The 121,896-nt window shown below is 45.1% G+C and overlaps 3 protein-coding genes across 4 annotated transcripts in view; 2 read left to right on the top strand and 1 right to left on the bottom strand.

Annotated features, from left to right (window-relative positions):
• Nucleotides 1-2,394: 2,394 nt before the first annotated feature.
• On the top strand, nucleotides 2,395-68,565 carry slc7a11 (solute carrier family 7 member 11). 2 transcript variants are annotated; one of them, XM_086131541.1, is made up of 12 exons: nucleotides 2,395-2,745; nucleotides 17,387-17,513; nucleotides 25,710-25,825; nucleotides 34,065-34,190; nucleotides 37,184-37,283; nucleotides 41,871-41,915; nucleotides 44,431-44,554; nucleotides 47,135-47,238; nucleotides 55,357-55,453; nucleotides 61,334-61,483; nucleotides 64,928-65,105; nucleotides 66,725-68,565. In XM_086131541.1, exons 1-12 carry the CDS (start codon nucleotides 2,412-2,414, stop codon nucleotides 66,778-66,780), a joined length of 1,557 nt encoding a protein of 518 aa, XP_085987667.1. In that variant the 5' UTR covers nucleotides 2,395-2,411; the 3' UTR covers nucleotides 66,781-68,565. The 2 variants fall into 2 exon arrangements, with proteins under 2 accessions (XP_085987667.1, XP_085987676.1); XM_086131550.1 differs by lacking the exon at nucleotides 61,334-61,483.
• Nucleotides 68,566-73,805: 5,240 nt separating this feature from the next.
• On the bottom strand, nucleotides 73,806-78,279 carry LOC147208232 (uncharacterized). The gene is made up of 3 exons (XM_086106097.1): nucleotides 78,088-78,279; nucleotides 76,470-77,661; nucleotides 73,806-74,530 (listed from the first exon to the last, which is right to left on the bottom strand). The coding sequence occupies exons 1-3, from the start codon at nucleotides 78,277-78,279 to the stop codon at nucleotides 73,968-73,970; spliced, it is 1,947 nt and encodes a 648-aa protein (XP_085962223.1). The 3' UTR covers nucleotides 73,806-73,967.
• A 40,352-nt stretch (nucleotides 78,280-118,631) lies between these two features.
• The window catches only part of LOC147208231 (uncharacterized), a 13,827-nt gene continuing 10,562 nt past the window's right edge, over nucleotides 118,632-121,896 (top strand). The window contains 2 exon segments of the mRNA XM_086106096.1: nucleotides 118,632-118,796; nucleotides 118,941-119,212. Of these exon segments, the coding sequence (XP_085962222.1) occupies nucleotides 118,632-118,796; nucleotides 118,941-119,212 (437 nt within the window).

The following is a 121,896-nucleotide window of genomic DNA, read 5'->3' as shown; positions in this document are numbered from 1 at the left end:
TCTCCTCTACACCTTTCGGATCTACTTGAGACCAGTCCTAGATCTACCGGTCGATCAGGATCGACGTAATAGGCACCCCTGTGCTAACCATTCCACCACCATGCCGCCCCTGCCAAACCTTAAAAAAAAAATAATAATAAATTAAGAGGAACATGACTTTAATTTGAACAGTCTACACAAAAAGGATTTGTCCAAATGTCATTTCAAAGTGAGAAACACACTGGGGTTATTCTGATTGAATCTTTACTCTCCTTGTCATGGTTCTGTTTGTGACCAATAGGTGGCACTGTAGGGCTCTGCCTGCAGCTGCACACCTGTTGGTCATTGTGTCATTAGTTTGTTTGTTTAAAAGGACTCCCGACACGACCACTCGGGTTCGGGTCATTGTTGCCGTTTGTTGCTGTTGCTGTGTGCACGTGCCATGTTTTGTTTTCTGTCTTGGGTTTTTGCTGCTTTGATTTCTTGTGATTTTGCTGGACTTTATTTGAATTCGTTTTTGAGTTAGTTTCTCCTGTGTATTCCTGTTTGCATTTTTGTTAAATACATTTTGGTCAGCCACCTTGCTCCTTCCTGCCTCCCTGCTTTTTGGGGTCCTCCAACTACCACCTCGCAAAATGTGATACTTCTGTTGTATTTTCAAGATGAATACATCTTTCACTGTTTGATCCAAGAACACGTGTGCTTTGGTCAGACCTCTGAGAGTCCACCCATTCGGGATGGGTTTATGACACCGTTACAAACACTAGACTCAGTGTATTTCCATGACAAAAGTGTCAGGACGAGTGGTTGAGCGGGTGCCTGCTTTGATGTTCAACAGGATTTCTAGCATTCTCTGATGGATTCATCTTTGCTCCATGTAGAAGTCTATGGATGGCCCTCTCCAGAATATCCATCTAGCCAGTTTCGTACATACATGGTGGTAATAAAGTATGATGAGCTATATTTCCCATGATTATTCATGCCAAGGAGGATCAACCGGACAACCCTCACATACTGTTATGTCTAGATGTCATACTGTCTGTTTGATGCAGTTAGATCTATTATCTGACAAGCAACGGTCAGGTAGGTTCCTCCATGCGGGATCCTTCTTTTTGTCCTCCTCCTCTGCCGTCACTGCCGTTTGTCTGGCTGGAGATGTCAAGGTAGCTTGAGAGACGTTCGGCAGGGCGATGTTCTCCTTCTCTGCCTCCCTCACCATGACACTCCATTGTAAGAATGTGGTCACTGGAAATGATCAGGATCGCAGGGGTGTGGGTACTCAGCTCTTTGGAGTTCCAAGTTTTTTTTTTTTCCATCAATGGGTTGTTTTGATCTGGTTTCAGATTTATTGGTTTATATCTTCTGAGAAGGGGGGCTGACGACACGCCTTTTCACCATCTGCGCTGTTTGTTTAGGTAGATTGCGAGAGAGAGAGATGGACATTCCATGGGGGTGGGGGTTGAGTGATTTTATTTCATTTTTTTCCCATTTAATACCAACATTATTAATCCACATGCGGCCAGAGAGTAAACATTTTGACATGGCCTGCTGTTTGTTTTCTTGTCATTTTTGCTGATGTCATAAAATGTTTTTAAAAAAAACAAAGGAAAAAAAAAAGAAAGCATACTCAAGTAAAGTGTAATGCCAGATCTCAAAACTCGAGCGGAAACAGAAAAAAACCCCAAGTACTCTACTGAGTCACTATTGACACTAACTTTTGTGTCATTCTGTCTTCGTCAGTGCATGAATGTGCAACACTCAGCTTGAGCTTTTTTGCTGAAACAATACACAAAGTATTGTATGGGATGGTTTTACCGCCTGCTTTGAGAAATCAATTTACAATGACCTCAAATAATGATTCTTGGGAGAAAAAACTAACAGAAGGAAAAAAAATCTCTTGTCAACACACATTTGTTCTAAAAAAAAAAAAGATATGCATGTGAGTAAGTCCAATAAACATCCAAATATTTTTCAACGTGTGTCAGAAAATTATTCCTGGGAATTTTGGTTGCAGTACATCCCTGATCTCTGCTTTGGCAGTTGAGAGAGCAACGTGTTTCTCCACAACGCCCATAACCAACCATTTTTTCCCCCCGGTAATTCTATGACGAATTACCTTCTCTACTTGTAACGGCATCCGACTGCCAAGGCACAGCTTGTTTTGGGTGCAGTCTAAAAAGCTGGTAAAACTATTAAAAGAGGCAGGCATGAAAACAGGACCGAATAATCAGAGGAAGATACATGGAAGAATTTACAAAAAGCAAACGGAAGAGGTAAAGAGCAGGCGTTAGAGGCCACGCAGGGAAATAATAGCAAGTTGGCATGAATCACAAAGTACCAGACAAAGGAGGAGGGGAAAGAGAAAGAGAGAGAGCCGGGGGAAAGAACCACCCCCCACCCTCAATGGAATTTATTTGCGGTTTTGTAACTGCATGGTCGCAAAGGCAGATTGGCTCCGACCTCAACTTGTTGCACTACAAGAGATTTTGTCACTCGGGAATCGAAAGATGAAGAGAAGGTCCTCCGGTGAACATGTCGGAGTAGATGAAAATGGACATCAAATGCTTTCCGGTGAACCTCCGAGGGAGAAAGACACAAAAGTTGAACTGGAGAAGAAGGTGACATTGCTTTCAGGGATTTCAGTCATTGTTGGGATCATGATTGGAGCTGGGATCTTCATCTCGCCAAAAGGAATCCTAAAACACTCGGGCAGCATTGGGATGTCTCTGATAGTCTGGATTGCTTGCGGCGTGCTTTCACTGTTTGGTGAGTTTTTGAACGTCTTTAATCTTTCCCATGTTTCGTGGTGGGAGCAAACATTAACTTGTGATGAACACTTGCCAAATGTGCGCCTCCAGAAGGAGCCAATCAAAAAAAACCTAGAAATCAGAATCAGAATCAGAATCAGAATCAGAATCATCTTTATTGGCCAAGTATGTAGAACACACAAGGAATTTGTCTCCGGTATAACACGCTACATTAGTATCATCGTAAACAACAAATCATTGAACCATTTTAGAGTAACCAGTAGCAGTATTTGTAGTACAAGAAGAGTGACTACGTCAGTGACTGTTTAAGGAGTTAATGGCTAGAGGGAAGAAGCTGTTTAAGTGTCTACTGGATTTGGTGCGCATGGATCTGTAGCGTCTGCCTGAGGGGAGTAGCTGGAAAAGGTGGTGGGCAGGGTGCGGGGGATCCAGGAGGATTTTCCGTGCCCTTGTCTTGATTCTTGCAGTGTGCAAGTCCTCAAGAGTGGGTAGGGCGGTGCCAACGATTTTTTCCGCCGTCCTAACCGTCCGTTGAAGTCGGATTTTGTCCTTTTTTGTGGCGGCCCCAAACCAAACCGTGATGGAAGAACACAGGATTGATTCGATGACTGCCGTGTAGAACTGTCGTAGCACCTCCTGTGGCAGGCCATGCTTCCTCAGCAGCCTCAGGAAGTACATCCTCTGCCGCGCCCTTTTCAGGATGGAGATGGTGTTGACTTCCCACTTCATGTCCTGGGAGACTGTGATTCCCAGGAACTTGAAGGTCTCGACGGTTGACACGGGGCAGTTGGATAGTGTGAGGGGCAACTGTGGAGAAGAATGTTTCCTGAAGTCCACGATCATCTCTACAGTCTTGAGCGTGTTCAGCCCGAGGTTGTGTCGGCTGCACCAGAGCTCCAGCTGCTCCACTTGTTGGCGGTACGCAGACTCGTCCTCATGTGTTAAACACTAAACATGTGTTAAAGACATTGCAAGCACTGGGACCAAATCCCTTTCATATCAATGAAACAATACTCTTTGTCACTATTTGATATTACTTTTGATTCCTAACTCAATTTGTTGTTGAAATATTGACATGACAATGAAATCCAGGTATACTATTATGATACAGGTATATTATGAAATGTAATAATTTGGTGAGGTAAATACAACTGCGACAAGTATATACATTTATAAGAACCCTCATAGGGAAACCCTAACGGCGATATAGCCCAGACACTCCCACCTCCCCGTCTAAATTGTATGGAGATGTGTCCGGGTGTGAGTGGTTGTTCGTCTTCTCATGCTCTGCCATTGGCGGGCGACCAGTCGAGGGTGTACCCCATCCATCTTTCACCAAAGTCAGCTCTGAGAGACTTTGGGTCTCATAAATCCTATTTTTAATCATTTATTAAATTCAACCTTTGGTATGATACCACTTGCCGCTGTAGATGAGATCAAATATAAAACACGAACTACAAGAAAGAAAAGAAAAACACATCATATAATATTACAGTTATAAAACTAGCAATAATGGTAAAATAATGAAATGTTATATTAATGGATGAAATCTTATTTTCTATATACAAGAGCTCCGTTCATGTTGGCATTTGGCATACAGGAAGTCCAGTATCCCCCCCCCCCCCTTCCCTATTCTTGTTGCATAATCAAAAGTTGCGTGAAAGTTGCTCGGGAAAGTACAAAAAAAAATGCATAAAATAGATTATGATTGGAGCGCATGTTTGCTGTTAGAATTGTAGGCATGATGTAATGTCAGTGATATAAATGAGAGGCCGTGAGGGACAAACTAATTCGGGATGAACGCTCACACCTTCTCCTGCAAAGGCTCCTAGCCACTCGACTGAATGTTTGTTGTGCTCATAAACACAACTGAAATGCACTCAAATGCATCACTGAAAGGCTCTTATTCACACAACTGAAATGCTCTTTGACACACGAGTGAAACGCTCTCGCACACACCGGTAAAATGCTCACACACACACTGGTGAAACACTCACACACCACTGAAAGAACTCTAACACGATAGCATATTTATTGGACAACGTGGAACATAAAAAAAAATAAAAAATCTGCAATCATTTCACACATCCAGAAGCAACGCTATCCATCCATTTTCGAAATCTGCTTATCCTCACAAGAGTCGCCGGCGTGCTGGAGCCTGTCCGAGCTGTCTTTGGGCAGTAGGCGAGGGACACCATGATGTGTTTGCCAGCCAAGTGCAGCGCACTCATAGACATACAACCAGTCGCACTCACATGTGGGACAATTTCAAGTCAGCCATGCATGTTTTGGAATGTGGGAGGAAACCAGAGCACTCAGAGAAAACCCACGCAGGCACGGGGAGAACATGCGATCTCCACACAGGAAGGCCGGAGCTCGTTAGGGCTCTTTTTTATCAGTTTTACGGCAGCTTCTGCTGCTCCATTTCGGTGGGGCGCATCAGCGGGGTGGAAGCTCCACGCCCAGTCCGTCCCGTTCTTGGATGCGATGTCGTCAACAGATGACGTCTGAACACAGTGCAGGTGGTTTTGGAGCTCGTTCATGGCGGGTTTAGCGCCGATGAAATTTGTGCCTTTGTCGGACCATAGCTTGCGTGGGTGGCCCCTGAGAGCAACAAAGCAGGAGTAGGCCAGCAGAGAACCTTTCTGATGATTGGTCATCGCATACATCAGCATGGACTGCCCTCGAAGCCATGCAGAAGAAAACAATTCCCCAGACTTTCTTCCTTGCTGTCCCCTTGACTGCATCTTTGACTTCATATGGGCCAAACAGATCCTGGGTTGTATACTCAAAAAGGCCTGCCCTTTGTGTGCGCTCCAACGGGAGGTCACCCATCACTTGCTGGCATACTCTAGCTCTTTGCTTTCGGCAGTGGATGCAGACATTTATTACTCTTCTGACGACGTGACGGCCCTGTATGATCCAGGCTCTTTTCTGAGTGTCTAGGAGAGTTGCTGCGACCCCCTCATGGTTCTTCTCATGAGCCTAGTAATGTGGCCAGTCTTGTTTGCATAGGGACCAGAGGAATAGCACTTTTGCTTTCATTCCAGGACTGAATGCGTCCTCCACAGAGTAGGAGTCATGTCCCCTCATCGACCATGAGTCGGTCAAGAGTTGTGTCATGGATTTCAGCTCCAACTTGGGCTTCAAGGGCAAGGCATTGGAAAGCTTCTGCTCTCTCAATAGCTGTAAGACTGGGTTTAGGGTTTCTATTGACAGTGGGCTGGTGGCTGCCTCCTAACCAGGCTTCCACCGCCCGACGTGTCCAGGCAACCATCCCACACAGCTTAGCGAGGGAGCTGAATCTCCAAGGCCCAATGAGGCGCACAAGGGCCGCACCGGTGTGCGATAGAAAGAGGTGGAGTGGTCCCCAGTCTACCAAGCTCAGGAGGCTTCATCATGTCGTTTTTCTTTTCCTGATGCCTTGTGACCACGGCAGAGAATGCACGTCTTTAAAGCCTCTTGATGCCTCTCTGAAAGCCCCAGGTAAATCCAACAGTGAAAGTCATACTGTATAATAATAAAGTACTGTTGGATATCCTTAGATCCCAAGTTACACGAGTGTGTGTGAGTGTTTCACTAGTTTGTGTGAGAACGTTTCACTACTGTGTGTGAGAATGTGTCAGTGGTGCATATGAGAGCCAATCAGGAATGTGTATGGCCACATTTTTGATCACATGGTTATGAGCAAAGAAATCTGTTGTTTTCCTAAGCGCCTTTCAGTTGTGTGCATGCATGTGAGCTTGTTGTAAATGAGCACATTTCAGTTACGTGTATGAGCAAAAAAAAAAAGAAAGAAAGAAAGAAAAGAAAACTCAGGAGTATGAATAAGAGCCTTTCAATGTCCACTATGCGTAATACGAGTTTGGATTGGTAGAAACAAGCCAATGGTATTACCTAAAACATTGACAGGATGGTGATGTTTTTATTTGAAATCATATTGTGAAAGCTAAGAGCCACCAGGATTAACAGCATGTACAAGTCCTGCATCTTAAGTCTGATGAGATTTGTTGGTGTCGTTTGTGACAGATCAGTCCAAAAGAGGAGTGTTGATCATGTTACATAACTTCTAAAACTGTTCCACACATTTTATTTCGGCCATTAGGTTAGGGGCACTTGACTAAAAAGTAATATAGGGCGTAGCTTCTTTTGTGAGCAGACATGTCATGGAAAATGAAGGAACTATTGTGAGTAACGGGGAAGGAAAATGTAAAAAGAGGAACAACAACCTAAAAAGAACTTTTGACCATTGGAGAACAACTGTCAGGGAAACTTGCTTGCCAGTACGTATTACGATCATGGTCCCGGAATTGTCCATGGGTCAGAGTATTTGTACAAAGTCCTTGGACCACAGTGAGTAATATCAGACATGGACACAGCAGCCAAAAACCAGTACCACACCTGTCTAAAACCTGAAATAAGATAAGATGAGAAAACCTTTATTTGTCTCACAATGGAGAAATTCCCATCAGTTCAATGGAGATCATCAGTTTCAAGTTGTAGTTGGGTTATTTAAAAAAATAAAAATAAAAAAAACAAAACATCTGTAAATATCAAAAGATAGGATACCATTGCTTAGAGAGGATTTTTTTTTATTATTCATTCATTCATTCATTTTCCGAAGCGCTTTATCCTCACTAGGGTCGCGGGGGGTGCCGGAGCCTATCCCAGCTGTCTTTGGGCAGTAGGCGGGGGACACCCCGAATTGGTTGCCAACCAATCGCAGTGCACACAGAGACAACAACCATGCACGCCCACACTCACACCTAGGGACAATTTAGTGTGGGACAATCAGCCTGCCATGCATGTTTTTGGAATGTGGGAGGAAACCAGAGTACCCGGAGAAAACCAAAGCAGGCCCGGGGAGAACATGCAAACTCCACACAGGGAGGCCGGAGATGGAATTGAACCCGGTACCTCTGCACTGTGAAGTCGACGTGCTCACCACTGGACTACCGGGCTGCCCCCATTGCTAGAGATTTGGAACACAAATAAAATTAACCTGAGTCGGTTAACCCTAATGATCAGTTGAGGATTATTGTCAGGATCGTCCCAAATGGACTTTTCCGGAAACCAATGCAAGTAAATGGGAATTTTCTAAGAATCAAAATTGTGAGTAAAGTATGACATCAATATTTACGATTTAATGAGATGACAAATATTATTTATCATTAATTAACAATATGCTTTAGTGGTTGAAGAGATCAACTAAAGTAAATGCTGAATGAAACTGGTGAAAATGAATAGTAATTAATAATAGTTTTGCTGTTAGATCATTGCAACAGATTTAAAAAGCAGGACAAAGTGGCCTAAATTATAAAACTCACCTTTAGTCAAACTTTAACTTCAGACAAGGGGGTGGTGGGGGGAGCTGTTTGCTTTGGCCTCAAAATGGTCAGCGGCAACCACTGACTGAGCCAAGTAAAGTGTGCTCATTCGCAGATCGCGCTTGTATGACAAGAGCAACTCGGAGAACTGTGAATTGCCCAACACACTGACCACTGAAACTTCATCTGTACATCAAGGTAACATCCATCCATCTATCAATCCATTTTCTGAACTGCTTATCCTCACAAGCGTCGCGCGACGTGCTGGAGCCTACCCCAGCTGTCTTAGGGCAGTAGGCGGGGGACACCCTGAACTGGTTGCCAGCCAATCGCAGGGCACACAGAGACGAACAACCATCTGCACTCACACTCACACCTCGGGACAATTTAGAGTGGCCTATAAACCTGCCACGCATTTTTCGGAATGTGGGAGGAAACCGGACCCGGAGAAAACCTACGCAGGCACGGGCAGAACATGCAAACTCCACACAGGAAGGCCAGAGCCGGGATTGAACCCTGCACCTCCGTAATGTGAGGCTGACTGACATGCATATATATATATATATATATATATATATATATATAGGGTCAGCACCTTGACTTCACAGTGCAGAGGTACCAGGTTCAATTCCAGCTCCAGCCTTCCTGTGTGGAGTTTGCATGTTCTCCCCGTGCTTGCGTGGGGTTTCTCCAGGTCCTCTGGTTTCCTCCTACATTCCAAAAACATGCATGGCAGGCTGATTGAACACTCCAAATTGTCCCTAGGTGTGGTTGTTCATTTCCGTGTACACTGCGATTGGCTGGCAACTGATTCAGGGTGTCCCCCGCCTACTGCCCGGAGACAGCTGGGATAGGCTCCAGCAGCCCCCGCGACCCTAGTGAGGATCAAGCGGTTCGGAAAATGAATGAATAATTAAAAAAAATCCTCGTCTCACCCCTTGGGTGATGTCCGTCCCTCATTCAGCTCGGGTCCTCTACCAGAGGCCAGGAAGCTTGAGGGTTCTGCGCAGTATCCTTGCTGTTCCCAGCACTGCACATTTCTGGACTGAGATGTCCGATGTTGTTCCCGGGATCTGTTGCAACCACTCATCTAGTTTGGGGGTCACTGCCCCGAGTGCTCCGACCACCACAGGCACGACTGTAACCTTTACCTTCCAGGCTCTCTCCAGCTCCTCTCTGAGCCCTTGGTATTTCTCGAGTTTCTCATGTTCCTTCTTTCTGATGTTACCATCACTTGGGACCGCTACATCCACTACAACGGCTTTCCGCTGCCCTTTATCTATGATCACGATATCTGGTTGGTTCGCCATTACCATCTTGTCAGTCTGGATCTGGAAGTACCACAGGATCTTCGCTCTGTCATTCTCCACCACCTTCGGAGGTGTTTTGTTTCCCATTTTGACCTTGGGGTTTCCAGTCCATACTCCGCACAGATGTTTCGGTAGACTATGCCAGCCACCTGGTTATGGCGTTCCATGTAGGCTTTCCCTGCCAGCATCTTACACCCTGCAGTTATGTGTTGGATCGTCTCCGGTGCCTCTTTGCACAACCTAGACCTTGGGTCTTGTCTGGTGGGGTATATCTGGGCCTCAATGGCTCTGGTGCTCAGGGCCTGCTCCTGAGCAGCCAGGATGAGTGCCTCTGTGCTGTCCTTCAGGCCAGCCCTCTCTAGCCACTGATAGGACTTCTTGAGATCAGCCACTTCAGTTATAGTCCGGTGGTACATCCCGTGTAGGGGCTTGTCCTCCCATGATGGTCCCTCTTCCAGCGCCTCATCCTCTGTTCCCCATTGTCTGAGACATTCTCCGAGTATGTCATCCGTTGGAGCCTTCTCCTTGATGTATTCATGGAGCTTGGATGTTTCATCCTGGACAGTGGCTCTTACACTCACTAGTCCCCGGCCTCCTTCCTTTCGGCTTGCGTACAGTCTCAGGGTGCTGGATTTGGGATGGAACCCTCCATACATGGTTAGGAGATTTCGGGTCTTAACGTCCGTGGTCTGAATCTCTTCCTTTGGCCACCTTATTATTCCTGCAGGGTATCTGATCACTGGCAGGGCATAGCTGTTTATTGCCCGGGTTTTATTCTTGCCATTGAGCTGGCTTCTTAGGACTTGCCTCACTCGCTGGAGGTATTTGGCCGTAGCCGCTTTCCTTGTTGCCAGGTCGAGGTTGCCATTGGCTTGTGGTATACCGAGGTACTTGTAGCTGTCCTCAATGTCTGCTATTGTTCCTTCAGGGAGTGAGACCCCTTCAGTGCGGACTACCTTTCCTCTCTTAGTCACCATCCGACTACATTTCTCAAGCCCAAATGACATCCCGATGTTGCTGCTGTAGATCCTGGTTGTGTGGATCAGGGAGTCTATGTCCCTTTCGCTCTTAGCATACAGCTTTATGTCATCCATGTAGAGGAGGTGACTGATCGTAGCTCCATTTCTGAGGCGGTATCCATAGCCTGTCTTGGTGATTACTTGGCTTAGGGGGTTCAGTCCTATGCAGAACAGCAGTGGGGAGAGTGCATCACCTTGGTATATGCCACATTTGATGGACACTGGGTAAGTGGCTTGCCATTGGCTTCAAGTGTGGTTTTCCACATCCTCATCGAGTTCGCAACGAAGGCTCTTAGGGTCCTGTTCACCTTATCCAACTCCAAGCATTTAGTGATCCATGTATCTGGTATCGAGTCATAGGCTTTCTTGTAATCAATCCAGGCTGTGCACAGGTTGGTATGTCGGGACCTGCAGTCTTGTGCGACTGTTCTGTCAACCAGGAGATGTTTGGCTCCTCTGGTATCTCTACCAACGCCCCTCTGTGCTTTGCTCATGTACTGATCCATGTGTCCGCTTATCTTAGCCGCAATGATGCCTGACATGAGCTTCCATGTTGTGGAGAGACAGGTTATTGGCCGATAGTTGGATGGGACTGCACCCTTTGAGGGATCCTTCATGATCAGAATCGTTCGCCCTTCGGTTAGCCATCCTGGGTGAGTCCCATCTCTCAGCAGCTGGTTCATTTGTGCTGCTAGGCACTCATGGAGTGCTGTGAGTTTCTTTAGCCAGTAGGTGTGGACCATGTCCGGGCCTGGTGCTTTCCAGTTCTTCATATCTGAGACTCTTTCCTGTATGTCTGCCACTGTTATGGTAACTGGGTTCTGTTCATATATATTCATAAGATATTCTGTATATCATATATAAATGTGTATGTGCGTATGAAATGTACAGTATATCCTCATAAAACTTGGTCCTCGTCCCCTTGAGGTCCAAAATCCCATCCACGTGCATGGTTGGTACCCCTCTGTTAGAGGAAACCCCACAGAATTGGACAAAAATAAAAATAAATGAGAATATGAGGAAAATTAAACAATGAAAATCAAACTTTGCTTTTGAATTGTGACTCAACAAAATATACAGTAAAAAAACAACCTCTTACCTTCACATTTGTTGCACAACTTGTGAGGCAATCACTGTAATCATGAGTTTTGTAACCTTCAATGAGACTCTTGCACCCATCAGCAGGTGTTTGACTCACTATTCATGAGCAAACATTTATGTCACGTGCTGTTCCCAGATGTAACGTTTCAGCTCCTTCAACAGATGGTTGATTTTTTTTTCAGGCCTCATAGAAAGGGAGTTCAGAATCGTCAAATGTTATTTTCCATTCGTGGGTGTTTTAGCTGTGTGCTTGATTCACTATCCTGTTGCAAGACCCCTGACCTGTGCCTAGGACCAAGCTTTCTCACAGTGGGCGGCACATTTCCCTCGAGAATACCTTGATAGTCTTGAGATTGTACCATGCACAGACTCAAGACACCCTGCACCAGATACAGCAAAACAAAATGTAACGGCACCTCTTCCATGTTGCACATTGGCGACAGTGTTTTTTTCCCCCCCCCCTTGCTATGCTTCATATTTGAACATTGACACATCACAAAAGATTTGTGGCTAGTTAACATGCACTTTGGTAATTTCCAGTCATGCTTTTCAATTATTTATTTCCAAAAGTGGTGTCCGCCTTGGTCGCCTACTTTGGCTCGACAACAACAGATGGTGCAATCACATATTGATGTACCCTGACCATAGAGTTCACCTTTTCTTTGCAGGTTGTTCAAGGTTCTTTTGTAACTGTGAGCATAATCTGTCTCTTCAAGTCTAAATAGTTCGAAATAATGATTCATTTGAAAACCACCTTGAAACTTACCAGGTATTTATGTCTTTACTGAATGTATGTATGTTCTCTGGATACGTGCCACTCGCCTGAAAAACGTATTCTGCCTTTTTCACATTTCCAATAATCGCGCATCTTTCAAGGGGACTGAGAGTCACGTGTCAATCAAGTGGGGTGCCACTGGCCCCTGACATGTCAGCAATTTTTCCCCAATATAACCTGCCCTACTCTGCCTCTGTTTGGCTCATCAGTTATCCAACGTAGAGTTGACCAATCTAATCAGCCAAGGCATCGAGTACCAGCCAATTAAAGCACAGAAGGGTGCGTCAAGGTTTTACCATCCTTGAGGCAAAATGGACAGGGGCGGTATTTACACGTGAGTATGCGCAATGCTGACTGAAAAATAATAGGTATCCTCCGTAATACTGTACACGCGTGTACCCTAGACGACACCACTGAGATTTGAGGCCAATTATGTCAAGTTGACGATTTTCCACATTGCGATGCTCAGCATTGAGGAGAAGTACCTGTTACAGGTTTCAGGAGCACTTCACCAAGCAACAGATCTATTTACCTGAAAGACAGGTTAAAATTGGATACAAAACAGAGAGTAACAGACAAAATCCAACCTGGTCATCACGCCGTGCACTGTGAATGTTGCCACAGTCAGGTATCCCAGGCTGAACTGTGGTCTGGTCAGTGGCGGTTCTGGGGGGGGGGGGGGGGGGCAACGGGGGCCAGTGCCCCTGTAGCACCGATTCTGGCCCCCCCTGTGGCCCCCACTCCGAGTGCAGATTACGCACTCGTGCCGAGTCGCCGACGCGAAAGGTGGAACCAAAGTGCGTGATTTAACATTCTAGTCAGACCCTTTAGTGCGCTGCGCCACTTAAAAATGAGCGGGAAAATGAGAAGCAGTCCGCAGAGAAGGAAATTACCACGACACGAGTGCTATTTGCGTGTGTGTGTGTGTGCGTGTGTGTCTGCGCGCGTGTGTGTGTGTGTGTGTGTGTAACTTTTTTAGTCTCCCTTTTTATTTTCATTTTTATTTAACAGGATCAATATATAAGACATTGCCTTTTTAAATTTGGATAATTATATGCATGTAAAACATCTAGCTTCAGTGTATTTGCAATTTTCGTCCCCGGCAGGCTGGTACCATATCATCCCCTGGCTTGAATATTCTCAACAGATGGACACGGCGTATTGTTACGCTTGCAGACATTTTAGCCCTCTTAATACTGTTTTTTTTCCTCATCACTGTAATGTTATGACTACAATTTCAAAGTCTGAAGAAATAAAAAGTCAAATAAAATTTCGAATCTGTCTTTTTAGCCCTGGGTTGAATGTGCCCCCCCATCAAAACCCCTGGCCCCAGCCCGGCCCCCTCAGTGAAATTGATCCAGAACCGCCCCTGGGTCTGGTACTAGTGATGTGTCAGTTGCGAACGAGCCGGTAGAAAGAGACGATGAGAGCCGTCACCCCCCTTCAAGAGCTGGCTCTGTCATTTTCCCTCTCTCTTGTGTTGTTCTTCTTATAAATGATGAGCCATCATTTTATGAACAAATGAGCCTGAGCTCAACTTTATTTTTCAGCATGTATGGTGATCTCTCGTGCTCCGTCGTTACCGGAAGCCTTGTCATATGCTATCAACTCTAATCCTACAGCGCTCTCTGTTGGCTATATGTTTCACAAACACATATCAAGACACATCTCTCTCTCTCTCTCTCTTTCTCTCTCCCACTCTATGTCGCTCTCTCTTTTTCACGTGTCTGAAGCGAGGTTTGGCAGTTGCTCAGCTGCCGTGCTCAGAGATGTAGATTGGAAGAGAAAGAGAGGGGCGAGGAGCTTGGTAGGTACTGCGCGGAGTGCACGCTGAGCACATGCTCCGTTGCGTCTGCGCAGCCACAGACAGACACTAAATTAGGGCATATCTTGAAGAACCACAGATTTCAAGGGCAGCTGATCCACTGAGCTGGTGGAAATACCGAGCTTCCGTCTGTCCCCGTTTGATGAAAGGAATGGAGAGTAGATTGTGCAATCTGTCCCGTCAGAGAGGGCGTTCTCAAAGACTGGACAAATAATTACAGAGAGAAGGAGCCCCTCCAAGTTGAAGTATTTAGTTTTGTTGACTGCAAATTTAAAATAAAGCAAGGAGTAGCTTGCTACTGTCATTGTCAGACGAACACAGAGAAGCTCCACCCGCTCTACTTATATGGACACGGAACGCTGTAACCTTCCACACAAAATAGTTCCAAACAAGTAACAATTGCGTCAGTGGCATACATTATATACCTAGACACAGGTAACTTTGGTCTTGTCAGTGGAACAATCTGACTTCTGAGGGAAGTCTCTCTACGGTTTTGTGCAGACATCATTTTGGATGACGACACTTGGTTCAATGACAACACTGGAGCCATTTTATTTTTAGTGTTCGCTAGGTCGCTACCCCTGGACGGCTGAACTCGCGCACTCAGCACACCGTCACTGTCAGACAACACAGAGAAGCTCCACCCGCTTTATTTATATGGCCACGGAACACTGTAACCTTCCACACAAAATAGTTCCAAACAAGTAACAATCGCGTCAGTGGCATACATCGTATTCGACAGGCTACCTGCTCTTTATTCACCAGAGGCTCATCAACCTAGTCTCTTATTTCTCTCCCGAAACAGTGTCTTCTCCCGCTTGGTGTACTTTAGCCTTCTCCGCTACGTACAATCTCTGTACACAGCTTGTAACGGAGGCTCTCACTGGCAAACCGTAGTGGAGTCGTTAGATGCAATGCGAATGATTTCTGCTTGAGTCTGGCTGTGGACAATGTTGACAGGCTTGCATGCAGTAGCCATACATTTAGCTATGGCTTCAGCAAATTTGGTCTTCGTCGTGTCATCCATTTTCTTCGCTTTGAAATGATCCATAGCTGTGTGTCTTAGACGAGGGGGCGGAGTACTCACGTCAGCTGTGTGCTTGGCCATTAAGTGGTATTTCAGACTCGACATGCAATAATGATAGCTCAGTTTACGACTGCAAAACATACAGGTAACTTTCGTCTTGTCAGTGGAACAATCTGGCAACTTTTTAAAAGTAAACTTTCCATTCATAAACTCTTTAAGTATCCATTTTCGGTGTCTCGCGTGTGCGTGGACCTGTGCATCGCGCTTGTTGTTTTGTTTCTGGTTTATTTCTTATTTCTTGAATTTCAATGAAAAGAAGACAGAGGTGATATTGTTTGGTCCCAGTGGCCCTTGTACATTCCATCCTGGAGACTTGGGCCCCCTGTCTCCTTATCTTAAGTCAACAGTCTCAAACTTGGGCCTTAAACTGGACAGTGAATTCAAACTTGACCGGCAAATCGGTGCCGTTGTTTAATCCAGCTTCTTTCACCTTCGACAGCTGGCCAAAATAAAACCTCTCCTCTCTCATGAACACTTTGAGACAGTAATTCATGCCTTTGTCACATCCCGGCTCGATTACTGCAATGCCCTTTACTTTGGAGTCAGCCAGTCCTCCATTAAGCGCCTTCAGCTGGTCCAGAATGCCGCTGCCCGCCTCTTGACTGATACTCGTAAGAGGGAGCACATAACTCCTACTCTGGCATCCCTTCACTGGCTCCCCATACATTTTAGATTTTTTTTCAAGATCCTCTTATTTGTTTTCAAATCTCTAAATGACCTCGCGCCACCTTACCTCTCTGAGCTCATCCGCCCCTACACACCTGCCCGCCGCCTCAGGTCTGTGTACCAGACAATATTAGAAGTACCAAGAACTAAACTGAGGCTCAGGGGGGATGGAGCCTTTTCTGTTGCTGGTCCCTCTCTCTGGAATGACCTCCCACTGAACATTCGGCAAGCCTCCTCGCTGCCCATCTTCAAAACCCTCCTCAAAACTCACTTGTATTCTTTGGCATTCGACTCAGCATGACTTAGATTTGTTCTTGGTTTTACTGTTCGGTGCTTTCTACCGTCTTTGTTACCGATTTGTTTTTCCTGTTTATTGTATATGTTAAATTGCTCCATGTACAGCACTTTGTATGCAGCGATGGCTGTTCGAAAGTGCTCTATAAATACAATTGAATTGAATATTTATAGAGCAACGTAACATCCGCTGTGACGTGGCCCGCGTGAATCTCGCAAGAAAAAAATGTATCCCGTTAAAATTCATTTCAATTAATGCCAATAAAAACGCGCTAAACTGACATCTCTAATGGCGCCGCGTGAGTGGCTGCCTTTCCAGCAGCTCCTATATTTTGTTGTTCTACTTCTTCCTTTCATAACTTTGCTGCTGTGAATTTGAAATGTGGAATTTCTCCATTGCGAGACTAATAAAGGTTTTCTTATCTTATCTTATCTTAATTTATACACAAGGAACACAACTCCCTGATGACTTTCGAGGCTTCACACAAGCAGACACGACGCGTACAAGCATTGACAAACAGAACAGTTAACTGCATTCAGAAGTAGAGAAAACAAAGGTAGCTGACCAAAATTACGATAAGAATGTACAATGACAATATCGAAACACAGAAATAGAAAGAAAAGAAAATATTTTGAAATGTTCAATTTTCATCAAAGGTAACGCCGTATGCAGGATCCTAATTTGAGTATGTTAACATTATAAGGCATATTTATATTTCTTAGTTGTTCACGGTCTCATTTTAATCACAATTGTTGTACATTACAATAACACTGTTTGAAACTAATGGGAAAAATCTGTTCCTAAAACGTTTAATTATTCTATAATTATCTTTGTTGTCAATACCACTTAAAACTGGCAATATAAAAATCAATCAATGAATGAGCTGGAGCTGTTTGATGCTCTTTTGAGGATGTCCAGTCAGAAGACCGTTCCAAAAATTAAGTCACAAAGACACAAAACAACGCTTGCATTAACTGCGATTTTCAACATGTGGTGAAACACTTTCATCATGAAAGTACCACTTTCAAAAGCCAGTGATTACAGAAAGGCTGGATGTGGTTGGTATCATGCCCAGGTCTGGTGTATTCATTACTACATGAAAATAAAGCTTCACACCTACATTTTTATTCGGAATAAGAGTCTCATTTGTGTTTGTGTATAGCTGCACTGTAAATAGCAAATGCACCGTGCTTTGTGGTCTTGATTGCTAATCTGTCACACTTGTTGTTCCTAGGTGCCTTGTCCTACGCTGAACTGGGATCGTGTATTAAGAAGTCTGGTGGGCATTACACATACTTATTGGAGGCTTTTGGTCCACATGTGGCTTTTGTGAAACTCTGGGCTGATGTCACTGTGATCAGGTAATGTTTGATTATGTTTACCAACCTTGTACTGAGAATGTGAATCCTATGTCCACAATATTTCATTGACAGTGATCCCTCGCTACTTTGCGGTTCACTTATCGCGGTTTCAGTGCATCACGGGTTTTTTTCCCAAAGTATTGTATTCAGAAAAAAATGCCGAATGACTCAGAGATTTTATACATGGCTGTACGCTTGATTGGTTCCCAGCGCGACGTCGACCAATGACAGCACCAGTGGATCTATGCCATGATGCACAGCCATGTTGATTGGCTGTGCATCTTCGCAGTCCCGCCCAGCATCCTCCCTTGTGTCTTATCACGTGGGTTACTCTTTGGTCAGTGTCTCATCACGTGGTTGCCTAGATCAGTGTCAGGAGTCGAGACACTTTTTAGACTGAAGATTGACTTTTTGAACAACCAACCTCCCGCGATCGACCTGTTACCGTGCCTGCGCACGCACATACACACGCACGCCATGATGAGCAACAGCCTGACACGGAGGCATGCGACACACTTTTGCACCCTTTTAACTATCGTAGCTCACATTTAAAGTGCTTCCCTTGGCCCTCTAGATTCCTATTCTTTGCCCGTGCCGTCGGTGATTTGTACACGAAACAAATTCTGAATCTGAATAATGATAACGGTAAAAGATATAGCGCAACAGCTCTGATCACAAGCTGCAATTGCAGACTGCTGAGTGCAAACAACGTCCGGTAACGCGGGTCACACGCCACCTTAGGTTAAAGATTTACCTGCTTTATTTATTTATTTATTTATTCATACTTTTTGTGAAAATGAAACTGATAGGATGAGTAGAGTGCAGTGTACATGAAAACAAAAATATATATTACCAAAATGCACAAAGACACACCAATGGTTGTTTTTTTTTTCTCCTCTATACCCCTCGCGATGGACTTGGGACCAGTTCTCAATCTACCGGTTGATTGCAATCGACGTAATGGGCACCCCTGGTCTCGACACAGGGTTGTGTTGACTTCATGTGTTCGTGTGTGTGGCTAGGAGCAGGAGTGCATGAGAGGGAGAGAGAGAGAGGGAGAGGGGGGTTGATTGGGCTTGTCTGAAAAAAGGAGCAGTTCTCTCTTCACCTTCTTAATTGTCTTATCATTAACACATCGGCTGTGCGCGCGGGATAGCTGGTCAGCAGCTCTCTGGAGGCTAATGGAGGCTACACTGTCAGAGCGGCATAAAGGCAATGCTGATGAATGTTAATAATTACTGTTGAATTATAAAACCTTTCTGCTTGGCTCTCGACGAAGGTGGACGCTTTTTGCTCAGCTCCTGTCCTCCCCCCACCCACCCTCTCCTTGCTCGCCACTCAGTCTACGTGCTGTCTTTGTCTAACTTTCCTAACCTCCTACCGTATTTTCATCCTAAGAAGAGACTCAAGGCTGTCTGAAATTGTTGGTGGCCGTTCCCAAAACAACGCTATCTGGACCCTTTCCCCTGGAAGGAAGTACGCATGGAAGCTAGTGCCCCCACCGTCACCCTCCTCCTTCTCGGCCATGGACTGATCAGCCAGGACTGTCTCCATGAGCAGACCTTGATGAAGCAGCTGCGGCCTGATACGCACACACAACCAGACAATCACACGCGCATACACACCCTTGAAATCACCGCCTTTATTGTTCCTGTTTTTTCCCCCGCGACGTGGTCTGATCTGCGGAGCGCACGGGGACCGTGCAGCTGGTCGGTCTGGCCGCGTCGCGCCCCCCCCCCCCCCCCCCCCCCCTTCCCATCCATCCGCCCCCTCATTACATGTTATGTCTTGTGACTTGTTGTAACTGTCTTATGCTTCTATATGTGCTGGGTCTTTTTTTATCCTGGCCTCAAATTATCCTCAGAAGAGTATAGTTCGAACGTGTTTTTGTCCCCCTCTCCCTCCCTTGTGGTTTCCTTTCTGAAATCTGACTGTAAATTTCCCCAGTGTGGGACAAATAAAGGATATCTTAATCTTAATCTTAATATTTACTTAAGATTTAAGTAAATAGGTGTACTGCTATAGTCTTTGTCTCAAATATGTAGTGTATAAATACTGTTTACATATTTAAACATGCTGGTACCCACAAAAGATTCCACAAAAATTCCTAGGTGGAGGGGACAGGGGGGGGGGGGACTTTGTGGATTTGCATCTTTCGCAGGGGGTTCTGGTCCCCATTAACCGTGATAAGTGTGGGATCAAGATTATTTGATACTCAGTGCAGGGATGTGTAGTCACAGCAGTCAGGGGAGGCAAAGCCTTCTCCATGCCTTGCATTCTGGGGAGTACCAAACTAGAATTAAATAAATAGATACATAAAAACAAGGAAAAAAGGAAAGTTATATAATGCAAACATGATTGTTGTCTGGTCCATGTTTTACATTGATTTTCTTATTCAATCCAATTCTGTCAATGGTTTCCCCTTTCAAATAGCTGAATTAACATATTTCCTGTTCAAATACATGGGCGAGAAGTGAGGTACAGCTGGGAGACATTCCTTCTCGTGTGGATCAAGCAACTACATACACACAAATTAATTGACACAGGCAGTTATTGGCGCCCGTCAAGAGACGTTGCTGTTTCTCTTTAAATCGCCAGTATCCATGTTTTATCACACATGCACTGTACATGCTAACGTCCAATAGTCTACCTCATATAAATATCACAAACATTTTGAACTCGGCAACCAATTCCTTTGCAGACTCTTCACCTGACCAGGGTTGTGGTGCTGAGTACTGATGTTTTCGGATAACTTTGAACATATCACCACAGCCTGCTAACATTAATGGAAAGAAAGGAAGAGAGTGACTCACATGTTTAGGAAGCAGGGAGTCTTTATGTTTCATAACATCTTATGAATACCACCCAACAATAGTTGTGTTCGTTGCTTTGCTTTAAAGGTGAAATAAACGTACTCTCCTGTGCATCTTTGGAAGACGTGACAGCACACTTTTTGCATTGTCTGATGCACAGAGCCAGTGATGTTACGTCGTGTGAGAAGCAACGCAGTCTGTAGATATTTCTGCTCGTCCTGTCAAAACTGTTCACAAATCAAAAGTAGTGCATACTGGAGGCAAGTTTTCCACGGAAATGTTGGGCATCATCAGATTTGTTCATTAAAAGGGGCATTTGTAAACTGAGGTTCCACTCCATTGTTTTACTCTAGTTTAACTTGTAATGTGCTTCTTTTGCGACTTACTGTACACTTCCCTCCAAAGGTGTGAGAACAGTGAGGGCAATTCCTTTACGTTATGTTCCTGGTCGAGGGAAACCCAAATATAATGTGAATAAATCCTCCCCCCCAGTCCTCCCTTCCCCAAGTAGGCCAGTTGTGCTTGAAAATTTGTTCTACGAGTTTATTTTTTATGTCAGAGGGAGAAATATTCCAACACTACAAACAAAACAAATATACGAACCCTGTATTCTGACTGTGAAATTAAAACAAATCAAAGACAAACACTTAACCTACCACCCAATTAATAAACATGAGAAAACTGGATTAAGAAAAGGCTGCAAAGAAACGGTGCTCGCAACACGATTGCAAGTAACAGACAGCATCTGGCCAGGTTGAGAGAGAGGTCGTCTGCCAACACTTGTTGGTTTAAAAAAGCTTCCCTCCCTCCTCTGACCAATGCCACAGTGGCAATAAATCCAAACCAGCCAACCATCTAGTCCCACTTGTTCTCATTCTGGACACACAAATACTCACATGTCCACAAACACATCTATCCATCCATCCGTCCTAGCTGAATTCGGGCAGAATGCAGACAACACCCTGAACTGGTCGCAGATCGGTCGACAATGTGGTGTTGACATCATGGAGCAGAATTGCGCAGTTACTCTGTGCGTGAAGGTACAAGGAGATGGCCGATGGCTGTGTTTTATAACATCCTTGATGTTGCACTTAGATTCCACAGACTTCTCAACAAAACAGGATGATTGTGGAGAGCTGTTGATTCCCTATTTTTTGAATTTTGCAGGATAACAACAATAAAAAAGATAGACAAAAATATTGGTGTTTTGATACATTTGTTTTTCTTTTGATAGATATATTTTACCCTCTTAGAAATACTGATCTTATTTTAATATTTCAGTTTATTTGAGCAAGTGTTTGTATACAATAATGGTTATCAATCGTCCTTCAGCTTCATGATGTCTTGGAAGAGTGAAAACAGTCTTTGACATAGTCTAGCTGAGCGCAGCTCATAAGGTGAACTGTGGGGGAGGGGCGGGGTAAACATTTTTGACTGGTACATTATCTCAGCCCTGGGCGTATTTGATTCTCAACAGCTCTCCACAATCATCCCGTGTTGTCTTTTGAGTCAAGAAACATTTTACTTATTTATTTACCACGAAAATTATCTTTGTAATGGCCAGTTATTTTACAGAGGGCATACTTGCATACTGCCAATCCTAAAATTTTAGAGGACAGAGGAACAAAATTAGCACACCACCCCACACATTTCAATTTCAGTTTAGATTAGAAAAACAACAAACTGTATCATTTGAAAAATACTATTTTTATTTCACACAAAGTATATGCACCAAAACGCAAGAAGACTGTCGATATCCTCAGCAGCATGCACAGCCAAGTTGAGACTGAGGATACATACAAGCAAAAGCCAAACACTGTGACCCAGTACAACAAAGCCAAGTGTGGAGTGGATGTGATGGACCAGGTGGTGCAGGAGTACACTGTGCGTACAGGAACACGGAGATGGCCAATTTCTGTGTTCTACTACATGATCGACATGGCTGCACTGAATGCTCACATTGTTTATCAGGCATGCACAGGGGTGCAGGAAAGACGAGCACAGTTCCTGCTTGAACTGGCAAAAGAGCTGGCCAGATCTCACATCAATGCAAAGGAATCACACAAAGAGAACAAGCTTATTCAGCAGCCTCTCACACCCAGCCCCGGTAAAAGAGCCAAATGTCAAGTTAGAGACGGATGCACACGGAACTCTGCAACTGGCAGATGTGTTCACTGCTACAAGTACACCTGTGGCAAATGCAAGAAGGAGCCAGCACTGGAGTGCCAACCCTGTTATGACAGCCCAGACAGACTATGCAAATGCATTTGTAGATTTTGAGAAGTCTGTGGATTCCCTATTTTTTGTATTTTGCAGGATAACAACAATAAAAAAGATAGACAAAAATATTGGTGTTTTCTTATATTTGTTTTTCTTTTGATATATATATATTACCCTCTCAGAAATGCTGATCTTATTTTAATATTTCAGTTTATTTGAGCAGGTGTTTGTATACAATAATGGTTATCATTCTTCAGCTTCATGATGTCTTTGAAGAGTTATTTTTATAATGGCCAGTCATTTTACGGAGGGCATACTTGCATACTGCCAATCCTAAAATTTTAGAGGACAGAGGAACAAAATTAGCACCCCACACATTTCAATTTCAGTTTAGAAAAACAACAAACTGCATAATTTGAAAAATACTTTTTTTTATTTCACACAAAGATATCCTTGATGAGTACCTAAGAATCAAGGGTAAAATATATCTATCAAAAGAAAAACAAATGACCAAAACACCAAGATTTTTGTCTATCTTTTTTATTGTTGTTATCCTGCAAAAAACAAAAAAATAGGGAATCCACAGACTTCTCAACTAAACAGGATGATTGTGTAGAGCTGTTGAGAATCAAATACGCCCAGGGCTGAGCATGCACACTTAGCAATTCATGAGCGTCTTTGTCAGTGGCTAAGTACCCACTCGTTGATGAGTACTTAAGAATGCAATGGACAGTAATTAGGGTGTGACACATATTTGGTTTCTGTGCAGGGGGGGGGGGGGCAGAGTGGAGACTCAAGTCTCCCTCTTAGGAGTCTGAATGATTATAAAAATAGCTCCCTGTCTTTTTAGGCAATAATAGCAAGTAGATGATTACCTGTCCCTGCCACCAAACAGCTGGTTGCACCAATGCAACCGCTTCTTTTTTGAAAATCTTGTCACCGTTACACCGTTGAGAAATTATAACGTACAAGGCGACCATATTGGTTGCACTCACACCATGCAACCATGTAAAGAGAACGACTTGAAATCAGCCAAGAAATCAGGAAAGATCCAATGTCTCTTGGGAGACTAAATGTAATACAACAGCCAGTGGTGTCTTCCTCATGTTCCCCCTAGTGGTGCATCAGTCACGGCCTCATTTACAAACCAAAGGCAGTTCTTCACACCTTTGCTTGGCTGTTAGCCCTTACACTCTGTCCCACAGGTGGGAGACAGTATGGCGGAGATCCCAGAAAGTCCCAAAAAGGGACACCCATGGCTCTTGGTGCATCAGTAACACTCTGTCCTACAGGGGGACAGTCAGGGGGGAATCCCAGGATGTCCCAAAAAGGGACACCTCTGGGTCATGCGAGTGTTAAAAAAAAAACAATAGCGATCCCTGCTCTGACCCTAAATATCGCAACTATATGTATTTGTATACAATTGACAGCCGCTGTTTGCGGGGGATAGGGACTGTTTTGACCTACAAATAGTGGAAATATGTGAATAATTGATGCATATTGAATTGCTCCAGTGGTTAGCGCATTTGACCTCACAGTGCGGAGGTCCAGGGTATGAATCCGGCTCCCGCCTCCCTGTGTGGAGTTTGCATTTTCTCCCCATGCCTCCGTGGGTTTTCTCCGGGTACTCCGGTTTCCTCCCGCATTCCAAAAACATGCATGGCAGGTTAATGGAAAACTCTAAATTGTCCCAGGTGTGAGTGTGAGCGTGGATGGTTGTTCACCTCTGTGTACCCTGTGATTGGCTGGCAACCAGTTCAGGGTGTCCGCCGCCTACTGCCCGAAGACAGCTGGGAAAGGCTCCAGCGACCCTTGTGTGGATAAAGTGGTTCGGAAAATGGATAGATGGATGGATATTTATAGGTAGATATGGATAGATGGATGAATGGATGGATGCCTGCAGGTGGGTGGATTGATCGATTGAGGTCATGTGAAACAATTGCTTTGTTCCATGAGGTAAGCTGTTCAGCTCATGAAGATAGCTCACTAGCTAGGTCGATAGATACTTTATTCAGCCCATGAGGGAAAATAGAATTTCTTGCTCATCAACAAGATTGTTGTTATAATGTGTGAAATAATAAGAAGAGGACAAATTAATTTGATAAATATGATGGGCATTCCGTCCCTGGAACGAAACGGTCCATCTGTCCGTGACGGAGGATGAGAGGTTTCTTAAAAAGGACAGACTAAGCAAGGATGGCAGTGTCCCCCGCCTACTACCCAAGCTGGGATAGGCTCTCCACCGCCCCCCCCCCCCCTTGACCATTGTGAGGATAAAGTGGATTAGAAAATGGATGGATGGAAGGATGTCGGAATTGTTATGTTTTTGTTTTGATTGGATTTGGTTTTGTTCCCTCGTGCACTTTTTGTCTCCACCTGTTCTCGTCATCTGTGTCCCTTGTGTTGAGCCAATCAGATCCCTCAACCCTTTGTGCTTGCATTTAGTTCCCTGGGTTCTGTCAGCCTTGTCAGCTCGTGTGTGTCTGTGTGGCCCTGTCATGTTTTGTTTCTGGTATGGGTTTTTGTTACTTTGGTTTCCTGTGGTTTTCAGGACTTTGTTTGTATATTTCAGTTTTTTTCCAGTGTACTCCTCATTGTGATTTTGTTAAATACATCTTGCTCAGTCCTCCTGCCTCCCTGCTTTTTGGGGTCCTCCACCGACCACCTCGTAAAACGTAACAGGAATCCATACCTAGCAAACAATCATTAGTCATTTTTGAAAGGTTCCATTGAGTGATCTGCCCTGAATTCAGATTGAAATCGTTCAAATAGATGGCTAGAGGCCGTGTGATCATTTAGCTGTTCTGCTATAATTGTTTTCAAGAAAATTATAAGTAATGGGAGCTTTCCCAAAAGTAGAGCAATGATTATTTTAGATTTATTTATTTATTTAAATTTAAGAAGGAATTTCCGAAGATTGCAAATAGCTCTCTGCGAGTGTCCCATGAAAAGGGTTGAGCAAGCACATTGTCTGTTTTGATCCACAAACAAGTGATGTGAGTCTTTTAATATAGGTTTTGACATAAGCTATTCATATCTATATTTTGTTTCATTTTCTGTAACTACTTTTAAAATGTATTATTTCACATTGTATGTTTCTAGCAAATCTACAGCATGTACATGAATTTGTTTCCCTGTACCTTAATGTCTTTGTGTTCTACAGACCTGCTGGGATGGCAGTCATCTGTCTGGCTTTTGGACAGTACATTCTGGAACCTTTGTTTATGCCCTGTGATATTCCACCTACTGCTGTCAAACTGGCCACGGCCATTGGCCTCAGTATGTATTATGAGTTTTTCTTTTAAATTTTCCAGCACTAGCTGGAGTGTCTAATGATCACATCTAAATTTTGTTTTTAAATTAGAAGTTGACCAGCATAACACAAGAATTTGTGGTCTGTAATTGCATGCTTTGTCTCCTGTTTTCTGGGGTCTTGAAAATGTGGTGCTGACAATCAATAGAAATTTCCGATTTATCTGTATATTCGTTTTTAATTTTGTCAGGAATATTGCAGCAAGATTGTAGGGACATCATTTGACATTGATATATGAATCTTTTATATATATATATATATATAGAGAGAGAGAGAGAGAGAGAGAGAGAGAGAGAGAGAGAGAGAGAGAGAGAGAGAGAGAGAGAGCCTGGAAGGTAAAGGTGACAGTCGTGCCTGTGGTGGTCGGAGCACTCGGGGCAGTGACCCCCAAATAGATGAGTGGTTGCAACAGATTCCGGGAACAACATCGGACATCTCAGTCCAGAAATGTGCAGTGCTGGGAACAGCAAGGATACTGCGCAGAACCCTCAAGCTTCCTGGCCTCTGGTAGAGGACTTGAGCTGAATGAGGGACGGACACCACCTGAGGGGGGGTGAGACGAGGAATTTTTTATATATATACGGCCAAATACCTCCAGCGGTATAATACCTCCAAGCATATAACTATATATTATATGAGATGAGGATTTTTTAAATATATACAGTATATATAGATATAGATATAGATATATATCTCAATGTCAAATGATGTCCCTACAATCTTGCTGCAATATTATATATATACTGTATACATAAAAAAAAAAATCCTCGTCTCACCCCTCGGGTGGTGTCCGTCCCTCATTCAGCTCGGGTCCTCTACCAGAGGCCAGGAAGCTTGAGGGTTCTGCGCAGTACTCTTTCTGTTCCCAGCACTGCACATATCTGGACTGAGATGTCCGATGTTGTTCCCGGGATCTGTTGCACCCACTCATCTAGTTTGGGGGTCACTGCCCCGAGTGCGCCGACAACCACAGGCACGACTGTCACCTTTACCTTCCAGGCTCTCTCCAGCTCCTCTCTGAGCCCTTGGTATTTCTCGAGTTTCTCGTGTTCCTTCTTTCTGATGTTTCCATCACTTGGGACCGCTACATCCACTACAACGGCTTTCCTCTGCCCTTTATCTATGATCACGATATCTGGTTGGTTCGCCATTACCATCTTGTCAGTCTGGATCTGGAAGTCCCACAGGATCTTCGCTCTGTCATTCTCCACCACCTTCGGAGGTGTTTCCCATTTTGACCTTGGGGTTTCCAGTTCATACTCCGCACAGATGTTTCGGTAGACTATGCCAGCCACCTGGTTATGGCGTTCCATGTAGGCTTTCCCTGCCAGCATCTTACACCCTGCAGTTATGTGTTGGATCGTCTCAGGTGCCTCTTTGCACAACCTACACCTTGGGTCTTGTCTGGTGTGGTATAGCTGGGCCTCAATGGCTCTGGTGCTCAGGGCCTGCTCCTGAGCAGCCAGGATGAGTGCCTCTGTGCTGTCCTTCAGGCCAGCCCTCTCTAGCCACTGATAGGACTTCTTGAGATCGGCCACTTCAGTTATGGTCCGGTGGTACATCCCGTGTAGGGGCTTGTCCTCCCATGATGGTCCCTCTTCCAGCGCCTCATCTTCTGTTCCCCATTGTCTGAGACATTCTCTGAGTACGTCATCCGTTGGAGCCTTCTCCTTGATGTATTCATGGAGCTTGGATGTTTCATCCTGGACAGTGGCTCTCACACTCACTAGTCCCCGGCCTCCTTCCTTTCGGCTTGCGTACAGTCTCAGGGCGCTGGATTTGGGATGGAACCCTCCATGCATGGTTAGGAGCTTTCGGGTCTTACTGTCCGTAGTCTGAATCTCTTCCTTTGGCCACCTTATTATCCCTGTATCTGATCACTGGCAGGGCATAGCTGTTTATTGCCCGGGTCTTATTCTTGCCATTGAGCTGGCTTCTTAGGACTTGCCTCACTCGCTGGAGGTATTTGGCCGTAGCCGCTTTCCTTGTTGCCAGTTCGAGGTTGCCTATCGATGCCACATACATGGATCACTGAATGCTTGGAGTTGTATAAAGTGAACAGGACCCAAAGAGCCTTCGTTGCGAACTCGATGAGGATGTGGAAAACCACACTTGAAGCCAATGGCAAGCCACTTACCCAAGTGTCCATCAAATGTGGCATATACCAAGGTGATGCACTCTCCCCACTGCTGTTCTGCATAGGACTGAACCCCCTAAGCAAAGTAATCACCAAGACAGGCTATGGATACCACCTCAGAAATGGAGCTACGATCAGTCACCTCCTCTACATGGATGACATAAAGCTGGATGCTAAGAGCGAAAGGGACATAGACTCCCTGATCCACACAACCAGGATCTACAGCAGCGACATCGGGATGTCATTCGGGCTTGAGAAATGTAGTCGGATGGTGACTAAGAGAGGAAAGGTAGTCCGCACTGAAGGGGTCTCACTCCCTGAAGGAACAATAGCAGACATTGAGGACAGCTACAAGTACCTCGGTATACCACAAGCCAATGGCAACCTCGAACTGGCAACAAGGAAAGCGGCTACGGCCAAATACCTTCAGCGAGTGGTGCCGTTGTCATATCCACCTTAGACAGCTGGCCAAAATAAAACCTCTCCTCTCACATGAACACTTTGAGACACTCTGCAATGCCCTTTACTTTGGAGTCAGCCAGTCCTCCATTAAGCACCTTCAGCTGGTCCAGAATGCCGCTGCTCGCCTCTTGACTGGTACTCGTAAGAGGGAGCACATCACTCCTACTCTGGCATCCCTTCACTGGCTCCCTATACATTTTAGAGTTCTTTTCAAGATCCTCTTATTTGTTTTCAAATCTCTGAATAATCTCGCGCCACCTTACCTCTCTGAGCTCATCCGCCCCTACACACCTGCCCGGCGCCTCAGGTCTGTGGACCAGACATTATTAGAAGTACCAAGAACTAAACTCAGGCTCAGAGGGGATCGAGCCTTTTCTGTTGCTGGTCCCTCTCTCTGGAATGACCTCCCACTGAACATTCGGCAAGCCTCCTCGCTGCCCATCTTCAAAACCCTCCTCAAAACTCACTTGTATTCTTTGGCATTCGACTCAGCATGACTTAGATTTGTTCTTGGTTTTACTGTTTGGTGATTTCTACCGCTTTTATTACCGATTTGTCTTACTGTTTATTGTGCATGTTAAATTGCTCCATGTACAGCACTTTGTATGCAGCGATGGCTGTTTGAAAGTGCTCTATAAATACAGTTGACTTGACTTGACTTGACTTGACAACTGTGTCAGGCAGTCAGCATCAGTGTGTGGAGTCACTTATGTCGACTGCCTTTAAAAGTAATTGGATGGCTCTCATCAGCCTATATGAGGGGTGGGCAATTATTTTCCCGGGGGGGCCAAATGAGAAGCAGAAAATATTGTGGAGGGCCGGGCCAAAAGTTAGAAATAGAAATAGAAAATAAAGAAGATAGCACAATGTGTGCCAGTAATAATGTAACCTTCTCCTCCACCATCACACTCAGCACTGGTTCTCCTCAAGGATGTGTACTGAGCCCCGTGTTGTTCACGCTCTACACATTTGACTGGTCTCCGACTCTTATTAGTGGTCCAGTTTGCGGAAAGTTTTTAACAGGATAACAATCAAACCATTCTAGGAAATGTTCATTTACTCGAGCCACAAGCAATTCACTCTGAGCATGGAAATAGCCAGAATCGGACTGAGTAAGAATCGCTTCCTTGTTTTTCAAAGTCTCGTAGATTTGAGTCTTTCCGACTCCAGGCGTCTCCTGAATGTTTCGTACTTTGTTACCCGCTTCGTTTAATCAGATACATATCACTTTCCCTTTCATGGTCATTACTCTCTCCCTCTTTCTTCGTCTTCCCCTCCCTCCCTGTGCTCTGCAACTTGAAGTAACTGCGCCACCTGGTGTTGAAATACCTGTCATTACAAGTCCAAACGAAATGAATGCAATCAAACCTTAATTGTGCACCAATCTTCGGCGGGCCGGATTAAAAAGACCAACGGGCCGGATCCGGCCCGCGGGTCGTAGTTTGCCCACCCCTGGCCTATATGGAGCACTCGAGAGCTGCCTCTAAACCTTGGCAGCAAGCGGTGTGCAATAAACTATCAGCATATCCGGCCATTTTTAGCATGTTTAATGTAGTATAGATTGATCGATATTAGTGCAATACCACTGACTGTGTACAAAACTCACTGAAATCCAGGCATTGTATTGATCAAATTAATATTCATGCTTCAATCAATCAATGAAACCCCCCCCCAAAATGTTTACTTTGTAGTGACATTCTGACAATGTACATTGCACACACACACACAAACAAATAGACATTTTTATAAAAGGATCACAAGCAACGCATCACTGATTTGCGGCTATTTAGCGTATTCCAACTGACAGTAAAACAACAGTGGGATGGTTGTTATTCTATGCTGGATCAAGTTGTTGTTTGCATACAATTGTGGTCTGTTCTTCCTTCAGTACTGAAAGTGCTTTACAGTGTTTTCCTCATTTGCCTACTGATGACGAAGCATCAGGTCTTCAGTATCTTGCTCAAGGACACTTTGACATGGTCACAATAGATCTAACCCACAACCTCATGGTTGGGAGACAACCACTTTACCACTGAGCCACTGATGTTTTGCTAAAGAATGATGAATTACATGAAACTTAAAAAAAAAAAAATTACGGACGAAGCACTGATGGAAGTGGGTTTCTGTCCATCAGTGTAATTGTCACTAACCGGATCAAGCACCAACGGACTGCTTAGTCCGCCGCTGACAGATGCCTAGTGTGTTGACGACAGAGCATGCGCCCCACCTGTCTCGTGTTTGTTTGCGGGGCTGAATACAAGGAGGGTTGCTTCCATTGACTAAATTTGGAAATGCTTGGCACTTCCTTTACAGTAGGTGGCTGTATGCGCCAAAGATGTGTAATCTCCTTTGAATGAAGAATAAGGAGAAGAGGAAGATGAAGACAACAACGACAATGTCGAACATTTATAGATTCTACCTTTGGCCACAATACGGAGCGAGATTCTGGTTACGATAAGCCATTTTGAACTTTAAATAAAAACCTTTTGGTGTTTTAGGAATTAAAACAAATGCATGCAACCACCAGCTGTACTTCAACAGTGGGTAAACAATTGTATGTTAAATGTAATTGAGTGTATGTGTGTGTAAAGGTCTTTGGGACAAACTGATGTGGCACTGATATATGGCAAAGGTTTATTTTTGGGGGAGGGATGGGTGGTCGGCAACGGTTACTGACAGAAACGATGATGGAAATAAAACACTTGAAAACACCCTCACAACCTTCATACAATTGAACCTCGTTACAACATATTTTGAGGGACATAACGAATATGGACGTTTTAACGGTAGTTCGTTGTAACCATTTCCAATAAAATGGCCGCAAACTACGATGTATAATACAGTATGAACATCCATCCATCCATCCATTTTCCGAACCGCTTGATCCTCACTAGGGTCACGGGGGGTGCTGGAGCCTATCCCAGCCGTCTTCGGGCAGTAGGCGGGGGACACCCTGAATCAGTTGCCAGCCAATCGCAGGGCACACAGAGACGAACAACCATCCACGCCCACACTCACACCTAGAGACAATTTAGAGCGTCCAATCAGCCTGCCATGCATGTTTTTTGGAATGTGGGAGGAAACCGGAGTACTCGGAGAAAACCCACGCAGGCCCGGGGAGAACATGCAAACTCCACACAGGGAGGCCGGAGCTGGAATCGAACCCGGTACCTCTGCACTGTGAAGCCGACGTGCTAACCACTGGCCTACCGGGCCGCCCAGTATGAACATTTATAGATGTAAAAACGTAACATGTAATACAGTATAAACATGTCAGTAGGGGGTAGAAAAGAAAAAAAACAAAGTGTTGCATGCACAAAATAAATGTTTCAGGAGGAAGGAACTACATAGTATAGAATGCAATATAAATATAAGTTGCATATATGCATTTTATGCATACATAAGGTGGCTGGGCTATTTTACATTTTAATATAAAAGTAATTTAAAAAAATAAATCAAGTTTAGTTATCCCCTCTATGAGCCATTACTTTACCATAGTGGAGGGGTTTCCCTGTCCCAATGATCATTTGGGTTAAGTTTTCTGGGGCTTTAGGTCCCTGGCAGGGTCACCCATTGAATACAGGTCCTAGGTGAGAGATCAGACAAAGAATGGCTCAGAGACCCCTGATGATGGGTCAGAAATTTGGATCTTAGCTTGGGCTCTAGTTCCAGTCTTCTTGAGAAGGGTTGGACACTCTTCCACTCTGGAGTTGCCCAAGCTGAGAGGCGCTGAGTAGGTGTGGGCATACTTATTGCTTGTAAGTGAGCGTTCACCCAGTGGAAGAGAGGGTAGCCTCCCTCTGCCCTCAGGTAGGTGACAGGTCTTGAACATTGTTTGTGACTATGCCTACTACACAGCAGCTCGGAGTTTCTGGTGTCCTTGGAGGGAGTGCTGGAGAGTGCTCCCCCTGGGTACTCCATTGGTTTGCTAAGGGACTTCAATGCTCAAAGGGGCAATTACAGTGAGACCTGAAGGTTGTGACTGGGAGGAACGATCTGAACCCGAGAGATGTTCTGTTACCGGACTTCTGAGCTCATCACAGATTGTTAACAATGAACAGGTGTCCATATGTACACACCACCCGCGGCCGCAGTTCGATGATCAATTTTGTAGTTGTGTCGTCGGATTTGAGGCTGCATGTTTTGGATACTCAGGTGAAGAGAGGGGCGGAGCTGTCAACTGATAACGACGGTTGGCTCTGATGGTGGGGGAAGATGCCGGTCCGACTGTGCAGATCCAAACTTATTGTGAGGGTTTGCTGGGAACATCTGGCAGAGTACCCTATCACAAAGTCATGCACTGAAGAGTGAATCATGTTGTTTAGCTCTAATCAAGGAATCAGAGGACAGAAAATTGTTAAATCACTTGGTTAGTGCTTATGATAGTGGTTGGTCCAGCAAACATTGGTTGGCCTTCATTGCAGTCAACACAACTCTAGAGTACATTTTATATTTGGACACTTTGGCGACACGGTGTTTGACTGATTAGTACTGGATGTTGGCTTCACAGTGCAGAAGTGCAGGACTCGATTCTGGCCCTGGCCTCCCTGTGTGGAGTTTGCATGTTCTCCCTGTGCCTGTGTGGGTTTTCCCCAGGTAATCAGGTTTCCTCTCACATTCCAAAAACACGCATTGGGAGGCCAGTGGATAGTTGTTCGTCTTTGTGTGACCTGCAATTGGCTGACAACCAGTTCAGGCTGTCCCCCGCCTACTGCCCGAAGACAATTGGGATAGGCTCCAGCGCACCCACGACCCATGTGTGGATAAGTGGCTGAAGAAAATGGATGGATATTTGGATTATCTATACTTTTGCTGCAGTTTTTGTTTATTTTTTATTTGAATAGACATTGGTGGGATCATCAATCATAGTAATTTGTTGATGGCAAGCCCACACTGATGAGAATGTCTGATAGTGCGTTTATGCTAGATACTGTGGCAGAAACAACAAACAATTTTTCTTGCATATTTTTATCCTATTTTACACTGCCATGGCCCATATCCAAATTGTGCCACTTAAAAAGAAAACTGAATTGTGTCATTTAAACCATGCAGCGTAAATCCAGCCTTAGTTTTGTGCCGACAACTTAAGTATCGTCTGGTGACCATAGCTGAATCTCAATATCTGCTGTCTGACGACAATCGCACCTGTCAACACAAATGGGCGGGAGAAGTGAGTCTTGGGTGTGGAACTCGAGGCTGTCCTCTATTAATTTTGACACAGGCCCAACACTGACTCTGATAGTATCTGACTCCTATCTGAGCCTCTGATCATATCTCAGAAGCTGGGTCAGGAAAAAGCCAGCTTTGACTGGACGTGTAAAATTGGCCACAAATGAAGAGCAACAAGTGATTTCCAATGTTGTTGTTGTTTTTTTTTTTTTTCCCATATTTGAAATATTTTAATTAATTAAACTAATATATCCTTATTTTAAGTTTTATACCCGAAAGAGCCATGATCAATCCTGATCAAGCTTATTGTCCAGGAATACACTGAAAACATTAATCAATGTAATTCGGGCAACAGGGTTACTTCATCTAACTATACTTTGGAAAATGTGCTATTTCTACGTACTTTGAGTGTTACATGACTCTCTCTATCTCCATAGCCTCAGTAATGTACACAAATAGTATGAGTGTGATATGGACAGCGCGGATCCAAATCTTCTTCACCTTCTGCAAGCTGGTGGCCATCAGCACCATCACCATTCCTGGACTATACCAGTTCTTCAAAGGTAGGACAAGTTTCATCTCATCCCAACAGCGACTCTAACTAACATTTCATCTTGGAATAATTGTTTATGTTACGAAAGGACTAGATTCACAGAAAGTAATGACATTCTGAAAGTACTGATAAAATTCAGAATTTAACATGAAAAAAAAACGGGTGGAGAGGGCACTCCACCCTTTTTCGACTGAGGACCATTGTTTTAGATTTGGAGGTGCAACCACTTCACACTCGGCTGAAAAACGCTCCAGTGAGAGTTGGAGAGCCCTGCTTGAAAGACCCACATCAAGTACCACATCATCTGCAAAAAGCAGAGATGCAATACTGAGGCCACCAAACTGGACCCCCTCAAGGCCTCAGTTGCACCTAGAAATTCTGTCCATAAAGGTTATGAACAGAATCGGCGACAAAGGGCAGCCCTTGCGGAGTCCAACCCTCACTGGAAATGATTCCGACTTACAGCCGGCAATGCGAACCAAACTCTGACATCGGTGGAATAGGGACCGAACAGCCCGTATAAGGGAGTTCGGTACTCTATACTCCCGAAGCACCCCCCACAGAACTCCCTGAGGGACACAGTCGAACGCCTTCTCCAAGTCCACAAACCACATGTTGGGCGAGTTCCCAGGTACCCACGAGGAGCCTGCTAAGGGTGTAGAGCTGGTCCACTGTTCCATGGCCGGGATGAAAACGACAATGCCCCTCATGAATCTGGGGCTCGACTTCCTGACGGATCCTCCTCTCCCCTGAATAGACCTTACCAGGGAGGCTGAGGAGTGTGAAAGAGGGACCGCCACCCCGGTCTGCCAAACCAGATGCACTCGCCCCGATGCCCACGTGATGTTGCAGAGGCGTCAACCAAGACAGCCCCACAACATCCAGAGCCTTGAGGAACTCCGGGCGGGTCTCATCCACCCCCGGGGCTTTGCCACGAGGAGCTTTTTAACTACATCGGTGACTTCAACCACAGAGATAGGAGAGCCCACCTCAGAGTCCTCAGACTCTGCTTCCTCTCAGGAAGGCGTGTTGGCGGAGGTGAGGAGGCCTTCGAAGTACTCACAATGTCCCGAGTCAAGATCAGCAGCGCCCCATCCCCACTGTCCACAGTGTTCATGGTGCACTGCTTCCCCCTCCTGAGATGTTGGATGGTGGACCAGAATTTCCTCGAAGCCATCTTGAAGTTGGCTTCCATGGCCTCACCAAACTTTTCCCACGTCCAGGTTTTTGCCGAGGCGACCGCTGAAGCTGCGTTCCATTTGGCCAGTCAATACCCATCAGCTGCCTCTGGAGTCCCACAGGCGATAAAGGCCCGATAGGACTCCTTCAGCTTGATGGCATCCCTTACTGCCGGTATCCACCAGCGAGTACCGCCACGACAGGGAACGACCACCGTATGGTCACAACTCTGAATGGCCGCTTCAACAATAGAGGCGCGGAACATGGTCCACTCGGACTCAATGTCCCCCGCTTCCCCCTGGACGTGGGAAAAGCTCCTTCTGACAGGGGATTCTGCAAGATGCTCCCACGATACCCTCACAATAGGTTTGGGTCTTCCAGGTCGGACTGGTGTCTTCCCCCACCATCGGAGCCAACCGTGGTTATCAGTTATCAGCTCTGCCCCTCTCTTCACCTGAGTGTCCAAAACATAAGGCAAATCCGATGATACAACCACAAAGTCAATCATTGAACTGCAGCCAAGGGTGTTCTGGTGCCAAGTCCACATATGGACACCCTTATGTTTGAACATGCTGTTCATTATGGACAATCCATGACAAGCACAGACGCCCAAACAACAAAACACCGCTTGAGTTCTGATCGGGGGGGCGTTCCTCCCAATCACGGCATTCCAGGTCTCATTACCCATGTGAGCATTGAAGTCCCCCAGTAGAACGAGGGAGTCGCCAGGGGGAGCGCTCTCCAGCACACCATCCAACGACTCCAAAAAGGGTGGGTACACTGAACTGCTGTTGGGTGCATATGCACAAACAGTCAGGACCCGTCCCCCCACTCTAAGGCATAGGGAGGCTACCCTCTCGTCCACCTGTGTGTGGAAGCAAGTCCGACTATATCCAGTCGGAACTTCTCTGCTTCGCACACCGGCTCGGGCTCCTTCCCTGCAAGAGAGGTGACGTTTCACGTCCCTAGAGCTATCTTCTGAAGCTGAGGATCGGACCACCAAGTTCTCCACTTTTGGCTGCCGCCCGGCTCACAGTACTCCCGACCCCTTTGGCCCCTCCCATAGGTGGTGAGCCAATGGGAAGGGGGACCCACGTTGCCTTTTCGGGCTGAGCCCGGCCGGGCCCCATGGGTATAGGCCCGGCCACCAGGCACTCGCCAATGAGGCCTGGCTCCAGAGAGGGGCCCCAGTGACCCGCGTCCGGGCAAGGGAAAATCATTCAATTATCTTATTCATTTATCTGGTCCCTCACCTAGTACCCGTTTGCCATGGGTGACCCTGTCAGGGGCAGAAAGCCCCAGGCAACTTAGCTCCGAGGATCATTGGGACACACAAACACCTCCACCACGATAAGGTGACGGCTCATGGAGAGGATGTTCTGGCCTTATTTCAAGATTAAATTCATTGTTTTCTTCACAATTTTATACAGAGCACCCTGTATGGACAAGTGTTTTTAATGATTATTATTATTATTATTATTCAAACTATAGTTATTAAAAAAATACAAAATGTAAATTTAGAGATTACATGTACATAAGTATTTGCAGCTTTTGCCATGAAGCTAAAATTTAAGCTCAGATGCATCCCGTTTCCAGTTGTTCATCCTTGAGATAATTCTACTGCTTAACAGTCAAATCATTTATTTAATAAGTCGTGATTTCTTAAAAGGTCCGACAGACAATAACAAACCAAAACATGAAGTCAAAGAAATTCTCTGGAGAACTTCGGCACACAATTATCTGGTGGCATGGATCCTGCTCTACTCTCAGCTATATTAAAAAAATTTCATGTCTTTTTGTGTATGCGTGTTTCTGTGCACATAGGGGAGACACACAACTTTGAGAATGCCTTTCAACTAAACAACATAAAGCTGTCCACTTTACCTCTGGCCTTCTACTCTGGGATGTATGCATACTCTGGATGGTAGGTATGAAGTGCTGGCTGATGGAGTTTTCACCAGGGAGGCGGTGTAAAAAAGAATATAAAAAATACTTTTTATATTCTTATATTTCGATTCGATAATCGAAAATGGGATATGCAGTGTATATATAGATCTCTCTCTCTCTCTCTCTCTCTCTCTCATGTTTATAAAAAAAAAAATCCTCATCTCACCCCTCGGGTGGTGTCCGTCCTCATTCAGCTCGGGTCCTCTACCAGAGGCCAGGAAGCTTGAGGGTTCTGCGCAGTATCCTTGCTGTTCCCAGCACTGCACATTTCTGGACTGAGATGTCTGATGTTGTTCCCGGGATCTGTTGCAACCACTCATCTAGTTTGGGGGTCACTGCCCCGAGTGCTCCGACCACCACAGGCACGACTGTCACCTTTACCTTCCAGGCTCTCTCCAGCTCCTCTCTGAGCCCTTGGTATTTCTCGAGTTTCTCATGTTCCTTCTTTCTGATGTTTCCATCACTTGGGACCGCTACATCCACTACAACGGCTTTCCTTTGCCCTTTATCTATGATCACGATATCTGGTTGGTTCGCCATTACCATCTTGTCAGTCTGGATCTGGAAGTCCCACAGGATCTTCGCTCTGTCATTCTCCACCACCTTGGGAGGTGTTTCCCATTTTGACCTTGGGGTTTCCAGTGCATACTCCGCACAGATGTTTCGGTAGACTATGCCAGCCACCTGGTTATGACGTTACACCCTGCAGTTATGTGTTGGATCGTCTTAGGAGCCTTTTTGCACAACCTACACCTTGGGTCTTGTCTGGTGTGGTATATCTGGGCCTCAATGGCTCTGGTGCTCAGGGCCTGCTCCTGAGCAGCCAGGATGAGTGCCTCTGTGCTGTCCTTCAGGCCAGCCCTCTCTAGCCACTGATAGGACTTCTTGAGATCAGCCACTTCAGTTATGGTCCGGTGGTACATCCCGTGTAGGGGCTTGTCCTCCCATGATGGTCCCTCTTCCAGCGCCTCATCCTCTGTTCCCCATTGTCTGAGACATTCTCTGAGTACGTCATCCGTTGGAGCCTTCTCCTTGATGTATTCATGGAGCTTGGATGTTTCATCCTGGACAGTGGCTCTTACACTCACTAGTCCCCAGCCTCCTTCCTTTGGACTTGCGTACAGTCTCAGGGTGCTGGATTTGGGTTGGAACCCTCCATGCATGGTTAGGAGCTTTCGGGTCTTAACGTCCGTGGTCTGAATCTCTTCCTTTGGCCACCTTATTATTCCTGCAGGGTATCTGATCACTGGCAGGATCAGATACCAATAGCATAGCTGTTTATTGCCCGGGTCTTATTCTTGCCATTGAGCTGGCTTCTTAGGACTTGCCTCACTCGCTGGAGGTATTTGGCCGTAGCCGCTTTCCTTGTTGCCAGTTCGAGGTTGCCATTGGCTTGTGGTATACCGAGGTACTTGTAGCTGTCCTCAATGTCTGCTATTGTTCGCTGCTGTAGATCCTGGTTGTGTGGATCAGGGAGGCTATGTCCCTTTCGCTCTTAGCATACAGCTTTATGTCATCCATGTAGAGGAGGTGACTGATCGTAGCTCCATTTCTGAGGCGGTATCCATAGCCTGTCTTGGTGATTACTTGGCTTAGGGGGTTCAGTCCTATGCAGAACAGCAGTGGGGAGAGTGCATCACCTTGGTATATCCCACATTTGATGGACACTTGGGTAAGTGGCTTGCCATTGGCTTCAAGTGTGGTTTTCCACATCCTCATCGAGTTTGCAATGAAGGCTCTTAGGGTTCTGTTCACCTTATACAACTCCAAGCATTCAGTGAGCCATGTATGTGGCATCGAGTCATAGGCTTTCTTGTAATCAATCCAGGCTGTGTACAGGTTGGTATGTCGGGACTTGCAGTCTTGTGCGACTGTTCTGTCAACCAGGAGCTGATGTTTGGCTCCTCTGGTATCTCTACCAACGCCCTCCTGTGCTTCGCTCATGTACTGATCCATGTGTCCACTTATCTTAGCCGCAATGATGCCTGACATGAGCTTCCATGTTGTGGAGAGACAGGTTATTGGCCGATAGTTAGATGGGACTGCACCCTTTGAGGGATCCTTCATGATCAGGATTGTTCGCCCTTTGGTTAGCCATCCTGGGTGAGTCCCATCCCTCAGCACCTGGACCCAAGGTGTAGGTTGTGCAAAGAGGCACCTGAAACGATCCAACACATAACTGCAGGGTGTAAGATGCTGGCAGGGAAAGCCTACGTGGAACGCCATAACCAGGTGGCCCTGAGCACCAGAGCCATTGAGGCCCAGATATACCACACCAGACAAGACCCAAGGTGTAGGTTGTGCAAAAAGGCTCCTAAGACGATCCAACACATAACTGCAGGGTGTAACGTCATAACCAGGTGGCTGGCATGGTCTACCGAAACATCTGTGCGGAGTATGGACTGGAAACCCCAAGGTCAAAATGGGAAACACCTCCGAAGGTGGTGGAGAATGACAGAGCGAAGATCCTGTAGGACTTCCAGATCCAGACTGACAAGATGGTAATGGCGAACCAACCAGATATCGTGATCATAGATAAAGGGCAGAGGAAAGCTGTTGTAGTGGATGTAGCGGTCCCAAGTGATGGAAACATCAGAAAGAAGGAACACGAGAAACTCGAGAAATACCAAGGGCTCAGAGAGGAGCTGGAGAGAGCCTGGAAGGTAAAGGTGACAGTCGTGCCTGTGGTGGTCGGAGCACTCGGGGCAGTGACCCCCAAACTAGATGAGTGGTTGCAACAGATCCCGGGAACAACATCGGACATCTCAGTCCAGAAAAGCGCAGTGCTGGGAACAGCAAGGATACTGCGCAGAACCCTCAAGCTTCCTGGCCTCTGGTAGAGGACCCGAGCTGAATGCAGGACGGACACCACCCGAGGGGGTGAGACGAGGAATTTTTTTTATATATACATACACACACACACACAGAAGTTGGTATTCCGTCAGTACTGACGTCAGTGACAAACTGACATATGATGTCTTATTTAAAAAAAAAAAAAAAAAAGATCCCCTAAGCACTGACAGAAGTGGGGTTTTGTCAGTCTTCACTCTTCACATACTTTTTCTGGCACTTACTGAATTTGCCTTTCCCTCGTGAGACCACCCAAGGAAATAGCATGTATGATGTCCCGGTGCACTGAAGAAAGTCCCGGTATCCTAGAGGCTAAAATTGAGGTGTGTGTGTGTGTGTGTGTATTGATAGATAAACATAAATGACAACAGAATGCAATGATTTGCAAATCATGTTCAACCTATAATTAATTGAATATACTTTACTTCAATGATAAGATGTTTAATGTTCAAACTGATAAACTTCATTATTTTTAGCCAATAATCATTAATTTTGAGTTTTATGTCTACAATATATTCCTAAAAAACTGAAACAGTTGGCATAAATATGCCAACAATATATATTGTTTTGTGTTTTTTGTTATTGTAAAGTGTCCTTGGGTGTCTTGAAAGGCGCTTATAAATAAAATGTATTATTATTATTATTATTATTATAAAGGGAACGTTGAGCGATGTTCATCAAACAACTGTTTGGAACATCCCACAGGCTAACTGGGAACATTCATTCGTTCATTCATTTTCCGATCCGCTTTATCCTCACGAGGGTCGCGGGGCATGCTGGAGCCTATCCCAGCTGTCTTCGGGCAGTAGGCGGGGCACACCCTGAACTGGTTGCCAGCCAATCGCAGGGCACGCATAGACAAACAACCATTTGCGCTCACACTCACACTTTGGGATAATATAGAGTGCGCCATTAACCTGCAATGCATGTTTTTGGAATGCGGGAGGAAACCGGAGTGTGGAAAAGCGGATCATAAAATTTCTGGACGAATAGGATGTATTCTGTTGTTATTAATGTTATAAACACAACATACAACTACATTGGAATTGAGTTGGAGAGAAAAGGAGAGAGAGAGAGAGAGAGTGTCAGAGCGGGCACAAAAATAGTTCCCACGGTTTTGGTTGTTTTAAAATTCATCCATTTTCAAACATCTTTTTTCCTGAACAGGGTTTGCCGGTGTTGCTTGACCCTGCCTGGGTGTAAGGGAGACTACACACCAAATTGGTCGCCAGTCAGTCGCAGGGCACATACAGAAACAAACAACCATTCACACCTACATCCACACCCCCACTGAGTGGGAACCAATCCCACACTGCCTGCACATGAATCAGGCGAATGTACCACAGCACCATCAGTGACCACTATGTTATCATTATTAAGTATTTCACTGGATATACACGTGTGGATGTTTAACAATTCAACTCTGAGAACTTTAATGATCCCACATCAGCAAAATTCACAGGTTGCAGCAGAAAATAATACAATATTATGTAAAGAACAAGTACCATATTAAACCAAGTGAGAGGGCGAAAAAAAAATGAATTCATGTAAAGAGCAGACTAAAAGCCCCACTCTGGATTTGGACCATAAGTGGCAGATGCAGTCTGTAGTGCTGAGGCATTAAGTTTACATTATGTTTGGAGTTTGTGACAATTGTACTTTGGATGCCACCAAACACACGCGTTGCTAATCATACAGGTGATGTGTTTTTCAGGTTCTATCTCAATTTTGTTACAGAAGAAATTCATAATCCTGAGAGGTAAGTTTACATATCTGTTTTTAAATGGAAATAAATGCTCACCATGGAGTCCACACTTGGTCAGCTGCTAAATCACTTACTTAAAGGCCAAAACTGAGACATGAATTTCTTATTTTTTGTACAGTTCTTTTATCATTTCCCTTTGTTTAACCGCATAAAAAAACTCATTGAGCTATAAAATGTTCAAGAGTGGCCTGGCTGAGGGAGCAAATACATGGTTCCAACAATCAAAGAAAACAGCCATTCTCATAAACACATACTATGTGATTTGTACACACAATCCGAAACATATATCAATACAAAATAATTCTACAACAAATTTGCTAATTTTAAAAGCAGTCACTTTGTCCAATACCATACGTTTCACATTCTTTTACAAAATATTTTAATCCTCCCAGAGTAATACATTTTGACAAGTTCAGATCCTTTTGTAAATTATTCAATGAAAAGGGAGCAGCATGTTTGAATGACCCTTGGAACTGGCATTTGATTTAAAGCACAAAACCATTGTTGGTTTTTACCCAAGCATGCACACAGATTCATGGGAATATCACAATAATAAGAAAAAACTATTTTTGGAATAGGCCCACGGGCTACTCATGTAGTCCTTGAGGGCTCCCTGGAGCCCGCAGGCACCACGTTGGTGACTGCTCCAGTGGTGCAACAATAAATGACTGTCATGTGCATAAAAATGAAAACGGGCATTTGACACACAGAGATCAATTAAGTACATGGAACATCACAGTGGACCTACAGCAGATCCCTGAGGGACCCCTTTAGAAACATGAAGAAAAGAAGCAGACAATATCACAAAATGTGCAGATTGTGTTCTTTCTGACAAATGAATTGAGAACCAACCAACAGCAACAGTAAGTTTAGGCCAGTATTGTTTTTATTTTTATTTTTTAACCATCCAGTGCCTCAATAATGTCATTAACTACCCTCGTTCAAACGTTTGCAAGAATGCAGAGCTTCAAAGTTGGCCTGTAATTATTATACTCCCTTATTTCCACAAAGGATTGAGGCCAAATGGGTCTGAAAATTTGCCTCTTGAGTGGTCACCATTTTCAGGTGGTGATGTTGAATTTGTGTGCATAACTCAAATAAGTAGCGTGAAGAGAAAAAGTGTTCATTCAAGCAATTTAGAATTACAGATTTGTCTGAAATGCTTAGTGAGTTGGAAGTTCATTGCTTTGTATTTTCCCATCGGTTAATTTTAACCATCCATCCATTTTCCGAACCGCTTTCTCCTCACAAGGGTAGCGGAGCGTGCTGGAGCCTATCCCAGCTATCTTCGGGCAGTAGGCGGGGGACACCCTGAACCGGTTGCCAGCCAATCGCAGGGCACACAGAGACGAACAACCATCCGCGCTCACACTCACACCTAGGGAAAATTCGGAGCATTCAACAGCCTGCTATGCATGTTTTTTTTGGGGGGTGGGGGGGAATATGGGAAGAAACCGGAGTACCCACACAGGCCTGGGGAGAACATGCAAACTCCACACAGGGAGGCCGGAGCTAGGATCAAACCCACAACCGCTGCACTGTGAGGTCGACGTGGTAACTCGGTTGATTTTATTGCTTTCCATAATTTCTTTAGCTCATTTGGTGAGTTTTAGATTATTACTCATATTCTGCCTTTTTAAAAGGCAGGTATAGGGATTCCTGAGACATCTGAAACTCATCCAATTAGCTTAAGACCTTGATTTCCTCGCATTAGCCCAAGCAACATCACTTCTTTAAAAAGTGCTTTAAAAAGTCGGGACAGCTCACGGGAAAAACAAGGGTTGGAGCGTGTGGCCTTTGACTCTGTATTTGCGATAGGATGCAGGTTTGTTGATAATCTCAGAGAAATATTTCCAAGCCATTTCCACCTGGTCTATAAGGGGCATCTTGTTCATGTCAAAACTCTGCAAGTCATGATAAAAAGCTTCCTCACAGAAATGTTGAAAATCAAACACAATTTATAGTCATGTTCTGCAAAATTCTAATTGTTTTTCTGTCGCTATAATGCAGCGATCACACATGATTAGCAAACATGCCAACATCAGAATACTTATAAGGAACATTTCTTTAAAAGAAATCAAGGAAGGACGTTTTTTTTTGTTTGTTAACTTTTCTTTTGATAGCGGCGTGGACACCCGCAGCGGCTCCTCTTGTTTTATGTTGAGAGGGAAGAAATTTAATCTGTGCTGTATGTTCCACATACAGTACATTTGACAATAAATTTTATCCAATCCAATCCAATCAATGGCTGTTTAGCATTTGGACGCATTGGGCAACTGATTAATTTTGTAAGGTCAGATGAATCACAAATTGATTGAAAAGGGAAGACAGTCCAAGTTAAAATCACCCAGAAGAAGAATCACTTGAAAATGTTGCATTGTAATAAATCCAACAACAAAGTATCTTCTCAACCCCTCAAAAGGGTTCATGCCGAGAACCAAAAAAATTCTGAGAACAAACTGACATGAACTTTAGTACATGAGTATAACAGTGAACGCTTATGTTTCAGGACACTGCCCTTGGCTATCTGTATCTCCATGGCAATTGTGACAACCTGCTACGTGCTGATTAATGTGGCCTACTACACTGTAATGTCGGTTGAGGAGGTCCTGGCCTCAGAAGCAGTTGCTGTGGTAAACACTGAAACACAAACTCAAATCCATTTGGTGTAATTGCACTTTATTTTATAGGTACACTGAGTGTACCTATTGTTTGAGGATGTGTGTACTACACTCATCCTCAAACAATTGTGTCAATCAAATACGTGCATTATTTACTGAGAAATTGTTTAAAAAAAAATCACATCTCATCTCATGTTAGCAAAATAATTCCAGTGTCCTACACCTGTATCCACGATGTGCATGCTGTTTTCCCCTTGTGTCACTCCACTCCACAATGTTTCGTTGAAATCAGATCTTCTACTCTTCGTCATTAACAAACAGTGATTATGGGCTGCTTATACAGGGTGACCCAAAAAAAAAAACGGGCCCCAACTCTAATTAGGCCCCGTTTCTTAGTGTTTTGTCCGAATGAAATGAAACTTTGGCCATAACTAGTTTATTATATTCAAAACATCACATCAAAACACTCGGGTCTTTGGCCTTTTATTCTCCGTTCTACAGCATAAAGCATTTAGCTCCGTGCATTTCTTGAGGCGCAGCACGACGTTGTCCATGACATTCTTACAGACTGAATTGGTAATGGCTCTCATCTCCACCCTGATGGCTTTCTTGAGTTGCGTGATGGTTCTGGGTTTCCCTGTGTAGACTCTGTCCTTAAGATAGCCCCAAAGAAAAAATTTGGGGGGGCTTAGGTCCGGGCTATGGGGTGCCCACTCAAAATCAGTCTTGAGACTGATCACTCGGCCTCCAAAGTTCTGTTTCAGCCAATCTCGGGACAGGTTTGAGGTGTGAGAAGTTGCTCCGTCTTGCTGGAACCTGAAAGAGGCATCATTGGACCAATCTTCATCGAAGAATCTGTCGCAGCAGTGACAGTCACCAAGGAGCGGTATGTGGAGGTCCTCAAAACCTTCAAGAATGAGCTCCAGACCATCTACCCGTCACTCATGAGCAAGTTCTGCTGAAATGCACGGAGCTCAATGGAGGCCATCTAGAACATATGCTGTAGAGCGGAGAAAAAAGGCCAAAGACCCTAGTGTTTTGAATATAATAAACTAGTTATGGCCAAAGTTTAATTTCATTCGGACAAAACACGAAGAAACGGGGCCTAATTAGAGTTGGGGCCCGTTTTTTTTTTTTGGGTCACCCTGTATGATATTAGCTGTGCTGTCCTTGGCTGAGATGGTCCTTCCCTCTCTTGTCCCGTTTGCCATTTCTGTGCAATCATTTGGGCTGTGGTCTTTTCAGATCTTCCAGAAGTTTATTATTGGGCAGAGGTACAATGGAATTGCCAAAGTGTCTTTTCATTTAAGGGGCAAACCAATATTAAAATTCAGACAGTCATGAGGCGAAACACTCATGCGTGTTTGGCCTTAGCAAATCTTGTCAAAACACTGAGCATCTAAAGAACGGGCTTTGCCTTTGCTATTGGTTAGCTGACAGTGTCAGCCTGGAATCAATTCACTCACTTGCTGTCCTGTCTCATGACATTTTTGTTCAACCAGCATCAAAGAACTGGTCTAGTTCAACTTGGGTGATTCCATCCATATGTAGTACAGGTATATTGTTGGCCACATAGGATTCGGTAATTGCCAAAGTCATATTTCAATGCTTTTGGAAAACAAAAAAAGCAATTGTGCTTTTCTAGTAGAAAACACACGATTTCTTCACTGATATTGGAACAAAACACTCAACCAGATGTGTGAACAATGAGCAAAAGGACAAAGACCACCAGAGTACCAGGAAAAAACTCACATAGGCACCGGGAGAACATACAAACTCCACACAGGGAGGACGGTTCCGGATACGAACCCATGATCTCTGCACTGTGTGGCGGCAGTGCTAACCAGTTAACCACTCTGCCGTCCTTCTCCAAACCGTCTGTCCATCCATCCACACGTTTTCTGATCCGCTTATCCTCACAAAGGTCGCCGAGCATGCTGGAGTCTACCCCAGTTGTCTTCAAGCAGTCGGCGGGGTACACATAGGCGAACAAATATCCACACTCACACTCACTGAGGGACAATTTAGAGTGTTCCATTAACCTGACACGCATGTTTTTAGAATGTGGGAGGAAACCGGAGTACCCAGAGGAAACCTACATGGGAGAAGATGCAAATTTCACACAGGAAGGCTTGAACCCTGCACCTCTGCACTGTGAGGCCAACGCGCTAACTCGTCGACCACTGGGTCGCCTTCTCCAAAACAAATTAATAACATTCTAAATGCAGCCTAATATAACAATTTGGCCCAAAATGACTTTGGCAATTAGCAATGTAGCAAACGATATGTATAAAAACATTTTATATACACATATAAATATATATAGACAAAGCTTCATGTGTGGAAACTGGCTTTTCTAAACAAATCCCTGCGATTGTAAAAGCACATATGTAAATATTTGAATAATGTCTCAGTAATACATTGCAATGGTCTACTGCGGACTGGATGAAAAACCATGTGATTCTTGTTTCCATCTATCACACACACAAATGTTCACTAAGAAACTAAACTGCAGTGCATTCTTTGACACTCACACAACACATTACACACATAATGTATTTCATTGTTTTAACATACTTTCCTTATTTACAGACATTTGCAAAGAAGTTGATGGGGGATTTTTCATTCGCCATGCCAGTATTTGTGGCCATGTCGTGCTACGGCTCCATGAACGGTTCCGTCTTGGCCCTGTCGAGGTACAGTTTTTTTTTTGTTTTTTTTAATTTGCAAAGCATTTTTGCTTTCTGTGTGGGATGGAATTTATTGATATAAAACATTTACAAACCTCTGTAAAATGCCACTTCTGTGATGTACAATTATCTTTGTTGAAAAGAACTAAGTGGACAGCCAAACTTCTTTCAGTTTCAGTTATGTGTCATAGGAATGAGGTTATGTTCCAGGCCTCTTTATATCTTGAACGTAACTTGTAAGTTAGAGGTTAAATAATTGCAATTTTCTAACACCCGTAAATTCAGCTATTGGTGAGTACCACACATATCCAGAAGGAATATTCAAATATTTTGTCACATTTACCCCTCTTTACTTTACTTAATTACAGCACCAGCTCTTGTATGTTTCCATATTTCCTTTGAGGTTCGAGTCAAACTTTTCACAGTTACAGCATCGTCGATAAATGGCATCAAGCAGTGCCAATATTCTCAGCGAAATAAAACATCCATCCATCCATCCATTTTCTACAGTTTATCTGGAGTCGGGCCACAGGGGCAATAGCTTGAGCAGGGAAGTGCAGACTTCCCTCTCTACATCTACTTGTTTTAGCTCCTCCCACGAGATCCCGAGATATTCCCAGGCCAGCTGGGTGACATAGTCTCTCCAGCGTGTTCTCGTTCGTCCCGAGGGCCTCCCGCTGGTGGGACATGCCTGGAACACCTCACCAGGAAGGTGTCCAGGAGGCATCCTAATCAGATGCCCGAGCCAGCTCATCTGGCTCACCTCAACGTGGAGGAGAAGCGGCTCAACTCTGAGCCCTTCCTGGATGACCAAGCTTCTCACCTTATCTCTAAGGGAGTGCCTGGACACCCTGTGTAGAAAACACATTTCGGCCGCTTGCATCCGGGATCTCGTTCTTTTGGTAACAACCCATAGCTTGTGACATAGGTGACATACTACGTAGATTGTCTGTTAAATGGAGAGCTTCGCCTTTTGGCTCAGCTCCTTCTTCATCACGACAGACCGATACAAAGTCCGCGTCACAGCACCGGTCTGCCTGTCAATCTCCTGTTCCCTTCTGCCCTCATGCCCTCCTCCCAAATGATCCTAGGAGCTAAACTGCTTGGGGTTTCATGCCCATGGCAGGGTCACCCATGGTAAACAGGTCTGAGGTGAGGGACCAAACAAATTACTATTCCCAGTCTCTCTTTGATGAAACACAAATGGATATAGTTTTCTCTTGAGAGGATGCAGGCTACCGGTGTCAGGTCCTGGATTTCCCCGGAAATAATTGGATCCCACGTACCCACAGACAAGAATAGATCAACAAATGTTATATTATAGAAAACCGCAAGACAAAGAACAGAAAAGGTAATAAAGATCACTGGACCCGCTATAGTTTGCCTACCAGCCCGGCATCGGTGTGGAGGACACCATCATCTACCTCCTCCACTCGGCGCTGTTACACCTGGAGAATGCTGGGAGCACTGTGAGGATCATGTTCTTTAATTTCTCCAGTGCCTTCAACACCATCCAGCCCAACCTACTCGGGGACAAGCTGCGGCACTCTGGAGTGGACCACCACCTCACATCATGGATTACAGATTACCTCACAAACCGTCCGCAGTATGTGAGGGCACAGAACTGTGAGTCGGACAGGCTTCTCTACAGCACTGGGGCCTCCTGGCTCCATTCCTGTTCACCCTCTACACTTCGGACTTCAGATACATCACTTCAACCTGCCACCTTCACAAGTTCTCTGACGACTCTGCGATTGTCAGCCTCATTACAGAGGGATTGATCGGGAGTGCAAGAGACTGACAAAGGACTTCATGGACTGGTGCCAGCAGAATCCCCTCCAAATCAACCCCAGGAAAACTAAGGACTTGGTTATGGATTTCTGCAGGAAGCAGTCCTCACCTGCACCGACGAACATCCAGGGTACGGACATAGAGTGGGTGACCTCCTACAATACCTGGGTGTTCTACTCAACAATAAACTTGACTGGTCTACCAACACGGACGTCCTGATCAGGAAGAGACAGAGCCGTGAGGGGTAGTGTGAGCTGGGGGGTGGTCAAAGGCAGGGATCTGTTGTTGACTGTTGTTTGTGCGCAAACAACAATTCAGCCTAGCGGCATTTTCTGGACTACTTGGAGTGGGTGTTGGTGTGCGCTCCCACTCGGGATTGGGGGGGGGGGGGATTCAATGCTCATGGGAGCAATGAGAGTGAGACCTGTAAGGACATGATTGGTAAAAACGCATGTGGGACTCCTGTGGCAGTGCACCGGCTAGCCACTGAAATGTAGCTTCAAAAACTCGGGTGTGGGAATTTGGTGAGGCCATAGAGAACGATTTATGGACAGCTTTGAAGAAATTCTGGTCCACCATACAGCTTCTCAGGAGGGGAAAGCAGTCCACCATCAACACTGTGTATAGTTGGGATGGTGTACTCCTGACCTTGACTTAAAACGTTTTGAGATCACCGAGGTGGTTAAAAGCTCCTCTGTGGCAGGGTCCCAGGGGTAGATAAGATCCACCCCCTTTTCCTAAAGGCTTTGGATTTTGTTTGGCTATCTTGGTTGACACACCTCTGCAATATCGCACGGACATCGGGTGACAGTGGCTCTGGATAGCATACTGGAGTGGTGGTCCCCCTATTAAAGAAGGTTAGCTGAAGGGTGTGTTCCAGCTTCAAACTGATCACACTCCTCAACTTCTCTGGTAAGGGATCTGGAGAGGAGGGTTTCGTCACTCTGCCAAGGCTGCCCTTTGTCAACGATTCTTTTCATAACCTTTTTAGGGACGTCTCGGTGCAACCAAGACGTTGAGGGTGTCCGGTTTGGATGCCTCAGTATTACATCACTGCTTTTTGTGGATGATCTGGTACTGTTGACTTCATCATAGCACCAAACAAAATTGCAGAGATGGAGCTGCTGTTGTCAGACAATCGCTACACCCGGGACTGTAGCGTGTCTGTAATAACAGAGACATGGCTACATTCGCTCATACCGGATGAGGCAATTCAGCTATCGCACCGAACCACGCACCGCTTCGACAGAAACGACAGCTCCGGAAAGGAGCGAGGAGGGGGCCTTTGCGTCTTTGTTCATCAAGGCTGGTGTACAAACAGTAGAGTAATAAACACTTATTATTCGCCCGATCTCGACATGATGACAGTAATCTCTAGGCCATTCTATCGACCGAGAGAGGTAACTGTAGTGCTAATTACAGCTGTGTATATACCCCCCACTGCTAACGTAAACACAGCTCTTTCCAAACTTCACGACACAATATCCGGACAGCAGATGCAGTTCCCTGAGGGTGCCATTATTGTGGCTAGGGACTTTAATCAGGCTTGTTTAAAAACTGTTTTCCCAAAGTTTGCACAATAAAACCCACCAGGGGCAGTAACACACTGGACAGGATCTATTCTAACCTAAAGAGTGCATACAGGACAATACCCCTTCCTCATCTGGGGATGTCTGATCACATCTCACTATTCAGTGTGCCAGCGTATAGACCCATCAGAATAAGAACCAAACCAGTCAGGAAAGCTGTCAAAACCTGGCCCGTAGATGCACTCAGCCAGCTCCAGGACTGTTTTGAAAATACGGACTGGACTATTTTTGATCACTTGGACTTAAATGAACGCACTGAGACGGTTTTATTTTACATTAAGACCTGCAGTGACAATGTCACAGTGGATAAACAGATCAAAGTGTTAAAAAATGTAAAAGCATGGTTGACGGGGGAAGTACGGACGCTGCTCAGGGCCCGAGATTATGCGTTCAGGGCCAGAGACCAGGAGCTGTATGCCGTGGCCAGGGCAAACCTAAGTAAAAGAGGAATCAAACAAGCCAAAAGGAGCTATAAAGGAAAGGTAGAGCAACAACCGGCGGACAAAAATGCAAGGCAAGTGTGGCGGGGCTTACAAAACATTAACAAATTACAAGGGCAGTCCACCAGAAGTAAGCGTAGATGCCTCGCTGGTGGAGGAATTAAACATCTTCTTCACCCGCTTTGACAGAGAGAGGTCTCACTCTGCCCCTCTGACTACACATCAATCCAGCACGCAGTCGCTTCAGCTGAAGGAGCATGAGGTGAGAGCAGTCCTGCAAGCTGTGAACCCGCATATAGCCACAGGACTGGACAGAGTACAGGGGAAAGTGCCGAAGGCCTGTGCGGACCGACTGACAGGGATCCTAACACAGATCTTAAACTCCTCCCTGGCACAGGCCACCGTCCCGTCATGCCTGAAAGCAGCCACCATCATACCTGTCCCCAAGAAACATACCATCAGCAGCCTGAATGATTACAGACCAGTGGCACTGAACCCAGTGGTCATGAAAAGTCTTGAGAGGCTAATTCTTCGCCACCTAAAATCATGCCTCCCACAGAACTTTGACCAGCATCACTTTGCCTACAAACAAAATAGATCAACAGCTGATGCCATCTCCACCTTTGTTCACGCTGCCGCGGGCCATGGAGAGGAGCAAGGAAGCTATGTCAGGGTGCTTTTTGTGGATTTTAGTTCAGCATTCAATACCATCCTGACCGATATTCTCATCACAAAGTTGAAGGACCTGAACTACCCATCCCCCACCTGCAAATGGATCAGAAGCTTTCTGACAGATCGACCACAGACTGTGAGGGTGGGGCCCCACACATCCTCCACACTGACACTCAGCACGGGCTCCCCCCAGGGCTGTGTGCTGAGCCCCTTCCTGTTTACACTGTACACACATGACTGTACCCCCATGTATGACTCAAATGTCATCGTGAAATTCGCCGATGACACTACATTGGTGGGTCTCATTTCCGATGGCGATGAGATGGCGTACAGGGAGGAGGTACAGAGACTCATAGGCTGGTGTTCATCAAACAACTTGCTACGGAACACCAGCAAAACAAAGGAGATGGTGATGGACTGGAGGAGGAAGAGAGCAGACCCCTCCCCACTACAGATAGGAGGTGTCTGTATGGAGAAGGTCTCGACGTTCAAGTTCCTGGGTGTGCATGTAGCGGATGACCTCAAATGGCACGCCAACACAGATGCTTTGGTCGGGAAAGCGCAACAGAGGCTGCACTTCTTAAGATTGCTGAACAAAGCACACCTGCTACACACAGTCTACCGCTCCACAGTGAAGAGTGTATTGGCGTACGGCATCACAGCGTGGTATGCCGACTGTACGGCCAAGGACAGGAATGCTCTGCAAGGAGTTATAAAGGCGGCACAAAAAATCATCGGCTGCCCCCTGCCATCGCTGGATGACATCGCAAACTCAAGGGGGCTACAAAGGGCAAAGAAAATCCTGACTGATCCATCCCACCCTGGCAGGTGCCTCTTCACCCTCCTGCCCTTGGGCAGGAAATATAGAGTCATGAGAAGCCGGATCAACAGACACAGAAACACTTTCTATCCCTGGGCAGTCAGACTGTTGAATCTCAATTCTTAAATCGTGTGGATGTGAATGTGTAGGCCGATGGGAGTGCAATTTTACTATATACAGTACCTCATGATATCACCAACTGTATTTTCAATTAGGTCCGAAATAGTCCACATACTGTCATGTTAATGCCTGATTCATATAATTTTGTAAGACAACTTTGACTGTACCTTAATTAGTGCCGAATATTTTACATATTCTCATGTCATTGCCTGATTCATACAAATTCATATATTTTGCAAGAACAATCTACTTTAACCCTTCCTTGAACAGTGCATAGTCAATGTGTATAGTTTAAAAATCCATTCCATAACATTGAATATCAATTTTTAAATGTGTGTATGTGATTGTGTGTAAGTCTAGGGGAGTGCAATGTATTTATATACTTTTTTATATTTTTTATATTTCACGATACACTTGGGGATGGAGGCTTCTACAAAATCTCATTGTAACAAGTGTGCAATGACAATAAAGTATTCATTCATTTATTCAATTCCAACTCTCACTGGAGCGCATCACATCCAAGTGTGAAGCGGTTGGGCTGAAATTCGGCATCTCTAAATCCGAAACCAGGGTCCTCAGTGAGAAGGAAATTGCTTAGCCAAAAGGCTCAGCTAAAATGCCCGTCTAAGTTCCTTCCCTCACCTATGGTCATAAGCTGTGGGTCGTGACCTAAAGAAAAAGATCCCAGATATAAGTGGTTGAAATGACATTTCCGCAGGGTGCCCTGCGACGGACTGGTGACAGGGTGTCGTCCGCCTTTCGCCCAAAATGATCTGGCACATTCTCCAGCACACTCCCGCGACCCTCTTCAGGGATGCGGTTATGAAAATGGATAGATGGATGTTTGTAATATACTCCTTTGTCATTCAACTGCAAACCGGAGACGAAACACTGATTTGACACACTCTCATTATGAAACACAAGATGCATTCAAATACAGTCAAATATTTCAGTCACACAGGAAAAAAATCCATAAATACATTAAACTTTTTGATGTGGGTGTTCTAACAATCTGTAAAAGCTGTCTTAAAATAAAAAGGAATGAGGTAAAATCATGTTGCTATTTTATTTCATTACAACCAATGGTCCATCTGCATGGTCAATGAAGGCGGAATTTCCACCGCACTATTTGACCAATAATCATATACCTTGGTGGACTTCCGGGGTGCTTGTTGATGGTTTCAGGAATGACCACAGGCACACATCTATAGAGTCAGTAACACAGAAAAGTATTTAATCCCGAACAAATAGTCAAATACAGCATAGATCAAGCCAATTATTCTAAACAGAGCTCTGGGTCGTCAACTTCTAACTGCGAGGGGAGCGAGGCAGAGTGACAAAGATGCTTTTCCCTTGACACCCACCTTTAATACAATTCCGCAAAAAGAGTGTGCCTCTCTTTGTGTGTGTGTGTGAGTGTGTGAGTGTGTGTGCGTGCGTGCGTGCGTGTATTCAGGCATAGACTAATGGTCTGCGAGGACAGTCCGGGTGTTATCAACGGCATCTGTCAGATTAGGTGTGGATATGGTGTTCAACATTTGGCCTTCTTTGTTGTTGCAAGTGGTCGTCCTGCTGTGGGGGCCCTTTTAAATGTCGATTGTGAACTCCAGTCCAGGGGTCCAGCCGGCGCCCCCCCTTGCTCGTGGCACCTTGGCACCCCCTCTTCCTTAAACTCACCCAAATGCAAACAGTCTCTCATTTACACTCAGAAAAACATAATTATTTGCAGTCACTCATTCCAAACCTTCACCCAAATCATCTATAACTATGAAAGGCAGCACTGAAACAAAAGTATTTTGTGACTATATGAAAAACCACCATGCAGCAATATTAAAGCCTATACTGTGAATGAAAATCCCTTCATCAGCTACTTTCTCACTTCTAATCAAGTCACTCAGCTTTGATCCTTAATTCGGAATATTTTCCCATGATTTATGGTTGGAATGTCAAACGTTAAATATTCAATGAGCGTTTACACAGCTAAATGCTGAAATAATAAATAAATCTGTTGGTACCCTGATATTTATATACAATATGCTGTATGTACTGTATATAAGTAACATTTTCAGTGGTGTGGAAAAAAAATGTGAATTGTTCAAAAGCGTTTAAAATTGTCATATCTTACTTTTTTATTTGATCAAATGTATTGTAATTACTATATTTATCGTTATTCTTTTAATTAATACAAATAAAACTAACTTGGAGTTTTTGAGCTCTCAACTATAATTTCACAGGTTTGTTTTTGTTCGTGTGGTGTCATTTCAGTGCTGCTATCGAGGTATTTTATGCAGGTGTAGTGTCAAAGTGAAGATTTTAGTTTTGTGACAACACTCGTGTCCAGGCTCTCCCTAAGAGAGATGGTGAAAAGCTCCTATACCCTGGAGGGGCTCAGAGTCAGAGGAGCCCGATAAGGTGGCTAAAACATCGGATTATGCCTGAACACCTTTCTGGTGAGTTGTTCCGGCCATGTCTCACTGGGAGGAGGCCCCAGGAACACCCATGACACCCTGGGGAAACAATGTGTGCTGGCTGGCTTGGGAACGCCCCGGCACCTACAGAAAAAGCTGAATGAAGTGGCTGGGGACAGCAAGTCTGAGCTTCTGCTGGAGCTGCTGCCTCTGCAACCTGAACCGGATAAGCACAAGTCAATGGATGGATTGTTAAAGAAAGTAAATGTTTGTGTGTTTTGCAGAACATTCTTGGTGGCGTCACGTGAAGGACAACTACCTGAGGTTTACTCCATGATTCACATTCGCAGAAACACTCCAATAGCTGCCGTCCTTATATTGGTGAGTTTACTACAATTAAGTATATTCAGATCAATGAAGTGTAATTAGAACATACTGACAGCAACACAGTCCATCTTAAATTAAGATATTCTATAAACCCATTTGCATGTTGTAAACAAAGACGACATAATCACGATGCACACATGCATTGTTGGCGCAGAAAGAATGGTGGGATTCATTATGTACCCAAGCCAACTAACTGTAAAGAGTTGTGAAAATTACTCCAACAAACTCATGTTGTCCAATGGAAAGTAACTTTCTGATCCTTACGGGATTACAAAGTGGGGATGAAGATATGTGGCCTGATATCCATTGGCCAGATATTCATTTATCGAAGAAACTGAGTGTTTACACGAAAGAGAGACAACTGCGACCCATGCTTGGGCCATCGTCACCAGAAAGAAAAAGTACAGGTACATCCTAGCAAATAACTACTTGCATGGCAGGGGGAGTAATGTAGACAGCTAGTCTGCTACATAGTTTCATTGCTTGTTATACCATAAAATAGGGAATGGACAATTGCGTCAAATTGTTGCGATGGATATCTCGGTGGGACCGCGTTGTAGGGCTACTTTTAAGTTACTAATTGGGTTCTTGGATGACAAAGGAAAGCGAAACATCACAAACAATAATGCTCACAAATTTACAGTTTAAGTTCATTCATTCATCTTCCGAACCGTTTGATCCTCACTAGGGGGGGAGGGAGGGGTGCTGAAGCCTATCCCAGTTGTCTTCGGGCAGTAGGCGGGGGACACCCTGAATCAGTCACCAGCCAATCGCAGACAGTTTAAGTTACATGGAGATGAGAGTTCAGTGAAGCTCATCGCTGAAAGTGCAAGCTACCAGTTACTAGCTTGCACTAATTACAAACACTTTGACATAATTTCACAATTCTTGACCACTTGCTTAGCATTTAAACTAGAGCTGTCAAACGATCAAAATATTTAATCTAAATAAAAACGCAACTGTCATAATTAACTCAAATGAACTAAAAATTAATCGTGATTACGCACGCATTTTTTATCGTTTCTGAATTTCCTTTTATATTTTTTGCCCTATTTTTCCCCATTTTAATGCTCTCATCAACATGGAATCATGAATCAGTTTTCTATGTGCAAAATGCAAATATTTACTGAAATAACAATTTAGACTTTCAATTTTACATGAACATTTTTCACTTGGGGCAGTTATTCACACATTATCTCTCACACAATATTACTGTCCATCAACAACAGTGAAAAAAATATTTTGTCACACAGCTGCTTTAACAGCTCTTTTATGGAATCAAAACAGAGCAATGTAACATTATAAAGTGCACATCTAAGGTAAACTAGTACTCAGCCTATAGTGGATTTAAGCCATGGTTGCATACTTCGTTTTTCTCAAGTTTGCTTTGAACACAGCAGTCAGGCTATGTTGATTCTGTTGGTCCTTGCGCGCAAGTCTCTCTACGGTTTTGTGTAGACATCATTTCGGATGACGACACTTGGTTCGATGACAACACTGGAAACGTTTTATTTTCAGTGTGTTCGCTAGGTCGCTACCACTGCACCGCTGAACTCTCGACGTGCCTCAGCGCACCGTTGCTGTCAGACGAACACAGAGAAGCTCCACCCCCATTATTTATATGGACACGGAACACGGTAAACTTCCACACAAATTAGTTCCAAACAAGTAACAATCGCGTCAGTGGCATACATCGAACTCAACAGAATGCCTGCTCTTTATTCACCAGAGGCTCATCAACCAAGCCTCTTATTTCTCTCCCAAAACAGTGTCTTCTCCCGCTTGGTGTACCTTAGCCTTCTCCGCTACGTACAATTTCTGTTCATAGCTTGTAATGGAGGCTCTCGCTGGCAATCCCTAGTGGAGTCTTTGGATGCAATGCGAATGATTTCAGCTTGAGTCTGGCTGTGGACAATATTGACAGGCTTGCATGCAGCAGCCATACATTTAGCTATGGCTTCAGCAAATTTGTTCTTCGTCGTGTTATCCATTTTTTTCGCTTTGAAATTATCCAGAGCTGTCTGTCTTAGACGAGGGGGCGGAGTACTCACATCAGCTGTGTTCTTGGCCATTAAGTGGTATTTCAGACTCGACGTGCTATGATGATAGCTCAGTTTACTTCTGCAAAACATCCAGGTAACTTTGGTCTTGTCAGTGGAACTATCTGGCAACTTTTTAAAAGTCAACTTTCCATTCATAAACTCTTTAAGTATCCGTTTTCGGTGTCTCGCGCTGCCGTGGCTGGCAAAACAAACATGTGCGTGGACCTGTGCAGCGCTTGTTGTTTTGTTTCTGGTTTATTTATAGAGCAACGTAACAACCGCTGTGACGTGTGCCGCGTTAATCTCATGAGAAAAAAATTAATCCCGTTAAAATTCATTTAAATTAATGCCGATAAGAACGCGCTAAACTGACAGCTCTAATTTAAACCAAATGGCCACAATAACTTGCCAGATAGAAATGAGCACCGCAAACATGATTATGTCCTCGGTCCAGTCTGAGTTTAATAGCTTGCAGCCAGCCACAGGTGTTTTTGAAATTGCCCGTTTCCTCTTGGAATTGACAAAAATGTCGACCCTTTTTCACTCTAATTTGTAGTCCCATACACAGAGCAAGTCATGTTGATAATTGAAACGATTCAAAAACTGTAACAACTCAACGCTTAAAAAAAATCTTTACAGCCACACAAACATATTTATCCCGTCATTTTGAGCAAATATTGCACGTGTAGCTTTTGATGATGTAGAACAGAAATGGGTCTATAGTTCAAGTCTTTCTTCATACAATGGTACACTGAGATACGAGTGACCCGACTGAAACATTTTTTTACGATACGAGCCCTCGATGGGCCGAATTTTTTTACTTTGACAAGCAAGTAAAGATGTGAGAGAGGAGTGAGAGAGGAGTGAACCCAACTCACTTCAAATTCTTTCCAAAAAAGACAGTTATATTGTTGTATATTTATAATAGCCTCATACTGTAGCTGTGACTCAGGGTAGGCCTAATACAAACAAATAATCCAAAACACCATCTAAACACTATCTCTGCCATGGTCTTGCTATGTCCCATTAAAATAGGAGTGTGTAGTTTTGTAATCACAAGCAAGATTTGAATGAAGCCTTGCGTCACCCCTCCCTCCGCCCCCTTGAGTCACAAATCAAAGGATGCTAACGTGCACGAGATGTGTGTTGTGCACAGTAAACAAGACAATCTAAGCCCTTGCCGCACATTCACAAATATGTCTTAATTCAAGATGGACGATTGCACACACAGATGTGTTGTCGTGGGTACAAGGCAGTCTTCAATTGCCGATGATTTCACATTCTTCAGAGTGTCGAGTAGGTGAAAAGCCTTTCGCCAAAACGTGTCTCGGTAAAACAAACATTGTCTGAGATAAAAGAACCAACAAGTTTCAATTAATCTAAAAAGAGACGATTTCCCTTGAATCCTGGCTGCGTGCGCGACAACTAATTGAAAACAGCCCCCATTCTTGCCTTGTTTCTTTGCAATCTGTGATAGGCTATTATCAAGGTGTGGTGTGCTTCAAAACACTTAAAAAAAGGTTAGATGAAATGGGGTGCGGGTGTGGAGGGGGGCACGTTTATCACATCTGCCTCACAGTGCAGAGGTCCGGAGTTAGATTGCAGCCCTGGCATTCCTGTGTGGGGTTTGCATTTTCTCCCCATGCCTGTGTGGGTTTTCTCCAGGTACTTTGGTTATATCCCACATTCCAAGAATTTGCAGGACAGGTTGATTGAATGCTCTAAATTGACCCTGGGTGTAATTGTGAACGAGAATTGTTGTTTATGTGTGCCCTGCGACTGGCTGGCAACCAGTTCAGGATTTGCTCCAGCACACCCGCAACTGTCGTGAGGATAAGAGGATCAAATCATGAATGGATGGAGGAAATGGAGCCAAAGAGGGAATATTTTTCCAAAGATAATTTTCCACTGTCAAGTTTATACAGTTTTGACATCTATGAGAAAAAAATATGTATTCTTAACTGAACTCTCCCTCTAAGCAATCGACATTTGAACACAATTCAAGGAGCCATACAAGATTAGTGATGCACTCAAGCCTTGTTGCATGTGCTAATGAAGCCTACTCAGATGAGAAGAAAAACAGACAAATTACTGATCCAATGCCTTGAAAATGAAATAACCTTGATGAATGAGCATATCCAAAGTATCTTATTGATGCACCTAAATGAAAAAAAAAAATCCTGAAATCCAAAGCACTGAAAGAAATGACAACTTCAAAACTTAAACAAATGAATCCATTTTAAAATGGATCAATGGATTTTTTTCTGCACATTGCCAAATTTGTCGAAGCAAGCTCCCCGGTTGCTTCTGGAATGATGTGTGCTTAGTGTCACCCAAAGATGGCACTATCACATCAGGGGACCTTGGTAATGTGATTGCACCAAGCCTGATAAGAATGACAGCAAGACTGCAGGCTTCTTAAAAATAAACTGCTTGCTAAAGCTCGAATAAACGTCCAAGTTGATGGTTAAATTCCAAATGATGCGTACGCTTTGACGTGGCCGGAGAGGCAGCCCCTGGTCGCCTTCTCCCCCCTGGCCAATGGTCGGTTGTGGCGGTGACAGTTCAGCATCAAATCAGCGCATGTGTGGCCCACCATGATACAATCTGAGTGGTTACAGCAGTGTGACTCACCATTGACTTCAATCGGTTCTTTCGGCCTGGGAGGAGCAGCACAATGTCCATTGAAGCAGTAAAGGTAGAAATGCAGAAAATGTCCATTCTATTTAATTAGGTCACTACTGTATGATTTTTCGAATTGCAATATCGCAGAGTGCTTTTGTTCAGCGTGGCCATGGAGGGAATTAAATTAGATTCACGAGACAGCATTGTATTTGTTTCTTTTACCTTTTACTTGTGTTCAGGGCATCAGAAATCTTTTTTATTGCCACAGGACAAATTTTAAATTAAAAAACAGGGCCTGATTGACATAAGGTTTGCACATGCAGGAACGGGTGCAAAGTTGATTGCTCAGTCAAACAGGTATGGAAACGGAGCTGCTAACCGGGTGTACCATGGATTAAATCAAAATGCACAAAGGTGCAGTTCATTTTGCATTGGTTGTTTTGGGAGGAGTTTATCCAAATGCATGAATTTAGTATGTGCGATGTTATTTATCAAAACTGAGAAGAATTGTGACGGCTGATATTTATGTCTTGAACCCTCATGCTGTATCTGAAAGGCATACCACATCTGAAAGGCAGGTGCAAACAACATATTTCAGACACTCTATAATCGCCAATATGTTGCGATGATTTTCAGAGCCAGTAACAAAAAGGAGTTATGACATATCACAGAATGCAACATTTCTTTGAAGTGCATTTTTTTTCCCATCTGGATAATGTCAGCAGCCTGGCATTTGGTGATGGCCACTCACAGAGCAACTTGTCAAGTAAAACGCAAAGTTACACAGAATGGGAACATATGTCCAACTGCCACAAACCGGGGAAGATAAACAAAAAATGTATATGGTTGCTGTCTCCCACCCCCATATTATTGGAGCAATAGATTTATGATGTGTAACTCAAGAATATGATTGTTTGCCTCGTTCAACATTTTTACAAACTTCAATTTGCTCTTGCAGTGCTCTCCCAAATATCAACGCTACCTCAAGAGCAAAACCCTCTTTTTAAAACATTTTTCCACCTGCAGCGCATGTGATCTGTTGTCCTGAGTGAATACGCAATTTAACGCCCACTATTTGCGATTGGAAGCTGAGAAGCGCATGCATAACAAACCCACCGTGAGCACACACAATGAAAACACAAGATATTGCTCTTAATATACTGAAGATGAATGAGTCCTACAATTCTTTAAAAAAATTTGTGTGCAGTATCCATTGACTATGCTCCAGCTGTTTCTGGGAGACATCTACAGCCTGTTAAACTTCATGAGCTTTTTGCGGTGGTTATCAATTGGTGTGGTAGTCCTTGGTTTAATCTACCTTCGATACACCCGGCCTGACCTTCCACGCCCCTTTAAGGTCAGTATTGACACACTTTTATCTTTTCAGCCACATATAATCCAAGCAGTAGTTCCAAGTTCAAGTTCCAAGGGTGCTAACATCACTAAAACCTACCAGTGCTGGTTTTTGGCACCTCTGCTATAGCGATGGTGACGAGAGAGGCAAAGGAACAAATGTAGGAAGGAGCAGAAAGGAAAAAATAAAAAAATAACTGAATTGCAAGGAGCACCAGAAACGAATATACCACATATGAGTGGTGGCGAGCCATGAATTTGCTACCTGGGCCTTTAGTGGGGCTTCTTTATACCACCATTATCACATCACAATTATATAAACTATCATTATTGTACAAAATACAAATATAACTGCATGCAACCTTACCACATACATCATCTAGAGGAGCTCGGAATAAACATTATATATATATATATTAGAGCTGTCAAACGATTAAAATATTTAATCTAATTAAAAATGCAACTGTCATAATTAACTCAAATGAACCAAAAAATTAATTGTGATCACTCACGCATTTTTTATCGTTTCCGAATTTTCTTTTATATTTTTTTGTCCTATTTTTCCCCATTGTAATGCTCTCATCAACATGGAATCATGAATCAGTTTTCTATGTGCAAAATGCAAATATTTACTGAAATAACAATTTCGATTTTCAATTTTACATTAACATTTTTCACTTGGAGCAGTTATTCACAAAATCTCTCACACAATATTACTGTCCATCAACAACAGTGAAAAAATATTTTGTCACACAATAGCTGCTTTAACAGCTCTTTTTATGGAATCAAAACAGAGCAATATAACATTATAAAGTGCACATCTAAGGTACACTAGTACTCAGCCTATAGTGGATTTAAGCCATGGTTGCATACTTTGTTTTTCTCAAGTTTGCTTTGAACACAGCAGTCAGGCTATGTTGATCGTGTCGGTCCTTCTTGCGCGCAAGTCTCTCTACGGTTTTGTGTAGACATCATTTCGGATGACGACACTTGGTTCGATGACAACACTGGACACGTTTTATTTTCAGTGTGTTCGCTAGGTCGCTACCACTGCACCGCTGAACTCTCGACGTGCCTCAGCACACCGTTGCTGTCAGACGAACACAGAGAAGCTCCACCCCCATTATTTATATGGACATGGAACACTGTAACCTTCCACACAAAATAGTTCCAAACAAGTAACAATCGCGTCAGTGGCATACATCGAACTCAACATAATGCAATGCGAATGATTTCATCTTGAGTCGAGCTGTGGACAATGTTGACAGGCTTGCATGCAGTAGCCATACATTTAGCTATGGCTTCAGCAAATTTGTTCTTGGTCATGTCATCCATTTTCTTCGCTTTGAAATGATCCATAGCTGTCTGTCTGAGACGAGGGGGCAGAGTACTCACGTCAGCTGTGTGCTTGGCCATTAAGTGGTATTTCAGACTCGACGTGCTCCGATGATAGCTCAGTTTACGACTGCAAAACATACAGGTAACTTTCGTCTTGTCAGTGGAACAATCTGGCAACTTTTTAAAACTTTCCATTCATAAACTCTTAAAGTATCCGTTTTCGGTGTCTAGCGCTGCCGTGGCTGGCAAAACAAACGTGCGTGGACCTGTGCAGCACGTTTGTTGTTTTGTTTCTGGTTTATTTATAGAGAAAGGTAACATCCGCTGTGACGTGTGCCGCGTTAATCTCGCGAGAAAAAATTTAATCCAGTTAAAATTCATTTAAATTAATGCCAATAAAAATGCGCTAAACTGACAGCTCTAATATATACATATATACTGTACATGACAAAATCCTAAAAAAGAAAAAAAAGTACAATCTTCACTTAAGTTGCTGATCATTACAGATCACTACAACTGTATTTTGGTCATTGAACTTGATTTGCTTTGACCAACCAATCAGAGGCTAAAAAAACAAAACCAAAAAAAATGTGCAATGCACAAAATTTGCACCATGTCCAAAACACAGCAGGGGTCACCAAACTTTTCGAAAGTGACAGCTATTTCTAATCTGTTTAGCCTCACAAAGGTCGCGGGCGTGCTGAAGCCTCTCCCAGCTGTCTCCGGGCAGTAGGCGGGATACACCCTGAACTGGTTACCAACCAACCGTAGGGCACACACATCGACGAACAACCATTCGAGCTCATGATCACACCTAGGGACAATTTAGAGTGTTAAATTTCCTGCCACACTTTTCTTTTTGGATTGTAGGAAACCAGAGTACCCGGAGAAATCCCATGCAGGCACAGGGAGAACATGCAAACTCCACACAGGAAGGCAGGAGCAGGTACCGAACTCTGCTTTATGAGAAGGGCATGCTAAGCAGTCGACAGCCCACGATATATGTTACTATTCATAATGCTATTCATTTGTGACGACATTGATGAATTTAATGATTTCTCACGATGACCACAAAACAGTTAAATATCAAATGGGACACTTTCTATAAAGCTCCTTAAGTGTTTACATCTTCGGATGATCACTTCTATTTCAGCTCCTGCCTCCCTGGGTGGAGTTTGCATGTTCTCCCTGTGCCTGCATGGGTTTTCTCTGGGTACTCCCACATTTCAAAACCATGCAATGCAGGTTAATGGAACACTCTAAATTGTCCCAAGGTGTTACTGTGAGTGCCAATAGTTGTTTGTGTATGTGAACCCTGCGATTGGCTGGCAACCCGTTCAGGGTGTCCCCCGCCTACTGCCCGAAGACAGCTGGGATAGGCTCCAGCACCCCCCGCGACCCTTGTGAGGATAAAGTGGATCGGAAAATGGATGGATGGAAGGATGGATGGATCACTTCTACAAAATTCCAAGAAATTATGACCAATCACTCATTTTTAGAACAGGCCAGCGGGCTACTCTTCTCATGTGGTCCTTGGTGACCCCTGGTATACAGTATGGGCAAAATATCTTGTCAAGACGCATGGCTGAGTTTGACGAAAATCACTACTGTTCATACAGAAATTAATGTGCCAGCATATCATTTTAGATTTTCTTGTGCCTCAATATTGATGGGATCGTGGAGAAATGGACAACCCATGTTTGCTTCAGTTGAGGGGGAGACTGTTACCAATGGTGACCGAGTCTGAGTTTATTTTATCCGGTTCTTTGAAATGGCTAATTCAGATCATCCCTGAATTTAACTTCCTGCAAGTTTTTACTACACCGGCTTACTGGAATACATTTCTAAAAAAGAAACACACACAGATGGATGAGAATACACAGCTGTATATGACACAAGTAGATGGAGAGAAAATGACTGGAATAATCATGAGTGTGCAAAGCAGATGCAGGAGGACCATAACAAAACAGTGGGGAAACTGATTATAAAGGCAATCACGGAAAGATTGAGGAAATAAACCGAGTCAACTTAAAATGTGACATTCCTGACCTGATGATGAATTGTGTTGCTCAACATGTAAACCCACTATTCACTCCTGCTGTCTGCCCAGGTCCCGATTTTCATCCCAGTGGTGTTCAGCCTGACTTGTTTCTTCATGGTCTTCCTGTCGCTGTACTCAGACCCACTCAACACAGGCATTGGATTTGCCATTTCCCTGACAGGGATCCCCGCCTACTACGTTTTTATACACGTCAACCGTAGGCCCAAGTGGTTACAAAGGGCTTTAGGTCAGTCTCAACCAGTGGTTACTGTAAATCACATCATTACATAAAGAGGCAGTAACACATATAGTAAAATCAGGGGTGTCAAGCTCATTTTTGTCGCAGGCTACATTGTAGTCACTGTTTCCCTTGGAGAGTCGTTATGACTGTGAAACCATGTAAAGCCGGGGTGCCCATCGCGATTGACCGGTAGCCGGCGGACTGGTCCCAAGTCAATCGCGCGGGTTCGGGGTGGGGGTGGGGGGATAGGGAGAAATGGGGGGGGGGGGTGTCCGTGTGTGTGTTATTAATATTATATAATTTTGTGTTAGTGTACAGTGCACCCTAAGCATCCTATCAGTTTCACTTTCGCAAAAAAAGTATTTTAAAAATGAAATGAAAAACCAGGTCACCTTTAACCTATGGTGGTGGCGTGACCTCCATCAGCGGAAGTTGTTTGCGGACAAGCAGTCTGTTAGTTGCAGCTTGCGATCACAGCTGTTGCAGTACGGTATATCTTTTTAAACATTATTTTCATTTAAAGTCTGTTTCATGTACAATTCACCGAGGGCACTGGCATGGAATGGGACTTTGGAGGGCCAAGAGAAGCATTTCAAAACGGTACATGTGAGCTACGATAGTTAACACACTGGAAAAGTGTGTCCCATGTCTTCACATCAGGTCTTGATGAAGGTAGACAGTGATTTGCTTTTCACAAACTCAGTAACATTATGGATCAGAACAGGTTCTTAGCATGCTATGTTATTATGCTAGCTTTTATTTCAATAAAATCTTTCACAAATGCTCAGCTGTGGAGCTGCTACACCAGTTTTTCGTTATCATTACTGGGATAGTGGTGACACCTCTTCAATTTAGGTCGATGCTAATGGCTAATGTGATAACAGTAGAGTTGAAATTGACAAGTTGATGACATCATTGATGTTTTCATGTTGCAGTACTGTTAAGTGTTTGTTGTTGGTGCATGTGATATACGAAGTGAAGCTCTCATAACTCCACCATCAGTATCATTGGACCAAACATTTTTGTTACAAAGGTGGGGCTTCACTTCAAGCTGCTGCCTTCTTGCCTTGCCAAAGAGCCGCCGATGGTCCCACTATACCAATGACATCAAACTTAATGCCCGGGGGCCATATACGGTCTGCGACATCATTTTATATTGCCGGCAAAGGCAAATAAATCATGTACGTTGGCTTCATGCTTCTTGCAAATTGTCTTCCCTTTTCACAACACTAAGATATGAGATATTGCAAGCATTTTTTTAACCACTCCCTCCCTTAAAATAGATAGAAAATTAGAGAAATATCCAATCGTTTACTGGTCTCTGAGCTCGAAACTCATATCCATCAATTTGTTGTGTATACCTGACAATATCATTGATATGGGTTAACAGTCTTAACGGCCCTCCAAGGAACGCCATAACTACGATGTGGCAAAAAAAATAAAAAAAGGGAATCCTGCACTACATGAATCTTTTAAGACCACAATATAGCGTGCTTTGGTATAGTTCTCTTTTGTTTTTAATGTGATAAAAGACTGAATTACGAATATTGTTTGGTTTGAGTAGCAATTAATATCAACTTTAATGTAACATGTCACTCATATGCACTTTTCTTTTCTGTGTGTAGATTCTATCAACAGAAGTTTACAAATTCTCCTGGAAGTGGTCCCGCCGGAGCAATAATGGAAACCACATCCTACAACAAGTCTTTGGACTCATGAAAGCTACCCTATATACCGTAAATTCCGGGCTACAGACCGCACCTGATTAAGAACCGCATGCTCAGATTTATGAAGAAAAATCCATTTTGTAATTATATGCGCCACACCATATTATAAACTGTTGGCCAATGAGTAGGGGGGGGGTTTGCTTCTGCGTCCCTGCCGCCTGGAGCGCCTCCGGGTGAGGCCGCGGATTACGATGAGAAATACTGCAGCCCACTAGGCTTTAAATAGAATAATGCAAATCATATAAATGGGAAAAGATATATGAAATCATTTCTATAGTCAGCCGCTTAAAAATGATCATCGGTGGCAGCTTTAGGCCCGATGCTGCGCAGCTCAAAACACAGGCAAAATGTGTTCTCTCATGGCCGCTTGTTTTCAGTATGACAGAGGAGTCACCTTTTTTATTTACAGTCCGAGTGAGGGGCAAATCAAATGCGCATGGGTCTTTTTGGGTGTCTGGCTCAGTTCTTCTTCCCGGAGCCTCCACCTTCGCACCATCGACTCGTCAATGCCAAGATTGCGGGCTGCAGCTCGATTTCCTTCGTTAACTGCCAGAGTGATCGCTTTTAGTTTAAAAGCTGCATCATATGCCTTTTGTCTGGTATTCTCCATGTTAAGGGTTAGAAGAAAGACTGAAATAAGGAAGTTGTGATTACCGGTAATCATACAATTTCAGTGGACCCCTGTGTACTACTCATTCATTTTATTGGCCGACTGTTGCCAGGTAACACATTTTTCCCCGCTACGGCGAAAAGAGCGAAAGTTGTGATTAGTCATACAATCTCATTGAACCTCAGTGAACTACTCATTCATTTTATTGGTCCATGTTTTTCCCGCGATGGGAAAAAAATAATTAAAAAGCCGCCTCATATTACACGCCGCAGTGTTGAAAGTGTGGAAAAAAAGTAGTGGCTTGTAATCCGGAATTTACGGTACTTTCTTCTTTGGCTCTGAACAGAGGCAGAGGCTTTTCACTTTGCTTCCTCCCTCTCCTAATCTTCTCTGCTTGCTATCTTTTTCCTGTGCAGTGTTCTTGACAAACTATCACCCGAGCCCTTCTGTTCTCTGAAAAACCAAACTCAGGAATTTATCAAATGGACTTACAACCAAAGATGTCCTAAATAAGAAGTCATTATAGACTTTAGAACAGTGGTGTCAAACATACGGCCCGCGGGCCGGAACCGGCCCGCAAGGAGGTTTGATCAGGCCCGCAGGATCATTTAAAAGTGAAAAAATGCATAAAAGACACGGAATGAATATTTTTAATGATGTGCAATTCATGAAATATCCGCTAGGGGGACACACTGTTTTGATCAGAGAAAAAGACAACCTTGTTTTGATCAGAGAAGAAGACAATACCAGCCTCAGTCTGTCACTGAGACAGACCCAACACAGCAGACGCTATCAAGGATATGTGAATACTTTATTCTTTACACATATTATAGCACTCTCCTTAGTTTGTAAGGTGTAGGCAGGGATTACATTTAGAATTTATATGCTCGTGTAAATGGTTTTAAAAATTCCTTTCTTTATAAATCTTGTTTAATCTTAAAAGTGCATTACTATATTTTTCAATAGCAATTACTTGTTAAGGTTTGGTGCCTTTGTACATTCAATGGGATCAGCTGCAATGCATATATGTGAATGATAAAAGTAAATTGCATATTTGTCTAAGGAAATCTAAGGTCCTTCATGTAATGTTTTGTAAAAAATATATTCATTAAATTTCAACATTTTCCTAGTATTCTTGTGCTTCTTTAGACCAAAACAAAGGATATACATATTATTTTGGTTATTTACAGCAGAGTATGGTGTCATTTTTAATGGTCCGGCCCACTTGACATCTACCGAGGCTATATGCGGCCCACAATGTGAAATGAGTTTGACACCCCTGCTTTAGAATGTTGATTATTATTATCATGCCTGTCCTATTGTGTGGAAATATGGAGACACACCTTTAAAACAAAAAACTCTCCCTGTTTTCAAACCACTTAGAAGAATAATTAGGTTATTCATCGCTAAAAATATATTGAATCAACAAATTCATTATTTATCAAATTAAACACACTGACATTTTATGACCTGGTTGAGTTTAAAACAACACAAATAATGAAAAAAGTACACAATAACCTGCTCTGCCAGAATACACAGAAGCTGTTTGAAATTAGAGTTGCTATGTCTTCAGGGGAACAAGTCTCTTCAAAAAAATCCAAAACAAAAACACACGTGAAGCAAAAGTGTATTTGTGTAAGAGATGTTAATTTGTGGAATAATTTCGGAACTCAACTAAAAACGCGTGAATCACTTGGTGTGTTCAAAAAGAGGTTCAAAAGTAAACTACGCAAAAACTACAAATCCAATTTAAATGAAGTTGGGACTTTGTGTTAAACACAAATAAAAATAGAATACAATGATTAGCGATGGATAGGCTACAGCACACCCACGACCCTTGTGAGGATAAGCGGCTTGGATAATGGATTTTTGGATGATTTGCAAATCATGTTCAATTAATATTTTTTATTGAATACATGACAAAAAGGGCGGCCCTGTGGTCCAGTGGTTAGCGCGTTGACCTCAGTGCAGAGGTCATGGGTTCAACCCCGGCTTCGGCCTTCCTGTGTGGAGTTTGCATGTTCTCCCCGGCCTGTGGGTTTTCTCCGGGTACTCCAGTTCTGCCTCCCACATTCCAAACACATGCATGGCAGGCTAACTGACCACTCAAAATTGGTGAGCGTGTGAGTGCAGATGGTTGTTCGTCTCTCTGTGCCCTGCGATTGTTCCGTGCACAGCAGTGCTGACAACCCATGATTCAGGATTTTGGCGATTTTTGTCCTTGGCCGTTGAGTAAGTGCTGTGCACTCATGATGATTAAATGAAGCCTCATGAAGCAATGAAGCTTTGCAGTCAATTGGTTTGCACATGGTTCAAAGCTTCATGGTGCTCCATTTGCTCTTGGGTGCCACCAAGTGGTCTAGAAGCCCAATAGGTCAACCGTGGTGAGAATTCTATGGCTGTTTGTTTAAGAAAATCATATTAATGTGCTTGTGTATGTGTGTATTTGTATATGAACAAAATGGAACAAGTGCGATAAGGATAATTTGGTATTTATTTTCATTTAGAAATAATAGCTTTCCCACAATGCTTGGCTTTAAACACTTTCATTTCTTGAACGTATTTCACCAGCTTTAGAAAATATTCTTTCACTGGCATATTAAAAATTGGCAGAACCAAATGTATTGTGAGGGTTTGTTGGCCTATACCTCCCAGCACAGGACAACCCTCTTACCTCTGCGCAGTTTGGAGAAGCTGCCCCCCACCCCACACCAGGAGAGACATCAAACCTTCACAAAACAACTACCCACCGAGCTAACAGAGGAAAATATGCACAAATGTGACAAATTAATGCCTATCAAGTGTCAGGCTGAGACGAAGGCTGACTAAAATAAAAATAATCACAGCGCAACCTTCGTGAACGACAAAAAAGTCGTGTAGCTTGAAAAGGCCAATACACAATATCACAGAAAAGGGACTCTTGCACACCAACATTTATGTCTTTCGCATAAGGGGCTCCATACCTAACTTTATTTTCAGTAAGCCTGTGATAGGCTGTTGCAGATGAGACTGGCTTTCAATCAAACATGATCACACCACAATTTTCTTTTTCTTTTTATTATCTTCATGATAATGCAAAATTTCATAAAAAATAGATATGATTATAAATAAAAATATAAATGAAAATTACATAATAAAAGTACTTTAAAATGTTGGGATAATTTTTAAATTGGGTCGGATAATCAAGAAAGCTGAAGAAACACTTTTTATTAGTATCTTGTTGTGTTCATTTTTGAAAATAAAGTTTGCTTTTATTGACTGTATCAGAGGAAAAGAGGGCTCTTCTTGTCATTATTACTTAACTGTCTGTAGAAATCAGGGAGAGAACATATGTGACACTTATCTGGCCATCGATTGGATGTCTGACTGTTGGACACAATGTTAAGTACAACCACTTGCCATATGGAGAGCAACAGATTGTGTGTGTGCCTGTATTTAAGCATGGGGTCACTGTCTAATTTGTTCATTTTACCATATTTTATGTCGGGAGATAAACATGGCACTTAATGAGGGTTGTGTGGATGGTATGGTCGCTGCAGTATTTTAATGTAGTGACTGCACAAATATTACTTTCAACCAAGAGTCTGTCTGTGTGTGCAATAAATCATTGTCTGGGTGGCCACCCTGAGTAACTCAGGGGAAATAACCTAGGTGAGAGAGATGACCATAGACCCTAAATCCATTCTCACTGAACTCCAGGAATCCTTTGTGTTGAGAAAAAGTTCCAGAAGGACAATCATTACTGCAGCTCCCCACATATCTGACTTTTATGGTGAAGAGCAATCAAAGTGTAAAACAAACAAAACCCTGCAAAGAGTTTGGAAATACACTAAAATGACTCCTAGACAGAAAAAAAATAACTTTCTCATCTCAGATGAAACCAAGGATACATAAATGGTCAAGACATAAAGAACATAAATAGATGAGTGTGGAGGTATTGTTAAAAAAAAAAAAAGAAGAATGGCAACTCATTTTACGGATAGCCCTGAAGGGTGAAAAACAACCATTTTATTTTAAGGCTCCAAGTCCTCATTTCATGGTTTCCTCCATTTCTTTTCTTGTTTTACTCTCTCTTTGTCACTCAATAATGTGATAGCTGCAGAGCCTGGGTCTTTTCTCCTGTCACCCTGCCCAGCCAGTGATATGTTTTGTATTATAAAGAAGGGGGGGGGGGGATGTTAAAAGGTGATTAACTGTCACGTTGTGTGGTAGAGGTGGACTCCAAAAAGCAGGCAGGAGAGAGGAGCAGGTTGTACTTGAAGAATTGTATTGCTAAAAACACAGAAAACTAAATCCAAAACAAAGTCCTGAAAACAAAATGAATCCAAAGTACCAAACAAAAACAATGACTTAAACAAAAACTATCAATAACCGAAACATGACCGGAATAAACATGACAGCAGCAAACAAACACCCAAACAATGACCCGACACCGAGTGGTCATGCCCGGAGTCCTTTTAAAGCTATAATTACATAACGACCAACAGGTGTGCAGCTGCAGGAGAGCGTTACAGTGCCACCTGTTGGCCACAAACAGAATCATGACATTAACAAACTGTGACAATAAAACACTGATAATACATACATCAAAATGACATTTACTTATTCCTTTATGGCGCAAATATATTTGACTTGTGGAACTAACGGAGGGAACAAAAATCTGAGACACACCATGATGATGCACTGTTTTACAATTCTGAAAGCTACAAACCCAAAGAATTAATTAAGAATATTGTTAATTAAATACCTCTCTCAAAACTTTGCATTAAAACTTTTTCATGTGTAGACCAGAGGTGAGCAAGTCCAGAACTCTTCATCAAGCTTTGCAGAAATCTGTCACGGGCTATCACATGATTTTGTTACTCCCATAAATTAGGTTGAGTCTGCTGATTGACACATCAGCTTGATAACTAATTGAAGGATGTACGAAAGCATTTTGCTATTGTTTTCTGGCTTGCTCATTCTGGGTCATGTTGTTTTGCATAAAATTTTGAAAATTTAAGGCAGCCAATATGCCCAACAGATGCATTGTGGCTGGGTGTAGCAAGACATCGAAAGAAGGGGTCATGCTACAAAAATTCATGAATGATGGAAAAATTAGGAAATTGTGGACATTTGTAGTAAAATTGACCTGCGCAAAATTGAACATACCTGGCAAAATTTGTGCTATTTGCGGCACACGTTTTGATGAGTTGGATTTTAAACATTAGAAAGAGCTTTGGTCAGCGTTTGGAGTTATGGGCAAACTTGGCAGTCTAAAATGTGAGAATAGTAAACAATCTCCCAAAAATACTGACGTAATTTTCATTTTGAAAATTTACTGGACATTTCATTAGGTACGCTAGGAAACAGCTACATTGTTATAGAACACTGTGAGGCAAATGCTACAATGTGACGGGGTCACGTCTTGGGCTGGGTCATCTTGTCTCTGACCCCACCCCCATATGTTACCAAAAATGCTGACATAAGGCTTTTATTTTAATTTTTGTAAATGAGGCAATAATTTCATTAGGTACGCTAGTTAACAGTTGCATTGTTGTATCACATTAAAGTATGCAACGTGTCATGTCTCTGTCATGTTCCTGTTCTTGGTTGAACCAGCAGGTGGCCGACTGAGCGAACTTGCTGTGTGCATACCCGCTGCCAATCCTGTAATTCGGGAACTCAATATTTAAGGACCAACAAACTTTCTGCTGGTTGTCGGAGAGCTATTTAACCTTGCTGCTGCTTTTGCTCAAGTGACCCTTTTTCTAGACTTCTCCTTCTCATCATGTTTAGTCTTGTTCTCTGGGTTATATGTTTTGTAAGTGTAGTTTTTGTTTTCGTTATTTGTTCATTGCTTACGAGAATTGGCTTCTTTACATTTCGTTTCGTGGTCTCGGGTTAATTTCTTCCTTGCCTTTTTTGCAAGCGGTTTTGGTGATTGTATTGTCTTTTCCTGGTCCTTATTTGAACAGCGCTTTATGTTTTTACTTTGTCGGTGCGTTTTTGTATTAATAAATAGTTTTTGTTACGATTCGGACAAGCCGAATTAAGTTTTGGACCCCAAAGTGTAGACGTCAACAAGGTCTCCGTTGCAAAAATATGTTTTTAAGACAAAAATCGCCACGACTAAGAGATAACATAAAGCGCTGGTCAAAACAAGGACCAGAGGGCACAAAAAACGAACAACAAAAAGCGCTTGCATAAAAGGCAAGAGGGGAAAATAAGGACCGTGAAGACAAACAAAAAACAATGTATCAAATTACACGCAAGCGAAAGCCAAATCACAAAATAAAATCCAATACTTACAAAACCATTGGTACCGAGAGTTTGAAAGCGAAACACGACGAGATCTAAAGCCAGAAATAGTCTATGGGCATGGAAATAGCAAGGCATAAACAATACTCCCACAACCAGAAGACAGATTGTGGGTGCTTAAATACACAGTTCCATAATTGACAGATTGGTAGCAGGTGTGCAGCCAGCAAGTTCACTCAGTCTGCCACCTGCTGGCCAGACCCAGAACAGGAACATGACAGTACCCCCCCCTCAACGGACGCCTCCTGGCGGACCACCCGGCTTCAATGGGTGAGCAGTGTGGAAAGCACGGAGAAGAGCCGGGTCCAAGATCCAGGAGCGGGGGACCCACTGCCGATCCTCCGGTCCGTAGCCTTCCCAGTCGACCAGGTACTGGAACCCCTTACCCCTGCGCCGAGAGTCCAGGATTTCCCTCACCGTGTACACCGGGTCGCCATCAATAATCCGCGGAGGAGGAGGTGACGTGGGTGGAGGAGCCAGAGGGCTGTCGGTCACAGGCTTGATCAGGGAGACGTGGAAGACGGGATGCACCTTCATGGAGGGTGGCAGCCGGAGCCTGACGGAGACGGGGCCGTTGATGGACTCCACCTCGAACGGCCCCAAGAAGCGTGGCCCCAACTTGCGCGAAGTCCCTGCCAGTCGCAGATCCCTCGTGGACAGCCATACCTTCTGCCCCACCTGATAGCTGGGCGCAGGGCGACGGCGGCGATCCGCAATCTGGCGGTTTCTGGTGGCGGTACGCGACAGGGCTGCTCTGGTCTCCCTCCATATGCGACGGGCCCGCTTGAGATGGTGCTGTACCGACGGGACTTCCACCTGCCCCTCCTGCGATGGAAAAAGCGGAGGCTGATAGCCATAGGCAGACATGAAGGGAGACTGACCTGTGGCTGAGGAGACCAGGGTGTTATGCGCGTACTCCACCCAAGGCAGGTGGACGGCCCAAGACGAGGGACGGTGGAGACATACGCATCGTAGAGCCGCCTCCAGGTCCTGGTTCATCCGTTCAGTCTGTCCGTTGGACTGTGGATGGTATCCCGATGACAGGCTTGCTGTTGCCCCCATGGCGCGACAGAACCGTTTCCACACCCTGGACACGAATTGGGGACCCCGGTCCGACACAATATCCAGCGGGATCCCATGGAGGCGAAAGACGTGGCTGATGAGGAGGTCGGCGGTTTCTAGGGCGGACGGCAGCTTGGACAACGGAACGAAATGGGCGGTCATGGAGAAGCGATCCACAATGGTGAGGATTACGGACTTTCCCCGGGAAACAGGGAGGCCAGTGACAAAGTCCATTGAGATATGGGACCAAGGTCGATGTGGAACAGGTAAGGATTGTAGCAAACCAGCCGGAGGCTGATGTGAGACCTTACTGCATGCGCAGACGGAGCAGGCCTTGATGTAGTCCAAAACATCCCTTCGAAGCTCAGGCCACCAAAACCGCTGAGCGACGAGATGCAATGTCCGGTTAACTCCGGGATGGCATGCCACCTTAGATGTGTGTCCCCACTGCAACACCTCCGCGCGCAGATGTGGGGGCACAAATAGAAGGACATCCAGCCGGAACTTGGGTTCCCTCTTGGGCCTCCTGGACCCTCCGCTCAATCTCCCACCTGAGCGCTCCCATGATGCAGTGGTCCGGTAGGATGCTCTGAGGTACACTGCTCTCGGCCGCTGGGTCGTAGATCCGAGATAGGGCGTCAGGTTTCACGTTCTTGGATCCTGGGCTGTAGGTGAGCGTGAAATTGTAGCACAGGAGTGCCCACCGGGCTTGACGGGAGTTCAGTCTCTTGGCTGAGCGAATGTATGCGAGGTTCTTGTGGTCGGTGTACACGGTGAACGGCTCCTTAGTTCCTTCGAGCCAGTGTCTCCATTCCTGTAGGACTAGCACGACGGCCAACAATTCTCGATTACCCACATCGTAGTTGGCTTCAGCAGGACTGAGCCGTCGTGAGAAGAAGGCGCAAGGGTGGATCCTCTGGTCGACTGGTGAATGCTGAGACAGTACTGCCCCCACTCCTGAATCCGAAGCGTCCACCTCTACTACAAAAGCAATATCAGGGTTAGGGTGTTGCAACACGGGTGGCTTAGTGAATGACTTCTTTAATTCAGCAAACGCTCTGTCGGCCTCCGAATCCCACCTAAACGGGACTTTGACGGACGTCAACCGGGTTAATGGAAGTGCTCTCTGGCTGTAATTACGAATAAAACGACGGTAGAAATTAGCGAACCCCAAGAAACGTTGTAACTGCTTCCTTGTGGTGGGTGTCGGCCATTCCACCACCGCCTTAATCTTGGCAGGATCGTCTCTCAGCTGGCCCTTCTCCACGATGAACCCAAGGAATGAAATAGAATCGACGTGGAACTCACATTTCTCGGCTTTGACAAAGAGACGATTCTCCATTAGGCGTTGCAAAATTAGCCGGACGTGCTGTTGATGTTCCTTGAGTGTCCTTGAAAATATCAATATGTCATCCAGATAAACAAAACAAAACATGTTCAAAAAATCTCTCAACACGTCGTTGATTAAACTTTGGAATACGGCAGGAGCGTTGGTTAACACAAAAGGCATGACTAAATATTCAAAATGGCCCAATGGTGTCTTGAATGCAGTCTTCCATTCGTCCCCCTCCCTGATACGGACCAAGTGGTAGGCACTGCGTAGATCTAGTTTTGAGAAAATGGTTGCTGATTGGAGGGGGGAAAATGCAGAATCTAACAGTGGAAGAGGATATTTGTTTTTTATGGTGATTTCATTTAGTCCCCGATAGTCTACACATGGTCGCAATGACTTGTCCTTCTTTTCAATAAAGAAGAACCCGGCCCCCACTGGGGACTTAGATGGCCTAATGAGGCCAGCCGAGAGTGAGCTGTCAATGTATTCCCTTAAGGCCTCTTGTTCTGGCTGTGAAACCTGATAAAGTCGAGAACTCGGTAGAGGGACGTTAGTCAGTAAGTCGATGGCACAGTCGTAAGGTCTGTGTGGAGGCAGGGATTGAGCACGATCTTTACTAAACACTTGACGTAAATCGTGATAGATGCTTGGGACGTTGTCCAAGCAAATGGCTTCGGGCGGGTCGGTGCGAGGCAGCCCTCTACCCCCCGCTGCCGACCGCAGACAATGCGCGTAACAAAATGGGCTCCAATTCTCAATTGCGGTGCGATCCCACGCGATGACAGGATTATGGGTCCTTAACCAGGGTAACCCAAGGATGACAGGTACGGAGCGAGACTGCATAAGATAAAATCGCCTCTGTTCAACATGATTACCAGAGACCTTTAACATTAAGGGGCCCGTGATCTGTTTTATCTCCGCCAGGAGTCGCCCATCGAGGTCGTGGACGCGTTCAGCCACATCTAACTCCTCTACCGGACAACCCAGGTCATTAGCCATCTTAGTGTCGATAAAACAATCGTCCGCCCCCGAGTCCACCAGTGCCCGAACCGGAAAAGCCCATGAAGGACCATAGATTGTCCCGTCCAGCTCAGGTCTCTTGGGGAGTCCTGACCTGGACTCCTCTCTTCTCGGCTCCCGATATTCTGTGCGGGGTGCAGACTCACGGTTGTAGGTGCGAGTAGAAAAGCGGGTTGGGGTCATCGGACGGTCGGCGACTCGATGTCCTTGTTGGCCGCAGTAGAAATAGGCCTGGTCACAAATCCGTCGTCGTCTCTCCTCCGGCCCCACACGCCCTCCGCCCAGCTGCATAGGCTCCCCCTCAGCGGCGACGATCCTGGCACCGGGGTGATGCTCTGGTCCGGACGTCCGCCAGGACTCGCGGTAAGCCGGCCGACCGCTCACACGTCGGGGCTGGAAACGGGCATTTCCCCGTTCGTCCCCGCGTTCCCGCAGGCGATTGTCCATAACAAGGGCCAGATCAATGAGGTCCTCCAAACTGGTGCTGTCATCGCGGGTCGCCAGTTCGTCCTTTAACGATACATTCAACCCGCGGCGAAACAAGCCACACAGGGCGCGGTCCCCGTAACCACTACGGGCGGCCAGAATACGAAAAGAAATTGAATATTCGGCAACGGACTGTTTTCCTTGCCGAATAGCGAGTAGCCGTCCTTCGGCCTCCCTTCCCATAACCGGATGGTGAAACACGCGACGAAACTCAGCGACAAACTCAGGGAAGGAAGACCGAAGCCCGGGTTGAGCATTGCTGATTTCCACCGCCCAAGACGCCGCCTGACCAGTCAACAGGCTCATTATGTATGCCACCTTGGTTCTATCCTTCTCGTAAGCAGAAGGTTGCTGTTCGAATCTTAAAGAGCATTGGTGCAAAAATTGCATACAGAGTCCCGGTTCGCCACCATAGCGAGGGGGGTGAGGGAAATTAGGCTCCCGCCCTACGATCGGGCAAGATGGTATCTCGGTGGCAACCGTAGGTGATCTTGAGGGTGGCGTTTCTCGGTGGCTCGTTTGATCCATCCGGGAACTCAAATTATCCAGCTGATGAGCCAGCACGGAGACGGTCTCTCGGAGCTCCGCGAACGCTTGTCCGTGCTGGCCCACCATTTGTCCCTGGCTGGTCAAGGCGGTCATTATCCTGTTAACATCTACAGGATCCATTATGGTGGGAGTATTCTGTTACGATTCGGACAAGCCGAATTAAGTTTTGGACCCCAAAGTGTAGACGTCAACAAGGTCTCCGTTGCAAAAATATGTTTTTAATACAAAAATCGCCACGACTAAGAGATAACATAAAGTGCTGGTCAAAACAAGGACCAGAGGGCACAAAAAACGAACAACAAAAAGCGCTTGCATAAAAGGCAAGAGGGGAAAATAAGGACCGCGAAGACAAACAAAAAACAATGTATCAAATTACACGCAAGCGAAAGCCAAATCACAAAATAAAATCCAATACTTACAAAACCATTGGTACCGAGAGTTCAAAAGCGAAACACGACGAGATCTAAAGCCAGAAATAGTCTATGGGCATGGAAATAGCAAGGCATAAACAATACTCCCACAACCAGAAGACAGATTGTGGGTGCTTAAATACACAGTTCCATAATTGACAGATTGGTAGCAGGTGTGCAGCCAGCAAGTTCACTCAGTCTGCCACCTGCTGGCCAGACCCAGAACAGGAACATGACAGTTTTGTCTGGCATCTACTATTCTGGGATCCAAAAACATTATTCGCTTCGTCCGAACCGTTACAGTCTCTGACTAGATAGTGTTATTGCCCTTACAATCCCCCTCCTCCAAAAAATAATGACATGTTTTTTTATTTTGTTTCTTAAGTGTACCGGACATTTCATTAGGTACCCTAAGTGCAACCGAATGAAAGATTTGCATTTAAGGACATATTGTTTAACTACACTCAAATACACTTACTGTTGTTGCGCTCAAAACACTTTACCGGTACTCCTGTGAGACAGCCTGAAATGTGCCTTGCAAAATGGACATCATTGTCCAATCCTACACAAGGTGTTCACGAGGGCTTCAGGCAAGTAAATAAATAGTTCACTGTGTTCATTTGATGATAATTATAAATATATGATTTACATTTGTTTGGATGGGACTCCCTGCTTTCCGGGGTCGTACGCTTCCATCACACAACAAAAATTGATCAAATCGAGAACGTCTCAAAAACTGAACACTGATGAGTGGTGGCCACAGAACGTTGGTGGGTGGCAGTTGTAGGAACTGCACTGCCGCAACAATGAGCATCAGGCCCTTGGCTCAGAGACCCTTGGAATTCTAGTCTTTTCAGGCTTTTGGTTGGGTCCAACTGAATTGTTCCGAGCTGGGTCGGCCGATGGGGTTGGCCTCACACGACAACTGGCCACAAGGTGACCCAACTGGCTAGAGTAGAGGCATGCTCCAGTTTGGAAACGCTGGCGTCTCTCATTGAGGATGGAACTGACCTCCGCCAAGCTGCATCGGTTCGTCTGTCAGCTCAACTAACACTGTGGTTTGTTGGTTGGTTGTCTTGATTGGTTGGTATGGAGGTCTCATAGAGTGATAGCCCCCTGCAGTTTCTGAGCATCTCCAAAGTTGCTCGGATGTGCTCCTGCCCACGTTTCTGGTGTCTCCCCCTCATAGGTGTTGCCCAGACGGATGGTCAAGCTAATGAGTTCCCCTCGGTTATTGGGGGACCGCCAACTCATCCTTGAGGGAGGAACTCAGTCCACGGCAGAAAATGCTACGGAGTGCGCAGTCATCAAAACCACTTTCTGCCGCTAATATATGAAAAGTGATGGCCAAATCGGCAACAGACTGACTACCCTAGTGGCAATCTAACAATTGTCCTCCGGGCTCCTTTCCCTGAACTGGGTGGTGAAGCACGTGACGAAACTCACCAAGAAAGTCGGGGAAGGAGAGCCAAAGTTCCGGTCGTGCATCGCTCACGGACATAGCCCAAGAACTAGCCTGGCCAGTTAACAGATTCATGACAAACACGACTTTTGAAATGCCATAGGAGAATGTTAAGGGTTGCTGGTCAAAGATTTTACGACATTGATGAATGAATTGACCGCATAATCCAGGCTTATCACTATAACATGACGAATGTGGTATGTTGGGTTCGACCGGGGAGCGTCCCTCGGGTGTGCAGCTGCTTGACGGGTGTGAACAACTCCTCAATCCGAGTGGCCAGCACAGTGGCCACCACGTTCATCAGAAAATCGGCTGTCCGTCATTGACAGACCTTCCATTATTGCTGACAGAATGTCCCCCTCTAGTATTAACGAATACAAAACCCAACTCTTCTTCATGTTAAGTGACAAAGACTGAATGCAAATATAAATCAAATTAATTGTTTGTGTTGTTTTCAAATAAACCATTTAAAAATACATACTGTACTTCAACAAATGTGCTGTAAATTTCTACTCCGGAAACAATATTCGTTGATGAAAAGTGCCTTGATTAGCACTGAGCACTGTTCAAAAGTGTGAGGACCCCTAGAAAGCATGCTTTGAGAGTGCCTCAAAGAAATGCACAGTGTAATTTACGTTCACTCAATCTCTCTGCACCTGAAGCATCACAAAAAGCTTGAGGTGAGTGTTTGTGATGCTAATATTGTTGGAATAAATATTCAACACAGAATTCAGATCCCCAAGGGCAGAGGGAGAAAAAAAACAGGGAATGAGGTGGGGATGGAAAAACAAGCTTTCAGAGACTGCCAGGAGCAAGTAGAGTACAATAATCCATTACCATGGTCTGTAAAGACAACGTTCAGAGAAAATGGGAAACAGGAACATATTGAAGGAGAAATGTGCGAACAAGATCAGCAGTGTGAAGAGGAAATAATGTCATGTGTTGAAGTTTTACCCGATGATAGTGCATGCCTGAGCTGGCTAATTGTTCCTCTGCATGAAGATAAATGTCAATTGAACCGAACATTTGTGTATTTGCAATCTGCATGAATCGGTTGATGTAGAAGAGGAAAAAGAGACATTACTTTATTATATGCCTATCACTAACATGCACAGTTATTAATGAACAGAAATAGGAGCCATACTGTTTGTCTCACTGCTCGAACCAACTTCATTTACACAGGAGATCACCCTTTCACAAACTTCCAATGTACTTATAATAAGCTTGGTTTTTTTTAAAATAAAGTCCCAGATAAGGCAATTGCTATCATTAGAATTCAGGAATATTATTGAACATATAATATACCTGTTCAGCAACTCCCACCAACACTTCAGCAGTGCTCTCTCCACAGGCCAAACAAAAGTAGCAAAGCTAGGCCTCCAAGTAAACTGGCAGAAAAAAAAAACCTATGTATATTGGGGACGGACCCCACCCTTCCCCCCTGTTTTTTGGCTCAGACGAAGTGCAATTTGTCAATTTCGTCATCTACCTTGGCTCCACCATTACAAGCAACGGCGATCTCAAGCCAGAGATCGAACGCAGACGCAGCCTCACAGCTCGAGCTATGCAGTCGTTATGGCGGCCCCTCTGCCGCCACCACTCAGTGCCCCAAAACACCAAGATGCGAATCTATAATACAGCAGTTCTTCCCATTTTCCTGTATGGTGCAGAATCGTGGCCTCTAAACAAGACTCTGGCCAAGAGGATCGATGGCTTTGACAGCAGGTCACTTAGAACCATCATTAACATCAGCTGGCACCTCCATATTACCAATTCAGACCTCCAAAAATGTACCCTTCAGCCCCCCGCATCTCGACTGGCCGCCCAGAGGCACATCTGTTGGCTTGGACATTTCTTCTGATTACCCCTGGAACACCTCACTCGTGCTATCATTTAATTTGACCCAGCTACAGCCGGCTGGAAAAGGCCACGTGGCAGGCCCCGCACCAGATGGCTTGATGTCATCAAGGAGGATCTCCAGCACCAGGGGCTGACCCTGGAGGACGCAGCGGACCACGGTGGTCATTGGCGGGCATGGTGAAGATGATCGGCTCTACGCACTGTGACGACCCCACCGATTGAGACCGGGTCCTCGCATCGCAAGAGCATTTATTCTTATTATTAACATACAATTTATAATCCAAATGTATTTTGCTGACGAATGATGGAAAACTTCGAAAAACTGATAGACTAAGCCCCAACTGAAACAGGTTTTCGGAATCGTCACTTACAGGGCGACGGCCCTTCTCAGTCTGTCACGGACAATCTGCCGTTTTTCTGCCGACTGTTTGAAAAGTGCGATTTCCAGGGCTGCTTCGAATGGAGCGGAAGAGGGCAGCTTGTCCTCCTACAGAAAAAAAACAAAAGTTTAAACTTCGCTCGTCGATCTGGTGACCTGTTGTTGTCCTGACTGCTTAATCTTGTTTGCAGTTCCCTAAGTAAAAAATGGTTTAACAATGAACCTCTTAGAAGTGTTTGGAAAAAGTCCTTTCTGAAGTGAAAAAATTAAAATATTAAGAAGACTTATTGTTAAATGTTCAAAAAAGATTGAAAAAGTAATGTGAGAATAGAAGCTAAGTTTGCTGGTTTTAGCTGGGAAATAATCTTTTCCGGGCGGCCCGGTAGTCCAGTGGTTAGCACGTCGACTTCACAGTGCAGAGGTACCGGGTTCAATTCCAGCTCCGGCCTCCCTGTGTGGAGTTTGCATGTTCTCCCCGGGCCTCCGTGGGTTTTCTCCGGGTACTCCGGTTTCCTCCCACATTCCAAAAAAAAAAAACATGCATGGCAGGCTGATTGACCTCTCTAAAATTGTCCCTAGGTGTGAATGTGAGCGTGGATGGTTGTTTGTCTCTGTGTGCCCTGCGATTGGCTGGCAACCGATTCAGGCTGTCCCCCGCCTACTGCCCGAAGACGGCTGGGATAGGCTCCAGCACCCCCCGCGACCCTAGTGAGGATTAAGCGGTTCGGAAAATGGATGGATGGATAATCTTTTCCAGCCCCTTAGCATCACTTAAAAACAATGGTTCAGCAGAATTAAAAATAGCAGACTGTAAAGAGGGGCAGCCCGGTGGGCCAGTGGTTAGCAGGTCGACCTCACAGTGCGGAGATACCCCTTCAATTCCAGCTCCGGCCTCCCTGTGTGGAGTTTACATGCTCTCGACGGGACTGCGAGGGTTTTCTACGGGTACTCCGGTTTCCTACCACATTCCAAAAACACGCATGGCAGGCTGATTGAACAGTCTAAATTGTCCCTAGCAAAGGCGATTGCTCTAAGACTGCAAGGGAAGCTCAGCTTCCCCTAAAATGTCCAAAAATAAGTGATCAAATATATGTGTGTATATACAATTGTGTATACATGTCATTGACTAAATATACGCGACAACGCGCTCAACTTTTGTTCTGAATCAGCGTCTTAAGACTGGTGATGATAAGACTCTCTTCTCATTCATTCACACAGTTTCACTGTGCTTTAATCTGTGCGGACGCTGGGCGTCGAGAGAGTTCAGTGTAGGTTGTCCCAATACATTGAAATGAGACGAGTCATTGGATAAATGCTGGTTTTGTCCCACCCACCGGACGCTCAGCGTCTCTGGGAGTCTATGGACAGTGGGCTTTTATAGGACGCTGAGCTTTTTTGCATGATGATTGGATGATCTGTCTAAGCCTGAATCTCTTTTTGATTGACAGCGAAATGAGCCAATCACCGATCTTTCATGATTGGGCACCCGTGTGTGTGTGTGTGCGTGTGTGTGTGTGTGTGTGCTCGCAGGTGCGCGATCGTCGATCGTGGAAGTTGGTCAAAAGTTGATCTTTGGGCAAAAATGTGTGTGTGTGTGTGTGTGTGTGTGTGTGTGTGTGCGCGCGTGCGTGCGCGCGAGGATGGAATGTGGATCTTTGGAGAAACACAGTAAAAAAAATTGACTCTTAGTCTCTGACTGGTTGGCCACCCCTGCTGTCTGGGATTTGTTCCAGTTTACAAATTTATGGACTGTTGTATGTAACAGCGTGCAGCTGTGTGTGTGTGTGTGTGTGTGTGTTGTGTGCGTGTGTGTGTGTGTGTGTGTGTGTGAAGCGGGGATGAAAATAGTCAGAGCGACTTCCAGGATTTTAGAGTGAGTTTGATGCAGATAAAAGCCTCATTCCGTTTCGGGAGAGGTGGTCGCTGTCAGGTCTAAAAAGTTCCGGTTTATTATAAAAAGTCATAAAATTATCCACATCTATTCCTACAGTAACGATCTAAAAATAGGTGGAGAGGTCTCAGCCGGCTGAATTTAACATCTCTGAAGCTGAGTGTAGGAATTGGACCAGAAATGACCAATTGCTTTCCTATGTCCAGCTGGCGGTCAATGAGATTCAATGAGGTCCTGATTGAGGGCTTCTGACTGTTGCTTCCTTCGGTCCAGTGGGTCTGTGTCAGGTGTAGAACCATTGAGGGGATGACAGTAAGGCAGGCCCCTTGGTGGCAGACCGTTTGACTGCCGCACACTGGCACATGTCGGACCATGGAAGTGCCCACGACCAACACCACTGGTGGGCTCCACATTGATGAGGAGTTATGACAGCATCTGTCACTGTAGCAGTGGTGAGAAGGGCAGTAGTAGCACCTGCCACAGGACCACCCGGACAGCTTCCAACTGGTAGATTGCCCAGCTTCAGCAGATGAGTCTTTGTTATTGAGCGTGACAATCGGTGGGGCAGCCGTCAACTTCACCTGTGACGGCTGAATCTTTGTGATGCGGTGGTCCTGGTCCCGCAGGACCACTGGTGTGAAGATCGGCATGTCATTTGCCAGGAGGATGTCATTAGTAATGTGTAACAGGGCTGACTCCGTGCTATGCATCATCTTGAAACCTGACTGGAAGACCTCCAAGATGTTATGTTCATCCAAGAAAAATTTCAACTGCATGTGCACCACTTTTTCCAGAATTTTTGAAATGAAAGGCAGTTTGGAAATGGGCCTGAAACTTGACAGCACATCTGGATCAAGACCAGGTTTCTTGATCAAGGGTTGGACCACAGCATGTTTAAACTGTTGGGGAACTATACCAGAAGAGAGGCTGCTGTTGATGATATCCAAGACCGATGCACCAACACTCGGGAGAACCTCCTGAAAGAAATGCGGGGGAAGAGAGTCGCAGGGGGAGCCAGATGGCTTTGCCTGGTGAACTACATCCTCCAAAAGCGTCAAGGACACAGTTTCAAAAGAATTTAGCACAGCTGAACATGGAACATGGACAGAGGGGTCAGATGCGGTATTTGAGACCGGAGTCCTAGCTGTAGAGACCTTATCAATGAAAAACTGAAGGAATCTGTTGCACATCTCGGGTGAAGAATCCAAGCAAGTAGACAGAGGGGGCTTGAGTACAGAATCTATCGTTTTAAATAGTGCGCTTGGGTTGTGATGGGTAGCTTGAATAAGGTCCGACAGATATTCTCTCTTGGCCTCTTTTACTGTGAGCTGGTAGTTACGCCAGCAGTCTTTCCAAATTTGATAAGAGACATGCAATTTGTCTTTTTTCCACTTGCGTTTGGCTTTGCCACACCCCTGCCTAGCTGCACGAGTTTTGTCATTAAACCAAGGCTCAGGTTTAGGTTTTGGGAGCACAGTTTTTGAAGGAGCCACCAAATCCAGGATGGCACGGCATGATGATTTGAACCAAGAGGTGAGTTCTTCTGTGTTAGACGTGGGTACGCAAAGGTTATTAAAGGCATCAGAGAAACGACGAGCAGTGCGAGGGTTAAAAATTCGGCGTTTGCAACTAGGAGCGACAGATTTCACAGCAGCATGGGATAAGACTACGTCAAATAAAACTGCAAATTTAAGTGTATTAAATTGTGGTCAGAAAGACCCAATGCTGCATGGGCGATCGATCGGTATGAATTTTTGATTGTTGTATAGCAGTGGTGTAGAATGTTGCCTTTTCTGGTGGAACAGTCGATGTGCTGCTTATATCTGGGAAGTTCACGGTTAAGATGTTCTCTATTGAAATCCCCCAAAATGATCAGGGGTGACTCGGGGTATTTTAGTTCAAGTTTGTTTATTTGTTCAGCTAGCGTTTGTATCACCGTGTTAGCGTTAGCTTGTGGCGCAATGTAAACACCGACGAGTAAAAAGGAGGTGAACTCACGTGGCGAGTAGAATGGCTTGCAGTTTAAAGACAGCGACTCCAGGTCCGGGCTGCAGTGTGCGTCGAGCTTCGCCATCGGCTTGGCCCCGAGCCGCAGAGAGGAATCCTCTGGAAGCGAGGCTGGACAGATGATAACAGCAAGGCCTAACATGATTGTGTCCATCTGTTCATCAGTCTCCCGGATAATGTACAGGTTAGAGATTCATCCTTCTAACTCTGCAACCCTGTCAGTCAGGCGTTAGCACCTGGTACGTTGAAGGGGAGAGGGATGTGGGGCCATAATTTGATACCTCCTTGTTGAGGAAGTTAGCATCAGAAACTAAAAACTATTGAAGCTATGCTAGCTGGCTATTCTAGCAAGCAAAGCTCTTACCGGTAATAAACTATAAAAGCCCAATCTAGATGTCCAGCACGCCCTGGTACCCTTGTGAAAAAAAACGGATCAGAAAATGAATGGACGGATGGATGGATTTTACATTGGCTTTAACATTCGCACTGGTGATGTTTTTTTAAAAAAAAGCATGTCTTCTATTTAACAGTTTAAAGGTTGGCCACAATCACATAATACCACACGCTTGCTCCGCAAAAGTAACACGGTGCAATTTGGGTACTTTCACAATGTCGGGAAAACACACACACGTAAATCTTTTTTCTCCAATTATAATATTTTAAAGATCAGGAGAAGCCAAAATCAAAACCACAATTAAATTTGAAGTAATTGCCCAGCAGCGCTATCATGAAGGATCACACTGATTTTGCCAAAGCACATTGCCATGTGCATTCTATACTGAATTGTTTCACCGTCGCTACCTTCAGCTCATTAATGTGAGTTATATGTTCAGTCATGTGTTTAGCATCCATATTACTGAAAAAAAAGCAACCCAAATGGGCATCTCTGTGTTTGCAACTTCATTGAACACAACCTGATGATTATTGTGTAAATGTCACCAAACCTGATCTTAAAATAAATCTCAGTAATAATCCTTTATGCATCAAGTCCCATGCATCCACTGGCCTTAGGCTGTTGTCAGCAAAGCAAAAATACACTAACGTGACCTGGCTTCGTCATCCTTTGCACCGTGAAACAAACACATTCAGGGGTCAGGTGATGACTCTCACTTGCAGTGTTTGTTGTCTTCAATAGCCCTTGGGTTTTCCATTCCTTCTGACATTTGAATAGAAGCATAGGCACTCCTTAGCTTGCGATGCGGTACAGCACAGATCGAGACACTTTTGGACATCTCCCCTTCAGGTCCGCCTCTCTAATCTGTCTCCATGATATGATTGCACTAAAGCAGTGTTACTTTCAATTCTAATCTTATGTTTAAAACAGTGTACAATCAGGCAACATTATATACTGTGTCATACACCAACAAGCCCTTTTCACAAATTTACGAAATTTGACACAAGAACTGGACAAAAATCTGATGGTTAAAAACAAAACAGGATATGCATATTTGTTTCTCAGTTTTGATGACCTGATTACAGATTGTTTATTATTATTGGGTGCAGTCTGTAGTGAATTATCAACTCCAATCTATCTCAATGCGATATAAACATTATGTGTTTGAAACGGCTCTCAGTATGATGCAGTTTATTCTACCACTGCAAAATAGAGCTGCAAACTCCAGCAACTCATTTGTTTATTATTATTGGGTGCAGTCTGGAGTGAATTATCAACTCCAATCTATATCAATGCGATATAAACATTATGTGTTTGAAATGGCTCTCAGTATGATGCAGTTTATTCTACCACTGCAAAATAGAGCTGCAAACTCCAGCAACTCATGCATATCACTCCCCATTTTGCGTTTTCTTTTTTCATCAGCCATCCTCATGTCCTTGCTCTGTCACTGCATCCATAACACCCCTCTTTGTTGTTGCTTTTGCTCTCCTGCCGGGGAGCGCCATTTTCAACACCCTCTTCTACATGTACAATTCCGACTGGGTGTTTGTGCGAGCATAGGTTTGCTTGCGGGGATATTTTCTCTATGTTGAGGGGGGGGGGGTCCATTTCTATGTTGTAAGTTCAAAATGTTTAAACTGTACAGCACTCTGAGTTGCATGTTTTTGCATAAAAAGTGCTATGGAAATAAAGTTTGATAGATATTGATTGATTGAAACACATTATTTTGATGTGTTATTACTTTCCCAGTGGGCATCTGATGTCAATTCAACATGAATATGACATCAAAATACAATCTTCAACGTGAAATTGATGTACATTGATATCATGTGCCCACTAGGGCTTACATCATTCCTTCAACTACCGCACCTGTCAATTTATTGGCTCTATTCATTGATTGGTGGAGGGTGGGGTGGGGGTGGGGGGCTAGGGGTCACCATCTATCTATCCATTCATTATCCAAACCGCATATCGCCATGAGGGTCGCAGGTGTGCTGGAGCATATTCTCACTGAGGCCACTTTTATTCTGTCTCAAGGAAATCAAGACCTGGATGGCACTGAATTTTGTGAATTTCAATGAAAAAAAAGACAGAAGTCAGTGGCGCTTATTGGCGAGTGCCTGGTGGCCAGGCCTACACCCATGGGGCTTGACTTTGTGGTTGTATCATCGGATTTGCGGCCGCATGTTTTGGACACTCGGGTGAAGAGAGGGGCGGAACTGTCAACTGATCACCACCTGGTGGTGAGTAGGCTCCGATGGTGGGGGAAGATGCCGGTCCGTCCTGGCAGACCCAAACGTATTGTGAGGGTTTGTTGGTGAGGGCATGGAAGCCGACATCCGGATGGCTTCGAGGAAATTCTGGTCCACCATCCGACATCTCAGGAGGGGGAAGCAATGCACCAGTGGGGATGGGGCGCTGCTGACTTCGACTCGGGACGTTGTGAACCTGTGGGCAGAGTACTTTGAAGACCTCCTCAACTCCACCAACACGCCTTCCTCGGAGGAAGCAGAGTCTGAGGACCCTGAGGTGGGCTCTCCTATCTCTGTGGTTGAAGTCACCGATGTGGTTAAAAAGCTCCTCGGTGGCAAGGCCCCAGGGGTGGATGAGATCCGCCCGGAGTTCCTCAAGGCTCTGGATGCTGTGGGGCTGTCCTGGTTGACACGCCTCTGCAGCATCGCGTGGTTATCGGGGAGAGTGGGAGTTCCTCAAGGCTCTGGATGCTGTGGGGCTGTCCTGGTTGACACGCCTCTGCAGCATCGCGTGGTCATCGGGGAGAGTGCCTCTGGATTGGCAGACCGGGGTGGTGGTCCCTCTTTTTAAAAAGGAGGACCGGAGGGTGTGTTCCAACTACAGAGGGATCACACTCCTCAGCCTCCCTGGTAAGGTCTATTCAGGGGTGCTGTAGAGGAGGGTCCGTCAGCAAGTCGAGCCTCAGATTAAGGAGGAGCAGTGTGGTTTTCGTCCCGGCCGTGGAACTGTGGACCAGCTCTACACCCTTCGCAGGGTCCTCGAGGGTATGTGGGAACTTGCCCAACCAGTCTACATGTGTTTTGTGGACTTGGAGAAGGCGTTTGACCATGTCCCTCGGGGAGTTCTGTGGGGGGTGCTTCGGGAGTATCGGGTACCGAGCCCTCTGATATGGGCTGGTCGGTCCCTATACTGCCGATGTCAGAGTTTGATTCAGATTGCCGGCAATAAGTCGGAATCGTTTCCAGTGAGGGTTGGACTCCGCCAAGGCTGCCCTTTCTCGCCGATTCTGTTCATCACCTTTATGGACAGAATTTCTTGGCGCAGCCGAAGCGTGGAGGGGGTCCGTTTTGGTGGCCTCAGTATTGCATCTCTGCTCTTTGCAGATGATGTGGTACTGTTGGCTCCTTCAAGCAGGGCTCTCCAACTATCACTGGAGCGTTTCGCAGCCGAGTGTGAAGCGGTTGGGATGAAGATCAGCACCTCCTAATCTGAAACCATGGTCCTCAGTCGGAAAAGAGTGGAGTGCCCTCTCTGGGTCGGTGAGAAGATCTTGCCCCAAGTGGAGGAGTTTAAGTATCTTGGGGTCTTGTTCACGAGTGAGGGCAAGAGGGAGGGAGAGATCGACAGCCGGATTGGTGCAGCGTCTGCTGTGATGCAGACGTAGTATCGTTCTGTCATGGTAAAGAAGGAGCTGAGGGAAAGGGTGAAGCTCTCAATTTATCGGTCGATCTACGTCCCAACTCTCATCTATGGTCACGAGCTATAGGTCATGACCGAAAAAATGAGATCCCGGATACAAGCGGCCGAAATGAGTTTTCTCCGCAGGGAGTCCGGGCTCTCCCTTAGAGATAAGGTGAGAAGCTCGATCATCCAGGAGGGGCTCAGATTCAAGAGTCTCTCCACATAGAGAGGAGCCAGATGAGGTGGCTCGGGCATCTAATTAGGATGCTTCCTGGACGCCTTCCTGGTGAGGTGTTCCGGGGCTGACCCAGGACACGCTGGAGAGACTATGTCACCCAGCTGGCCTGGGAACGCCTCGGGATCCGCCAGGAAGAGCTCGAAGAAGTGGCTGGGGAGAGGCAAGTTTGGGATTCCCTTCTCAAGCTGCTGCCCCCGCGACCCGGATAGATGGATGGACAGAAGTGATGATGTTTGGTCCCAGTGCCACTCGGACATCCTATCCTGCTAACTTGAGCCCCCTGGCTGCTTATCTAAAGTCAACAATCTCAAACGTGTTCGTCTCTTAAACTGGATTTTTAATTCGACCTGTTAGGTTCGAGAATGAACCGAATAATGTTTTGGATCCCTAAAATGCAGACACAGACAAAATGCGAACAACACAAATATTATCAAAAACAGAAAACCAACATAAGTTAGTAAATCGCTGGTCACAAGCTCCTCCGCCCCTGTGTACCTGCACGGTGCCTCGGGTCTGTGGACCAGACACTATTCGAGGTACCAAGGACGAAGCGAGTCAAACCCGACAGACCACTATTTGGCCTAGGTCGCGTGCCCCTATGTTTTTTAGGCAGATACAGTGAGTCACTATGCAAGGGAGAGCAAGTGATACAGGAAGAGATTTATGTTGTCAATGACTTCAATATAGCCTTGTGAAGCAGACCAGCAAGTGTTAAGATGAAACTAGTCTACAGAGCAGACACCATAGACAAGTCTGAAATGGAATAAGGCTACCCAAAAGTGTGTCAGCAGCAGCAGCCATACACTATCAAGCTCAAGCCAGACGCCATTCCCGACTCCCTGGCGACACCAAGATGAGTCCCAATCCCTTTACTCGGAAAGATGAAAGAGGAGCTCAAGCGAATGGAAGACATTGGTGTCATTTCCAGAGTGGAAGAGCCAACGGACTGGTGTTCGGGCATGGGTCCAGTGCTCGTTCCAGTGCCCACAAAGAACGGCTCAATGCGCATCTACGTCGACCTCACTTAACTCAACGGTCTGCAGAGAGAGATACATACTGCCGTCAGTGGGGCAGACTATTGGCTCTTTGGCTAGAGCAAATATTTTCAGCAAGTTGGATACCAATAGAGCAGGGGCGCCCAAACTACGGCCCGCGGGCCGGATCCGGAACGCCTCTGCATTTGGTCCGGCCCCCCTGAACAATAACAGAGAGTATTTTGATTTATTTTTCATCGATGTGGATTTGTATTTGATAATAAAGTTGGGCTTTTGCAATAAAATGTTCCTTAGTTATGAACTATTTTCATTGTTAACTATTAATTAGTCACGATTTCATAAACACATATACGATAACGTGACATTTGTTGCATTTTTCTGCGGTCTGTGCCGTTATCTGGCAACCCCAGATAAAAAAAAAATCCGAAACCCGCCCCTCTCAAAGAGAATGGGATCATGACGAAAATGTTAGGTAAGAGAAAAATAGATGCATAATGCAGGGTATTAACCCAAAGTGGACAAACAATTATTTTTTTGTTCAACGCAAAGAAAAGGCTGTCTGTCTCATCTTTCAAGAGGCGGTGGTGGTATTCAAAGAATACAATCTGCGGAGATACTATGAATCCCGTCACAACGACAAATACGAGAGCCTGCAAGGTCAATTGCGAGCAAACTATCAAAACTAAAAAGTGGAATGTTAGCTCAGCAAAATACATTTGTACTCCAAGCTTAGCTGAACCAGTCATCTGTTGGAAAAAGCTTCCGTGTTGCTCAACTGATAGCAAGCAGCGGTAAGGAGATTTTGTCAAGAAATGCATGAATGCTGCCGCGGAGCAGGTGTGTCCCGAGAAGAAAGACGTCTTGAATGGCGTGAGTCTATCGGCGAGTACATTCACCAGATGTATTGAAGAAATTGTGGGTAATGTATATGCCCAGTTGCAGCAGAAGATGAAAGTATTATTTTCATTCACACTGGATGAGATCACCGATGTGCAGGACACAGCGCAACTGCTATTTTTTATTCGTGGAGTTAGCGCGAACTTTGAGATGTGCGAGGAGCTGGCAGCCCTCCAAAGTCTCAAAGGGGCTACGACGGCGGAGGATATTTTCGGCAGAGTGCACCAAACTCTGGAAGAGTTAGACCTGGACAGGTCAAAGCTAGCCAGCAACACAACTGACGAGGCTCTGAGTATGGTGGGCGTTTCTCTGGGGTCTAGCACAGTGGTGGGCAAACTACGGCCCGCGGGCCGAATCCGGCCCGTTGGTCTTTTTAATCCGGCCCGCCGAAGGTCGGTCCGTAATTAAGGTTCGATATGAATGATTGCATTCATTTCAATTGGACTTGTAATGACAGGCATTTCACCGCCAGATGACGCATTGACTTGAAGTTGCAGAACACGGGGGGGGGGCGGGGCAAACTTTTCGACCACCTAGTACCTCTGTATCGCTCTACTTCTACTGGTCTGATCACAACCCATCTGTAGCGATGCACAGGCTAAAATAGGTCATCAACAACACTGTTGTCATTTTAAAAAAGTATATTAATACAGTACGTTCATGCTTTTGTTCTGTTGATGTTTGATATGGACTGTCAACAAATGCAGTTTATTTTTTTTAATGTACCATAGCTCGTGCTGACCTGGCCCTTCTGTCAAATTTGGCCCCTGAGCCAAAAAGTTTGCCCACCCCTGGTCTAGCAGGACGCATGAAGTGGGAAATAGAAGAACGGGGTTTCAAATTCCCTGCCTAACACAGCAGCAAGCACTGTGCTGCAAAGTAATGACTTGAAATTCTGTCATGAAGGTTGTGGTGTCATGCATTAACTTCATCAGAGCAAAGTTGATTATTATTTATTTCATAAATGGTGTAATTCATTTCCTGGCTGCTTTTCTGTGAAGAACCCGTGGAGGTTTATTTAGTTATAATTTATTTCATGGATAGTCTTATTATGTATTTCCTGACTTTTTTTTCTGTGAAAAATCCAGAAAAGGATATTTGATTTTGTGTGGGTTTCTGCAAAACATTTGTTTGTTTGTTTTACATTTAGGTACTCTTGCAGTCACACTTTTTCTGTTACAAACTGACCCTGGCCCCCCATCACAGAAGTGAAAGGTTATGCAGCCCTCACAGGAAAAAGTTTGGGAAGCACTGCAAGAGAGAATTCTGGCAAATCCCATTGTCCCCTGAATCGTCACTATACACCACGTTCATAACTCCCTTTGGCTGCTTCCGTTTAACAGATTGCCCTTCGGCATCAGAATCAGAATCAGAATCATCTTTATTGGCCAAGTATGTAGAACACACAAGGAATTTGTCTCCGGTATAACACGCTGCATTAGTATCATCGTAAACAACAAATCATTGAACCATTTTAGAGTAACCAGTAGCAGTATTTGTAGTACAAGAAGAGTGACTACGTCAGTGACTGTTTAAGGAGTTAATGGCTAGAGGGAAGAAGCTGTTTAAGTGTCTACTGGATTTGGTGCGCATGGATCTGTAGCGTCTGCCTGAGGGGAGTAGCTGGAAAAGGTGGTGGGCAGGGTGCGGGGGATCCAGGAGGATTTTCCGTGCCCTTGTCTTGATTCTTGCAGTGTGCAAGTCCTCAAGAGTGGGTAGGGCGGTGCCAACGATTTTTTCCGCCATCCTAACTGTCCGTTGAAGTCGGATTTTGTCCTTTTTTGTGGCGGCCCCAAACCAAACCGTGATGGAAGAACACAGGATTGATTCGATGACTGCCGTGTAGAACTGTCGTAGCACCTCCTGTGGCAGGCCATGCTTCCTCAGCAGCCTCAGGAAGTACATCCTCTGCTGGGCCCTTTTCAGGATGGAGATGGTGTTGACTTCCCACTTCATGTCCTGGGAGACTGTGATTTCCAGGAACTTGAAGGTCTTGACGGTTGACACAGGGCAGTTGGATAGTGTGAGGGGCAACTGTGGAGAAGAATGTTTCCTGAAGTCCACGATCATCTCTACAGTCTTGAGCGTGTTCAGCCCGAGGTTGTGTCAGCTGCACCAGAGCTCCAGCTGCTCCACTTGTTGGCGGTACGCAGACTCGTCGCCATCTTTGATGAGACCGATGACCGTGGTGTCGTCTGCGAACTTTATGAGTTTGACAGCTGGATCTGTTGAGGTGCAATCGTTTGTGTAGAGAGAGAAGAGCAGTGGAGAGAGGACACATCCCTGTGGGGCTCCAGTGCTGGTGGTGCGTATTGATGATGTTGTTGCTCCCAGTCTCACCTGTTGTGTCCGTCCCGTCAGGAAGCTGAGGATCCACTGGCAGATCGTAGGGGACACACCGAGGTGGAGAAGTTTGGGGGTGAGGAGTTCCGGGATGATGGTGTTGCACGCAGAGCTGAAATCCACAAACAGAATCCTTGCATAGGTCCCTGTGCTGTCGAGGTGCTCGAGGATGTAGTGCAGACCTATGTTGACTGCGTCTTCCACAGACCTGTTTGCCCGGTAGGCAAACTGGAGAGGGTCCAGCAGGGGTCCGGTGACGTTCTTTAGGTGGTTCAGCACAAGGCGTTCAAAGGACTTCATGACCACAGACGTCAGGGCGACAGGCCTATAGTCGTTCAGTTCCGATGTTGCCAATTTCTTGGGAACTGGGATGATGGTAGACTGTTTGAAGCAGGATGGGACCTCACACAGCTCCAGAGATCTGTTGAAGATTTGTGTGAAGACCGGAGCCAGCTGGGCAGCGCAGACTTTCAGGCAGGAGGGGGACACTTTGTCGGGCCCCGCAGCTTTCTTGATCTTCTGCTGCTTGAAGAGCCGTCTCACGGCCTGTTCGTGGATCTGTAGTGGAGAAAAAGAGGGTGGAGGGGTAGATAGAGTAGTTTCTGGTAGAGGTGGGTGTGTGTGGGAAATGGGGGTGTCCTTTTCAAATCGGCAGAAAAACATGTTTAGTTCATTAGCAAGACCCTTATTGTTCACTGTTTGGGGGGATGGCATTCTATAGTTAGTGATTGCTTTCAGGCCATTCCATACAGATGCAGAGTCGTTGGCAGAGAACTGGTTTTTCAGCCTCTCTGCATAGCTTCTCTTAGCGATGTTAATTTCCTTTGTCAATTGGTTTCGGGCGTGTTTGTACAGTGCCCGATCTCCACTTCTAAATGCGGCCTCTTTCTCTTTCCTGAGTTGCCTGAGTTTGGGAGTAAACCATGGCTTGTTATTGTTGAAGGAGAGGAAGGACTTCGTTGGTACACACATGTCCTCACAGAAACTGATGTATGATGTTACAGTGTCTGTGTATTCATCCAGTGTGCCCGTTCAAGTTTCAAAGACGCCCCAATCAGTGCAGTCTAAGCATTCTTGGAGAGCTAGCTTTGCTTCATCTGTCCATTTTTTCACAGTCTTAACAACCGGTTTAGCACATTTGAGTTTCTGTCTGTATGTAGGTATTAAGTGGATTAAATTGTGGTCAGAAAGACCCAATGCTGCACGGGCGACCGATCGGTATGAATTTTTCATTGTTGTATAGCAGTGGTCTAGAATGTTGCCTTCTCTGGTGAAACAGTCGATGTGCTGCTTATATCTGGGAAGTTCACGGTTAAGATGTGCTTTATTAAAATCGCCCAAAATTATCAGGGGTGACTCTGGGTATTTTAGTTCGAGTTTGTTTACTTGTTCGGCTAGCGTTTGTATCGCCGTGTTAGCGTTAGCTTGTGGCGCAATGTAAACACCGACTAGTAAAAAGGAGGTGAACTCACGTGGCGAGTAGAATGGCTTGCAGTTTAAAGACAGCGACTCCAGGTCCGGGCTGCAGTGTGCGTCGAGCTTCGTGACATCAGTGCACCATTCTTTGTTGATATAGAAGCAAATCCCGCCACCTTTCGATTTCCCTGATAGCTCCGTGTCGCGGTCGGCTCGGAGAAGGCGGAAGCCGGGTAGATGTAGCGCGGAATCCGGGTGGCGGTCACTGAGCCAGGTTTCAGTGAAGCAGAGCGCTGCAGAACGTGCAAAGGTTTTGTTGGTCTTTGTGAGGAGAAGAAGTTCATCCATCTTGTTTGGCAGAGATCGTAGATTAGCAAGATGGATCGATGGGAGCGGGGTTCGAAATCCGCGCTGCCGGAGCTTGACGAGCACGCCGGCTCTCTTCCCCCTCCTCCGGCGGAGTTTCCATGCTCCGTACAGCGCAGCCGCTCCGCTCGCGATTAGCTCCGAAAAACCTTGTGGGTTTTCGTGTGCTGGTGAAAAAAGACCGAGCGTAGACTCCCCAATGCGCAGCAACTTTTCCCTCGTGTAAGTAAGCCGCTCAGGGTCACCAAAAACTAACGAAAATGACAAAAACAGGGATAATACTAGGGAGCGTGTGACCGAGGCTGCCATACCTGTCGGCGCCCGATGATTGACCGGGCGTCAGCTCCAGAACATTTTCAGCGGCGCATGTCAATAATCATCGATGGGCTACAGGGAGTCGTTTGCCACATGGATGATATCCTCATATGGGGAAGACCACGACATCAGACGACACACAGTTCTCAACAAGCTCCAGGAAGCCGGTGTCATACTTAACATGGAGAAGTGTGAGCTTGGCAAAAGTGAAGTCAAGTTTATGGGTCATCTCCTGTCCGCAGACGGAGTGCAGCCAGACCCAGACAAGGTAAAGGCTGTCTTGTCCATGAGAGAGCCATCCAACACAGAAGAGGTTCATAGCTTCCTGGGAATGCTAAATCAGATGGGAAAGTACATTCCAGGCCTGGCGGAAAAAGACAAGCCGTTGAGAGACCTTCTCTCAAAGAAGAATCAGCAGGTGTGGGGATGTGCACAACCGAGAGTGTTTGATCAGCTGAAAAATGATCGCACATCACCTCCAGTACTGACACTTTACGACCCCAACAAAGAGCTGAAGCTGTTGGCGGATGCCTTGTCATATGGACTGGGAGCAGTCCTCCTACAGAAGGAGTAAGAGCAGTGGAAACCAGTCGCGTATGCATCACATGCAATGACGGAGACAGAACAGAGGTACGCCCAGGTAGAGAAGGAGGCGCTAGGAGTGACTTGGGGTTGCGAGCGTTTCCGGGACTTCCTTTTCGGGAGACATGTTGCCATAGAGATCGACCCCAAGCCAATTGTCAGCCTGCTAGGTCACCAGGCACTTCCCAAGCTTCCTCCCAGAATCCAGCGATTCCAACTCAGACTCATGAGGTACAGTTACACTATCTCACACACCCCTGGCAAAGAACTGTTTACAGCCGACACACGCTCACGCTCACCTGTCTGTCAAAACTCAAATCTGAAACCGACAGACAAAGACTTAATGGAAGACACAAACATCTACACGGATGAAAACATTGTTAGCATGCCAGCCAGCTCAACGTACATGGCACAACTGAGAGAACATCTGCAGGAAGACAGCGTTTGCTCAGAGATCATGTCATGCTGTCAGAAAAAATGGCCTGACAGAGGCAAGCTCACAGCTCCAGTTCAGGCTTACTGGCCTGATAGAACCTTGCTTACAGTACACGATGGACTACTGCTCAGAGGCTCCAGACTAATTACTCCCTCAGTAATGCGCAGCTCTGTCCTTGACGCAATAGACGAGGGACATCAGGGGGTGACCAGGTGCCAAGAGTGGGCCAGAGAGGCTGTATGGTGGCCAGGATTGAGCAGCCAACTAAACCAGCTGGTGAGAAATTGCAAAACATTCATCAAAGTGTGTGCCAACTCTGTGGAGCCATTGATGGCCGGTGAGCTCCCACAGACCTTGGCAAAAAGTAGATTCTGATCTATTCTCACTCAACCATGAGACCTACCGACTGGTAGTGGACTATTATTATTCTAGGTTTGTAGAGATTGCCAATGTAACCCGGATTATGGTGTGAGGCAATGGGGAGTAGACATAACCAATTGAAAGATAATAGGTTTCATTCAGAAGTTAAAAAAAAGAAACAAATGAATATAATCTATATTGACTAAAAGAGTAGCGTCGTTAAAATTGTCTTAATTAAACAGAACTGAATATTGCCGTGGCCCTAGCGAATCAGGGCAGAGAATACTAGTGGGGTGTCAGTGAATGAGAGGTGCCGTTTTTCACCTTCGTGACGTCAAGAACTTGCTGCGCAACCTATCTCGCTCTCTTTTCTGACGGGGCCTGAACACGAGCGGACGTATTCTTCGGCTGTTGTAAAGAGGTGTTTCGGGAGAAAGAGAGTCATTCTACGCAGTGAGTGTGCTCAGAGGCTTGAACGTTATGCACATTTCGTTTAAAATCACTTGTTGCTAAAATGTAGTCACCTTCCTTAGACCTCGAGCACTGCTCCTGGCTAACGTAGCTGTACGGAAAGTACTGCCGGGATTTCGCCGACCGTATAACGTCGTCGGAGTCTCGTTCAACATTCTTCTGGTGAGTGTACATGAATGTTAATAATGTACCACAGTACTCGGAATTAAGTACTTGATATTAATTACTGTAGTTATTTTATTGTCGGTGCTCGTGTGCTCTCGGCCCTATTCGGAGCGCTGATTGAAGACAGCGCTGGGATTAGCGTGGCTTCAGTGGAGTGGATTCCATTACGGTGCCCTCACTTCTGAAAGTGCTGGAAAAGGGGTACAGTGGTGGTGGCGAGCCAACCAAAGAATATATATTACATTTGATTAACTTTTTTTTTGTGTTGGTAATGTTTAGAGGAAATTATTTTGTTCGACAAGAGTTGACGAGAACATTTTGTTTAGTTATTTAATTCAGATTGAGAGAAAAAACACAACCTCACACCGGTGTTGAGAAAGGTGATCAACAAATATTTTGCTTTAAAGCAGGGGTGTCCAAAGTCGGTCCTCAAAGGCCGCTGTCCTGCCCGTTTTCCAGCTTTCCCAGGAGCAACACACCTGATTCAAATAATCAGGAACGTTCTAATGCTACTTCAGAGCTGGCTGATGAGCTGATCATCTGAATCAGGTGTGTTGCAGTGCAGAGAGATGGAAAACAGGCAGGACAGTGGCCCTCCAGGACCGGAGCTGGACATGCCTGCTTTAAAGGAAAGGTCAACGAAGAGGTTGAGACTAAGTTGGATTTATTTACTTTTTCACTGTGTTTTTGTGACAATAATTTTGTTGTCATGTATTTATTGTTTGATATAAAAATTACTTGTTTTTACAACTGTTGTCTTGTTTCTTTGCCCATGCTACCCCCTCAATATTGACCTCATTGGCTCCAGTGAATCAAATCTAGTGTCCCCTTACTGGTCCAAAGAGAACCCTGTTGTCCGCACCAGAGTGTTTTATCATTTCCAACAATTATAAAACACACGTAGCCCTTGTTACACCAAACTAACTCCCACTCGATCTCCGGATATTATTGTGCATCTCAAGACGATCTTTGCCAGGTATGGAGTGCCTGAATTTTTTTTTTTTCAGACAATGCCCCTCAATACTCCGGGCAAGAGTTGTACGACTTTGCCGCAGCCTACAGTTTCACTCACACTACTAGCAGCCCTAGGTTCGCTCAGAGTAACGGTGAAGCGGAGCATCACGTGCAGACGGTGAAAACGTTGCTGAAGAAGGCTAAGGATCCGTATCTGGCTCTGTTGGCGTATAGAGCTACACCAATCGCAAACAGCTACAGTCCTGCGCAACTCCTCATGGGCAGAAGACTGCGCACCCCAATGCCCCAGCATTCTTCTCTTCTTGACCCAGAGCTTCCGGACGGCGCTGTCGTTGCAGCAAAAGAAAGGGAGAAGAGAGGTAAAGACACTGCAAGTTTCAACAACAGACACTGTGTGAGATCTGAGTCAGCTCAGTCAGGTCAACCAGTGTGGATCACTGATGCAAAGTCTCAAGGCACAGTGGTTTCCTCCCACTCAGCCCCACGTTCATACATCGTGGACAGCCCTTCAGGCACCCTCAGGAGGAATAGACACCATCTTGTCCCTTTTCCAGAGACTGTTCTACACACACCTCACACATCGACCCAGCACTCCACCACAACCAAGTGAGCCTACAGTGGGTTCTCCAGAACGCCCTGTGTCACATCCAACACCGGCTCCCTAGGGACACACAACCATCCGTCAAACACCTGTCCATACACACACACAGAGTCATACCACTAGGTGTGGCAGAGTGATGAAAAAAACTCACAGACTGGACTTGTGAACTGTGGGGTGTGGAGAGGGTGAAAATGATTGAAAATTATTGTGGAAAAAAAACACAACAAAATAAAAACAAAGACTGATAAGATGTAAAAATGAGGATTGTTGAATATTCTATAATATTATATATATTATATCTATAATAATATATGAGTTCTGCTGTTTACAATATATGCCTCCACAGATATGCCTGTCAGTGTTTATTTTTGTTATTTTTCTTGAGAAGCCTTAGGAGTGCATTTCCTTTCTTGAGTAAGTCTAACTATTCTATTCATGCAAAATTTTTCTGAAGACATGACATTTTGCATAACCTGAGTTACTACAGTATTTGCTACAGTCTGTTCAGTGTTCGAGAAAGGGAAATGTGGTAATAGCTGTGATGCTTTTACTTCTACTCTGAAAGCTGCAACTCTCAGAGATGAAAGTCCTCCGGATTTTCCTGGAATTCCGGTTTTTCAAATTTTTATGAAAACCTCTCCGAAGAATTGAGGAAAAATTGGCTCAAATTAATCCGGATATTAGTTGACAACATTGAACGAAGACGCGTTTGAGTTCGTTGTTTTGCTTTCACGAGCGTAGCCATGTTGAGACACTCACACTCGTAACAGTAAAGAGATTTTCGTCTCTTAATAAACACACTTGCTAAACCCCAGTGGAACGAATAAAAGACACCGTGGACAAGACAGTTGTCGTAAAAAATATATTTGGACAAAAAGGGAAACACACAGATTGGCAGAAAAACATGTCCGTCCGACTTCGAGTGTGGTCTCGGCTAGCTTAGCTAAGCTGTTGTCGTGTGTGACGTCGGGTGTGTGACGTCGTTGCGTCGGCGCTGATTGGTTGAAATCAAAAGACGCGCTTGCGTACATGTTCGTGCTGAAGCACGCACACCATAGAGCAGCGGACTATCTGCTGCTGAGGCTCGCTTAGCTTGAGTGGCGTCGCCACAACAGTAATACCATCGCCTCGCATTCTCATGGCCTCGCCACATCTCAGAGATTTCGAAATTTCGGCGAGAACGGAAGCCACAAAGGGTGCATGCGTGCACACAAAAGGAAGATTAATCATTGAATGTCGAGTATTTGAATAGCGTTTTGTGTAAACGAATTCATGCGTGATCGGCCAGATGTATGCCTGCGCGCGCGTGTGTGTGTGTACACATATTACAGTATATATATAAAAAAATCCTCATCTCACCCCTCGGGGTGTCCGTCCCTCATTCATTCAGCTCGGGTCCTCTGCCAGAGGACAGGAAGCTTGAGGGTTCTGCGCAGTATCCTTGCTGTTCCCAGCACTGCACATTTCTGGACTGGGATGTCCGATGTTGTTCCTGGGATCTGTTGAAACCACTCATCTAGTTTGGGGGTCACTGCCCCGAGTGCTCCGACCACCACAGGCACGACTGTCACCTTTACCTTCCAGACTCTCTCCAGCTCCTCTCTGAGCCCTTGGTATTTCTCGAGTTTCTCGTGTTCCTTCTTTCTGATGTTTCCATCACTTGGGACCGCTACATCCACTACAACGGCTTTCCTCTGCCCTTTATCTATGATCACGATATCTGGTTTGTTCGCCATTACCATTTTGTCAGTCTGGATCTGGAAGTCCCACAGGATCTTCGCTCTGTCATTCTCCACCACCTTCGGAGGTGTTTCCCATTTTGACCTTGGGGTTTCCAGTCCATACTCCGCACAGATGTTTCGGTAGACTATGCCAGCCACCTGGTTATGACGTTCCATGTAGGCTTTCCCTGCCAGCATCTTACACCCTGCAGTTATGTGTTGGATCGTCTCAGGTGCCTCTTTGCACAACCTACACCTTGGGTCTTGTCTGGTGTGGTATATCTGGGCCTCAATGGCTCTGGTGCTCAGGGCCTGCTCCTGAGCAGCCAGGATGAGTACCTCTGTGCTGTCCTTCAGGCCAGCCCTCTCTAGCCACTGACAGGACTTCTTGAGATCGGCCACTTCAGTTAAGGTCCGGTGGTACATCCCGTGTAAGGGGCTTCTCCTCCCATGATGGTCCCTCTTCCAGCGCCTCATCCTTTGTTCCCCATTGTCTGAGACATTCTCTGAGTACGTCATCCCTTGGAGCCTTCTCCTTGATGTATTCATGGAGCTTGGATGTTTCATCCTGGACAGTGGCTCTTACACTCACGAGTCCCCGGCCTCCTTCCTTTGGGCTTGCGTACAATCTCAGGGTGCTGGATTTGGGTTGGAACCCTCCATGCATGGTTAGGAGCTTTCGGGTCTTAACGTCCGTGGTCTGAATCTCTTATTATTCCTGCAGGGTATCTGATCACTGGCAGGGCATAGCTGTTTATTGCCCGGGTCTTATTCTTGCCATTGAGCTGGCTTCTTAGGACTTGCCTCACTCGCTGGAGGTATTTGGCCGTCGCCGCTTTCCTTGTTGCCAGTTCAAGGTTGCCATTGGCTTGTGGTATACCGAGGTACTTGTAGCTGTCCTCAATGTCTCCTCTTGTTCCTTCAGGGAGTGAGATCCCTTCAGTGCAGACTACCTTTCCTCTCTTAGTCACCATCCGACTACATTTCTCAAGCCCGAATGACATCCCGATGTCGCTGCTGTAGATCCTGGTTGTGTGGATCAGGGAGTCTATGTCCCTTTCGCTCTTAGCATCCAGATTTATGTCATCCATGTAGAGGAGGTGACTGATCGTAGCTCCATTTCTGAGGCGGTATCCATAGCCTGTCTTGGTGATTACTTGGCTTAGGGGGTTCAGTCCTATGCAGAACAGCAGTGGGGAGAGTGCATCACCATTTGATGGACACTTGGGTAAGTGGCTTGCCATTGGCTTCAAGTGTGGTTTTCCACATCCTCATCGAGTTCGCAACGAAGGCTCTTAGGGTCCTGTTCACCTTATACAACTCCAAGCATTCAGTGATCCATGTATGTGGCATCGAGTCATAGGCTTTCTTGTAATCAATCCAGGCTGTGCACAGGTTGGTATGTCGGGACCTGCAGTCTTGTCTGACTGTTCTGTCAACCAGGAGCTGATGTTTGGCTCCTCTGGTATCTCTACCAATGCCCTTCTGTGCTTCGCTCATGTATTGATCCATGTGTCCACTTATCTTAGCCGCAATGATGCCTAATACGAGCTTCCATGTTGTGGAGAGACAGGTTATTGGCCGATAGTTGGATGGGACTGCACCCTTTGAGGGATCCTTCATGATCAGGATCGTTCGCCCTTCGGTTAGCCATCCTGGGTGAGTCCCATCCCTCAGCAGCTGGTTCATTTGTGCTGCTCGGCGCTCATGGAGTGCTGTGAGTTTCTTTAGCCATGTCCGGGCCTGGTGCTGTCCAGTTCTTCATATCTGAGACTCTTTCCTGTATGTCTGCCACTGTTATGGTAACTGGGTTCTGTTCAGGGAGGTTGCTGTGCTCCTCTCTCAGAGTCACCAGCCATTGTGCACTGCTGTTTGTGCAACCTCCTTCTCTCATATGCCTTTCCAGTACCTTTCAGTTTCCAGTCTTGGTGGGTCAGCTCTGTTGTTAGGACCCTGCCACTGAGCGTACACTTTCGCAGGTTGTGTTGCGAACAGCCTGTTTATTCGTCTGGCCTCATTCTCTTTCGTGTACCGCTTTAGGCGGCTGGGCAAGGCTTTCGAGTGCTTCAGGTATGGTCATCTGGATGTACCTCTCGGGTATCGGCCTTTTTATCACACCTCTCTGGGCCTCTGTTAATTGACTCACATCTTTCCGAGCCGCCTTGATCTTAGCCTCCAACCGTCTTTTCCATGGTGGATAACGTATCGGGTAACGTATCTCATGGCTTCCATGGTTGCTCTTATAGCCAAGCATCTCTAGGGTCACTGATGCTGAAGCGTATATCAGCTCATTGGTTTCCGTGATCGTTACGGTAGGGATCGCCCTCAGTGCTGCGTTCACACTTTCCATAAACTTTCAGGTGTACTTCACATAGCCGTTGTAATCGGTTTCTAGGTTGCCCAGCTTTCATTCTCGCTATGATCTTAGCTTTCAGGTCAGTTGCTGCCTCGCTCAGCATTTCTTTCATTGGGGGCTGGCCTCCCAATCTCATCATCTGCATTCATTGGGGCTTGCCTCCCAATCTCTGGTATGACCTCCTCCTCTGCTCTGGCAGCCTGGGGCCCTTCACCATTGTACCTCATCAATCTCAAGTTGTGACAGCAGTTGCCGTTTGTGGAACACTGAGCTACTAGTTGTTTCGTGGTCAACCGTGACTGTGGGTGTCGAAGTAACCATTTAGCCCACATTCTCTGCATGTAACCCCTCTGACTAGGGTTGCTTGAGTAGTAGCATTCCAACAGAGCCATGTTAACGCATCTCGCCCATCTCCGCTTTGTTCCAGTAGCCCATTTTTCATCAAGGTGCTCTGGTTCCCCAGCACCTGACGCAGACCTTGTTTGGCCGGGCGACGTCTGAGCCGGCATGTCATTCATTTTATTGTCTCTCATCATTGTATGAGGTAGGCATTAGCGTGAAGGATCTTGCCCAAGGACCCAAGCGGGATTCGAACCACCGTCTCCCGTACGCCAAACCGATGCCTTACCAACTGAGCTATCCAGCCGCTCTCTCTCTCTCTATGTGTGTGTGTGTATATATATATATATATATATTTTTTTTTTTTCGTCTTCATGGGAGATGACGAGGAAGGAGTCCACAGCCTTCAGGGACAATGCCCCATAGACAAATGAGACAACACTGGAATTTATTGGCAGGGGACATTAGCTCTATTTTCACGCACGCAAAAATGAAGTTTTCTGAGAAAAGAACATGTCCCAACAGTGAAACGTGGAGGAGGCTCTTTTATGTTTTGGGGCTGCACAGCTACAGTCAGGCATCGGGTGTCTTGAATCTGTGAAGGGTATAAGGGAATCCCAAGACTAAGAAAGTATTCTAGAAAGAAATGTGCGACCCAGTATCAGAAAGCTTGGTCTCAGTTGTACGTCATGGGTCTTGTAACAGTATAATGACCCAAAACATGCAGCTATAAACACCCGAGAATTGCTTAGAGCAAATATTTTTGCACCATTTTGAGTTGGCTTTTCATGAGCCCTGATCTAAATCTGTGGAAAGAGTTGACATCTGGAGAAAGCACCGTTCAAACTTGAGACAAGTGAAGCACTTTGCTCATAAAGAGTGGGCCAAAATACCTGCTGAGTGCTGCAGAAGTCTCATGGAAAGTTATAAAAATTATTTAATTACAGTCATTGCCTTTAAAGGTTGAGCAACAAAATATTAAGATAACGGTGCCATATTTTTTGTCCATGCCCATTTCATTGATTAGTTTTTGTTCTCCAAATAATTCTATTGAACCGTATTTCAAAACCAGTGTCTGTTTTTTCATGAAAATTATGTATTGTTATTTATTATTATTGTTGTAGTCTCTCTCTTTTTTAATAGCAGGGTACCGACAATTTTGTCCATGTGTATATAATTTGAAAAAGAACAAAAAGCTTGGTGCAAAAAGAAAGAGGGGAAACTCAGTACAAAAAGAGTTTAAAGATGGCAGATGGAATATTTCTATTCACAATGCATGTGGGAAATGGAAAAGAGGGACGTGGCTGGTTTGAAGCGATTTCAGCTCACTGTGACTGACTGAAGGAGAGCAAAGTTCACAAAATCCTTCACTCTAGGGAATGGAGGGATACAGAGAGATGACTGGAGGAGAACAAGGGCAGAGGACGGATTAGCGAAATGGGCTAACCTGCGGACAGTAGAGTGGCCTGCCAGTAGGAATGCAACATGGGTATCATGTTAAGCCTGTGTGTTTTGACTCGGAAAGTGAGAGAGACCATCTATATATAATTCAGAGTGACTTGAAACACCCGAAGCAGACACACTCAATCTGTTTTAATTCTCTTCTCTTGCTTTTGTTTTCTCTCCACCCCCTCTTTTTGTCCTCATTTAATGTTTCCACCCCCGAAGCTTCTCATTGTCACTGGCCTTTTCTCTCTTCTCTTTCTGTTATTCGACTGCAGTTTGAGCACCTAAAATAAATAAATAAATCAATAAAATAAACTAAAAAGCAAGAAAAGTTCATCCCTTCACTGGTGCTGGCTGACGTTGAGCAAGCAGTGGGGTGCGCCTGGGCCACAGTAACCTTTATACCCAAGGACAATTTAGGCTCCTCAAGCAAACTAACTGTTATTTGCAATGTGGAAGAAAGATGCAATACCCTCAGAATGCTAGGAACAACACAGGAGAGATTCAATGCAGAGAGAATTTTGGAGCAAGAAAGTCATGACTGTGAGGAAGATGTGTGTCTCAAAGAAAACGTCTGTACTACTACCCTACACAGGTTTCTTGAAGAACATGCTGCACCTGGCTCTTTCAATTTGTTACACCAACCAGAGAAAGGCTTTGCATCGCCCCACCACCTTCTGTTGAGCTCATCTAAGATAGACTGATGCAAGTGTAAAAATGTTCTGCGGTCTGATGAGTCCACGTTTCAAATTGTTTTGGGAAATTGTGGACGTCACATCTTTCGGGCCAAAGAGAAAAGGAACCATCCGGACTGTTATGGACATGAGGTTCAAAAGCCAGTATCTGTGAATGGTATAGGGCTATGTTGGTGCTCGTGGGATGGGTAAATTACGGATCTGTGTAGGCACCATTAATTCTGAAAGGTGCATAGAGGTTGAGGAGAAATATATGCTGCCATCTAAACATCTTTTTCATGAAGGCCCCTGCTTATTTCAGCAAGACAATGCCAGAGGTTACGTGTTACAGCAATGTGGCTCTGTAATAAAAAAATGTGGGTACTTGACTGGCCTGCCTGCAGTCCAAACCTGTCTCCCACTGAAAGTGTGTGTCTCATGAAAGGGTAAAATAAAAAATCGGAGACCCTGACCCCACGACATTAAAGGTCATGTGTGAAGGAAACTTGGCCAACCATATTTTGAGTAGTATATATATATATATATATATATATATATATATATATATATTACAGCTGTCAGTTTAGCGCGTTATTATCAGCATTAATTTAAATGAATTTTAACGGAATTAAATTTTTTCTCGCGAGATTAACGCGGCACACGTCGCAGCGGATGTTACGTTGCTCTATAAATAAACCAGAAAAAAAACAACAACGCGCTGCACAGGTCCACGCACGTTTGTTTTGCCAGCCACGGCAGCGCTAGACACCGAAAACGGATACTTTAAGAGTTTATGAATGGAAAGTTTACTTTTAAAAAGTTGCCAGATTGTTCCACTGACAAAACCAAAGTTACCTGTATGTTTTGCAGTCGTAAACTGAGCTATCATCATAGCACGTCGAGTCTAAAATACCACTTAATGGCCAAGCACACAGCTGACGTGAGTACTCCGCCCTCTCGTCTAAGACAGACAGCTCTGGATCATTTCAAAGCGAAGAAAATGGATGACACGACGAAGAACAAATTTGCTGAAGCCATAGCTAAATGTATGGCTACTGCATGCAAGCCTGTCAACATTGTCCACAGCTCGACTCAAGCTGAAATCATTCGCATTGCATCCAAAGACTCCACTAGGGATTGCCAGCGAGAGCCTCCATTACAAGCTATGAACAGAAATTGTACGTAGCGGAGAAGGCTAAGGTACACCAAGCGGGAGAAGACACTGTTTCGGGAGAGAAATAAGAGACTAGGTTGATGAGCCTCTGGTGAATAAAGAGCAGGCGTTCTGTTGAGTACGATGTAAGCCACTGACACGATTGTTACTTGTTTGGAACTATTTTGTGTGGAAGGTTACCGTGTTCCGTGTCCATATATATAATGGGGGTGGAGCTTCTCTGTGTTCGTCTGACAGCGACTGTGCGCCGAGGCATGTTGAGAGTTCAGCGGTACAGTGGTAGCAACCTAGCGACCACACTGAAAATAAAACGTCTCCAGTGTTGTCATCGAACCAAGTGTCGTCATCTGAAATGATGTCCAAACAAAACCATAGAGAGACTTCCGCGCAAGAAGGACCGACACAATGAACATAGCCTGACTGCTGTGTTCAAAGCAAACTTGAGAAAAACGAAGTATGCAACCATGGCTTAAATCCACTATAGGCTGACCACTAGTTTACCTTAGATGTGCACTTAAGGAGGCCGGGGACTAGTGAGTGTGAGAGCCACTGTCCAGGATGAAACATCCAAGCTCCATGAATACATCAAGGAGAAGGCTCCAACGGATGACGTACTCAGAGAATGTCTCAGACAATGGGGAACAGAGGATGAGGCGCTGGAAGAGGGACCATCATGGGAGGACAAGCCCCTACACGGGATGTACCACCGGACCATAACTGAAGTGGCTGATCTCAAGAAGTCCTATCAGTGGCTAGAGAGGGCTGGCCTGAAGGACAGCACAGAGGAACTCATCCTGGCTGCTCAGGAGCAGGCCCTGAGCCCCAGAGCCATTGAGGCCCAGATATACCACACCAGACAAGACCCAAGGTGTAGGTTGTGCAAAGAGGCACCTGAGACGATCCAACACATAACTGCAGGGTGTAAGATGCTGGCAGGGAAAGCGTACATGGAATGCCATAATTTGGTGGCTGGCATCGTCTACCAAAACATCTGTGCGGAGTATGGACTGGAAACCCCAAGGTCAAAATGGGAAACACCTCCGAAGGCGGTGGAGAATGAGCAAAGATCCTGTGGGACTTCAAGATCCAGACTGACAAGATGGCAATGGCGAACCAACCAGATATCGTGATCATAGATAAAGGGCAGAGGAAAGCCGTTGTATTGAATGTAGCGGTCCCAAGTGATGGAAACATCAGAAAGAAGGAACATGAGAAACTCGAGAAATACCAAGGGCTCAGAGAGGAGCTGGAGAGAGCCTGGAAGGTAAAGGTGAGTCGGTGAGTCGACTCCTGTGGTCGGTGCCTGTGGTGGTCGGAGCACTCGCGGCAGTGACCCCCAAACTAGATGAGTGGTTGCAACAGATCCCGGGAACAACATCGGACATCTCAGTCCAGAAATGTGCAGTGCTGGGAACAGCAAGGATACTGCGCAGAACCCTCAAGCTTCCTGGCCTCTGGTAGAGGACCCAAGCTGAATGAGGGACGGACACCACCCGAGGGGTGAGACGAGGATTTATATATATAAATAAAGACACCTTCTTGAGTGCGTTGAGGCAACATAACCTCTTTATTGGCTGTCGAAAAGTGAAGCTAATTGTGAAAATGCCTCGTTAACTTGCTCCTTGGAGAAATATCATCGAGCAAGAATTTACTGGATTAATACAGACAACACAACACACACACAGACAGTCACGAAAAAGCTTTTGTCATTTAATGAGAATAAAATACTGTGGCTGTATTTTTACTGATTGATGTGGCCATAAGTCGAGATGTCCACATACATTTTGGGGATGAGTTTTTGGAGTTTTCTGACTTATTAAATGTAAGCTTTGTTTTTTTTTGCTTGTACTGTATATAGACTGCTGCCCCAAAAGCCAGTCGACCGAAGTGTCCTCGACTCTCGTTATTTACAAATAAGTACCGTATTTTCATGACTATAAGGCGCCATTAAAAGTCTTAAATTTTCTCCAAAATGGACAGGACGCCTTATGCTGCGGAGCGTCTTGTGTATGCGCTGAGTTCCAAAACCTGACTGACAGCCGACATTTTGTTTATATAGAGAAAAGGCGGAAGTGACTGTGGACAGGCATGCGGCAAAGAAGTCGGCCAATCAGTGAAGGGTGGGCATGTATATATACATATATGGAGAGAGAGAGAGAAAAGGCAGACGTGAGTGACGACAGTCATGCGGGGAAGAAGTCCGCCAATGAGTGAAGGGTGGCGTGTAAGTGGACGCTAAAGGGACGCCACAAGCAGGTACCAACACCTGTATAAAGTGTGGCTATGTGCATTGTTGCAAAACAACTTCGGTTTTGGTTTCTAAGAACCCCCGAAAATAAATTCTACAAAGAGACATGCCTACGAAGCTCAGTTCAAACTTCAAGCCATCGGTTATGCTTTTGGCATGCGTGCCCATCTCACAGCAGCGGTGAAAAGACAAGTCAAGCAAATGAACTCTGAGCTTGCCGTTATTCCCGGAGGCTTGACTAAAGAACTCCAACCGCTGGACATCGGCATCAACCGGGCGTTCAAAGTAAAGTTGCGAACGGCATGGGAACAACGAATGATAAATGGCAAACACAACTTTACAAAGAGTGAGAGGCAGCGCCGGGCGAGTTACGCCACAATTTGCGAATGGATTGTGGCTGCTTGGACGAACGTGTCTGCTTGCACTGTTGTTCGAGTTTTTGGCAAAGCCGGCATCATTTCTGTGGAGCCACATGGCAATGAGAGTGACTGACAACGAGAGGGAACACGGCGTTTTTGATGGATTACCGGTACTTGCACAATTGTTCAATTCTGATACAGAGGATGAGGACTTTGATGGATTTCTGGGTGATGATTGATCGAAAAACGTGAGTACATTGTACGATGGCTAAATAAAATACAACGGAACTCAGTTTTGCTTCCGTTGCCTTTTTAAAAACGTGTTTTTAGCTTGTATCTGTATGTCTTGGCATGCTACTGTATGCTTCAAGCTAACGTGTTTTTAGCGTGCGCGCATGCATGCCGTATGTTTAAGCTGGCGTATGTTTTACCACTTTAAAATTGCGCCCAATAATACAGTGCGTTTTGTCTATGTGTAAAATACAGAAATAGCACCCATTAACGAGACTGCGCCCAACCATACGGTGCGCCGAATGGTCGTGAAAATACGGTACATTTTTTTCCACGTCTTGCCATATGACACCATGCCACATTTTGAAAATCGTGCAGGAGTTTCGCATATGACATGATGAATATGATATATTCGTTGCGGATATGCCTGCAAACCGAACCAAACAAAAATCATCTGTTTTTTTTACTTTGTATTTTTCATGTCTTAGTGACAAACAATTTGAGTATTTCACAACACAAAAATCGCGACTATGATAAAATAATAACATAATTTTAAAAAAAAAAGGTTTATTTTGTTTTTTGTTTTTTTTAAAGACATTCATGGCTCAAGCATCTTGGTGGGTGGACACATGGTTTTAATGCACACTGGCACACACGGTGACATTTGAATTTTTTGCACTGAAACTTTTCAACAAAATAGGTTCTTGCCGAAGTGTACTTTTAGAGTAAATTGTTTTATATTGTTTGTAGTAACAGAGAGGGAAAAAAGTTAATTTGTCAGCAACTGCACAATCCTTATAATGAGTAGCACAGTTGTGATCATTTTTCTCATCACCAGTTATGCAGACCCATGTGCTAATCGTAGACTTGAAGGCTTGTGAGCACACATGCCCCTCGGCACAGTCATACTTAACATCCGTTCGCTTACTGGGAAGGGTAATCTCATTCAAGATATCCTCACGGACCATAAGCTTGACATTCTTTGCTTAAATGAAACCTGGCAAACTCCCGGGGACTTCTCACAGCTGAATGATTCCACTCCCCCGGGATTTGTTTACATTTCCAAGCCCCGCGATTCTGGTCGCGGAGGAGGTCTCACGATACTATACCGCGAGAAGTGGAAAGTACTTCCGGTTTCTCTCCCTCCACTTTCCTCCTTTGAATGCCTTGCCTGTCAAATATCCGGATCCATTCCCACGATTATTGCCACAGTGTACCGCTCCCCCAAACCCCACCGCGACTTCTTAAATGAAGTGTCTGCTGTCCTCACCCATCTCTCCTCTCTGTCACCAAATGTAATAATCCTGGGAGATTTTAATATACATCTGGACAACACTGCTCTTCCTCTCACCATTGACTTCACTTCTTCACTTAACAGTTTTGGTTTTGATCAATTTGTAGATTTTCCCACACACATCAAAGGTCACACCCTGGATCTGATCTGCTGCTCTGGTATTTCCCCCTCCAACTGTACTGCTGACGAACTTCCAATAACGGACCACTTCTTTATCTCATTCAACATTACGCTCCAGCTCTCAACTGCCAAATCACCCCGGACCATCGTTTACCGTAATATTAAAGACATTAACATTGACTCTCTCGCTGCATGGCTGACCACCCTGACTCCGGACATTGATTCCACTCCTGATGATTTGGTTTTCCGATATAACTCTGGTCTCATCAGCATCCTCAATACGCTCGCCCCTGTCAAGTCCCGCTCTGTCCTTTTTACTCGGTCTGCCCCTTGGTTCACCCCTCATCTCCGTTCCTTGAAATCCCAAACCCGGCAGCTTGAGAGACTTTATAGGAAAACCGGTCTCACTGCTCACAAGGACATCTATGCAGCTCAACTATCCCTCTACAAGGATTCCATCTCTCAAGCAAATTCACATTACTACTCTGGACTCATCTGCTCCAATGCTGGAAATACAAAGACTCTCTTTTCCCTTTGGAACAGAATCACTCAACCCCCTGACTCCCTACCACCTCACTTTTATTCTCGTGACACTTGCAACGCACTTCTCCTCTTTTTCAACGAAAAAATCAACAGAATCCACCAGCATCTGGGCTCCTCTGTACCTTTCCCCTCCTCTGAACTTCTCACCCCTTGCAAACTGTTCTCTTCTTTTGAACTCCCCCATCTCTCATTAATTTCAGACCTCATCATTAAATCCAAGACTTCCTCCTGTCAGCTCGATCCCCTCCCCACAGTTCTGGTCAAATCCTGCCTACCCTCTCTGCTTCCCTTCATCTCAGCCATTATCCATTCCTCTCTGTCGACTGGAATTGTTCCTGTCCTCTTCAAAACTGCAGCTGATCTCCCAATCCTGAAAAAACCCGGTTCAGATCCCAATGACTTCAATAACCTACGCCCCATTTCCCATCTTCCCTTCATTTCGAAAATTCTTGAGAAAACTGTCGCCTCTCAGCTCCACCCCCACCTCACCGACAATAGTCTTTATGAACAATTCCAGTCCGGCTTCCGTCCCCGTCACAGTAGTGAAACAGCCCTCATAGAAATCACAAACGATCTTCTCATGGCAGCAGACTCTGGCCTAATCTCCATCCTCATCCTCCTTGACCTGAGTGCAGCCTTCGACACGATCTCTCACCCCATCCTCCTCAACAGACTCTCTACCATAGGCATCACCAACATCCCTCTACGTTGGTTCCACTCATATCTCACTGGCCGCTCTCAGTTCATTCAACTTGATTCTTTTATTTCACAATCCCTCCCCGTCTCTTCTGGTGTTCCCCAGGGTTCAGTCCTAGGTCCGCTCCTTTTCATTGTCTACCTCCTTCCGCTCGGAAACATTTTCCGCAAATTTGGCTTACACTTTCACTGCTTTGCGGATGACACCCAGCTTTACCTCTCCAGCAAACCCGACGCTTCTCTGCCACCCTCATCCCTCTCTCACTGTCTCTCAGAAATCAAATCTTGGTTCACCCATAATTTCCTCAAGCTAAACAGCAAAAAAACAGAACTCCTACTCGTCGGTACCAAATCCACTCTAAACAAAGCCGACAGTTTCTCCCTCATAATTGATAACGCCACTATATCTCCTTCCCCCCAGGTGAAGAGTCTGGGTGTCATCCTTGACAGTTCATCCATCCTTTCACTCCCACATCAATAACATTACCCGGTCCGCTCATTTCCACCTTCGCAATATAAACCGCCTCCGTCCCTCACTCACTCCTCACACCACTGCTATCCTTGTTCACAGTCTCGTCACTTCCCGTATTGACTACTGTAACTCACTCCTCTTCGGTGTCCATCAAAAATTCCTCCATAAACTTCAACTTGTTCAGAATTCAGCAGCCCGGATCATCACGAGAACCCCCTCCTTCCATCATATCACCCCCATCCTCCGACAGCTCCACTGGCTTCCTGTCAAACTTAGAATCAACTTCAAATTACTTCTCTATACATTCAAAGCCATCCATAACCTTGCGCCCCCCTATCTGTCAGATCTTCTTCAAATCTCCATTCCCTCTCGCTCACTCAGGTCCTCATCCTCCCTCCACCTTTTTCTACCCTCTGCCCGTCTCAGTACAATGGGGTGCAGAGCCTTCAGTCGCTCTGCCCCCAAACTCTGGAACTCACTTCCTCCCAACATTCGTAATATTGACTCTCTTTCCATATTCAAAACCCAGCTCAAAACCCACCTATTCAGACTTGCCTACCCGCCTTAAATCTTTCTTTCTTTGTTTATTATTTTATCTGTGTTTTACTATTGCTCTTGGTTGTACAGTGTCCTTGAGTGTTATGAAAGGCGCTTGCAAATGTGATGTATTATTATTATTATTATTACTCTTGTATATGCATAATCTGATGGCTCCAGAAAGCTGAATGTAAAATTGCAATCTAAAACAGCATTCATTAGAAGAAGAAATATGGAAATACTTAATCATGTTATTAGAAATAGCTCTAAAAAAGCAGATTGTCCAGAGTACTTTATTAAAGACAAAAATACAAGAATGGAGAAAGCCGAAGAAATAGTTCATGAATTTAATGAGTATTTTGTCAATATAGGCAGTAACCTAGCAAAACAAATTCCTGATTCAACAAACCCGTTTGAAATAAATCAGTACATGAAAAAAAACTCTTCCACATGTTCCTTACCGCTGTGAATCATAATGAAGTATTATATATTGTAAAAACATTTAAAAATAAAAAGTCAACTGATTGCTTTAACATTGATATGACAATAGTAAAACAGATTATAGAACTTGTTGTGCGACCATTCACATATATATGCAACCTGTCATTCAAAGCCAGTCTATTTCCAATAAAAAAAAGAGACTGCAAAAGTCATTCCAATTTATAAAAGTGGAGAAAGACATTTATTTACAAATTACACTTACCACAATTCTGAAAAATATTGGAAAAACTATTCTCATACAGACTTGATAACTTTATAAATAAACATATCCTATTAAGGAAAATCAATACAGTTTTAGAGAAAAACGGACCACCTCAATGGCAGTTATGGAGCTTGTGGAAGAAATAGCCACGAATATTGATAAAGAATTTACTGTTGGGATTTTTCTAGATCTAAAAAAAGCTTTTGATACAATAGACCATCGTATATTATTGAATAAATTAGAAAAATATGGCATTAGAGGTGTAGCATATAAATGGATTGAAAATTATTTAGAAAACAGATATCAGTATGTGCAATTCAACAATAAAAAATCAAATCAACTGAAGATCACTCATGGAGTTCCCCAGGGATCTGTGCTTGGTCCAAAATTATCTTATATTTAAATGACATATTTAGTGTCTCAAACAATTCAAATGTGTCCTATTTGCCAATGACACAACGTTCTATTGTTCTGGAGAAAATATGAAACAGCTCCTGGAAACTGTGGAAAACGAATTAAACAAATTAAAAAACTGGTTCGACAGAAATAAATTATCACTTAACTGGAAGCCACATATAGATAACGTGAAAAGAAAAATATCCAAAACCATAGGGAACCTCCATAAAACTAAGGATGTGCTGAATAGGAGATCTTTGCATACATTATATTCTTCATTATTACTTCCACATATGACCTATTGCATAGAAATATGGGGAAACGCCAGTAAAACAAACACACTCCCTGTTCTAAAACTACAAAAAAAAGCAATCAGAATAATCACTAGATCCAAATATACGGAACCCACAAATCGACTATTTATCAAATTAAATACAATGAAATTTTATGACCTGGTTGACTTCAAAATCACCCTATTCCTGTACAAAGCACACAATAATCTCCTTTGCCAAAACATCCAGAAACTCTTCGAAATTCGAGAAAGCTGTTACAATTTAAGGGGTACTGACCTATACAAAAAATCCAAAACACGAACTAACATCAAGCAAAGGAGTGTATCTGTAACAGGTGTAAATCTGTGGAACAATTTTGGAAAGGACCTGAAAATGAGTAACTCGCTTGCTGAGTTCAAAAACTAATTCAAGAGAGGAGTACAAGAAAATTACATAAATCAGAATTAAGTTGATAAAATTTGATATAATATATATGATATAATTTTATAAAATATAGAAATACATCAGAATTACATTGATAAATGAATTGAAAGGTAGTATCTGTTATGAATACGAGAAAATCGACATATAAAGGTGTTAGAATGAGTATGTATAAATAATTCGAAAGTTGTATAATTAGATAAGTATAGTACACATATGGGTAAAAGCACTTGGTGATATGTAGACTTTTTCCTTTTTTCTGGATTGAAAAATGATTAATGATTAATTCACATAATATATAACAAGGGGTAGGACTTGATACGTTTTTTACTTCTTCCTACTCCTTTGAACATATAATTTGTGATGATGACTATTTTCTTTTCCTTTTTATATCTTGCTTGCTTTCACTTTTTGCCAACTTGTTCCAGTATTGTATATTTTATATGTTCAAAAAACAATAAACAAACAAACAATGAGTAATTTTGCAATTAAAAATGCACGCTCTACATCCTCCGCTTCAAGCAATAAGCATATTTACTACAGGCAAAAAGAGGAACAAGGCGAAGGAGGAAAAGGCATAAGTAAATCGACTAAAGAGAGACATGCATACCTGAAAGAAGCAATTTACCTTGTATGTGCATGGCAGAAAAACAAGCCTTAGACAGATAGCAACATGTGTAAGAAAGGTGTCAAAAAGCAGAATGGGTAAATAATAATTAATAAGGAGAGCATGTGTGAAAGAGAAGATGCACAGTTACGGTACTCCACACTTTACAGTGGCTGAAAGAACTTTTCTGGGAGAGGGATTCATATATAAAATGTCTACACACAGCTTTCATGAATGTACTGAAATGGAAGTATTTTAGGGGTGATATACTGTATCCATGTGCCTACTATGTTTTGATAAGTATTGTACAGTATATGTACATTGCAGTGGCCCACTCAGAATTGAAAGAAAAGCGCTTTATAACACAATAGGAAAAAAATTACAAATTACACATTGAAAGAGAATTCTTTAGTATAAACGGATTGAGTGGCTATGTTTGCTTCATCTTATTCAATGTGTGACACTACTTGAAAATTGATCAATGAAATAACTCTTCACGATTGCGTTTGATTTGTTCTAAGCCATTGGGTTTTTACTGTCAATTGCCATCATGTGGGTTGCCTGGTGGTCCAGTGGTTAGCGCGTCGACCTCACAGTGCAGAGGTCGTGGGTTCGATGAGGTTAAAGCGGATCAGGAAATGGATGGATGGATGGATAATATTATTACTAATAGTACTGTGGGGGGAAAGAGCACTGATCAGCCCACTCAAATGAAAATCAGTCACATGACTTTTAGATCACTCCCTTCTAAAGTCTTGCTAGTTAACGACCTTCTCAGAGACCATCATTATATAATAATCTAGAGATTTGATGAAACCCAAATGAATTTACCATGAAAAATGAGTCGCTTCTCCTCAAACTTTGTGAGTTCACGTGTTGCGCATCCTCTCAAGAAGGGCAGGGACATGGCCATGTTCGCCGAACCAGTTCTCAACCTTTGTCCTACCTCAAACAACAATCCATAGCACCCAGTGATGCAACATTGTAATCCTCTCGGAAATAATCATTTGAAAGAGAGAACTCTGGCAAAGATTTATAAAGATAGTGTTGTGGTGGACACTAGGACCATGCTTCTCACCCAGCAGGCATACAGTAGGGGGCATGTTTATGTGAATGTCTTTGGCGCAAATTTGTAATTGTTCAGATCCACTTGTTGGCAGTCGTGGAATAAAGACGTGTTTACAGTCAATCGTATGTGCTCCTTTCGACTGCCACATTGGTGACCCTGACATTAAGATGTTTCGGATAACGGATGAAGAGGTATCTTCCTCGGCCACGTCACCCCGACTCCCGCAACTTGCAGCCACCGCCTCTGCTGCGAGGCTCCCGGAGTTCTGGCAGTGCGACCCGGCTTCGTGGTTTCAGCATGTGGAAGCACTTTTCCACCTACGGGGAATCACTACCGATAAGCCAAAATATTACATGGTCGTGGCGTCCCTCGACCAGCAGACTACACATTGTGCGATGCAGCTCTTGCGGGCGCCTCCACAAGGCGGGAAATACGACGCGCTTCAACAGCTTCTGCTCAGGAGGTTCAGTTTGTCGGACTCGGAGAGAGCAGACAGACTCCTTTCCCTTCCCAGGCTGGGCGACGGCATGGCAGTGGATCTGATGGACAAAATTCTGTTGCTGTTAGGCTCGGATGAAGGCAGATTTCTTTTTTCCTACACCAGCTACCAGGCCCAGTGGGCCGCGGTGTTGGCTAACTCGGCATGTCTGACGACCGGCGATTATCAGGGTTTGGCTGAAGAAGCGGATCGAGTTCTGCTGGCTACACGACAGTTCGCCGTGCAAAGTGCGACGGCCGATCCCCTCCTCGAGGCGACACCAGGCGTTGATCCGACAGTGGTGGCCGGAGTGGTTACACGGAAGTGGCGCAAAAAGGCTGTCTGTTTTTTCCATCAGCGTTTTGGTGCCAAAGCTTGGCGTTGTGTTCCCCCCTACAACTACGAGGCCCCGGGAAACGCCAGTGCCGGCGTTCAGTTAGCAGCCGTGGACGCCGGCAACAAAAACAAGCTGCTTTTCATCACAGACTCGTCATCAGGAAGACGTTTCCTGATGGACAGTGGATCGCAGGTCAGCCTGCTTACACTAACCGCCGCGGACAAGGCGGCCGGTGGCTGCGGACTGCCTCTGTGTGCAGCCAACGGCTCGGCCATCATCAACTTTGGTTCCAGGTCGGTGACCGTGTGCTTCCATGGACGCAATTTCCAGTGGAACTTTGTCGTGGCCTCAATCACAGTTCCGATCATCGGCGTGGATTTTCTGTGTGCACATGGACTGCTCGTTGATGTCGCTAACCGCCGGTTGATTGACGCTGTGTCATTCGCCACTTTTCCGTGTGAGGCTGGGGGACTCAGACCATTAACACACGCAAATTATTTGGCATCGGGTGACGTTTATCAACCTTTACTGACAGACTTCCCGTCGCTAACGATTCCTGCCTTTTCCGACGCCGATACTAAGCACAGGGTGGAGCATTTCATCCCCACAGTTGGCCCACCGGTGTTTGCCCGCGCGCGTTGCCTCGACACAGCAAAACTGGCAATTGCGAAAGGGGAGTTTGCTACAATGGAGCGTTTGGGAATCGCTAGGCGTTCAAACAGCCTGTGGGCCTCACCTTTACACATGGTGCCTAAAAGTGACGGTTCCTGGCGGCCTTGTGGTGATTTTCGTCTGCTTAACAATGTTACCACGCATGACCGCTACCCCATTCCACACATTCAGGATTTTTCCGCGCGTTTGGCTGGCACCACAATTTTTTCCAAAGTGGATTTGGTACATGGTTATCACCAGGTGCCCGTGCAGGCGGATGATGTGCCCAAAACCGCAGTGATAACCCCGTTCGGGTAATTCCTGCGCATGCCTTTTGGGCTGAAGGGGGCTGCACAGACCTTTCAAAGATTGATGGACTCCGTGTTGCGCGACCTCGATTTTGTGTTCGTCTATCTCGACGACATTCTGGTGGCCAGTCCTTCACCAGGGGAACACCTGTCGCACTTAACAATGGTTTTCAAGCGTCTTGATTCACACGACCTGATCGTTAACCTGGTGAAATGTCAATTTGGTCTGTCTATGATCGATTTCTTGGGCCACCGCATTTCAGCACGGGGGCCATTTCCCCCGCCCCGCTTCAGTTAAGGCGCTGCAAGAGTTTTTGGCATGGTTAATTTTTATAACCGGTTCCTTTGTCGGGCAGCCCACCTCCTGCAGCCACTTTACGGCACCTTGAGAAAGAAGAAGGCGAATGATCCTAATGAGTGGTATCCACAACGGGCACAGGCGTTTCAACAAACTAAGGACGCTCTCGCAAGTGCAGTCCTCCTGGTCCACCCGATTGCAACCGCGCAAGTGGCTTTAACTACAGATGTGTCTGATATTGCTGTTGGGGAGGTGGTTGAGCAGCTGGTGGAGAACGTATGGCAGCCCCTTGCGTTTTTCAGTCGTAAGCTGCGGGATAACGAACGCAAGTATAGCGTTTTTGACAGAGTTGCTGGCACTCAATCTTGCCACGCGCCATTTTCGTTTCCTTCTTTAAGGACACCCTTTCACCGCTTTTGTGGATCACAGGCCACTTACACTTGCAATGTCAAAGGTTACAGAACCGTAGTCGGCTCGGCAGCAACGGCACTTAGCGGCCATTTCTGAGTTCACAACTGACATTCAGTATGTGGCCGGTAAGTGTAACCCTGTGGCTGATTGTTTGTCGCGCGCAATCGTATGTCCAGTCCACCTCGGGGTTGATTTTTCGGAAATGGCCGCCGACCAATCCGAGGATCCTGACATCCGCAACCTCAAGGCAGCCAGTATGGCTCTTAACCTTGAGGAGGTAATAATGCGTGTAGGCGGTCCCGCTCTCCTCTGCGATGTGTCTACAGGTCGTACTCGCCCTGTGGTTCTGTTGGATTGGCGTCGCTGAAACTTTGATTCAATCCATTCCCTCTCACACCCTGGCATTCGTGAGTCAGTCAAGCTGGTTGGGGCCAAGTTTGTCTGGCCTGGATTACACAAGGACGTCAGGGGGTGGGCGGCTGCATGCGTGGCGTGTCAGTGAGCCAAAGTCCACCGGCACACCTGGGCAAACCTTGAACCTTTTCCAATTCCGGCCAGGCGATTTGACCACGTCCTCGTGGACCTGGTAGCCCCCCCCCCCGCCGCAGGGTTTTACACATCTACTCATGATGGTAGATCGGACCACTAGGTGGCCGGAAGCAGTTCCCCTGTCCCCCACGACCTCGGTAGATATAGCTCGTACTTTTCTGTCGTCCTGGGTCGCGCGTTTTGGCACACCATCCGATATCACCTCGGACAGGGGCCCCCAGTTTGTGTCGGAGCTCTGGTCAGCCATGGCAGGGTCCTTGGGTGTGCAGGTACACCGCACTATGGCCTACCACCCACAGGCTAACGGGTTGTGCGAACGTTTTCACCAGTCGCTAGAAGCTGCGCTGTGGGTTGCGCTTCGGACAGTAACTGGGTCGACCGCCTTCCGTGGGTTTTGCTCGGGTTACATTTGGCTCCGAAAGAAGATCTTAATGCCGCCCCTGCTGAGTTGGTGCTCGGTCAGCCACTTCGTGTTCCCGGTGAATTTCTGCCAGAAGGTTCCGGCGCGCCTTCCTTCCCCTTTTTGTCGGAGGGACCCCTAACTCAGACACCGGTTCACCATTTTGTTCCCAAAGTGTTCAGACCGTCTGCGCTTCTGTCGGCCCATTTTGTCTTTGTGCGCCATGATTCCCACCGCTCGCCTCTCCAGCCACGGTATGACGGCCCATTTAGGGTGCTCGAGCACGGTGATTAGAGTTTTGTGATTGATATGGGTGGGCGAAGGGAGTGTGTTTCGTTAGATAGGCTCAAACCAGCTCAT

Source organism: Hippocampus guttulatus, chromosome 2 (genome assembly GCF_054856545.1).
Source record: "Hippocampus guttulatus isolate MCC_2025c chromosome 2, RoL_Hgut_1.0, whole genome shotgun sequence".
Lineage (NCBI taxonomy): Eukaryota > Metazoa > Chordata > Actinopteri > Syngnathiformes > Syngnathidae > Hippocampus > Hippocampus guttulatus.
This window is presented reverse-complemented; position numbering and strand designations above follow the sequence as displayed.

Bases quoted from the DNA above. Each gene is read 5' to 3' on its own strand.
- slc7a11 (XM_086131541.1), top strand. From the start codon at position 2,412: ATGGTCGCAAAGGCAGATTGGCTCCGACCTCAACTTGTTGCACTACAA. The intron at 2,746-17,386 runs GTGAGTTTTTGA...TGTTGTTCCTAG, and splicing joins CGGCGTGCTTTCACTGTTTG to GTGCCTTGTCCTACGCTGAA. The intron at 61,484-64,927 runs GTCAGTATTGAC...CTGTCTGCCCAG, and splicing joins ACCTTCCACGCCCCTTTAAG to GTCCCGATTTTCATCCCAGT.
- LOC147208232 (XM_086106097.1), bottom strand. From the start codon at position 78,279: ATGACCGCCTTGACCAGCCAGGGACAAATGGTGGGCCAGCACGGACAA. The intron at 77,662-78,087 runs GTAGGGCGGGAG...GTATCGTTAAAG, and splicing joins AGATACCATCTTGCCCGATC to GACGAACTGGCGACCCGCGA. The intron at 74,531-76,469 runs ATCCTCTTCCAC...CGTCGGTACAGC, and splicing joins AATCACCATAAAAAACAAAT to ACCATCTCAAGCGGGCCCGT.